The following is a 137263-nucleotide window of genomic DNA, read 5'->3' as shown; positions in this document are numbered from 1 at the left end:
GGTCCCACAACTCTCTCAGAAAACACAACTCTGAGGTATTGGCTGTTAAACAGCTGGACGCAGGTGATGCATTCACTGAGCCTGGTAACTCTCAAACAAAAAAGTGCTTATCTTTAGAGTACCATTCCTGTTATGCAGTCTTTTAGAGTATCAAGGTGAAAATTCAGGAGAAAATTAGGAGTTTAGTGGGACAGACGGTCAAAAAACTGGAGTGTTTATTAAACGCTTTGAGATTATCAACAAAACAGCATCAATAAATCACTGGGAAATAAAAATTATCTTCTTAAAGTATATCTAAATCCTCTGACTAGTCAGTGAATCTGTACCCAGTGTCCTCTCATACATGGGTTGTGTTTGTGCTGAGTCTCAGTTTGTCCTGTCTGTGAATGCTGTGAGGGACTGGCTAACAGCATCATCATTATAATGTGCAGGTGTTGTAGGAGACACGGCAGCAGTAATGGCAGCTTGTTAACTTCTGGTAAATCATCAGATTCCTCTTCCTCTCTACCTGCACTCAGTGAAACCCAGCTGGTCCACAATCCGCCTCCAAGCTTTCCAAACATCACGGTGCCTTTCTGAAACAATGCCAAAGATTAGATTTAGCACGCAGAAGATGCCAAAATGATGTCAAACTAGCTGCAGGTTTTCTGTGACTAAATCACATTTTGATCTCTCCTTTAAGTATTTTTAATCTCTGGTGTCTTCTACAAATGCGCGCCGTGCAGCTGCACAAAGTTTCTTCCAAACTTTTCGAACATTTGGGACATTTTTACTTGATGACACAACATGAAGTATTCAGAGATGAAGCCAAGTCTTTCTCTGCCTCATTTTATACATAAAATATCAGAATAAATGTGCGCAGAGACAGATTACATTCCAGAATTTTAATGTCATAATTTATGCAGTGAGAGACGTTAAATATGAAGCACATCCATGCATCTCTGGAGTGGCACAAAAACCCTCGCTGAGGCTGCTGGGATATTGCGTAATGATTTAAGAGGTGAGCCGGGGCTCGAGAAGCTCCCACGTTCAGTGGTTTTGGAAAAGCAGAGAGGGTACACACAGCGGGTACACAGCAGTGTGAGTCTGCGGAGGAGACTTCCTCCCACACAGCCAGGTTCTTGATTAATGTTATGCCAGCTCATCACCACAGAGTAGGCTGCTGGCCTGACAAGGAGATAATAGCAGCTGGTGTGGTACAGTGTCACAGGACATCAAGGGAGCTCAGCGGCTCATCCAGAGGTCTGCCACGGGACCCTAATCTCTTTCAGGCATGTTGTGGTGTTCGAGCAGCTTCCTGCATCCATACTGTCAGAGCAGCCGTGACAGAAAGGAAGCAGCCACGGGCTGTTTGTGTTACAGCATTATCAGCTCAAATGTATCGTCTGAACACAGAGGAAACGCCGCTGCTGAGCAGAAACCAGCGCGGAGCGGTATTGATGAGAGCAAACACTGCCTCATCAATCAGAGCGTCTCTACATCAGTTCAGCTCAGCTGGTAGTGAGGTATCACGATTTCTCTGACGATGACAGATTTTAAAACTCCAGCATAGTCAAGAGACTTCTCTGTTTTCAACCTGAGTCATATTTTTTAAACTCTGGGACATCAAGATGAAGGTGATGTTTGCAGCAGTAAATATGTGATTCAACGACAGAGACGTAAACCTAGTTGCAAGTTTCCCCCATAGTGGTTTATTCAGGGATGGGTACCCAACAAGGTACTTTTATCAATAACAATACCCCTTATTCTCAAACTGACACCAGTGTGAGAACTACCTCTTAAGTACTCATACTACTAGTACTTTTAATACTTATAATTTCAATTCACAGTGGCACATCATTTTGATGAAAGACAGCACTGTCCCTCTGACCTTAAAGTGATACTCCGGGATGGAACAAGTTGGGTCCTATCACAAGGTTTAGGGCAGAAATTACCCCTACAGCAGTGTTTTTGTGCAGCAGAAGCCCAGAGCGCTCGCACCAAACACCCCCTCCCTGCTCCTCTGCCGGTTTCCTCTGCACTCAGATGGGGCCATATTTTACTTGACCAAAAACACAAATAAACGGACTCCCACTGAAAAAATCTGATATCGGTCTGCATTCACACTTTATTCAGAGAATTTTCAGCGCGTTACTTTCACAGAAAAACTCCGCTAAATAAGGCTCTAGTTCTCATCGTGTCTCTTCGTCCTGGCAGACTACCTGCGTTTGTTTATATCTGGCACGCCGCGCGCGGACTGATACACTAAGCGGCGAGCGCCTCGTAGCCAGCTGTGGCTCTGCAGCGGAGGTAGCGCCGTTTTACGACACGATGAGAACTAGAGCCTTATTTAGCGGTGTTTTGGTGTGAAAGTAACGCGCTGAAAATTCTCTAAATAAAGCGTGAATGCAGACCGATATCAGAGTTTTTCGGTGGGAGTCCGTTTATTTGTGTTTTTGGTCAAGTAAAATATGGCCTCGTCTGAGTGCAGAGGAAACTCTCTCTGAGATTACGAATTCTTAAGAAACAGATTAACAAAAGCGAAAAATAAAACTAATAACTGTCAGAGTTTAAGTATTTTCTAAAATAAACTGAAGTGCAAAACTCATTAATGTTGTCTGAGCAGGACCTGATGCATATTTGCTGTGTAGCACCAACTACTGGCGAGGAGGACTTACTCAATGTAAGATTTTTTGCTTTGTGAATCAGCTCCTGGTATTGGCTGCCTTCACGAGTATCCATACCTTGAAAAACGCCTGGTACGGGCTTGATACCGATACCAGTACTCTCTGATTCCTAGTACCAATCAAATTCTATCTTTAGTACCAAGTACCAATTCACAAAAAAGCAAACATTACCATGTTTAGGTACCTAAACCCTACTTATTACTGTGAGGAGGTGGAAGAGTAGGCAATTTTCCATGCTGGACATGAACACAGCAAGTTGCAAGTTTAAGTAATGAGAAATAAATATGATTATTTAAAAACTTTGAGATTCTATTTTGAAAGTACCAAAAACAGGTACCCAGAAGCCACAGTACTCCTTGATACCTTAACTTTCTGTGAAAGTTTTTAAAAGCTTCAGCTTAACCAACACTGAGTCCCATCAGGTAGAGGCCGTTACCTGTGAAGAGTTTAGTGATGGCCTTGTTCTGTCGCCGTGCCGAGCAGATGAGCAGAAGCCAGGGCGGCAGGAACTCGTGATGACTGGCCAGGAGCTCGGCGATGGTCCTGGGGGAGCCAGGAGAGGACCTCTGCTCCCCCTCACCCAGCTGGCAGCCTTCATCGATGGAGTCCACCAGCAGGAAGAGAGACTGCTGAGGAGGTTTGACACTGAGGAGAGGCAGGAGGACACACCTGAGGACAGAGAGGAGAGGACGGTTAGGAAACAGCTCCTCCAACTCAAGCAGCTCCATCACAGAAAGAATCAAAGGAGATTTATCTGAATCTGGAGAGTTATTCAGCACGCTGTGTTTTGCACATCTGGTCATTTGAGTGGCCAAATGTGCCTGGTGTCTGTTATAAACCACACAATCAGCCTCCCACAGAGGCTTTTGGTCAGTGCTGCAATATCCTCAGCTTTTAGGAGAGTTAACATCAGAGGACACAACAGCAGATTTATGTTATGAAATGGAGCAGAAAGGAAAACAAATGGTGCATAAAAAGGAGGAAATCAGGAATACTCTGTGCTGAAAATGTTTGAAGGTCCAAATAATCTGAATATGAAAAGCAATTCAGATAAAATCCAGATCCTTATTCTGCTTAGGGCTGGGAATCATTCAGAAATTTTGGATAATGATATCGATACTGATATCGATACCATTACTTTGATATCGGTATCGGTGACTCGATGATACTTTTTCAGTACCAATTCTTTCACATCAATTTCTCATTATTTTATATCAGATCTATAATATTTGAAAACAAATGTGAAAATAACATGTTAGTATACCATTGTGTGGTGGTACAGAGTCAGACCGTCTCAGCCCCACACACAAACAACAAAGGACATGACATCATAACAGTGACACTATTGGTTGAATGCTGTAAAGTAGAGCAGAACATGGCAGGAGCTAAAAGCTGGGAGCACGATGTATCAGAGTAGAAGTATCAGATCTGGACTCGGTCTCAGCAGCAGACACTCAAAATCAAATGACTCAGAGAAAAAATTTAGGAATAGACCGATTATTGGCCAGGCTGATTGTCAGGGCTGATATTTGGCATTTTGAAGCATATCGGCATCAGCCTTTTTTTAATCCGACAGCCGATAAGAAACAGATTTTAAACTGTGGCTCAGAGCCATGGCTTGGGAAACAGCCAATCAGCAGTGAAGTTATCACAGTTATTGCAGTTACATTGAAATTTTGTAAAACTTTATTTACTGTAGAAAACTTTATCTATTTATTTTTTATAAGTTTTCATTTGACTTTATAAAACATGCTGCTGAGCCTGGGAGCTGTTTAAAAAACTCATGCTTAAAGGGATTTGAATGAAATTAAGTGTTGGAGTTTGTATTGTTCAAAATTTTGACACCAATGTTTTCACTTTGACTAATACAAATTAACTAATAATAATACTACAAATTAATATTGGCTTTAAACATTTGTTATCCGCCTCCTTGACTACAAATAATCAGTATTGGTATCAGCCCGGGAAATCTATATCAGTCTATATCTAGCAAAAATACCATAGACTGTATAAAACATGGACGTGGTCTCGTTGACGTCACCCGTCTGTTTCTGAAACGGAAAATGAAGCAGATTGGTTACAGCGGCCATATTGGTAGTGGCAAGGGCTTCGCCTACAGCCATAGGGCGCCTGTCAGTCACATGACCCTCAGCTGTGCCTCTTATTGGGGGAGCTCGTGATCTTGATATCCTCTGAACAGCCCACTAGAATAAAAATCACCCTCATACAGTGGGAGCCGGTAGTAGAATTAGCGACTCAGACAGAGGACGTTTTTTGAACCAGGCTGTAAACAGGTTCATTTCTGCTTTGAAAACAGCTTTTTTGGATTGGTGTTTTTGTGACTTCCGCTACTTCCAGAGCCAGCCTCAAGCGAACACTCGAGAAACAGCAGATTTTAGCACTTCAGCATCGTCTCATATTCTTAGACCGGAGGTTGCCGCTTGAAAAATACCTGATCCAGACATCCCTTAAGTGTACCACGCTACAAAGCTCTCCTCTTTGCTGCTTGTCAAAGCAGAATTGTGAATTGTGTTTTGGATAGGGGGAGGGGCTTAGCACGGCTCGTTTAGAAGCAGCGCATACTGGAGATCAAAACTTGCTTTCACATCAGTCTCCAAACTCCAGAAAAGTCACTAGATTTGTCACTAGTTGCTTTTCTTTCCGCAAAAAAAAGACACAAGAGGGGTCTGAAATGTCACTAAACACAGCGACAGAGCAGCTAAGTTGGCAACAACCCGCATGCTGCAACAGTGTGTAACGTTATAGCTACTTTATCATGTGATTAACCCTTTGGGGGTTAGCGTTTCCTGTCATGAAACCACCCTGACAAATTTCCTCCACGTCGCCTTCTGATGGAGAACACTACAGAAAACTGACCACATGAAGGACATCACAGAGATTTTAATTGACATAATTTACAAAAAAAGACTAAAAAGCAGGGGACCCAGCACTGACCCTTGTGGCACTCCTTCCTTTGCCGTAAGCGGGCTGGATGTGTGACGAACAGCTGTATCCTCTTCCTAATTTGACCCAAAACAGTTCAACTAAGTTTTTATGCTTTCAAGGAAATACCTCACATACAAACATTGAACCCAAATGGTCTTTTATGATTCAACAGGCTCTGAGAGCTCAGTGTTCAACCTTGAGACTGGAAATGAGAAACAGCATCATCACACATCAACATGCAAGTCAAACCAGGACAGGAAATACATTTATATAAGAGTAATTTTCATGTTTGATGATCAAAACTCGCTGTTTTGAATCTTGTTGAATAGCCTACGTATCGTCAAGCATTCGACGCTCTGCAAAGCGAGGATTAAATGCTACATTATCCTTCCATCAACAGCAGACTTGCTCCATTACATGAGTGTTTACTGAAGCTGCTTTTTCTCTTCTGCAGACTCGTGTTTGTCCTGGCAGACCTCTGTTCCTCTGCGTCTGCCACCAGCAGAGTGGAGCCAGCCGTAAGATGTCTGTTTGGGAAAATGTCATTTCCCGAGACTCGTGAAATGACTTCCAGTTCAACTGTTTGTGATAAAGGATCTGAGGATTTCACATCGGTGACATTTAAATCTGGGTATAGGTTAATTAAACTCTTCAGAAAGGGGGGAACAAATCATTTAACTGACACGAAAACTTGACTGGAGAGTAAACAAGCCTTCAGGGGAGCTGGAGCGCTTTCATTGGGAGCTGTTGTGCAGATTAAATCGGTCACCTTCCGGATGATGGGACTCTTCAACTACCCTTCCTCCTTAATGGAAGTGACACTGGTTGTAAGCTTTGTCATAAAACACTGAAATACTGCTTTAATGAGACTTCCTCTGGATGCTCGACAGCCTGTCACTAAGCCTGTGGCTCCGAAGCCATTCCCTTTTAAGCATCTACCATCCCAGCTCCAGTTCATTATCCTTAAGCACACGGGAGCACGAATGACTGCGGCGAAGGTCTGTGAGCTGTCAGGACACTCAGAGGAGGCCGCTCTCTCCGTGACTTCTCCTGGGTTAGTGCAGTGCGAGTGTTGACACAGTTTTTCTGTTTGACCCAATTCCCCAAAGTGGAGGCATGTGATGTCACAGTCTGACAATATTTAACATCTCAAGTTGCTGAAGTCTGGCAGGGAAAGCTCAACTGGTTTGTGAAAGTTTGGTCTGAGATTTTTTCCAAGAAGGAGTGCTTCTCAGGCAGATTTCAAGACAAATTTTTTCAGCTGAGTCTTTGCTGCATGAAGTCCTCAGCAGTGGCTGAAATCAAACCAACAGGCTGGCCTGAAAACATTTTCCAAAGCGAGAACTAATCAGAGACAAAAATAGATTTATCACAAGACACTTGTTTTTGGAGCTCCCTGAGCTGAAAGCAACTTAAGACTACAAACATTTTTTGATGTTTTACAATCCACATAAAGGGGAAAATATATCAACAGTTTGAAAATCTGTGCTCCTCTACATAAATTATTTTACATATTTGGCTTTTCTTCCTGAATGCTTGCTGACATACACCTGAAACTATATGTTTTCATTCAGCTGGGCCACATTTGCTCTGAGGGAGATGGTAGTTTGAAACCCTTTGGACAGCTTGAAGATGGGCATCACTCTAGCCCTGTTTCCACCAAGTGGTCCAGTATGGATCAGTATAGTTTGGTACTAATGCCTGATCCTGGTTGCGAAGCTGGATGCTGATAGCTGCATCAGTTACGTAATAGAGTGATGCTATAGGGGCGCGACACAGTGTACCCCACTTAAAAATCCAACAAAGAAGAAAAACACAACACAGCAAACAAAGAGCAACAATGGAAGACATTCAGAAACTCGTTTTCTTTGTGGTTGGCATTTGGCTCTTTGTCAGTAAGAATTATCAAGCTTTGTTTCTTTATTACCCCTAGGGATGGGTACCAAATTAGGTACTTTTTTAAGTGCCCACCAAATTCTGTCAAAAAGCACTGGGTACTAATTCACGTAAAATCAAAAGGTACCATGTTTAGGTACCTAAACACATCCTTGTGACTGTGTGAGAGTGGAAGAGTAGGAGATTTTCCACGCTGGACATGAACACAGCATTGAAAGGTTATATGATGAAGGATAAATATGTTCAACTGGAAAAAAATGTATTTCATGACTAAACAAATTGATATTTTTTCACCAAATTTACACAAAAAGTACAGAAAATTGGTACTGTTGAGTACCGGTATCGATTGCCAGGTACCGGGCATCTGTACCGTATCTTTTCAAATGTTAAAGGCACCCATCCCTAAACATAGCATTGCAAGGATGTTAATTGAAGAAAAAATATTTAAAATGAAAAATATATATATTTTATTGTTGAACAAACTGAATTTTGTTACTATATAAACAAAAAACTAGTAAAAAAGGTACTGATTCTGATTGCCAGGTACCGAGCATCTGTACCGTATCGTTTCAAATGTGAAAGGTACCCATCCCTAATTACCGCTGTCACACAGGAAGTGACAATTCTTTCCACCAATCAATGGACTGCAGTGTCTCTAAAAGTGGGATGGTACAGTTTGGTAATTGGGGATCTGTTCCCGTTTTAGTCAAAGGAAACGTCATAAAATAAAACGTGTGCCGTACTGAGACAAACTGAACTGAACCAACTGGGGGACAACAGGGCTCAAGATATTTGTTGCGATATTCTGCTATAAGCTGCATTCAGGGTCACCTCGGAAATAAGATATTTCTTCCCCGTGTCTCTGGTCCCTGAATTAATCTCAAGTGACAGGCCGGTGAAGCTGTGAGTTTGAGACCCTAGCTGCTGATTGTGAGCCGGACATGTGGACATCCGTCAAAAGGTCGCTGCAGATTTTACAGCAACTTTATTGTCAGTGAGATTTCCCGTATTTCCAGCAACTTAAGTTAATGTTTTCTTCTTCTTTTGCTATTTGATGCAGACACCATTCTTCTTCTTCTTGTGTTCTGTAATGTGGTTAGCAAACAGCGCTAGGATGCTTTTCAGCCATTGTCTGGAGGGATTACCACATGACAACCAGGGGATCGTAAAAACAACAGACAAATCTAACTTAAAAATTAAATGAAATCTGTAATCAACATCCCATTTTGAATATCTAAAGCTTCTAAATTCATGACCCATCTCTAACGAGGAGTGCACCAAACTGTAGCCTCCCCTTTAGCAGAGGCACAAACCTGTTTTCGTACCTCCTAACAAACCTCAGAGAGCTCAGTTTTTTCCAAGCACTCTGACACCCAGCGGGGGGGAAAGCAGTGCAAATGATCTCCAACCTTTCCGCCCCGTCATGGTGGCTGCTCGGCCTTTCACAAACAGTTAATCACTCCATCAGATGGCTGCAGCACATAGGGAACCTGCAGCGCCATCTGGGAGCCGGGCCAAAAGGAATGTCCATCGGCAGGGGTGACTGCGTGAGTGCGTGTGAATGGCTGTGTCCGAGGCCGTGTTGCCCACTGAGACAATCAAATCCACAGTGACAGCAAGTGGCACAAACAAAGAGTCATTCTTCTCCCACAATCCGGCTACTTTTCTCGCTGTCAAAGAGTCAAAAGACAAGGACGGGGGACAAAGAGAGCTCCACTGGAGAGAAAACTGGAGCAGGAAAAGCTGACTGAGTTTGCCAGACCAACCTGCAGCATACCTGAGCCACACGCAGCGGACTTGGACATTATTTCCAACTATTTTGTTTCTCGCTCCGGCTCTCAACAGATGCCCGGGTTGATGCCAATTTCTATTTAAGACATGAAGAAAGGCAAAGAAGGGGGATGTGAAATGCATCTAATGCACTCACCATCTGTCGTGTTCGGGGCAGCGGCGGCCTCTGCTCCCACAGCAATGTGCAAAGTGAAGCTTTCAGTGTGACGTTTAGTGAAGATGTCGGGGCAGCACCGGGCACCGAGCCAGCACCTTACAAATTTACACAGCTCATTTTATAGAGCCGGAGCGGAGCCTGAAATCCATGCCAAACACAGCCCACACTCCCACTCATAAACACGGAGCAGGACACGGGCTGAAATATGCCGCCCATGTGTGGCCTTGATGCTGCTCTATTAATGGACGAAAAGGCCAACTGGTGCGCAGAGCTCTCTGCTTCAGACAGATCGCCACGGAGAGCAACACTGACAACACTTCCCGCTATGATCAGGAGAAAATGGCAGAGCCCATTTCATTGGAAGAACCCCATCTCTTCATTTAGTATCGACTCAATTTGGACGAAGCCCGTTCAGCGTCTTTGCAAAGTCAGGAGAGCTGAGCGGCAACGGCTGACTCATGCACGGCTCACCCAAAGTGGAAGAGACGACTATCTTGCAGATGCTTCCCTCGCACTTTCTTGTTCGATTCTTACATTATGCATGGAGTTTACTGCAATCATCTTGTTCAGAGTAATCACACTGATGAGGACAATAAGAGCGACTGGTTCTGGGAGCAAATGTTTGGGCTCAGACAGTTAAGCTTTCTGTTCCATCCGCCATATGCTCTCACTTCCTCCTCAATCTGTTATCGTTTGACTCCAGTTTTATCTGATTGAACATGAACTCAGAACTCAGGCTCATTAATAAAGCTTGTTTTTGGAGGCAGAATAGCGACACTGTTAGCAGCAGACCGACATATGAGCATTAATTTGTGCTGAGAGCCTTTTATTAGATAAATAACCCTCTGAAGAGGTCAGCCTTGCGGCAGTGAATTAGGCAAATTTCAAACACACAAAGATGCTTTTAAAGTCATTTGTTTGACACGGCTGAGTGGAGAATTAGGTGACATGGAAAACCCCCATTAGCTCAAATAGGTGTATCCTGTTAACATACAGATGAGCTTAAAAATGTGCATAAATAAAATAAACATAACCTCTGAGATCAGGTTGACCTGCTGGATTTTTCCACATTTTATCATCTATCTTCGCCTTAATGGACGACATCACAGCAGGCTCTTGGTTAATCAGTCAGTCCAACACTCATAAAATACAATTTTGAATTTCATTAAAAGATAGTCTCACTTTTTAAGATTTGTCATGATTTTAAATGAGAGTAACAGGATCAAAATGGGTTGTTTCTTGATGTTATTTTTCAGATAGGCTGGGATGATATGGTTTTCTTCTGAGTTGATTGTTTGATAGACCATGTGACAGACCATGTGCAAAAGTTGAATGATGATGATGTCTACAGACTTTATCAGAAGCCATATTTCCCCCCCAAAAATGCACATTACATGAGACAGTTTTTAGGATTTATTCAGGGGCTCTGACATTTTAACTTTTTTCCAACCCAGCCTATAAACAAAGACTAAATTGGAGGATTTCAATAAAAGAAAAATAAATTAATTAATTTAAAAAATTGAAAAAAAATCTGTTTTAAAATCTTAAGAAAAATCACAGTAACACTTTATATTAAGGAACATTTACTATTAATTGTGTGCTTACTAATATGCATAGAAGCAGCATTCTAACCCTCCATTAGTACTTATTAAGCACTTATTAACACCTTATGCAACATACTATTATTCTTCCTCTACTACAATATGAAAAAAGATGTTTGTTATGACATTAACTCCAAATTATCACTTATTGACTGTGAACAAATGCATTGTTAATTCTAATTAATGATGTGAATAATGGTGTAGGTTATCAGGGTCTCGCAAAGGGGCAGTACCACGAGAACAGTAATTCTTCCTTTATCACTCTGAAATCTTAAAAAATGTTGACCCTGAAATTCACCAAAAAAATATATAAATATTCACAGTCACAAAGCGATAATTAGGAGGTAATATAATGAAAAATGTGAATCTATATCGCAATAGAAGCAGATGTAGAATGAGGTGTTAATAAGTGCTTAATAAATACTAATGAAGAGCTAGTATGCTACTTATATGCATATTAGTAAGCATGTAATTAATAGTGAAAATGTGTTCCCCAATATAAAGTGTTATCAAAATCCTTTAACTACGAAACCACATTTTTTCTCCCACTTCTATTTCTCAGGGAATAGGGAGGGCATGAATTCATTTCTGTCTGAACAGAACCTGGCCTATATTTGCTGTGGTGCCAAATTGCAGCAATGCAGCGCCAACTACTGGTGAGGAGGACTCACTAAACATTGGATTCTTTTGCCTTAAATATCGTTTGCTGGTATCAGCAGCCTTCACAAGTACTGATACCTTGAAATTGGGCTGGTATTGGCTTGATACCCAACACCGATACCGATACTTGCCACTTCCTCGCCAAAAGTCTTTGATGACACTACTGTAGCAAAGTTTAGTAGTGAGAAGCAAGTTCTGTCTTTTTTTTTCTAGATGAAAAAATTTTCTGTGAGTTGTTTTTTAGTAATGGTGGACACTGCAGAAAGAAATCTGAACAGGAGAGTGATAGAGCATGAGCTAAAGGCTAAAACACAAGCTAAAGGTTTAAACAAGAGTTAATGGCTAAACCATGTGCTGATGGCATAAACAACACCTAAAGGCTAAAATATGAGCTAAAGGTTAATGCAGGAGCTAAAGGCTTTAACACAAGCTAAAAGCTAAAAAACAAGCTAAAACATGAGCTACATGTTACTACAAGTATTAAAGGCTAAAATGGAGGCCAAAGGCTCAAACAGGAGCTAAAGGCTTAAACACAGGCTAAGGGCCAAAATGGAAGCTTCGTGCTATAACAGGACCTACGGGCTAAAACACAGGCTAAGGGTCAAAACAAGAGCTAGAGGCTAAAATGCGGGCTTATGGCATATTCAACATCTAAAGGCTAAAAAATGGGCTAAAGGTTCAAACAGGAGCTAAAGGCTGAAACACAAGCTTAAGGCTACAATATCAAGCTAAAACATGAGCTACATGTTACTACAAGCATTAAAGGCTAAAATGGAGGCTAAAGACTCAAACAGGAGCTAGGGACTGGAATGTGAGCTAAAGGTTTAAACACAGGCTAGAGGTCAACACAAGAGCTAATGGCTAAAACATGGGCTAATGGGGTAAACAAAATCTAAAGGCTAAAACATAGGCTAAAATCTCAAACAAGAGCTAAAGGCTAAAACACAAGCCAAAAGCTAAAAAACAAACTAAAAAATAAGCTACAGGTTATTGGAAGAGTTAAGGGCTAAATATTCAAACAGGAGCTAAAGGCTGGAATGTGAGCTAAAGGCTTAAACACAGGCTAAGGGCTTTAATGAAGGCCAAAGGCTATAACAGGAGCTACAGGCTAAAACAAGAGCTAGTGGCTAAAATGCGGGTTAATGGCATAAACAACATCTAAAGACTAAAATATGAGCTAAAGACTGAAACAGGAGCTAAAGGCTTAAACACAAGCTAAAGGTCAAAACAAGAGCTAATGGCTAAAACATGGGCTAATGGCATAAACAGCATCCAAAGGCTAAAATATTGGCTAAAGGTTGAAACAGGAGCTACAGGCTAAAACACAAGCTTAAAGCTAAAAACAATCTAAAACATGAGCTTAAAGTTGTTACAAGAGTTAAAGACTAAAATTAGCCTTTCAGACCCAGGCTGTTTTTGAACCAGGCTGTAAATATGTTTTTAATGCTGGAAAAGTCAGTTGTTTTTTTGGCTAGGTGTCTACGTGGTTTCTGGTCTTTCTGCAGCCCGCCTCAACCGGAGTCTCTATGAACAGCACTTCTACCAATCATGTAGTCCTCACAGAGTCTGCGACACTCAAAGGACTTCCTGAGGCTGAAACTTTCAGGAGAGATTCACGTTTTGTAGATCCAGCAGCTCGTGAAGTAAATATTTGTTCAGGAATTAGAAACTCTCGTCAAAATCAAACAGACGGCTCAGTAATTGTGAAAATGCTTAGATTAGATAAGATGTTAGGAATCAAACTGTTAGATCTGGGTTGCTAATATCTATATTAGATGAGCACTAAACCACAGATTTATATTTGGCATGAAATGCTGAGTGAAACACTGAGCCTTGTTTTCATTAATCTTTAAATATGTGTTACAAAAATTGAGAAAGGATTTCTTCATCTTCCGACAGCTGTTTGTGAAAGAACACTGAATTATGGGATGGGTCAAACTTTCTTTGTTACATAAGAGGAAAAAAAAAAAACGACTTTCCAGAGAAACACTTTTGTATTCCAACAGCCCATGCTCACTCCAAAAGCTCAAACATTTGTGCTTGTTCCACTTCAGACCACACCTCTCTGCTGACGTCCAAACAGGTGTTTTCCACATGGTGTCAACAGGAGGGTTCGCCATAAATCTGCAGAGAACTCAAACCACCTCTGAACTCTGAGCGACTCTCTTAGAAAGCTCCTCTAAGTCTTTAAAACGCCGCTTTCTGCTGAGCTCTAAAACATGCTGGACAATGCAAGAATCTGATCTCAGCTTAATGGGTTTGCACAATCGATTCGGTGCAGGCAAACGCCTCCCGCTGTCTGAGAAACACAGTCCTGGAGACTGCTTGGTCAGGGAGTGAGGAGTGTGTGAGGGTGACTTGCATAAGCGAAACAAACAAGTGTGTCTTCTCAAAATCAGACCCAAAACGCTTTTACGTAACGTAGCATTCCCCAAATCCTCATTACAGAATCTAAAGATGGTATCTGATGAAGTCTTGTGATGTTTTGGAGTCTTTACACCACCATCATGGGACTGGTCGCACACAGTGATCGCATTGTTTGTGTGACCACATCCACCCTGAAACCTGACCCACTCTACACCCTAAATTGCTTCATTTTTGGTTAATCTTTTATAACTTCTCACATGAGGACAGTTAATCTATTCAGTTTTTTTGGAATAGGCTGTGAACTCACCAAATCATCACCCTGTTAAAATAATGGCCCAAGTCATTTTTTCAAGTTTTGGGGAAAGCACAAAAAACTTGGCCAAATACAGAGCATATGATATTTATTAATAACATGACAACATTGAATAATAAAGTGACTTGGTCCAGTTTTTCTAACAGTCTAGTCTGACTTAGGCAACTTTAAACCTGACTTAAACTGCCCTTTCACTCCATAGTGCAAACTCTAAAGTAAATAACTCCAACCTAAACTGAACAAATGTCAGGTAAATCATATGCTGAGTAGGCATACTCAAATGTCGCCAACCAAAAAGAAAAAAAAAACATTTCTTTAATTTTGAAACTTGCCTTGTGCTCATTTATGCTTGATTACAGACATAAGTGGGCAAGCCAGAATGGCCAGAATTTAAGCGTTGGCTTAATACGGTCAAAAACTCTAAAACAAAATCAAAAAATGAGGAAGAGCTGTTGTGCAATTGATTGAACAAACATTTTTGAAAAGCAACCAGAGGGATCTTCAGACAGGCGACTGCAAGACAAAGAAAAACTGATCGATCACTGTAATTTTCTGAAACAACCCAGGCAACAATGGCTGGAATTGGGGTTCCCATTTTGTGTAATTTAAAGTTAATTTAAATCACAAAATCTCAAATGTTAGCATTTTAAATTCAGCTCTATTTTTCATATCAGAAACATTTTTGTCTTTGATGATGAACCTTGTGCTCAACATGATTTGTAAACTAGGTTAAACTGAGGCTAACCCAGTTTTACAAATAAGGGGGAACTCCAGCACAAGCAGCTGTAGCTGTGATGTATAAAGTATTTGGTATTAACTTTACGTAACCCTTTCAATCCAAAGCACTTTTTGAGCATTTTTTGCTTCTGTCATATTTTTACTCACTGTGGTCTCATTTTTCCCTGTAATGTAAAGTGCAGCACCTCTATAGATTCAGAACAACCATGGCCATAGGCTGACATAACTCAATTAGGATTTTAAGTAGTGAAACAAAATTTAAAAGATGTTTTTCATGACAAAAAAATGAAAATTGAATTTTAAAAAATTCCAGAAAATAAGGTGGGAGTATATACAACACACTTTTAGGTACCCTCAAGCATAAAAAAACACAGGAAAAAAAGTTTTGTAATTCTTTCTTCACAGAATCTACACATTCCTGCACCTAAAATAAGCTGATTTGAGTTTTAGACCAGTTTTTGTCTTTGTCACATTTTTACCCACTGTTGATTAATTTTCACTGAAATATGAAGTTTAACACTTCTATGAGGTATGCAAGAAACTATTCAATAAAGACAGGCTGACATTGAAATTTTCTGAATATTTACTGTAAAACAATGAAAACTGTAACTAACTATGTACAAAACACTTTATGCAAGTCTTGGATCAAAGAAGAGTGAAGATTTTTTATATTTACAAGCTCTCAACACACAAACTGTTGCTCATTGGTGCAGAGCAGCCCCAACCTGAAACATGACACCAGGAAGATGGAAAGCAATTTTTAAATATTTTTTTAGATTTAAATACAAGACACATATTGATCATTCAGGGCTTGTTTAAAGCAGTAACGAGTGTAGAATTTTTTGTTTTTTTACAGAATTAAGCTAGAGCAAACGGTAGATTTTCTGCAGATTTTCAAAGAGAAGAGCCATTTTTCGGCATGTTGCCGACGTCCCGCATGATATGTTCAGGGACAATCAGAAATGTGAAAATCTGAGGATAACACCACTTATTACAGATTCTGAAAAGGACGAACGGTTTGTAAATGCCAGGCATTGGAAAATAATATGTCGCAGAGACTTTACGTCCATTAATAATATAGTCTATGTTAAATATCAAAAGAACAGATAGATAATACGAGTATTCACTCAGCTCAACCCACTGTTTACTGTGAATTGAATCATATAGATGCTTTCTTAGCTTTCAGGCTTTGCTTTGTGAGTTTTCCTGGCGTTGCAATCAGGTACAAATAAATGTCAGGATATGATTTCTGGCCACATGTCGATGTTTGTGGACCCCTGGCTCTTTGATAGCTTTGACAAACCAATGTAGAGTCCAACTATCTTCAATTTCACATCATACCCTCCATTTTTCCTGGTCTCCCCATGTTTACAGCCACTCTCAAAATGCTAAGTAGGGTTTGTTTTGCCACTCAGTCCGACTGAAGTGGATGTGACGTAAATACATTCCCACTAAAGGTAGCTAGCTAGAGGTAGCTAAATTTCTAGTTAAACCATAACTTGTGAAATTAAACCTAGTATTAAAACATTATACCCTAGCTTTTATCTGACCATTCACCTGTTGAAACTGATTCAAGAATCACGTTTACAGTTTCTTCTGCACTTAAGTTTCTGTTTCTTCTTGAAGCAGATGCCATCATGAAAGCCTGTTAAATAGCCCAAGACACATTTTATCCTACATAATCCAGATTTTTGACTTAGGCTAGAAATAAAATGGCCTAACTTACCCTCTTGACACAGACCATTGTCCTATAGGGCATAAAGAGCATGACCCTTTTAGCTAAAGCTTTAAGCAATTTTACCAGAGATGGCAGCATGATCAAGAGATGATTTAAGACAAAAACTCATCCTAAAAAAAAAAAAGACTGAGAGCATTGTTTTAATAGGGTGACGAGATTCAAATGAAGATATTGAAAGAAAGTCTCTTGAATCAGCATTTCGACTCCTTCCCCCTCCTCGATAATGATTTGCCAAAGTGTAAACACAGCGCACACTTCTTTTCTTGGCCAGCACACAAACCCACTATTCCAAATCCCCGAGCTCTTCCCAACCCAGACGAGGTGTGCATTCCTGGCCAGCTATCCAACACCGTCAGAGGAATCTGAAATTTCATCCCCTTCAACATCCCCCTTCCTCCTCCTCCTCCTCCTCCTCGCTTCACTCCTGCCACAGTCTGGCTGTGAAGCACTCTCTGCTTGCCTCACACATGAAAACACAGCTCCCAGTCCACTTGGGCAAAAACCTTCAACACATGAGCGCACAGAGTTAACACAGACGGGTGAAACTGTAGTGCCAGCAAGGACATGATTTTCTGAAGGGCACTGCCTCAGTTTGACAGATTTCTTGAACCTGAAGGCAGCAGACTGAGCTAACAGATAAAATGAATACCCTGGAGCTGAGAGAAAAGAAGATGATCTTTAATATTTGATTAAAAGCCTTGAACACATATTTTCTCAATCAGCCCTCTTGAGATTTTCCCTCTTTGTCCTCGCTTCCCTGGTTCAAAGTGGGCGGACTCGGTTAGGAAAAGATGATGTCACACGTGTTCGCCGTCCAATCATACTTAGGGTAGCGTTTGAATCAAAATGTGATGACAGCTGCGGGGATGTTTGCGTAAGGAGCCAAACCACTGTCAGTCATACGTGATCCAAACACACCCACACAGGCAGACTGGCTGAATGTTAAACCCTGAGCACATAATGCCACATCAATTAAGCTGTTAGGGTTGCTTATTTAGCAATAATAAGAAATGATTCAGGCTCAGGAAGATATCATGTGAAGCCAGATGTTAACTCTTCCCATCCTGTATCACGGTTTACCTGTTTTCTGCTTGATATGACTGAGAATCTTTAAGTGTTTTTAAAACTCCAGACTCATTTTCATCTTTACAACCTCAGCTAGAAGCTAATGTTGGTCAATAATCCAGAAAAATCACTGAAAGAATCAGGGCAACTTTCAGAATCCACATGCAGAGGCCATACTCGACCCTCAACTCCTGGTCCCAACATGATTTTGGTGCATGTCCCTCCACACACTGTCAGTCTCAAGCTCTCTGACCCACTAAATGTTTTCTAAAAAGGCACCAGGCCTTTAAATGAAGCAGACTTGTAGGGATGGATACCGAATCAGGTACTTTTATAGGTACCAACCGAATTCTGTCAAAAGTACCCGGTACCAATTCAGGTGAAATCAAAAGGTTCCATGTTTAGGTTCCTAAATGCATCCTTGTGACTGTGATGGAGTGGAAAGGTAGGCGATTTTCCATGCTGGACATTCCACGGCATTGCAAGGTTATATATTGAAGAGGAAATATGTTTAATTGAAAAATAAAGTGTACTTCACTATTAAAGAAATAATATTTTTACCACATAAACACAAAAAAGTACCAAAAATTGGTACCGTTGAGTACCGGTGTCGATTGCCAGGTACCGGGCATTGGTACCGTATTGTTTTAAATGTGAAAGGTACCCATCCCTACAGACTTGTATTTGAAAGAGGCTTTAATAACACCACAGACTGTATATCTAATGGACATAGTCTTTATGACATCACCCATTAGATTCTAATGTAGAGTTCTGAAGCCTATTGTTGACAGAGGCCATATTGGTAACACTGAACTCAAGCAAGCTTTGTTCGAGTTTAGCATATAGCTACATGATTTCCACCTTTTGGTCAAGTTACACACGCCCTTATATGGGCAAAACTTAAAAGTTTAGAATATTTCAGAACAAAACAAACAAATTTATGTCTCCATATATAAACTTCCAATGCTGTGTTCATGTAACCTGACAAGCCAGATGGACACCATGGAAATATTTCACTAGTCCATCTGGGTGGCAGCGCTTCGGATTTGTTTTCAGAGGCGGGACCTACAAAAAAATCAGCAACTGGTGATTGGGCGACAGTTCTGATTGAATCACTCACCACAGACCAATCCACATCAAGCCACCGTATAACGTAGCTTATGTGCGCTGCTGTTGAGAAACAATAGACAAACAACTACAGGAACACGAGAAACAGCTGTGATAATGGCGTTAGACGACTGCTGCAGTTTTTGTAAAGTTGACTGAAGATTTAAAGGAACGCTGACAAGTACGAAAGTCTGCTGACGTCATGTCTGCTCGTCACTTCCGCTGCTCCCGCCTCTCTCCCCTGATTGGGTTAGAATTTAGCCAAGTTAATTTGTTGGTCAATGGAGCCTGGCAAGGTTAGTGTTTCCCTCCTCTTCCACTTCCTCACAGTCACATGGTACCGTTTGATTTTACGTGACACTGTACTACATATTGAATTTGGTCAGTACCCATCCCTACCACAAACTGCGCTACTAAGCAGTTAGCATCACTGGGCACCAGTGCTGTTTGCATTTATTGAATCAAGTCTGAGACGTATCGTTTGACTTGGACAAACTTATGTTGCCTTATCCTGTTATGTCATGAGTTTAAAATTCTGGCCAATCACCAAGCTTCAAAGAGCCTGACCTGTCGATTTGGGCCGTTAACAATTTTGATTTCTTACTTTTCATAACTGACAGCATATACCTTCAATATTCCAATCTTATTTTATTGAAAATCATTGAACAATACCTGTGAAACAATGAAATCTTTATGTTTAACTTAAACAACCAAAAAAGTGTCCTAAGTTTTCGGTCTCAGAGCAAAAAGCAACGATGGAACAACTATTGCAACACCTATTTCATTGATACCTGTGCTGACATTGCTCCATCTGCTCAGAACTAGTGACTATCAAAACTGCTTAAGTGTTTTAAAATGTTGTCAGTAATAATGGCTCCAAATCGTCCTCTGAATGACCTTAAAACAATATCCTGTATAAAACCTGCTAATGTCATTTTGACAGAACATGTGCTTTAAAACTTGGGGTGGAAAATGATTTTCGAGTATTGGAGTATGATCCTATTTCCTCTCCATTTGATGATAAAATCTCTACAGGAGGCGAAAACACAAATTAAATAGCCGCCTTTCTTTGAGTATTTACTGTAATTGAACACAACCCAAAGGTTATGTAAGTTTTAAAGTTCTGCTCTAACTTTTATAGTTTTTGCTGAGTTCAAACGCGAGTGGGCAAACCTCGATCTCTGGCATCCAGATGGAGAAAGCCAAATGCTTAATGCATAATCACCGAGTTTTACAGTCACATAATGTTACATAATATTGTGATCCAACATCACAGTAACAGGGTAGACTGAGCCGCGGCTTATTTTGCAGCTTTAACTGTTATTGGAGATCAAATTAAGCAACATTAGAGGTTACAACATGAGTTAATGAGTCAGCCGTGGTGACGTAACGCAGATGATCAATCCAACCATACAGAAATATCATCTTACAACAAACTTTCTAATCTTTTATGATGCAAATAATCTGATGTCAAAATCAAGTTATCACAGGTAACTCTTTAACTTTGTGTGAATGAGTCTAAACCTGCACCGATGTTACACAAGCTCCAACACCATCATGTTAGATTTATTTATCGCGTGGGGTAACAATAATATGAATGAGCGATGTGAGCCCACACAGGCATGTAGGCACACACACACACACACACACACTCACACACATCCGTCGGTGGTGTGGAGACAGAGGCAGGCCCCAGATTGCTGAGTCATCATTGCCGCCGCACCAGAGCTGCTGTTTCTCCTCATCTGCCCGACCGGGGCTGATGCGTCACACTGGGAGCCTTTTTCTTTCTCTTCACTCGTTTTCCCGACGCGGCCCTAATCTGAAGTGAGTTTTCCACGACCGTGCACCACATGAAAGGCACGGGGGAGCGCTTTCACTTAGCGTCCTTTAACCCCGATAAGCAGGGGTGAAGAAGTCAAGAAGCAACTTCATCAAACTGACTTCAAGGATTTCTTTCTTCCTTTTGAACATTTCCGTTCACCAAAGCAAAACTTGCTCTTTAAACCACGGTTTGTTTTAAGCGTGCTTCGTCATGTGATCAAGCCAGTTTCTCCAACTTTACATGTGTTTGGTTAAACTTCCCTTCTGTTCTCAATTACCCACAGTTATTCAAAATAGAACAACAGTCAACCTTTAAAAAGAAAAGCTCTCTTCAGCTGCCAAAAAGAAATCAATGTCTCTTTTACTGCTCTCCCAGAAAAAAATTGAAACTAAAGCTTCAGTTTCTCCGCGGCCGCGCCGAGGGAATAAAACCTCTGCCCAGAAACTTCACGTCTTGTTCACAAATTTTGAACCAGCTCATTCATCATTTCTGAAGTCTTTGCCCTTTAAAGAGAAGTACAAACTTGTCCAGCTGCAATTGAGGCTGAACCCGAAACTCTGCGGCGAGCGGCCTGACATAAGGTCACACCTAAAACTGAAGGGCGGCTTTGTCCCATCAGCTGAAAAACAAAACCTGTTGCCTTTAGTTTGACCCACGTGCCCGGGTTCACGCCGGCTTTTTACAGCCTTTTGTACGGGCAGGAAAAAAGTGACGCTGCCGGGTTGTTCAGAAGTGGCGCGTTCAGTCACGGCGAGGGGAACTCCAGTCAAAACACGGCCGTGGCCTCTGATAACGCTCAGACACAGAAGCTGATGAGGAATGTGCTTTGGCTCCGTCTGCAAATGAAATCCTTGATGATAAACTATAACTTCCAGCGTCGGAGCCTTCAGATAAAGCGGGTGGCACTGAATTTCCCTCAGACGAGCAGAGCACGTTCCTCAAGTATCAAGTTTATGGTCTGGACAGCTCGTGCTGGTCGACTGGAGGCGGAAGAAAAGCAAACTGAAAGGTGAAACTGTCTTTTATCAGGAGGACGGCGGCTCCTGACCTTTGCTGGCAGACAGCTGCTCGGCTAATGCATCACATTACTTTAGAAATACAGACCATTTCAATCCATTCCACTTTGGATAAACTCAATATAACGTTAAATGATGACACAACATCTGCGGCTGACGATTACTTTCTTATGCCATTTAACGATATTACTGAATCTCTCAGAGCCTGATCGATTGAGGAGTCTATTAATCCTCAACTAATTATGAAAAATGTTCAAAACATTCCCCCATTCATTATCAAAGTGTCATGTTTAACCAGACACCCGTCGAAATCCAAACAATCTTCATTTACTGCCTGGAAGTAAAGTCACTTAGTGACTTTATAACTTTCCTCTCAGCAGAGCACAGGCCGCCAAATCAAGCTAACGTGAGGCGTAAAGAAAGTGAATCTGTGTCACTTTTAACCATTTATCAACGTCAACACAGAATCATTAAAGTTTCCATCTTTGCTTGAGTGTTAAAATTTGATCTGCTCTTCTGAATTCACTGTGATTCACCCAAAAAATACGACACAAACATTTTTAATTCCTGAATCAAGAAGTCAACAAGTATCTGCAAATTTCCCAGGAAGTTCAAGCTTCCTGTTGCTTGTCTGTGTTTCTAGCACGAACCAAAGACCCAGGTAGACTGTGAAATCAGGCCAGTGACACAAAAAGGAAAAAATAAAAGTAGTTGCAGCACACGTCCCGACCAGTAGAGGGCACTGAGAGAATGACAGTAAGGATGATTGTGCTTTATTGTACTGCAGATGGATTTGTCCACACTTGGAAACGATCATCACCATTAACAAAGTTGAAGTTTTGACCATTAAAATATCAGACAGGTCTAACGAAACCAGCCTCTGATTGCTGATCCCCTGGATTTCTGGAAAATACTATTCTCCAGGCAGGGCTGTTTCAAAGGGTAGAGTCATACCCCAGAACTAAATTCAGATCCTAGTTCCAGTGACTCAGAAGTTCATAAAATAAAGTGAACCACGGCGTTCAGAAACCAGCATTCTCTACCTAAACTAGCAGTGATGACACAGTACGTTTACATTTAGCTTCTGAAACTGACTATGACCTTAGCCAGCACTAGATTAGACTATTAAAATGCATACAACAGCTTAGTCAGATTAAGAAAGGACTAAGTTTAGCTCGATCAACACACCCATAAAATGCAATTGCTATTGGACTGCAGTAGGATTCAGTCTGGGTATAGGGATGGATACCGAATTAGGTACTTTTATAGGCACCGACCGAATTCTGTCAAAAGTACCGGGTATCAATTTGTGTAAAATCGAAAGGTACCATGTTTAAGTACCTAAACGCATCCTTGTGACTGTGAGGGAGTGGAAGAGTATGCAATTTTCCATGCTGGACATGAACACAGCATTTCAAGGTTATATATATAAAAGAATATTTTTGTTACATTGTAAAAAATATATATTTTTATATTGAACAAATGGATATCTTTTACCATATAAACACAAAAAAGTATCGAAAATTGGTACCATTGAGTACCGGTACCGATTGCCAGGTACCGGGCATCAGTACTGTATCGTTTCAAATGTGACTCATCCCTATCTGGATACACCTCAGCGTTCAGCACAAGCAAATTTCAGGAGAGGAAGTAGATGACCATGATAAACAGGGTCGCAGTGCTCCGACACAACCAACAAACACCGTGTGAAGCAATTAGCACACATAGGAAGAACCATAAATAGCAACAGCTGCATCTGTTTGACTGTCTCACAAATCAGAAAAGGACACAGCGCCATCTATCGAAGGGGAGTGAGACATTCTCAACCAGAGGTCTGATTCACTTTTTTTTATATATATACCCAGACAAGACTAGACCCCCAGCTGTGACCTTACAATCCAGCTACGACTTTGGTCGGACAACTGCGTTGAGGTAAAGGTACTGACTTAAATTTGGATTGAGTTCCTTCAACCACAAGATGTCACAAATACTCATGTTTTGATTTTTCTAAGTCTTTTATCATCTTTTATCATCTTAAAGATGTTTTGAAAAGGGATGCACCAATCTAACCACTAAAGTCCTGACACTGATACTGTTACCAGAGCTTTGGTAGCCACCAAACCTGATACTGATCCAATCTGATACCAGTGTTAATTTAACATTTTCTATTCCTTAATATGAGGATGAGACTAAAGTCCCGTTTCCACCAAGCAGCCAACCATTCCCCCTCATGGTAGCCTGATGCTGTGATAGCAAGACGCCATAGCAGTGCGACAGTGTACCCTGCTAATAAATCCAACTAAGATGAAAAAGGCGACAATAGAAGACATCCAGCAATCCGTCTTCTTTGTGATTGGCATGTGGCTCTTTGTTACAAACAATCAAGCTTTGTTTCAGAGAAGGCTGTGAGCCACCAGGTAAAATACAGCTGCTGTCACACAGGAAGTGATAATTCTTTCTATCAGTCAATGGACTGCAGTGTTGTAGCGCCACCTTCTGGGATTGGATCGGTTTAAGTTTGGCACCGCAACGGAAGGGTCCCAAAAAGTGGGACGGTTCGTCTTGGTAGGATTAGTCACTTCAGGACAACATAGATTTGAGTTGAATGGATCTATCCTATGGGTTGGCCCTTTGTCAACACTTTCCCAATCTTACTTTTTGAGTTTGTTGGACTGATATTTGATACCAGGATCAGATCTGCTGATTAGTAAGGGTCCAAAAACCCGACCAGGGTCATAGCAGTTTGAGCATGAAGATTTTATCATCAGCGTATGGAAACAGAATCTGCCATATGGAGTAAGTTGATTGGTAATCCAAAGAGCTGCGGAGTGAAGTCACCATCTGACGGGGGTAGTTCTGTTATTTTCAGAAACTGAAGGGGTGTGGTTGGTGGAGCATTACAAAACTTCACTTTCAGACACTCACAGAGCGGCTGCCAGTGGCTGCAGATGCCTAGCTGGGAAAACCGTGACGTCATGGCCCAGGGTGGACGTAAACCCGTGTCTGAACCAGTTCCAATGTACTGACACAGGACTGAGGATTACCACCAGCAAACAGACTTGTTTGTCTTTGACCAGCCTCAAGAATTTGACAGGCTGCCTTTAAATTGGCAGCGGGGGGGGGGTATTTGTGTTGAGCAAGACCCCGAGCTTTATGAAAGATGTACGACAACAAGAGGAGCACGAGCCAATCAGATTTAAGTATGCTCCTCGCTGCGAGGTTTGATGTGAAACAGGGGTCATTTTGTTGCTCTGATGTCTTTTACACCCTCTGTTTTCAGTTTTTCGCATCACAGTCAGATGCAGTTGACAATTTTGTCTTCCTGTAGCCAGATAGCATTTCGAGCAGCAGGGGAGCCGTTGAGATTATTTGTGTACAACAGAGCCTGGAACGCTTTTACACCTGAGATGGTGATAAGGCATTCACCCAAGTGCTTATTTGGCTCACAAACAAAACAGCCAGCGCTGATTCGCCTCGTGTCTTTGTTGTCCACAGATTTAAGGCCCGAGGTTTCGTGTGCTGTGGAATACTTGCTCCATGAAGCGAGGAAGAGCAAATGTGAAACTCTACGGGGGGAGTGAAATAAAGGCCCTGGTTATCCAGCGAGACAGAGAGCAGAGCTGAAGCGACAAGTCTGTCCCTGCTGGGTTCAGCCTCTGTTTGTGTCCCCACGATAACCTGCTTTTTATTTGAGAGGGTCAAAGTGGAGTCAGAGTCGTCTGCAGAGGCCGCGTGATTACGAGCAGATGACAAGGAGAGCGTGTGAAAAAAAAGGAAAAGCGTGGTCGAGCTGTTGACTCTGGTGGGTGTTTGAAAAATGATTTACCTCGCCGAATGTTTGACCTACTTTTTCCGTCCGGTGTGCGATGTAAAGATGGTGCAATAAGCGTCACCAGATGGCCAGACGAGAGGTTTGTATGTATGCATGTGTGCGCGTGTTTAACACCACATTTTTCCTGTGTTACATACGCCGCCCTGACCTAGAGAGGAGTGAGCTCACGAGCAGCCTCAGCCCACAACAACAGTCCGTCCTGATCAGGTTACATGCCCGGGCACGGCGCTGGAAGCCGACAAGCTGACTGTACTTCAGTTTCACGTGTGTGCTTCATCTTTTTTCTGCGGCACACTCACCCAGGTCACTCAGTCAGTGAGTCAGTGAGTCAGTTCAAACCCCCCCTCCTGCTCCTTGAGTCTCCGACCACCTGAGCGCGGCTGCCACTTAAAAATATCTGACCTTCTTCTTGAATCACAAGCCAAGCAGGGACAGTCCCACCCAGCATGCCACACCAGGGGGGAAAACCAACAAACCCATGACTTCAAATAAGTGGAGAGGCTGCCGAGGCGGAGCTATGCGGTGTGTGTGTGTGTGTGTGTGAGCAGTCAGAGAGGGGGGAGGGGGGAGGCAGGGTCAGGAGGTGGAGGGGGGAGGGGTTTTCAATTTGAGGCAGGGAGGATTCCTAGATTACAGGCTCTACCTGGACCTGCCTTTGAGGTGATCGTGGAGCAGAATTTGAGCTTTTGTTTCAGGGACGCAGAAACCAAATGTGATACAGAGAGAAAACGCCTCATTTATGTCCCTAAAATGATTTTGTAGATGAAGAAATGCAGGAATAAAACTGCTGTTTTCATCAAAAAGAGCAAGATATACTCGTTTTTCCAACAAGCTGTTGCAGATATGTAGCAATATGCAGGTTTTCATATAGTTTATCCACATTAAGTCTACAAACCAGGGGTGGGAGAAAAAAATCTTTGTATTGCAGTATCAAGAAAGCTGGTCTTAAAAAAAGTTAAGATATAAGATCCCCTGAATAAATCCTAAGAGCTGACTCACATGTGACGAGCATTTTTTGGGAAAACATGGCTTCTGATACAGTCTGTAGACATCATAACTCAATTTTTTTACATGATTTGGTGTTAAAAAGGCAAAGTAAAATCTAGACATGCACTGATCGATCGGTGCTGATTCCCTTAATTTTGGGAGATCTGTGATCAGTGATGGATGATTGGTGATCGGCCCATCCTTACATATGAAACTAATCTCATAAACCTCCAGGAAGATCTGACAGCCAGCCATTGTTGCTTTTTGCTCTGAGACCTTAAACTCAGGACACTTTATTGGTTGTTAAAGCTAAAACATAAAGGTGTTATTGTTTCACAAGTCTTGTACGATGGTTTTTAATAAAATAAGATTGTAACATTGAAGGTATATACTGTTAGCTATGAAAAATAAAAAGTAAAACGGTGTTGGCGGGTAGGCTTTTTAAAGATCGGTGATCGGCCAGGAAATTGTGATCAGTGCTTCCCTACTAAAAACCATAAAAATCGTGAATATCGAAGAATCGTGATTTAAATCGAATCGCCACCACAAAAATCGAAGAAGAATGGGATCAGGAGAAAAGCATATCGTCCTAGCCTGACTATAAAATGACAAAGACTTGATCCTTACACTGACCACCTTCCCTAAAACCCGAACAAATTTCTTCTGATTTCATTGTCAATCAAAATCCAAAGACTTATCACAACTAAAACGAAATAAATCTAAAAATTTAGCCATTAAAGAAGCTTTTAGAAGCAATTCTTGGTAATTTACTTGAGAAATTACTAGAATAATTAATTTATTACAATCAAGAATGGGCACCTTTCACATTTGAAACGGTATGGTATCAATGCCAGGTACCCAGCAAACGGTATCAATACTTTATGGTTCCAATTTTCAGTACTTTTTTGCATTTTTGTGGTAAAAACATCAATTTGTTTAATAATAATATATATTTTTTTCAATTAAACGTATTCATTCTTCAGTATATAACCTTGCAATGCTGTGTTTATGTCCAATATGGAAAATCGCCTACTTTTCCACTCTCTCACAGTCACAAGGATGCATTTATGTACCTCAACATGGTACCGTTTGATTTTATGTGAATTGGTACCCAGTACTTTTGACAGACTTTTGACTTTTGACCTATAAAAGTGCCTCATCTGGTATCCATCCCTAATAATTTTTGACACTTTCTTGGTCAGTATTTTTTTGTTTGCAAAGTTTAGCACCAGGGCTTTTAAAGGTGTTCTCCTTAATCCATTGACTATCTTTTTAATTATTATTTTTTGTACAATTAAGCTTTATTATGGCTTTCGATTTGGAACTAATCAGGATTTATGTCGTTGATTAATTGATAATTAATAATACGTTTGTTGCAATACGGTTCATTTTATAAAGCAAAATAAAAAAGATTGCATTGTTTTTAAGGGTCTGAAATTGTAGGTATCGGTATCGGCAAAACGTATCACAAAAAACAATCGGATCAGGACATCCCTATCACGAACCTGCCGTCCATCCTCAAATCGCTCCAGCTCCACATTCTGGGACGAAAAACAACCAAAACAAAGCAGCAAATCCTCCCACAGCTCCTCTGAAAAACTTCCTTTAGCATTTGATTCTTACAGCAGTAATCGATTAATTATAGACAATCTTATTGATCAGTTTCTGTCAGAAGTTGCTCATGTGACTGAAATCAGTAGCTCTTGTTGTGAGTAACTGCAGGACAGGAAAGTGGTGTGTGTGTGTGCTTCTTCATGCATACCTCTTAAAAGCCTCCATGGGGTTCCTCTCACACTCTCCTGGCTGCAGAGTGCTCTGCACGGCCGGGTCGCGCACCTTCTCCTCGTACCCCGGCACCAGCCCGCTCCGGCAGATCTGAGCCACCAGACCCCGGATGAACCCGCCGACGCACAGCGTGTCCGAGTCGTCCGCCCTGCAGAAGTGATACGCCAGGCTCTGCTGCTGGAGACCTCGCTGCGTCCCCTGCACCGACGTGGGCCAGAGCAGCTCCGTGCACAGGGCTGTTTTCCCGCTTCCTGGACCCCCTACCAACAAAACCCCCCAGGAGCTACCTGACTTGGAGGATCCTGTCGTCAGGGTGCCAGGGTTGGATGCACCCCCACCGGGCGCCAGCGGGGGCTGCTTACTGGGAGTGCTGGTCACTCCATTGAGGTTGTTGGTTTTCTCCTGGAGGCAGTGCTGGATCTTATGGAAAACCCACTCCCTGCAGTAAAAGCGCTTCCCCTGCAGCAAACTGGTTTGAGCCATTTTGATATAGAGCTGCTGTTCCACCTATTCCTCCTCTTCATAGGGGTCCCTTCATCCCCACCCTCACATTTTCAACTCCAACAAAGGCCGGCAGTAAATCTCAACATCCATTCTGTCTGAGAAAGCAGGTTGCAGTCCCTCTTTTCCTTCCTCGGCGTTGACGTTTGGAAGAGGAATGCAACTTGAGTGCAAGCGGAGAGGAGAAGCAGATGGCAGGAAAAGCAGCAGAGCTGTAGCGCGTTTCAGAATATCTAGGTCAAAATAAAAAAAGGGAAATCAAAATTGAGACTTAGATTTTCCACCAACTTTTTCCACAGCTTCCCCACTGGCTGAACTGAGTGCTCCTTGTTATGATGAGTGTGTTGCTTCAGCATGGCGCTGGGCATGGCAGGGCACCCGGCTCTTGAGTGCATCCACTGGCAGACTCCAGCCACCGCCGCTTGATGCAATTAGCCATGGGAGCTGCTGATATATTTCCGCTGATGCATTTCAGATGCTACCGGGGGTGACCAAAGCGCGTTTCCATTACATTAACACCGAGGAGGCTGCCAGTGCAGAGTCAGTTTCTCCAATAACATGCAGAATCCTGGCTGCTGCGCTGGAAAAGAGACAGAGACACAGGCTGAATTAGGACAAACTTCAAACACAACTTTATGCTTTTGCACGATTAACAACTGAGAGTTTGTTGAAAGATATTCAACAGTCTTGCAGCTGCAACAGTTTGCAACCACTCGATGCTGAGCACATTTCCCAGCCTGCAGAGGAAGGTAACTATTCCTGCAGTGTACAAAAGGTGGGTTTGTTGATTTTTCTGCGCTTTTATCCTCCACAACCCACATCACCGCCTGCTCGCCTGCCTGCCTGCTCGCTCTGCAACTAAATTCTTGGCAGGGGTTCGTCCAGTTTCTCTAGTCTATCCACTGATCCCCCCTCTTCCTTCCTATGTGGCTTTAAATCCCAAACAGTCCACATCCGTCCTGAACTGTGGGGGTGGGAAAGTCCAAATGGGGAGAGACCCCCCCCTTCCCTTCCTTCTTTTTCCTTCCCTGCACTTACAGGGGTCATTTACAGGGGTGGGATGTGTAACCCAGAAATGTGGTTAACAGCTTTTGCAAGGTGAGTGAAATCGCACAGACTCTGGGCTTGTTTTGAAAAAAGCATGCATCAAATTGATTCATTTTCCTTGACCTACAGCATGCATTCACTCCGTTATGACTCCTTAATTCTAGTACCTTCCATAATGAATCAAATGCAAACACCACAGCAGCACACACACACTCTTCTCACACTCACACACACACACGGAGTCTTGCTGCTTACTTTGTAGCGCTGCCAAATAACAACACAAGCCGCGATACATTTCCACCTTTCTGTTTTCCTGAGGCGCTCCCTGCCTCCAACACAAAGCTCCACCACCACCAAATCAACCTGAAGTCCCTCAATGTGTGTGTGTGTGTGTGTGTGTGTGTGTGTGTGTGTGTGTGTGTGATTCAGACGAATAATCTATGAGAGCCAAACGACACCGATTGTGACTCCAGAGACTGAAAAGGCTGCACAAGTCTTTTGTGTGGCCAGACAAACCTCACCCATTCCCCACTCAGTTTGCACCCACCGGGGGCTGTAAAGCACCGGGTGCAGGAAACTAACATCAACACGCTCCGAGGAGGAAAACTACACCGATTCAACGTTCGTGTAACTGCAGGAAAACTTCAATTTAGCCCATTGTGGAGCGGCCGCTGCTCTCGCTACAGTTTCAAACGTCTCACATCCTCAAACGGTTTTTCCCCCCTCACCTCTTTCTGGTTCCTCTTGGTGGTTTTTAGAGGAGGGGGTCTGCTTCGCCGCGTCCTCTCCCCCTCTTTCGGTTAACCCCGTCGGATAAAGCCGTCCACCGTTTGCTCCGCTTGGGTTTGAAGTCCGTGTTTGTGGATTTCAGCGACGTTCATGTCTTTCTTTGAATCGGTCTTTTCAGTCGCTGTCGGCTCCTCCTGCTGCCCGACACAGCTCCACAGTGAGCCAGCCGACCGACTCTCCGCCTCCAAACACTCTACATCTCTCCCCACTGCATGCAGGGCACACACACAGAAAGGAGCCGCGCAAGGCCTTCTGGGAGTTTGAGTTTAATCACCGCTTGCTATAAATCAAATGTATTTAGGCGATATAACAGTTGATTTTGTTCATTTAAAATTAAAATAAAGACAAACTTTGAGCAAATATTTTATCAATCGAATAATAAAAAAATAAAGAAAAAAATGTAAAATAAATGTAAACATTTTAACTTTTACACTCTGATGTAGACACTTGAAAAATGCTTTCCTGTGTGAACATTTGTAAATAAATAAATAAATAAATAAAAATAAATAAATAAATAAAAAAAATCAGCCAATAAAAAATGGATAAAATAGTCATAACTGGATTGATTTTTTTCATATAGTTTCTTTAAAGAAAAAAATAATTTAAAACAAAAATTAACCCACACAAGTTTTATACAGCTTTTTTATCAACCCCCAAAATAAAATACAATAAAATAAAATAAAATAAAACAAAACAAGATAATGATTGAAATGCTAAATAAATTAACTGTTGCTTCCATGTTTTGAAATAAGGCCAATGTATAAGTGCCTTAAACTGCAGTTCCTTAAGTCTCCACTTGAGGCTGGCTGCAAAACAACACACACCACATACACACCCAATAATAATAAAAAAAATCTCACATGTTTTAGGTCATGTTAAATAATGCTTTAGGTGTGAGTAGCTCATTTCTCTTTCAGCACACACTTTTCAAAGGTGACACTTTTTTAAAAACTTATTATTGTTGAAGTTTCTAAAGTTGTAGTTGTCCACAAAGAGGCTAAAGGCTTGCCTCTTTACCTCATCCCAACTAGAATGAAGCTAGGTTGAGATGAGTATTTCCGACAGCTCTTTGAAAAATGTAAGCTACAAAGCTGCATGTCATTATTGGCATTTTTTTCAGTATTTATTTATTGTAACTGTCTTGATGTGTTTTGTATCTGTATTTATTCACAGCTCTGGTAAAAAAGCAAAAAAAAAAAAAAAAGATTCCCCTGGTTGTAGAATTTACCAAAAACATTCAGCTTATCATTTAAGATTCAAGTATTATTGTTGGATTTTTTTTTCATGCCATGTCATAAAACATTGAAGCTCAGTAGCAAAATTAATCAATAAAAAAAAAAAGAATTGCATTCATAAGTTGTCTGCTTACGCACATACAGTAAAAATATGAAACTGAAACAACAGCTCGATGGATGATATAACATTTTATGAAACCTCACCAAACTTTATTTCAAGTTTTAACATATCTAAATTTGGAGAGTCGTCTTTTTTAACCAAAGGTATTCTGCCTCTTCTCGTGCAATTTCTGTTTTAACGACCAAACAAACAGTTTGACTGTCAATCAAAAATATGAGACACAAATAAAAAGCCCACTTGTTAATAAATGCTTTGTTTGAAGATTAATTTAAAAGTCCCTGAGTTTATCTTTGGGCACTTTTTTTTTTTTTTTTTTTTTTTTTTTTTTTTTTTACAATATTTGTGGTTAGATGGACCAGATTTAGACCATTGTAACTCTGCTTTGCTTTGTGCGCTATTTTTTTTTCTGATGTTACTCTGCACATGTTGATTTGCTTTTGACACTGTTTTGTGTTTTTTTTTTGTCTTTAACTGCGTTCTATGACTTGCTGCTTTCTTGATTATGACACTCTTGTTAATGATATTTCATTCTTAATGAGGCTTTCCTGGTTAAATAAATTCTACATAAAATGAATAAAGTGAACATTCAAAAAGTAAACTTGGGCATTTGTTTTGATAATTTAACTAGAAATATGTTTGAATCACATGATTCTTTTGTGTTGATGTTGTTTTGATGATTTGTTCTTGTTTGTTTAACATAGTTTTCAGATAATTCCAGTCGATGAAATTCACATCCCTGCAGTCAATTAGACTTTGTTTTTACTTTGACCATCAATCATGTAAGTAAAGGTTTTTGCAGTTTTGGCAATTGGTTCATTCTTGTGTGATATGAAGAAAAAAATAAGCACAGAGAATCAGAGAATTAGAGAATCAGACAAGTGAATGTGAGATAAAGCTGAGAAGAATTTGTCATCTTTGTGTTTTTGTAAAATAAAAAATGTTGAATGCAGTCTTCAGTTGTTAATCAAACCTGTCTCTTCAAGGACTTCTTTCCTTTGTTTGTGTTAAGAAATGCATGTCTGCTTCAGCTACGTAACATCAAACCAAAGCTTTGTCATATTCATGTTTGTGTTTAAATCAGAAAACCTGTGGCTGGGTTTGATCTGAAGCTCCTGTTCTTTGTAGCTGCTATAATTGGATTTAAATGTTACTCCAAGGTTTCTTCGTCTCCATGCCTTCTCAGTTAATTCTTCAGTTTAAAACCCTTCATATTAGGTAAAAAGCAGTTATCTGAATCCTCTTCACGTCCTCTTTAAGAGTGAAATCCTCTTAACCATCAGGTTTCATCAAAGGAAGCTTTTTGTTGTGGTTGACTTTATTGAATCTGAAAGTTTTCTTCCGTCTCTGCAAAAATCTCAAATGACAAAAAACAACTTGGATTGGAAGAGTGTGTGTTTGTTGTTGTGTGGAATCTGTGGTTTGTTTTTCCACACAGAGACACAACAGCATATTTAAAAACACACCACCCACCAACACACACACACGTTTATCTGCCAGCGTTAAAGAAATGGATGCAAATGATGACATTTTGTTTCATACTCCTTCATCTGTTGGAATAAATAAACACTAGTGAATCAGATGCTGGCTGCGTTGCTTTGATGCTAACTCTGGGATACGTGCTCTGGTGATGCCATGAGTTGCAACAGTTTCATCTTTAAAAAAAAAAAAATCTTCTTCACTGTTTCTTCTTTTTTTCTTTCTGCATGAGGCTTTTCATTTTCGGACATCCTGTGTATTTCAAAAATCTGCCCCAGGTTGTGAATAAATGGGATGAGACGGCGCTGCAGATTGATGATATGACACCGGACAGCTGAGCGATCTGCACTCAACAGGATTGCTTCATGGAAAGTTATTATTTAAAGTCTGCTACAGGTTTGACATGTCTCATATTTTCATGAAAAGGGAGGCAAGTTTTAGAAAGAGAATAAAGCATCAGAGAAGAAGGAAATAAAACAGAGAATGGGAAGCTTCTGCTTTGTGTTTAAACCTCACAGCTGGCGTGTCAGATTTTGTCCTTGTCAGAGAGCAGGATGCAGATTGTGAGATAAAGTTTCACCTCTGAGGTTTTCTGCTTACATTTAGAGATTTGTATGAAAATGAGAGCTGGTGATAAAAATATCATTTTGTTCTCAGCAGTAAAACGAAACCTGAGTGCCAATTTGTATAACTCTCAACACTGACTGTTGCATAACCCAGTGAAGTAACTAAGCAGAGAGACGGAGCAGGTTGTCACAGGAACGTGAGGATCTTTTTCTTCCCTGCAGCACTGATTGCTCGTGGGAGTTTGCAGGTTGATGTGTTTTGATCTAACTTGAAGCTGCTCATCTTACAGCTCATTTACAGCTCTCTGAAGACGGACTTTAGGGACCTTTCCTCTAAGGTGAAGCTGCACTGCAAAAACTGAAATCTTTTCAAGTGTTTTTGTCTCGTTTTAAGTAAAAATTGTCTATTACACTTGATATGTATGGAACCCCAATAGATTCATAATTGAATAAATACAAATAACATTCTGAAAAAAATAATATTTTGAGAAAGTACAGACAAATATATAATACAGCCATTAAACTATGAAATAAGATAATGTTATTACGAAATACTTTTAAAATTATTTTTTATACTGAATTAATATAATTAAATATTTTATAATGATAATTTTAACAAATTCATACTTAAAAAAACATTTATTTATTTACTTTCCAAGCTTTTATAAAAAAAAAAAATAATAATAAAAACAAAAATAAAAATAATAATAATAAAAATAATAATGATTTTTACTAGTGCTGGGCAAATTAACGCGTCAATTTCGCGTTAACTCGTCAATCTATTAACGCCGTTAAATATTAATCGCACATTAGTGCATGTTGCTCACATGCTTTTATTTTGTAAATGTCTGTCTCTGACCGGAAGTGAAATTGGCGGAAAAACACGATGAGTAACCAAAACAAGCATGGAGAAGAGGGGCATTTCAGCTATATTTTTTCATCCATCGCCAGTGTTATCATAAAGTCAGCTCGTCTACCATCTTCAGACTACGACTTCCAGTTTGGCGGTTGTCCTTACCGGTTTGAGCCTGAGTACACGGACGAGGAGCTCCATGAAAGAAGGATGCAGAGGGAGAGAGACGAAGAGCTGGCTCGAGAACAACAAACAGGAGCACGTCCACGACTCAATGCGAACTGGTGGTGCGCTTGTGGACAGTGTTCGCCTATGGCAACAGGAGAGGAGTGTGTTTGTGATAACGATGGATAGCGAAGGATGAAAAAATATAGCCGAAATAAGCGATTCTGCAGAGATTTTGTCCCGCGCTGAAGCTTCCTTGCCGTGGCTAAGTGCGGCTAAAATCAGCTGGATCTAAATAACTTCTGAAGGACTCCGAGCTGCACGATGTTTGTCTGAGTGAGTATATGAGCATGCACACACCTATAAAGAAGGTCCAGGTGTCAAAAAACCGGAGTTGCCCTTTAAAGGCGCTCGCCGCTTAGTGTATCAGTCCGCGCGCATGGCGTGCCAGATATAAACAAACGCAGGTAGTCTGCCAGAACAAAGAGACACGATGAGAACTAGAGCCTTATTTAGCGGTGTTTTTGTGTGAAAGTAACGCGCTGAAAATTCTCTAAATAAAGCGTGAATGCAGACTGATATCAGATTTTTTCAGTGGGAGTCCGTTTATTTGTGTTTTTGGTCAAGTAAAATATGGCCCCGTCTGAGTGCAGAGGAAACCGGTAGAGGAGCAGGGAGGGGGTGTTTGGCACAAAAACACAGCTGTAGGGGTAATTTCTGCCCTAAACCTTGTGATAGGACCCAACTTGTTCCATCCCAGAGTATCACTTTAATGCCCTGACAGTGGCAATAAGCTTTAATTTAGTATTTACATTTTGTAAATATGATTTGCACTAAATATGTGATTTAACTATTACTGTATAACAAGTACTGATTTAGTGTTTGCATGACAGATGTTATGGCACTTTCACAATGCGATTAATTATGATTAATCAGGGAAATCATGCGATTAATTATGATTAAAAGTTTAATCGTTGCCCAGCCCTAATATAAAGACATGAGAAGTTCATCCCCTGACCAATATATTGTGACATAGTGGATCTGATACCATCTTTGGTTTGTGTAGAATATTAATAGGTAGGTAATAATGAAATACAAAGGTCATTTCAGCTGCATCAAGACCTGACAGAGTATATCGTGAATTTGCGATAACACTCGAGAAGTGTCTTCACTTCTACTCGGCGCCCTCACAGTGAGCGACGCGTCCGACCTGACGACTGAGATGATGATGTTTGATGGAGCAGAATGACGGTGGATTGACTCAGTGAGAAGTATGACTGGGACTTACACAACTTACACACACTTACACACACACCGTCACACTGTGACACAGGCAAAGTCAGCAGGGAGGAAATCTACAGAGAGGTGCTGTAATCCCACAGTCTGAGTTCAGCACGATACCAATGTAAAACCCAAGTCTCTGGTGTTGTTTTAAAGGATCCCCAACAACCATGTTTCCACACACTCACACACTTACGGTTGCAATACTTAAAGTAATACAAAAATAATAACAAATTTATTTATAAGCACCATTCAGGTCAGTCAAAGTCACTTTACACAGAGAAAAAAAAATTAAATACAATCAATACAATAAAATGAGATATGGGCTCTCGGATCATTATCGAAGTACAATGTGAAGGAGTTAGATTTATTTTTACATAAATATCAACCAAAAAATAATTTGGCTTTGGGAGAGTCAAAGAAGGAATCAGACTGAACCAACCAACCAGTCTTGGGTTAATTACTCTGACCTACACACACAGCGTGACTTCAGGGGGATCAGGGGCCCCAAAGGGTCCAGGTTCACCACTCGTCAAATATAGCACATAAATTAATTAACTGCAGAGTAATTAAGAATGTGCCTGAAGTGATATAATGACCTAATGCAGTCTTCTTGGAGGATCTTTCTGTAATATCTGACTGTAGGAAGTTCATAACCTCAGGATGTGTTCACACCTGTGGCTCCGGTTCAGGGGCAAAACCAATTTGTGTTCACACAGCAAAAGTCTCTTTTTGGCCATAGTTGTTAAAAAAAATGCCACATGTGGCACATGAGATAACGTTTGTAATGATTTGGCGCTATAAAAATGAAGATTGATTGATTGATTAATTGAAAGTAATTTTTGTTGTGATTTGTAACCGTGAATGAGGAGGGAACACAGTGGATAGCGTTAACCCTTAACACACTGGGCCTATGCCCTGTGGAGCGCAGAGAACTGGTCTGTGCTGCAGGGCACAGACAGCCAGTGTCCCCCTAAACAGTATGCCCACTCAATGTTTAGGAGGGTCTCATATCCACTGTTTCCTCCTCACTCACGGTTACAAAAGTCCATCATGACAAACAATGTCTTTGCTGTAAAACAATGTTACCATTATCTTACAGTGTATTTTTTTTACAGTGCTGTATTAAGACAAAACAGGATTTATTCAAAAATTTTAAATTTCCAAGTAAATTTACAGTAACTTGTAACAATGTACTGGAAAAAAAATCTGCTTTCAAGAGCAAAAAACGCAGTTTTTTTTTTTTTTTAAGTTACCCAATAACAGATACAAAGGTCATTCACTCAAATAAAATTCAAAGACGATAGTAAATGACATGAATGACCTTACAATTATTATTATTATTATTATTATTATTATTATTATTATTATTATTATATTAATAAATAATAATTTAAGTTATAAAAATAAATCAATATTAATTGTATTATTATTATTATTATTATTATTATTATTATTATTATTATTATTATTATTATTATTATATTGTTAATAAACAATGATTTTAAGTTGAAACATATTTTGTAGTTGAGATGATGCCTACTTATAATTATGTTTATCACAGCTTCAGTAATCTTTGGTCATACTAACTTAAAATAATAAGTTGGAACAACAGTCACATTTTACAGTGTCTGTGTACAGTTATTTCCCTGCTGCCATGTTCCAAAGTTTTCTTCACAGTTTTAAAATCTCAGCCTAAATCAGAGGACTAAATACTGAGTGTCTGAACGCCCAGCAGTAATCCACCTGATATCTTCCAAACGAGCACTCATTACTGCAAACATTATAGCCCCTATAGGAACACTATGGGGGAGTTATGGTGATCTTTCTGTTATCATTGAGCAAAACAGCCCTGTATCAGGAAAATAACAGGGTGGAGAAAACACTTTTCCAGCAGCAGGAAGCCCGCTGATTGAGAAAAACAAAAGCCTGTCTCGTAGTTACACAACCTCTGCTCTTAATTCTGTGACAAATCAATCTGGATTTCCCGCAGAGCTCATAAACAGTAAATATCACTTCAAGGACTCCCGTTATGGAGCATCATTGGATGAACCTTCCTGGAGGTCGCGGTTCATTCGGTCTGCTCCTCCTGTCGGATGTGTTGTGTTGGCATGCAGAGCGAGGAGCGGGGAGCGGTGAGCGGGGAGGTGCCCCCCGCGGATGCACAGAGGAGATAAACAAATCAATATATTGAACTGCCCTCCAGAGTTATCACAAACACTGATCGACCTTACACGATACTTCATCTGCTAATGCCTGCTCCTCAACAAATAAGACACAGAGGCAGGAGGAAGATGAAGTGTTTTCCTTCCAGTCATTCACAGGAAAGATTTTCTTTACACAAATTAACAAATTAAATTATTAATTAAACCTCTGAAGAGCAGCCCTATGTTTCAACACAACCAGTCAGAGAGACGAATGTGTGATCAGTGACGAAACTGAACGGTTTGATTTTCTTGGTAATCCACTGGTAAAGTGATCGTTAGGGATGCAGTCTAACTACTGGGCTGAATCAGTATTCCAGTCTGTCCCTGGTCTTGATCACAGGTCTCAGGTCTTGTTCAGTACGGGGTTTTCTTTAGGCCTGAGCTCGTGTTCATTAATACTGCAGCTGGAAAACAGGAGAAAAGCTGCACCAGACAAAATACCCAACATGCTTTATGATCCTGGTGGGCTAAAGGTGTGAACACAAACTGCAAGATGCTTCAGCTTCAAGGTAGAGTCTGCAGAATTTTCCTAAAAACTAGAACATCAACTTTTACAGGAATAATCCTAATCAAATCGTCTCCTCTGGGCCTGTATACATGTGTGTCAGTATCTGTGTCTGCCTCAACCTCCCCCTCTGCCTGACAGTGTTTAAAACGTTGACTCCATCACTTAGCTCCTCCCTGTGACCCTATAGCTGATGGTGTTTGGATGTAAATACAAAACCTTCTCAAAAACTTGAGTTTAAATATTAAGTTTTATCTGTTAAGTGATTTACAACTCTGTCCTGCTGTGAAGTATTTAATATTTCCAAAGGTGTAGGTATAAAGGTCGTATTGCAGGTTTTTTTTTTTTTTGTAAAACGACACTTGACATTGTCGGCAGGGGAATAAGTCAATCATTGATTTTATGTGTCATTTGAAAAAAGGCTCAAATTCAGAGGAAGAAGTGGCTGTTTTGGGGATAGCTTTTTTTCAACATTGTGTCATATGACGTAGCAAAGAGGACTCGTGTGCCCGTACTCCGCTTTGATCTAATGTGAATAAAATCTGGTCATAAGTGAGATCAGGCGTTTCAGGTTGTGTTTGTTGTGTTTCTTCCAAAGACTCATTTAATTTGAGCGTTCATTAAGATGATTCAGATGTGTTAGGATGGATGGATGCAGAAATACTAGCTTACCAGGACACGGAGTCCACTCTTTACAGACTCTCTGGAGTTCGCTTTCGTGCTCAGGTTTCGTGCAGGTGACAAGACGGGACTTTATTTCTGCATCAGTCACAAAAACCACAGTGGGCCGTGGTGTCCATTTCTCAACAGGAAGATTGGTATGATGGAGTTATTTTATAAAGTCTATGGATGGAGTTCAGGATGGGATACTGGAGCCAGGTCCAGGTAACGTCTTTAAACGTTACATAAAACCTTGTTTTTAACCTCGTATAACTGATGAAAATGAAACTTTTCAGAAAAAAGAGGATTTGAATACAAGGCAGCCAAATGAAATCTTCAAATCACCACAACAATCAGATGTGAGAAACATTTCTAAGAGTTTTAATTATTTTTTTAAAGTTTGACCACAGCTCATCTGGAATGACTGAGGAGATGGATTCTTTGACCTATACTGAAGCCAGCCACCAGGGGGAGCAGTTTTTGTGAATACCTCACTTCAAGCCGAGCAAGATGACTTCTGTTTTTTTCTTTATAGTCTAAGAGTGACAGTCTGATCTTTTTTTTTTTATGTTTAACAGAAGCAGCTAGAGGGACCACCCTCTGTGACGTCACCTTCAAATGACTGTTACTCATAACATCGACACAAAGCAAACTCCTAAATCATGCTCTAGACTCTGTTTCTTCCCACCCACCCTGAATATCTTCTGAGATCTCTTTTGGCATCTCATCCACAGATATCTGATTAATAACCTTTAAAAACTTTCAATGTCAGCAGCAGGCTGCCCTGAAAGTTTGGAGAAGTGCATGTGTGAAAAGGTCAAAGGAGAGAAATCAAAGCCTGAAATCTGAGCACACGTCTCAGGAAAAGCTATCTCCTCGTCTTTTATATCAGCAAAGCTTGAAGAAGGATTAGACGTGGCATTAGCTGCCACCCCACACTCTGAATGTTCACTGCTCTGAGCTCTAAGTGGGAGATTTTCTGTAAAGACAACACTTGAGTCATAGGGCCGTCAGTAGTATCAGCATATTTTTACACCACAATACACAAAGACACTCGTAGTACGTGGACGGCGCTCTCAGCATAACATGAGCAATCTCCACTGCCTACAACTCCGCCGCCAACGGGCGCCAAGTTACAAAAACTCGGAGGCCTCACGCTGATTACTATGCAGTCTTTTCACACCGTGTGAGATGGACGTGTGCATCCATTCCCAACCACACTCACCAATCTGCCAATCTTACATAATTACAGTCATTTTTTTGTCCCTTTGCCGACAAAATAGCAACCGTTCCAACTCCCGGTCCTCGGGAGGCTGGCTCAGCGTGAGTCACTGTGATTATTCCCCTCTTTTCTGAATATTCAGAATTATTCTGCAGCTTCTTACTTGCAGCTTGATGACGCACGTTTGGTGATTGGGGTTTGGCGGGCAAACGCTTGGAGTTGGACCGGTCCGTGTCTTTTTTGTTTTGCGTCTCCTCTTCTCCCGGGCTTGGCTGCTGCTCAGTGTGGTGTAACAAGTAAGCGATACATGGCAGTTAGTCTTTTTCAGCGATTTTCACTGGAAAAACGTCTGAAACTCACTCTTCATTGTGTTCCCATAAATCAAATTATAATACAGATTGTTGCTGATGTGTCTTATTTTTAGCTGTTTTGTTAGAACAGAGAGGGAAGAGTCTCCGTTGTGCCTGAGGAGGATGTCTGTAAGCTGCATTCCTGCCATTATTTTGGAAATCTTGCAGCATTACAGATGTCAGATCCTAAAAGTGCTCAGCACAAAGAGCTGACGGCGGAGCGGGGTGAGCTCAGGTTAATGTTGCTGTTGGAATAAAGGTTTATATTGGGTGTTGAACATTGTTTACAGCGTCAGTTCCAGGGAAACAGGAGGAGGCAGAGGCGCAGAGACAGAGAAGGTTGAGGCAGCTGAAGGAGGCTTTGTTGTAAATCTGGTTTCAAAGCAGCAGCAGCATCCTGCAGCTGAATAACGATGATGCAAAGTTCCAGCAACTGAATCATACAAACAAACACACAAAAGTAGATCCAGTATTTTTAGACGACCCTGCTCAAAGGTCACAAGGAAGCCACTCGATTCTGTTTTAATAAAATCACATAAATAAAGTGTTTTATCGAGCTACTTCTTAGCTTCTTGATCAGATTGAGCTAACACCACACCCACTGACTAAGTTTAGTAGAAAGAAGAGAGATCTGTGTTTTTCTCTGTTGAAAATGATTTCTCTGATTATTTTTGTAGTGGTGGTGGACTCTGGAGCCTAACTGTTAGACAGAAAAAGGACAGAGGAGCAGAAGAAAGAGAAACAGGAGAGAGATAGAGCACAAGCTAAAGGCTAACACAGACTAAAGGCTACAACAAGAGCTAAAGATTAAAATACAGACTGAAGACCAAAATCACAAATAGGGGCTGAAACACTGGCTAAAGGCTAACACAACAGATGAAGGCTAAGACATAGGCTAAAAGCTAAAACACAAGCTAAAGGCTCAAACACAGGCTAAAGGGTTTAACACAAGCTTATGGTTAAAACAAGAGTGAAAGACTGAAATACAGGCTAAAGGCTAAAACCGAGTCCAGAGACTAAAATAAGAGGCAACAGCTAAAACGCAGGCCAAAGGATATGATAAAAGCTAAAGGCTAAAACACAGGCTAAAATGTAAAACATTAGCTATAGGCATAGACAGAGAGTAAAGGCTAAAACAAGAGCTAATGGCTGACACACAGGCTAGAGGCTAAAGCAGAGGCTTAAGCGTAAAACAAGAGCTAATTGGTTAAACAAACTAGAGGCTGTAATAGGAGCTAAAGGCTTAAATAGAGGCTTAAAGCTAAGACACAGGCTAAAAGATTAAATACAGGCTAAAGGCTTAGATAACAAATAGGGGCTGAAACAAGAGTGAAAGGCTTAAACATAGGCCAAATGCTATAATAAAAACTAAAGGCTAAAACACTGGCTAAATACTAAAACGGAGCCTATAGCTAATACAAAAGTCAAAGGTTAAAGCAAGAGTTAAGGGAAAGTCTAAAACAACAGCTAAAGGCTTAAACACAGGCTAGAGGGTTAAGCACAAGCTTCACATTGGTACAAGAGTGAAAGGCTGAAATACAGGCTAAAGGCTAAATCCAAGTGTAGAGGCTAAAACAAGAGCCATCAGCTAAAACACGGGCTAAAGGCTAGAATAAAAGCTAAAGGCTAAAACACAGGCTAAAATGTAAAACAAGAGCTAAAGTCATAAACAGAGGCTAAAGGTTGCAATCAAGAGCTAATTGCTAAAACAACAGCCGAAGGCTTTAATACAAGCTAATGGTTAAAGCACTGGCTAAAAGCTAAGACACAGGCTAAAACAGAGGCTTAAGGCTATAATACAAGCTAAAGGCTAAAGCAGAGGCTTAAGTCTAAAACACAAGCTCTAGGTTAAAAATAAGAGCTAGAGTCTTAAATACAGACCAAAGGCTTTCACAGGGGCTAAAAGCTCAAACGCTAATAACTTTAACACAGGCTAAAGGCTAAAACAACAGCTAAAGGCTACAAAAAACAAAGAAAAGTTGAGTTAAAAAGAAGATCCGATCTCCACTCATCTCCAAAACAAACACATCGTCACCTTAAGAGCCACATTGTGTGTAAGACTCTGGGCCAAAAGGCGTCTCTGCAATCCACTTTAAAGGGATAGTCCTCACAGTCTGTTTCACCCATTTGGACTGATGTAACATAAACGTACATATAATTTTAAGACTGAAATGAACATGGACTGTATAATAAATGGATGATGTCACTGTTAAGACCCCATGTTGCTGCTTGGGAACGACTCACTTTACATTTGGCTTAAAAGGGATATAGCTGTAAATGCCACTGTGTGTTTGCATAGGTTAAATGGGAGGTTATGTGTTTTGTGTTATGTCTTTTCCTCCTGTGCCCTTGACATATACCTTCATGACTTACAGCTCAAATTAATCTATTTTTTTTCCTCACTTACATCAGCCTCTGTCTGAAACACTTTGTTTTATCTGCTGTCTCTTTAAGGCTCCCTCCTCCACAAACCCCCCTTCACCCTGATTGGCCAGGCCACTGGAGTCCTGCACACGTTGAGTCTGAACATCCAGCATTGTTACTTTTATCCATGTGTGTAATACAGGGGAGCTTTATCCCCCCTCTTTAAATGTAGTTCAAAATGTTTTGAAGGGAAAATGTTGCAGTTTTATTCCAGCAGGTAAATTAGAAATGAAAGAAAATAGCAGGCCATTTTCCCAGCGTGCTTCCTGACCCGTAATAACAGGTAAAACACCGGTAAGAAACATTTCCCCTCCGATGGCTCCGTTCCACTAAGTGTCCCATTAAGCTGTGACAGTGAGCCAGCGAGCACAATACCCCGGAACGAGCTCAGCCAAACGGCATTAATCCTTTTAATTACACCTGTGCTCCTCCTGCTATGACAAGCCAAAATGTCTGCTGTGAAAAATATCTCTTCAACAAATAGAAAAATTCAAAATCCATTAATGAAAAACCCCAGGACACACGCGGAGACGTGGCTGTGTGTGCATACTCATGAGAGATGAGTGTGTGACGATACGGGCCGGGCGGGGGCCTTTTTCAAGCATCCACCTCTGAAAACGTCCTCGCACATCCCCGCTGAATAAACACTGCGTCACCATCTGAGGATGACTTCTGAGCAATGACAGGCGAAATCAATACTTCACCACCCAGAATGATAATGTGGTAATAATGAACAATGAGGACGCTGACCAGGATAACTCGTCCGACAGCTCCGCACGCCGTCTCTGAATAGGAGCTGAGTAAAACATAATTGGCAATCATGGAACCCGGCGCTACAGGCCTGTAAGTGCTAATTTGCAATCACAGGATGGGGCGACACTGGCGCTGCAGGAGCTTTGTGTATCTGTGCGAGTGTGTGGGTGTGTGAACGTGCTCACGTGTGTGTGTGGGCCACAAACTGCAGACATAATTCAGATGCAGGATCACTTTCTGCTATTGTTGGTGAGGATAATCTGTGTGAAAACAGATCAAACCTGACGTGTACCTCTGCAGCGTTCGCTCCTGGTTAGGGTGGAGGAATATTTCAGTGAAGTGATTCATGATTGCGTATTATTCATTCATAAAGCAGCGCTCGCTTCTGCTCGTGTGCGATGCAACCTCTTCGAACTCCTGGAAAGACAACACAGAGCAATTTAGTCCCTTGTGTGTGTAATGTAATTTGTCTTTATTTCTTTGTAACATGGTGTCTTTGTAAACTCACTCATGCAAAGACATAAAAAGCTTGGTTAATATTTCATCATCTTATTGTTAATTGTTTTTCATCTGAACCCAGTGTAAAGAATATTTTTAGAGCCCTGTCCTCTGCCTCACACCTCCCCACTGACTCCTCTCTGTTCCCTCTTTCTTTTCAAAAGTATGTTAAAGGCAGCATGGAGAGGGATGGCGAGCATGGAAATGCCCCGGAGCTGAATGTCAAGACTTCCTGAAGTGATGAAACACTGAAGAAGAGAGGTGCCCACTCGCTAACCCCGGTGATGAACTGGCTCGACCCGTCCATCCGTCTGCATGCTTGGATTTTGGAGCCAAGTGATCGGCTACAAAACTGACCACTGGAGCATGATGCTGGAAGTGTGAGAATATTAAACTGGCTATTAAAAAAAGGGAGTTTGGGATGGATATGTTTAAACTTCCTTTGCAAAAACTCTTGTTTGATTCTGATGATATATATATATTAGTGCTGGGCAAGTTAACGCTTTATTTTTGCGTTAACCCGTCAATCTATTAACGCCGATGAATATTTTATCGCACATTAGTGCATGTTGCTTGCATGCTTTTATTTTGTAAATGTCTGTTGCTGACCGCGGTGGAACCGGAAGTGAAATTGGTGGAAAAACACGATGAGTGACCGAAACAAGCATGGAGAAGAGGGGCACCGCCACAGAACTTAAAGGCGCTCGCCACTTAGTGTATCAGTCCGCGCGCACGGCGTGCCAGATATAAACAAACGCAGGTAGTCTGCCAGGACGAAGAGACACGATGAGAACTAGAGCCTTATTTAGCGGTGTTTTTGTGTGAAAGTAACGCGCTGAAAATTCTCTAAATAAAGCGTGAATGCAGACCGATATCAGAGTTTTTTCGGTGGGAGTCCGTTTATTTGTGTTTTTGGTCAAGTAAAATATGGCCCCGTCTGAGTGCAGAGGAAACCAGCAGAGGAGCAGGGAGGCGGTGTTTGGTGTGTGCGCCCTGAGCTTCTGCTGCACAAAAACACTGCTGTAGGGGTAATTTCTGCCCTAAACCTTGTGATAGGACCCAACTTGTTCCATCCCGGAGTATCACTTTAATGCCCTGACAGTGGCAATAAGCTTTAATTTTGTATTTACATTTTGTAAATTTGATTTGCACTAAATATGTGATTTAACTATTACTGTATAACAAGTACTGATTTAGTGTTTGCATGACAGATGTTATGGCACTTTCACAATGCTATTAATTATGATTAATCAGGGAAATCATGCGATTAATTACAATTAAAAGTTTCATCGTTGCCCAGCCCTAATATATGGGGGTTATGTGTATATTTGAATTTAAGTATATATATATATATATATATATATATATATATATATATATATATATATATATATATATATATATATATATATATATATATATATGTATGTATATAAATATGGTAAGATGAGTAAAGAAACCAGGTGTATTTAGGGGTAATATAATGTGTTTATTTGTATCAAGGCATGTATATGTATTGTGAAATTGAGTGGTGATATGTGTATGTGGATACAAGCAGCTACATTTGTAGAAATGTATAAGTAAGAAATCGTCTTATATTTGTGCGTTACATTATGTGTATATTCAGTCAAAGGCAGATAAATCTTTCTTTGTATGTGTGTGTGTGTTGAAATTATGTGTCATTTATGGGTTTAATTATGTGTTTATTTGTTTATAAGCTTATATATATATATATATATATATATATATATATATATATATATATATATATATATATATATATATATATATATATATACATATATATATATAAATTCTAGCAGGGTAGACCTTGCTAGTACTGGGTTAGACCCCCTTTTGCCTTTAGAACCACCTTAATCCTTGGTGGCATAGATTCAACAAGGTCCTGGAAACATTCCTCAGAGAGTTTGCTCCATATTGACATGATAGCATCACACAGTTGCTGCAGATTTGTCGTCTGAACATCCATGATGAGAATCTCCCGTTCCACCACATCCCAAAGGTGCTCTATTGGATTGAGATCTGGGGACTGTGGAGGACATTTGAGTACAGGGAACTCATTGTCATGTTGAAGAAAGCAGTCTGAGATGATTCCAGCTTTATGACATGGAGCGTTATCCTGCTGGAAGTAGCCATCAGAAGATGGGTACACTGTGCTCATAAAGGGATGGACATGGTCAGCAACAATACTCAGGTAGGCTGTGGACTTTAAACCATGCTCAGTTGGTACTAAGGGGCCCAAAGTGAGCCAAGAAAATATCCCCCACACCATTACACCAGCAGCAGCAGCCTGAACCGTTGATACAAGGCAGGATGGATCCATGCTTTCATGTTGTTGAGGCCAAATTCTGACCCTACCATCTGAATGTGGAGCAGAAATCCAGACTCATCAGACCAGGCAACGTTTTTCCAATCTTCTATTGTCCAGTTTTGGTGTTGCTGTGTGAATTGTAGCCTCAGTTTCCTGTTCTTAGCTGACAGGAGGGTCACCCGGTGTGGTCTTCTGCTGCTGTAGCCCATCTGCCTCAAGGTTGGACGTGTTGTGTGTTCAGAGATGCTCTTCTGCAGACCTCGGTTGTAACCAGTGGTTATTTGAGTTACTGTTGCCTTTCTATCAGCTCCAACCAGTCTGTCCATTCTCCTCTGACCTCTGGCATCAACAAGGCATTTTGTCCCACAGAACTGCTGCTCACTGGATATTTTCTCTTTTGGGGACCATTCTCTGTAAACCCTAGAGATGGTTGTGGGTTAGAATCCTTACATGAATAAATGCATTGAGTTGCTGCCATGTGATTGGCCAATTAGGAATTTGCGGTAACGAGCAGTCGTACAGGTGTGCCTAATAAAGTAGCTGGTGGTGTACAGTAGTAGTAGTGTAAAGGGACAAACAAAGTGGGGACTTTTTTTCAGCTGTAACTAATGCTAAGCTAAAGTGGGGGCAACCAGGAGGCCAGTTTTACACCTTTAGCTCCAACCCGCTCTTTAAAACCATGATTGAGTGAAACATGGCAAAAACTGACACAAACAGCCGGTCACCCTCACATTCTAGCTTCATTTCATCAGTGGGATCGGTTTGTTCCTGATTTATTGAACTGTGTGACTCTGAGCTCTGCTGTCTGTCACTATGAAGGCCACTGAATCCCACAGGCTATAAAAGCTTTATATACCTTTTCTTCATTTTTAGAGCCTCAATCTGGACAGAAATAATCCAAAAGAGATATTTTACGGTGTTCAGTAAATCACTGACCGAGCAGAACAGTTGCACGCTGTACAGATGTGTTGCATACAGTCTTTTAGTGTCTGAGGATGTGTGGTTTGTAGCTTCGCTTGAACGACTCATATTTTTCCATATTGTGTGCTGACGTTCACCTTTTCACGGATCACATTCTCCCATCCATCATCAATACAACTCTTTTTACATCTCCTCTTTAAGTCATACAGGTTTCCTAGTTTCCCATTTTTTGTGAACGCTATAAAACCCAACGCCCCTATGGGAGAGATCGAGATTTCTTTTCATTTCTCCGTCAGATTGGACACGTCTCCGCTCAGCATCCTCAGGGCTGTGCAGTAACAGCTGATGGACAAACGGAGGGATTCCCACGAGCGACCCCTTCAGAAAATGAGGGGAGCAGATTTGGCAGTTTGAAGGCTGCACGGCGCTCGAAAGCTGAAGATTATGTTGTGTTTCTCAGCTTCCCTCAGATCAGAGATGTGGTGATAAACATGTCAGCAGCGTGGAAACGTATTTACTGAGGAAGGAAAATGAAATATTTGGGTGGAGGATGAAACCAACTTTTAATGTCATCACGGTCCTCTGGCTTTTCTTTGGGTTAGCTAGATAAATAAAGATTGATTAATTGACCAAAGATGAGTAAATCAGAGCTCTGTTCGAGGCTCAGTGTCTTGGTGGGAAACTTTTTCTTTCAGTACTTTGTCATCTTTGACTCAATTTAAAACCTTTAGTTGATGACACATTGATTGATTATTCCAAATGACTCACCTGCTGAGCGTTTAGATCGAACATCTGGTGCTGGGAGGGAGGTAATGACGCTAATTGATTTGATGGGGGTCAAAGGTCAAACTTCAGCAGCCAGAGGTTGTCTGAGGAGAAGAGCCAAAGATGGAACATGAGCCAAAATGAACTTTAATGTCTCAACAGCAACTCAAGAAAGAGTTTGAATTCTTATTATTCAACCTTAAGCTTTTTTTTTTTCTAATTATCTTTTGACTTTTTTCATTGGTTACTACACTGCAAAAAACTTTCCATAAGATTAGAATTTATTAATCTAAAGTTGAATATTTTGGACATGAAACAAAAGTAACCATCTGAAACTCATTCAATAACTGCAAATATTAAAAAAAAAAGAAGAAGAAAAAGATTTCTTAGATTAGTAGCTCTAGTTTTTTGTCTCTTATCCAAACACATTGATATTAATATTTGTGTCTTTTAACACCTTAAACTGCAAACCAGACCATTAGTGACAGGTACCATCCACATGTTGTTTATTTTAATATCTGGTTCTCCTGCAGGATTGGTAAACTTTATTATTAATAATATTATAATGGTAATAATAAAAAAATAATAAGAAACGACAAATAATAATAATAATAATGATAATAATCATAATGATAAAATAATAATAATAATAATAATAATAATAATAATAATAAGTATTATCATTATTATTATTATTATCATTATTATTATTATTATCATTATTATTATTATTATTATTAGTAGTAGTAGTATTAGTAGTAGTAGTATATCATCAATATTACTTTTTATCAATATTATTATTATCTATATTTATTTATTTATTTATTCATTCATCCATTCATTGATTTTTAAGAGGGGCTTTGTCCACAGCTTGTCAACCAGTGATGCTGATGTAGTTGAATGGTACCTCATTAAAATCACACATTACATCACTAAAACATGTACAATAAAATTGAAGGAATACAAGTTTCTGTCTCGCCTAAAGGAGGCGCTGAATTTAATCAAAATCCTACCACAAGCTTTAGGTAACTAGCTTTTTCAAAAGCAGAGACTTATTTTCATCTCATTTTTCTATTGTGTACCTTAAACTGTTGTGATCCATCACCTTGATTTTTGTGCAGGTGATAAGGTGAACAGATAAAAGTCTAAGAGCCAATTTGAGAAGATAGAGAAGGATGGTTACACCACAGCAAAGATGCTCCAAAAGTTAAAGAGATGTTTTTAAGGTCTTACTTACTGTCCCTCACATAAATGTCAGCTAAAAATCGAATCTTTTCTGGTACTGGTTTTCTGTAAATAATTTTTTGGGTCTTTGAAATGCTTTATGTAAGCTACTGTCTCTTTAAGGATCCCCACCCCACAAACCCCCTTCACTTTTATTGGCCAACCCTGGAGGCCTTGGTGTTTGAGGCCCACCCCCTCAAAGTGTCTTGATCAAGTGAGGACAGCCTCGTGTGAAAACCTCGTCATTTCAGAGTCTCCTGAAGATCTGGAGAAGATCTCATGAAGAAAGGAGCATTTTGATCAGTTCACAGAGTCCAGGATTTCTACAACATGTAAATATTTCAGACCCAGTCACTATATATCCATCTCAAAAATATGTCAAACCAGAAGACCCCTCTTTGGAGGAGCAAAGCTTGGAAAAGGAAGTTGATTTAAACTAGAGTTCTTATGTTTCTTCCTTCAATTTCTTTTTTTTCAAGAAAATATAAACAACCTAAGAAATTGCTCATTAAAGACTGATTGGTAATAATCATAACTTTTCTCTGGTCACTTCAGGTAAGAGGACAAGGATAATGAACATAAACTGAGCATATCACTCTTATTTCAGCTGAGTCATCTCAGCCAACCCCCACAGATTCACATCCTCAGGATTAAAGATAGAGATTATCTTAAACATTCACTTCCATGCTTGATTTGTGGCTGTTAAGACTTCATTTTATATATTTTAGATAGAAATTTGAATGCTTTAGAAATGAATTGCTTCACGATAAGCTTTTTAAATCAAGCGTCTGGCTTCACGGCCGTCACAGGTCAAACTGAGGTCGACTCAAATGTCCTCTTTCAGCTCAGATTAAAAAAATATGAGGAAGAAAACACAGAAATCTGCTTCCTTTATCACTCATGTGTTTTTAAATAACAGTGTATCCCCAGAGGACTTCCTGTGGAAGCAACAAACAATGCGATCATTAAAGCTAATTTCTTCTGCGGACTACATTTCCTCTAAATGGGTCATGGACTCCTGCTCCTCTTCCTCCAGAAACCAGCGTTGGCTCGTCCAGCCCAGCAGACTGGAACTAACAACAATTCACTCAAATATTTATGTCTCTGGAGGGACGGAGAGTGTGTGTGTGTGTCTGTGTGTGTTTCAGTGGGACAATATAACATCTGAGTAGCATGTCTGCAGGCTGTCTTTTCTGTCACTGTCAACAATCCTTGCTGTATCTTAACTACCGTTAACTAACACTGTCACACACACACACACTCTCTCTAAGAAATGAAATAGTGATGTTGTTCATATTTTTTTAACGTTTTTCATGTTAAATGACTAAACTTGCGTTTTCACAGAAAACTGAACAAGGTTTCTTTGGTATAAGGCAACAGGCAGAGATTTAAAGGCTACGAAACAGCTGATTCAAACGAATATAACCATCTCACTTCAATCAAAAATGCATGCAAAGATAATCTACAAAGAGATACTCTACTTTTCATTTAAAATCATTAACTTGATAACTGTAGGCAAGATAACCTCAAATTTCCTTTTTAAAAATAAAAAATCATCTGTAACCAAACATAAAAAATTGCTCCATTATATTAAAAACAAAACAGAACAACAACAACAAAAAAAACGTGTAACCGTGAGTGAGGAGGTAACGCAGTGGATATGCGACCCTGCCATCATTGCTGTATTGTGCAAGGCTGTGCACTGTCTGTGCTACACATGGTACAGACTGGCTGTCTGTGCTGCACATGGCATGGACCAGACCATGAACTATGAGTGATGGTGAGATAAAACCTCATGAAATGCCAAAACCACTTGAGCCAAGTGGATTGAGTAAAGGTTCATCTCTTGTTGCTCCATATGCCCAAGACACCACCTGCTGGTCAGGTGTGTTATCATAGGCAGCTGTATCTTAACCACATAATATGTAATTCTGCATCTGCATCAGTAATTGCTAGTGGTGACTTTGTTACAAATTAAAGTACAACCAAATAATTTCTCTACATATATGATTATTTATGTAGACAAATTATTTAGTTGTGCATTTTTTGAAACTCACATGTAGGAAAATAACATGGGCTTCAGCAGGGAAAGCACAGTGAAAGTGCTTGAGGAAGTAGGGGGAACTGAATATGCTGGAGTAACATTAGCAATTATGTACAGAACAGGGGAGATTATACTCGGTTTCTTAACCATTTCAAACTATCTCCAAATTTTAAATGCTATCAAATCTGATTTTTGCTTCGGGTAGCTTTAAATAATTGGTACTTGGACAGTTTTTCAAAAGGAGCACAGACAGCCTGAAGCAGCCCCACATCCCTCAAACACAGTTTTGTGACACCAGTTGACATAACTTATCAAGTAAAATCAACTATTTATTTTTTAGAGTGCAAACACAGGAAATCCTAGAAATCCAGAATCAACAACATTTTGATAATTTTTGGGCTTTTTTTTTTTTCACCCCAAACTTCTGATCAGACAAACTTCAGGTGAGTTATTGGGATTTATATAACTTACACAACTGTTTCAGGTGAGCACATGCAACCAAAAAAAGCAACATGGATGTTTGTTAAAACAACATAAGTGAAACATGTAGCTTCTACTAGATTATTTCATATTTAGTGATTAAACATGATTAAATCATCTTGTTTTAGCATGAAAATGAAATCAGAGAAAAACATGAAAATTGTTTAAACTATAAGACTGCTTTATGTTCACTCAAGCTAATTGGTTTAGGTACGAATCACATCTGCAACACCTCTCCAGAGCAGGAGGTGGCGGTAAAGTGCAATTGGTTGGTGAACAAAATACGCGAGGGGCGCATCTGGACATAACTTTGTTAACTTTAGTTTGTATAATTGGTACAAACTAAGTAAGTCATTTTGGGCATGACAGCTCATTGAAACCATGAGTGAGGAGGGAAGCCAGTGTATATGAGACCCTGCTGTGCATGATGGTACCTGACAGGCACGGACCAGCTCTCTGTGCTCCTGGGCGCAGACTGTCCGTTTGTGCTCAAGAGGTGTAGACCTGTAGTCTGTGCTCCATATGGCCAGCCCATGTACCCAATGGTTTTCAAATTTTGTTTTATGATAATAAAACAATATGTTGACAGGCTACACTTTGCTGGCCAATGGTTAGCTGGAGTGTTTTAAGAGTACACAGCCAGTCCACGCAGTGGTGCACAGACAGCTCACAGCTCAATGTACAGCAGGGTCTTATATCCACTGTGTACCCTTCTCACTCACGGTTCCAGTCTCTTACCTTAGTGGATATGTTGAAACAACTTTAACAAATTAAGTCAGACCCACACATTGCAAATAAGTAACAGTAACACTAATATTCTATGATTCCAAATATTTACAATTAGTTGGTTTAACAAATTTAGGTCTTAATAGTGAACCAAATTCTCTATGGGGTTGAAACAACACAGTCAAGATTAATTGAATTTACTTGGTTACTTTTGATGGAATAAAGATGGCATGATAAAATCATGTTCATCCAATGAATTATTTTTTTTGAGTGTGCTTGTTGCGTATTTGTAGGTTTTAATGCTTTTATTACAGCAATAAAGTTATAAATACAGACAGGTGGAGGATCGGACAGGTTTCAGAGAAGCAGACAGCTCATGAGGGCTGTGTAAACCACTTTGTTTGAAGGTAAAACAAAAGGTGAGTTCCTGTAAAATGTCATCAGGAGTCTTTTGTTATTGTGCACACACTTACATCAGGGTGGACACAGAAATGATATTTTAATGTTTGCAGGCTTAAATCGTCTTGTCTGAATTGTTTTTATTGATATCACTGTCCTCCTGGATACCTGCAATAAAACTGAGGAGTACACAGGCAGAAAAGATGGCCGCTCTATTAAAGTAACAAAGACTGGTAATAAAAGAAAGATGTCCTTTAACTGCTGCAGTTAATGCTCGGTTAATTAGAACAATAAAACAACGCTCAGGTTCTCACTTCCTTTAAACTTTTAATGTGCATCAGTCAGATTGTTGATCCAACACTTTACTGAGCCGCAAAATGTGGACAAGTATTTTATGAGACGTCATGACCTGGAAGAAGATGAATCCAAATGGCTCCAGTGGCTCAATAAAAGTTGATAGTTTATATTTATACTCTTATTTCTGTGCCTCAGGTAAAGAAGAGAGTGGGATTGAACCAAGCAGGAGCAGAACTACTTAAACTGCAGTTCATCAAGTGTCCACTAGGCTAGTTGCAGAAATACCTGAAATCACATACAGGTCAAGACAAAACAGCTGATCTTTACAACAAAAGTGAACACGTTTGCAGCCTGAGTCAAAAAACAATTTAAGTCTCAATATTTTTTTCTCTATCAGCACACACAGTACTTGGTAAATTTTCTCTTACAGCTTATTAAACTTATATTTAAGAGCATGGTTGAGTTGACTGACAGGTGGAAATCCTAAAGCTATCTACAAAGAGGCTGGAAACTTGCCTCTTTACTACATCCTAGCTCTAACAAAGAAATAAATGATGTTACTGGATGGGAGCTGGAAGCTGGATGGGATACTGTTTGGGATGGGCAAGGCTTTTGAAAAGAAACTTGAGAGGGTGATAGGACAAAGATTAATTATGTGCCAATCAGTGCAACAAAACACACGGCAAAGTAGGTGCCACAAGTCTCACAGGTTGGTATTTTCAAGGCAGTACTTTTTAGAGTTCCAAGGACTTTGGGAGGCGGGACTTACAAGAGTAACATTTCTGATTGGTGGAGCAGCCATCATGTTTTTATACCCGCCTCCTTTTGTCCACATTAAGCTGACCCCCAGCTGTGATGGACTTGGTTTAGTACCTCCTATCCAATGTTTTTCTTTGAGCCTGATAGTGTGAATGTGTCTCTGTCGGCTCCTGGTGTTCTGATTAAAGAGTGACCCTGTAAACTGGAGACCTTCAGCTGAACATGTCAGAGGTTACAACAGCTGTTCAAACACAGAAGAAGACATGAGGAAGTTATCCTACTTTAGATTGATAAAGGGGTCATAATCAGGTCAGGATTTAATGATGAGCTAAGACGCATCCCATCAAAAGTCAACAATCAACAGGCTAATTTTTTTAAGCTAACTCCACTGTTTTTGACAGTTACATACAACATAGTAAAAGAAAATAATTACAATTAAAAAAAGCAAATTAAAAATGATAAGATAAAATGAGAAAAAAATAGGGTTAAAAGAAAAAAAGTTATAACAGATTTTAAAACAGATTTTAAGATAAGAGTTGCAAAATTGTGGGATTAAAAAAAAAAATAATAATTAGTTGTTGTCTTACCACCCCCAACTACACTGTTGGCAGGTAAACCTGCTTTTTTATTTTCTCCACTCATCATGGCTCATATTTTGCATCCCCTTGGTCAAACAATTTAGTTCTTGGGACTGTTTTTTATGGGAGCTAAAAGTTCCTGGACCCTCTGGGTGAAGTCAATCAGAAGAAGAGGAAGGACAGTAAACAGGAGAGTCCAGAAAAAGCTCACTCTAATTGACTTTACGGCTTCACTAAAAGCCAAACTGCAGCCTCAGCTGAGTGTGTGTGAGTGTGTGTGAGTTTGTGTGTGTTTTAAACAAGCAGACCCGAACTCATAAACTCAGACGAGCTCCTCTGAAGACTGGAAGACATGTTGAGTGGATGCTAACAGATGTTAACACCAGATGGCTTAAACAAACTTTTATTCATTGAATTTCTCTGAAATCTGTTGAACAAAGAGTTCTCTCCAGAAAACATCACATCACCGCGTTTAGAGCTGCACACACGAGCTTTCATGACATTTGTGGTTCGAGCAGTCTGCAGGCTGTTCGCAATTACAAATAAAAAACAACCAACCCCAGGACTGAGAGTCTGAGATTCTGATTTTTATTGTTACTGAAAACAAAAGAAGGGAGTCTCTAAAGCATACCACGACATTTAACTGCAACCTCTGTTCAGCTGAAGCTCGGTTATTTCTGCTTTTCTCGTTTGGCTGTCTGCAAAGGAAACATAAACTGGGGGAAGATTCAGGAGTCTGTGCGGTGTCATCGCTCTGCACTCACAGAAACATTTCATTTCACTCACTGGGTCAAACCTTTGGGTTACTCCGAGAGACAGAAATCCTTTGAAATGAAAATACTGAACCAGCACCCGGGAAAGAAGAGAAAGGGGAAGAAGAATGACGCAGTTAACTGGATTTGTGGAGGTTATGTAACAGAAACAAAAGCAGGCAGGTATTTTTAAACCCGGCTCTGTGCAGAGGTAGAGGATCAAACATCGCACACCTCAGTCACCTCGCAGGTTCGTCATTAATGATGAATCAACTGTATGAGCTGTTCTACCAGTCAGCTCCATGTCCTAGATTTCTGGATGTGACACGAAGCCTTCAGACGTCTCTCCGTGTTGTTTTAGGATGAATTATTCACAGAGGTTATGAATTTAAAATGAGAGTTTTGTGTCTTTTTGGGAATGGAAACTGTTTTCATACCAGCATCCGACAGCAGAGAAGAGCAAGACCTTTTCTTTTCTTACTCCTCTGTTTTTTTTTCTGCTGATAAATCAAGTGAGGGAAAGAGAGGAAAGCAGCAGCAGCAGCTCTGTGAGACAGATCTCAGGTGTTAGGATGAGCAACAGCTCAGAGGTTTGGAGGTTTGAAGACATAAAGCTACAGGCTGATGTGTTTGTTCCCAGTCAGAGAACGATCAGACTCATCAGCGTCATTTTGACATTCAACTGAAACACTACAACAAAAACAGATAAAACTTGGTGCAACAAAAACAGGGATTGAAGCCATACCTAACTAATAGAGACAGTATGACCAAAGATTACTGAAGTCATGATAACGCATAATTATAAGTTGGTATCATCTCAACTACAAAATATGTGTCAACTTTAAAATCTATGTCTACATGAATCCTTAATGGATGTCATCTTGACAGTGAAGGTATTTGGGTGGGAATGGAAATTAAACACGCCTACGTCATCATGTGTCTGAAGTGTTACTGTGGTGCAATGTGGGCATTTTCATGCTGCGTTCCATTTGTACTTGGAACTGGGAAGTCGGAGTGGAAGTGACATCATCTCCGAGTTGAGCGTTCCAGTTGCCAAGTCGGGAAAACTTGCCATAACAGCAGTATTTCTGTATATAAACATTGAATAACATTTTGCATACGGTTGATTTATTGCGACAAACACTAATCAGAGATTTTAAAATAAAAAGAATACAACAGGAACTTGATTACTGTTTAGCCCGAACTAACTACAAGTCAGAAATTCCCAATTCCAGCTGGGCGTTCCCACTCGGAACTCGGAAATTCCCACTTTCGAGTAATAGAATGCAGCATTAGAGTTTAAGTTGTAAGGGGATATTATAATTTACTGTTGTCAGTGAAATTGAGTGAGTGACCTTTTGTATCTCTTAAAGGGTCACTTAAAAAAATAAAAAATGAATAATAATAACTTGCATTTTTTGCTCTAGGAAGCAGAGTTTTCTTCAGCACTGTAAAAAATTGCACTATAAACCGACAATAACATACTGGCAAACCTGATATTTTACTGTTTTACAGCTAAAAAAAAAAAATGTTGTTGTGATGGCTTTTCCCAACCATGGGTGAGGAGAGAACAAAGTGGATATGACACCCTACTGTACATCTAGAGATTACACAATCCCTCTGTGCTCCACATGGCATAGGCCCATGTACTTAGAGATGGTACTAAATTAGATACTTTTTATAGGTACCAACTGGATTTTATTGGTAGTACTGATTCATGTCAAATCAACAGGTACCATGTTTAGGTACCTAAAAGCATTCTTGTGATTTTATTATCTAAAAAAAATCATATTTCTTACATCATAAACACACAAAAAGGTAACAAAAATTGGAACTGACTGACAGGAACTGGGAATCAATACCATATCATTTCACATGTGAAAAGTACCCATCCCTACATGTACTCAGTGATTTTTACAGTGCATTAAGTGTTTATGCTAATAAATGAGATGTATTGAAGGTTTAGGGTTGGGACAGATAAGACGGAAGGTTATTCCCATCTCGTACACAGATTTGCCCTATGTGCAACATCTCAGTGTATCACATGGTCTCATATCTTCACTCATGGTTACACCATCACAACAAAAATGACTTTGCTTTGAAATAACAGAAAAAGCAGGGTTGCCAGTGTTTTACTGTTATTTCACATTCATATGCTGTAATTCAACCTAAAGTATTATACTGTGAAATAAATTACAGCACATACACTGTAAAATACCGAGAAAAAAAACAAAAACAAAAAAACAGAATACAAATTTACCATTTACCAGAAAAAGATTTTTCCATTACAATCTGAAAGTTAAATTTAAGTAAATTTACCATTAATTTCTTGACCGTGTAGTGAAATGTTTTACAGTGAAGAACTTAAGTTAACACATATGATATAAAACACAAAAGAAACAGAAAATTAATATACAATTTACAAGAAAAAAAATTACCATTAACCATTAAAATTGGTAAATTAAATTAATACAAATTTACCATTATTTTTTACAGTGGAGGGAAATATTTTACAGTGTAGAAGTTCAGTTAACAAACGAATATAATTCAACTCAAAAAGAAAACATGGGTTAAAATCACTGAAAAGTTTAGTTGAGTTAAGATAGATTTATTTTAAACAATTACTTGAAGAAGTTAAGTCATCAAGTTTAGATCAACCAAACTACGACGAAGGTTGACACAAAACATTTTATTTCATCACGTTGACTTCTGTTGGTGTCACAATAACTTCTCTTATTTTTTTGGACTAACTTAAGTTTCAAGGCAGCCCTTTAACTCTTTTTTTTTTTACGTTGAACCAACAGGTTAGTTTTAACAGTGTTTCATGACTCCATACTGATGGAAATACTGCTCTTTTTTCCAACTTTCTGCATATCCCCTGATGTTCCAAAAGCCTGACTCTGCTGCTCTGGTCAAGGCTGTTGATAACACGAGGTCCGTGGGGGTTGCTCTGCAGTGACCTTGCAACAAATGGCTCAATTATCCAAGGTACCAGCAGACTGCATGCATTCTTTGGTTAACCCCTCGCTGTCACACACAGTCACACACACACTCAGTCATGTGTGCATTGGCTCAAGAGGTCGGAGGTCACTGCACTCCTAACTTTTCTTCCCTCTCTTCCACTCGGACTAATTTGGCGACTTAATGGCCGCTTGCTTTGCAGAAAGGGGGTCGGCTCGCGGAGGGTTACGAGGGAGGTAGCTGAAGTCATGCAGTAAAGCTTCTCATAAATGCCAGGTGAAGTGTATTGAAGCCATAAAATGCACCATAAAGGCTTGTGGCAGTTAAGAAAGCTGGATTAAACAAGGGGCTCTTTATACAGTAGGGGCTGTGCCCGGTTCAGTCACAGACAGTGAAAACCAGCGTCTCAGTGTGTGAAAATCAGAATCTGTGTCATTATTCTTTAAATTGAAACTCTGCAGCATTTTAAAGTCCTATATTCTGTAGGAAGGGTTTGTGAGATGGAATATGAAATTAAATCTTGCTCTGTGGAGTTTATTTCGCCTGGAACAAGAGATCACTTTAGGTCACCGCGAAGGTTTCCACACATTTGGCTCTTTAACTGCAGCCTGCCCCATGTTGTGTTATCTTATTCCCATCTCTATTAATGTATTCCTACTTCTGTATCGTCTTTAAGAGCCACTGTAATGACTAAATTTCCCTCCAGGGTAAGGAAGCTATTTGGATATGAGCTGAATAAAAGCAGTTCAGAAGAATTTAAATGTGAAGCGAATAATAATTCTGGGGTAAACTATTTAACAGCTAAAGTGAGATTAATCTCATCGCTCTCCTCGCTGAGTTCAGCTCCATGCTAAAATTAGACGGTGTTTTTGCAAAGTCTGTGTCGTGACCCACCCATGAGCCGTGGGAGTGTTGAAAGGGTTGCCAGGAGGTTACTGAGGGAAAAAAAATTAAATTATTAACCAAATGCTGCAATCTGTCTCAGTTGTCCCTGCAGCCTCAGGCTCCTCACAAATTAAACTTTTGGGGATTCTTTCGTCATTTTGGGCTCCAGTTAAATAAGCTATCAGTGTAAAGGAAGGAAGCTGTATGAGCATCTTTGCTGCTGTCTCACAGTCCCACAGAGAGTTTGAATGAGCGCGAGGGACCATGTAATGTTTATGCATGTGAAGGTGTATAACAATGGGAATGGGAAACGTTCTTATCCTATTATCTAGAGAACGGATGTCAAAGATAACACCTGCCCTAAAGCTAACACACCATGACTGTGCCCAAAATTTCCATGACCACGTGGCCTAATGGACAAGGCGTCTGACTTCGGATCAGAAGATTGAGGGTTCGAGTCCCTTCGTGGTTGTGCCTTTATCCTTAAATACCCTCAAACAACCCCAGAGTGTCTGCAGAAATGTATCCAACTGGGCCTCAAAGTGGTCAATAGGACCTGTGGCTGGTTTGCCTGGTTGGGTAGAGAGAGGTGCTTACTATGCCAAGGCCATGGAGTCGATCCCCATGTCGCTTCGACCCCATACAGCCTGATAGCAAGAGTTTTTTTGACAGTTTGTATGTGTTAACAAATATCAATTTTTTAGAGGTGTAAAAGGCATTGGGTACTTGGCCGGTTAGCTCAGCTGGTTAGAGCGTGGTGCTAATAACGCCAAGGTCATGGGTTCAATCCCCATACTGGCCAAGCTACTTATTGGAGACAGGACCCCTGGAATTCTAAGGGGGCGGTGTTGCTGTCACTTCCCAATAAAAGGCATTAATGAGACATGAAGAATGAATAACACAGGCGGAACTTTCCAAATGTATCATACTGCCTTACTGACCACTGACTGTCCCAAAGCTGCCTCTGTTTCTGTCTTTGATACAAGTGGTACATTAGCAATAGCCTCTCCACAGTTGCCATGCTTGTTTTTGAATTTGTTGTCATGAACTTTTGACTCTGGGCTGCCCACCCTTGTGAATGTATGCCAGATGCAATACCAACATAAAGGAGGTACAGAAGGATGTGGGCAGTGACGGTAACACCAGTCGAAATGGTCCGACACATTTTGGTATGTAATGGGAGTATAAACGGGCCCTTAATCACCAACAAAGACCCAAGAAAACTCTTTCGATGTCTATGTATGTGTATCCAGGTGGTCATGGGGCCGGTGGCCGGTTAGCTCAGCTGGTTAGAGCGTGGTGCTAATAACGCCAAGGTCATGGGTTCAATCCCCATACTGGCCAAGCAACTTATTGGAGACAGGACCCCTGGAATTCTAAGGGGGCGGTGTTGCTGTCACTTCCCAATAAAAGGCATTAATGAGACATGAAGAATGAATAACACAGGTGGAACTTTCCAAATGTATCATACTGCCTTACTGGCCACTGACTGTCCCAAAGCTGCCTCTGTTTCTGTCTTTGATACAAGTGGTACATTAGCAATAGCCTCTCCACAGTTGCCATGCTTGTTTTTGGATTTGTTGTCATGAACTATTGACTCTGGGCTGCCCGCCCTTGTGAATGTATATCAGATGCAATACCAACATAAAGGAGGTACAGAAGGATGTGGGCAGTGACGGTAACACCAGTCGAAATGGTCGGACACATTTTGGTATGTAATGGGAGTATAAATGGGCCCTTAATCACCAACAAAGACCCAAGAAAACTCTTTCGATGTCTATGTATGTGTATCCAGGTGTGCAGCAAAGTGGTGTATGAGGGGAGCCACATGTGGCCGGTTAGCTCAGCTGGTTAGAGCGTGGTGCTAATAACGCCAAGGTCATGGGTTCAATCCCCATACTGGCCAAGCTACTTATTAAACACAGGATCACAAAATATCCAACAGCAAGAGAAAGCCTACAAGCCCTCATAGAAATGTTGACTTACAGACCCTCTGTTGGATCTCCTCAACAGACACTTGCCTTTAACAACTTTCAAAAAGTTACCTTTGTGGATGAAGATTAATCAATCTTTGATGAGAGGTATGGTTTCCATGACCACGTGGCCTAATGGACAAGGCGTCTGACTTCGGATCAGAAGATTGAGGGTTCGAGTCCCTTCGTGGTTGTGCCTTTATCCTTAAATCCCCTCAAACAACCCCAGAGCGTCTGCAGAAATGTATCCAAGTGGGCCCCAAAGAGGTCAATAGGACCCTTACACAGAGGTGTCAGACTTGCCAATCTGACCCCAGAAGGTGGAGCTACAACCCTGTAGTCTGTTGATTGTCTGATAGCATTGTCACTTACCAAGTGACAGCAGCTGTATTTCTCATTGGACCATGCAGCCTTCTCTGAAACAAAGCTTAATTGCACTTTGTGGCAATGGACAACAAGGATATCCCAATGAAGAATAATTGCTGCATGCCTCCCAATGTTGCTCTCTTGTTAACTGTGTCACGTTTCTCTTCTTTGTTGGATTTATAATGCAGCTACATTGTGTTGCTCTGCTATGGCTTTACAATTAGGGATGGGTACCTTTCACATCTGATTTGATACGGTATCAGTGCCCGGAACCTGGCAATTGGTATCAGTACTCAATGGTACCACTTTTCAGTCCTTTTGTCAGTTTTCATGTGTTAACAAATATTAATTTTTTAAGGGTGTTAAAAAGAGTCCTTGACATGGCCGGTTAGCTCAGCTGGTTAGAGCGTGGTGCTAATAACGCCAAGGTCATGGGTTCAATCCCCATACTGGCCAAGCTACAAATTTAAAATCCAGATACTGTGATAATGCAACCCATAAAGGGAAATTTAGTTGCCGAATGGACAAGACGTTTGGCTTAGGATCAGAAGGTTCTGGGGTCAAGTCCCTTCGTTGCTGTGCCAGTGGACTTTTATTGCATTTATGCTCAACGTTTCGTACAGATATGGATACAGACGGGGCCTCCTGTCCGTCTTCTGCATTCATTCCGTCTGTATCTTTTCAGGTTTCCATCAAGCTTACTAACCAAAGGAGCAGTACCACTGGAATTCTAAGGGGGCGGTGTTGCTGTCACTACCCAATAAGAGGCATTAATGAGACATGAAGAATGAATAACACTGGCGGAACTTTCCAAATGTATTATACTGCCTTACTGACCACTGACTGTCCCAACGCTGCCTCTGTTTTTGTCTTTGATACAAGTGGTACATCAGCAATAGCCTCTCCAGAGTTGCCATGCTTGTTTTTGGATTTGTTGTCATGAACTTTTGACTCTGGGCAGCCCGCCCTTGTGAATGTATGCCAGATGCAATACCAACATAAAGGAGGTACAGAAGGATGTGGGTAGTGACGGTAACACCAGTCGAAATGGTTGGACACATTTTGGTACGTAAAGGGAGTATAAATGGGCCCTTAATCACCAACAAAGACCCAAGAAAACTCTTTCGATGTCTATGTATGTGTATCCAGGTGTGCAGCAAAGTGGTGTATGAGGGGAGCCACATGTGGCCGGTTAGCTCAGCTGGTTAGAGCGTGGTGCTAATAACGCCAAGGTCATGGGTTCAATCCCCATACTGGCCAAGCTACCTCTTGAACACAGGATCACAAAATATCCAACAGCAAGAGAAAGCCTACAAGCCCTCATAGAAATGTTGACTTACAGACCCTCTGTTGGATCTCCTCAACAGACACTTGCCTTTAACAAGTTTCAGAAAGTTACCTTTGTGGATGAAGATTAATCAATCTTTGATGAGAGGTATGGTTTCCATGACCACGTGGCCTAATGGACAAGGCGTCTGACTTCGGATCAGAAGATTGAGGGTTTCGAGTCCCTTCGTGGTTGTGCCTTTATCCTTAAATCCCCTCAAACAACCCCAGAGCGTCTGCAGAAATGTATCCAAGTGGGCCCCAAAGAGGTCAATAGGACCCTTACACAGAGGTGTCAGACTTGCCAATCTGACCCCAGAAGGTGGAGCTACAACCCTGTAGTCTGTTGATTGTCTGATAGCATTGTCACTTACCAAGTGACAGCAGCTGTATTTCTCATTGGACCATGCAGCCTTCTCTGAAACAAAGCTTAATTGCACTTTGTGGCAATGGACAACAAGGATATCCCAATGAAGAATAATTGCTGCATGCCTCCCAATGTTGCTCTCTTGTTAACTGTGTCACGTTTCTCTTCTTTGTTGGATTTATAATGCAGCTACATTGTGTTGCTCTGCTATGGCTTTACAATTAGGGATGGGTACCTTTCACATCTGATTTGATACGGTATCAGTGCCCGGAACCTGGCAATTGGTATCAGTACTCAATGGTACCACTTTTCAGTCCTTTTGTCAGTTTTCATGTGTTAACAAATATTAATTTTTTAAGGGTGTTAAAAAAAGTCCTTGACATGGCCGGTTAGCTCAGCTGGTTAGAGCGTGGTGCTAATAACGCCAAGGTCATGGGTTCAATCCCCATACTGGCCAAGCTACAAATTTAAAATCCAGGTACTGTGATAATGCAACCCATAAAGGGAAATTTAGTTGCCGAATGGACAAGACGTTTGGCTTAGGATCAGAAGGTTCTGGGGTCAAGTCCCTTGGTTGCTGTGCCAGTGGACTTTTATTGCATTTATGCTCAACGTTTCGTACAGATATGGATACAGACGGGGCCTCCTGTCCGTCTTCTGCATTCATTCCGTCTGTATCTTTTCAGGTTTCCATCAAGCTTACTGACCAAAGGAGCAGTACCACTGGAAATCTAAGGGGGCGGTGTTGCTGTCACTACCCAATAAGAGGCATTAATGAGACATGAAGAATGAATAACACTGGCAGAACTTTCCAAATGTATTATACTGCCTTACTGACCACTGACTGTCCCAACGCTGCCTCTGTTTTTGTCTTTGATACAAGTGGTACATCAGCAATAGCCTCTCCACAGTTGCCATGCTTGTTTTTGGATTTGTTGTCATGAACTTTTGACTCTGGGCAGCCCGCCCTTGTGAATGTATGCCAGATGCAATACCAACATAAAGGAGGTACAGAAGGATGTGGGTAGTGACGGTAACACCAGTCGAAATGGTTGGACACATTTTGGTACGTAAAGGGAGTATAAATGGGCCCTTAATCACCAACAAAGACCCAAGAAAACTCTTTCGATGTTTATGTGTGTGTATCCAGGTGGGCATGGGGCCGGTGGCCGGTTAGCTCAGCTGGTTAGAGCGTGGTGCTAATAACGCCAAGGTCATGGGTTCAATCCCCATACTGGCCAAGCAACTTATTGAAGACAGGACCCCTGGAATTCTAAGGGGGCGGTGTTGCTGTCACTTCCCAATAAAAGGCATTAATGAGACATGAAGAATGAATAACACAGGCGGAACTTTCCAAATGTATCATACTGCCTTACTGGTCACTGACTGTCCCAAAGCTGCCTCTGTTTCTGTCTTTGATACAAGTGGTACATTAGCAATAGCCTCTCCACAGTTGCCATGCTTGTTTTTGAATTTGTTGGCATGAACTTTTGACTCTGGGCTGCCCACCCTTGCGAATGTATGCCAGATGCAATACCAACATAAAGGAGGTACAGAAGGATGTGGGCAGTGACGGTAACACCAGTCGAAATGGTCGGACACATTTTGGTATGTAATGGGAGTATAAATGGGCCCTTAATCACCAACAAAGACCCAAGAAAACTCTTTCGATGTCTATGTATGTGTATCCAGGTGTGCAGCAAAGTGGTGTATGAGGGGAGCCACATGTGGCCGGTTAGCTCAGCTGGTTAGAGCGTGGTGCTAATAACGCCAAGGTCATGGGTTCAATCCCCATACTGGCCAAGCTACTTATTAAACACAGGATCACAAAATATCCAACAGCAAGAGAAAGCCTACAAGCCCTCATAGAAATGTTGACTTACAGACCCTCTGTTGGATCTCCTCAACAGACACTTGCCTTTAACAAGTTTCAGAAAGTTACCTTTGTGGATGAAGATTAATCAATCTTTGATGAGAGGTATGGTTTCCATGACCACGTGGCCTAATGGACAAGGCGTCTGACTTCGGATCAGAAGATTGAGGGTTCGAGTCCCTTCGTGGTTGTGCCTTTATCCTTAAATCCCCTCAAACAACCCCAGAGCGTCTGCAGAAATGTATCCAAGTGGGCCCCAAAGAGGTCAATAGGACCCTTACACAGAGGTGTCAGACTTGCCAATCTGACCCCAGAAGGTGGAGCTACAACCCTGTAGTCTGTTGATTGTCTGATAGCATTGTCACTTACCAAGTGACAGCAGCTGTATTTCTCATTGGACCATGCAGCCTTCTCTGAAACAAAGCTTAATTGCACTTTGTGGCAATGGACAACAAGGATATCCCAATGAAGAATAATTGCTGCATGCCTCCCAATGTTGCTCTCTTGTTAACTGTGTCACGTTTCTCTTCTTTGTTGGATTTATAATGTAGCTACATTGTGTTGCTCTGCTATGGCTTTACAATTAGGGATGGGTACCTTTCACATCTGATTTGATACGGTATCAGTGCCCGGAACCTGGCAATTGGTATCAGTACTCAATGGTACCACTTTTCAGTCCTTTTGTCAGTTTTCATGTGTTAACAAATATTAATTTTTTAAGGGTGTTAAAAAGAGTCCTTGACATGGCCGGTTAGCTCAGCTGGTTAGAGCGTGGTGCTAATAACGCCAAGGTCATGGGTTCAATCCCCATACTGGCCAAGCTACAAATTTAAAATCCAGATACTGTGATAATGCAACCCATAAAGGGAAATTTAGTTGCCGAATGGACAAGACGTTTGGCTTAGGATCAGAAGGTTCTGGGGTCAAGTCCCTTCGTTGCTGTGCCAGTGGACTTTTATTGCATTTATGCTCAACGTTTCGTACAGATATGGATACAGACGGGGCCTCCTGTCCGTCTTCTGCATTCATTCCGTCTGTATCTTTTCAGGTTTCCATCAAGCTTACTGACCAAAGGAGCAGTACCACTGGAATTCTAAGGGGGCGGTGTTGCTGTCACTACCCAATAAGAGGCATTAATGAGACATGAAGAATGAATAACACTGGCGGAACTTTCCAAATGTATCATACTGCCTTACTGACCACTGACTGTCCCAACGCTGCCTCTGTTTTTGTCTTTGATACAAGTGGTACATCAGCAATAGCCTCTCCACAGTTGCCATGCTTGTTTTTGGATTTGTTGTCATGAACTTTTGACTCTGGGCAGCCCGCCCTTGTGAATGTATGCCAGATGCAATACCAACATAAAGGAGGTACAGAAGGATGTGGGTAGTGACGGTAACACCAGTCGAAATGGTTGGACACATTTTGGTACGTAAAGGGAGTATAAATGGGCCCTTAATCACCAACAAAGACCCAAGAAAACTCTTTCGATGTCTATGTATGTGTATCCAGGTGTGCAGCAAAGTGGTGTATGAGGGGAGCCACATGTGGCCGGTTAGCTCAGCTGGTTAGAGCGTGGTGTTAATAACGCCAAGGTCATGGGTTCAATTCCCATACTGGCCAAGCTACTTATTGAACACAGGATCACAAAATATCCAACAGCAAGAGAAAGCCTACAAGCCCTCATAGAAATGTTGACTTACAGACCCTCCGTTGGATCTCCTCAACAGACACTTGCCTTTAACAAGTTTCAGAAAGTTACCTTTGTGGATGAAGATTAATCAATCTTTGATGAGAGGTATGGTTTCCATGACCACGTGGCCTAATGGACAAGGCGTCTGACTTCGGATCAGAAGATTGAGGGTTCGAGTCCCTTCGTGGTTGTGCTGTTCCCCACCAAATGCTCTAACCCCATGTCTGATTCCTGACCCTCTCAAGTTTTGGGACCCTTACACAGAGGTGTCAGACTTGCCAATCTGACCCCAGAAGGTGGAGCTACAACCCTGTAGTCTGTTGATTGTCTGATAGCATTGTCACTTACCAAGTGACAGCAGCTGTATTTCTCATTGGACCATGCAGCCTTCTCTGAAACAAAGCTTAATTGCACTTTGTGGCAATGGACAACAAGGATATCCCAATGAAGAATAATTGCTGCATGCCTCCCAATGTTGCTCTCTTGTTAACTGTGTCACGTTTCTCTTCTTTGTTGGATTTATAATGCAGCTACATTGTGTTGCTCTGCTATGGCTTTACAATTAGGGATGGGTACCTTTCACATCTGATTTGATACGGTATCAGTGCCCGGAACCTGGCAATTGGTATCAGTACTCAATGGTACCACTTTTCAGTCCTTTTGTCAGTTTTCATGTGTTAACAAATATTAATTTTTTAAGGGTGTTAAAAAAAGTCCTTGACATGGCCGGTTAGCTCAGCTGGTTAGAGCGTGGTGCTAATAACGCCAAGGTCATGGGTTCAATCCCCATACTGGCCAAGCTACAAATTTAAAATCCAGGTACTGTGATAATGCAACCCATAAAGGGAAATTTAGTTGCCGAATGGACAAGACGTTTGGCTTAGGATCAGAAGGTTCTGGGGTCAAGTCCCTTCGTTGCTGTGCCAGTGGACTTTTATTGCATTTATGCTCAACGTTTCGTACAGATATGGATACAGACGGGGCCTCCTGTCCGTCTTCTGCATTCATTCCGTCTGTATCTTTTCAGGTTTCCATCAAGCTTACTGACCAAAGGAGCAGTACCACTGGAAATCTAAGGGGGCGGTGTTGCTGTCACTACCCAATAAGAGGCATTAATGAGACATGAAGAATGAATAACACTGGCAGAACTTTCCAAATGTATTATACTGCCTTACTGACCACTGACTGTCCCAACGCTGCCTCTGTTTTTGTCTTTGATACAAGTGGTACATCAGCAATAGCCTCTCCACAGTTGCCATGCTTGTTTTTGGATTTGTTGTCATGAACTTTTGACTCTGGGCAGCCCGCCCTTGTGAATGTATGCCAGATGCAATACCAACATAAAGGAGGTACAGAAGGATGTGGGTAGTGACGGTAACACCAGTCGAAATGGTTGGACACATTTTGGTACGTAAAGGGAGTATAAATGGGCCCTTAATCACCAACAAAGACCCAAGAAAACTCTTTCGATGTTTATGTGTGTGTATCCAGGTGGGCATGGGGCCGGTGGCCGGTTAGCTCAGCTGGTTAGAGCGTGGTGCTAATAACGCCAAGGTCATGGGTTCAATCCCCATACTGGCCAAGCAACTTATTGAAGACAGGACCCCTGGAATTCTAAGGGGGCGGTGTTGCTGTCACTTCCCAATAAAAGGCATTAATGAGACATGAAGAATGAATAACACAGGCGGAACTTTCCAAATGTATCATACTGCCTTACTGGTCACTGACTGTCCCAAAGCTGCCTCTGTTTCTGTCTTTGATACAAGTGGTACATTAGCAATAGCCTCTCCACAGTTGCCATGCTTGTTTTTGAATTTGTTGGCATGAACTTTTGACTCTGGGCTGCCCACCCTTGTGAATGTATGCCAGATGCAATACCAACATAAAGGAGGTACAGAAGGATGTGGGCAGTGACGGTAACACCAGTCGAAATGGTCGGACACATTTTGGTATGTAATGGGAGTATAAATGGGCCCTTAATCACCAACAAAGACCCAAGAAAACTCTTTCGATGTCTATGTATGTGTATCCAGGTGTGCAGCAAAGTGGTGTATGAGGGGAGCCACATGTGGCCGGTTAGCTCAGCTGGTTAGAGCGTGGTGCTAATAACGCCAAGGTCATGGGTTCAATCCCCATACTGGCCAAGCTACTTATTGAACACAGGATCACAAAATATCCAACAGCAAGAGAAAGCCTACAAGCCCTCATAGAAATGTTGACTTACAGACCCTCTGTTGGATCTCCTCAACAGACACTTGCCTTTAACAAGTTTCAGAAAGTTACCTTTGTGGATGAAGATTAATCAATCTTTGATGAGAGGTATGGTTTCCATGACCACGTGGCCTAATGGACAAGGCGTCTGACTTCGGATCAGAAGATTGAGGGTTCGAGTCCCTTCGTGGTTGTGCTGTTCCCCACCAAATGCTCTAACCCCATGTCTGATTCCTGACCCTCTCAAGTTTTGGGACCCTTACACAGAGGTGTCAGACTTGCCAATCTGACCCCAGAAGGTGGAGCTACAACCCTGTAGTCTGTTGATTGTCTGATAGCATTGTCACTTACCAAGTGACAGCAGCTGTATTTCTCATTGGACCATGCAGCCTTCTCTGAAACAAAGCTTAATTGCACTTTGTGGCAATGGACAACAAGGATATCCCAATGAAGAATAATTGCTGCATGCCTCCCAATGTTGCTCTCTTGTTAACTGTGTCACGTTTCTCTTCTTTGTTGGATTTATAATGCAGCTACATTGTGTTGCTCTGCTATGGCTTTACAATTAGGGATGGGTACCTTTCACATCTGATTTGATACGGTATCAGTGCCCGGAACCTGGCAATTGGTATCAGTACTCAATGGTACCACTTTTCAGTCCTTTTGTCAGTTTTCATGTGTTAACAAATATTAATTTTTTAAGGGTGTTAAAAAAAGTCCTTGACATGGCCGGTTAGCTCAGCTGGTTAGAGCGTGGTGCTAATAACGCCAAGGTCATGGGTTCAATCCCCATACTGGCCAAGCTACAAATTTAAAATCCAGGTACTGTGATAATGCAACCCATAAAGGGAAATTTAGTTGCCGAATGGACAAGACGTTTGGCTTAGGATCAGAAGGTTCTGGGGTCAAGTCCCTTCGTTGCTGTGCCAGTGGACTTTTATTGCATTTATGCTCAACGTTTCGTACAGATATGGATACAGACGGGGCCTCCTGTCCGTCTTCTGCATTCATTCCGTCTGTATCTTTTCAGGTTTCCATCAAGCTTACTGACCAAAGGAGCAGTACCACTGGAATTCTAAGGGGGCGGTGTTGCTGTCACTACCCAATAAGAGGCATTAATGAGACATGAAGAATGAATAACACTGGCGGAACTTTCCAAATGTATTATACTGCCTTACTGACCACTGACTGTCCCAACGCTGCCTCTGTTTTTGTCTTTGATACAAGTGGTACATCAGCAATAGCCTCTCCACAGTTGCCATGCTTGTTTTTGGATTTGTTGTCATGAACTTTTGACTCTGGGCAGCCCGCCCTTGTGAATGTATGCCAGATGCAATACCAACATAAAGGAGGTACAGAAGGATGTGGGTAGTGACGGTAACACCAGTCGAAATGGTTGGACACATTTTGGTACGTAAAGGGAGTATAAATGGGCCCTTAATCACCAACAAAGACCCAAGAAAACTCTTTCGATGTTTATGTGTGTGTATCCAGTTGGGCATGGGGCCGGTGGCCGGTTAGCTCAGCTGGTTAGAGCGTGGTGCTAATAACGCCAAGGTCATGGGTTCAATCCCCATACTGGCCAAGCTACTTATTAAAGACAGGACCCCTGGAATTCTAAGGGGGCGGTGTTGCTGTCACTTCCCAATAAAAGGCATTAATGAGACATGAAGAATGAATAACACAGGTGGAACTTTCCAAATGTATCATACTGCCTAACTGGTCACTGACTGTCCCAAAGCTGCCTCTGTTTCTGTCTTTGATACAAGTGGTACATTAGCAATGGCCTCTCCACAGTTGCCATGCTTGTTTTTGAATTTGTTGTCATGAACTTTTGACTCTGGGCTGCCCACCCTTGTGAATGTATGCCAGATGCAATACCAACATAAAGGAGGTACAGAAGGATGTGGGCAGTGACGGTAACACCAGTCGAAATGGTCGGACACATTTTGGTATGTAATGGGAGTATAAATGGGCCCTTAATCACCAACAAAGACCCAAGAAAACTCTTTCGATGTCTATGTATGTGTATCCAGGTGTGCAGCAAAGTGGTGTATGAGGGGAGCCACATGTGGCCGGTTAGCTCAGCTGGTTAGAGCGTGGTGCTAATAACGCCAAGGTCATGGGTTCAATCCCCATACTGGCCAAGCTACTTATTGAACACAGGATCACAAAATATCCAACAGCAAGAGAAAGCCTACAAGCCCTCATAGAAATGTTGACTTACAGACCCTCTGTTGGATCTCCTCAACAGACACTTGCCTTTAACAAGTTTCAGAAAGTTACCTTTGTGGATGAAGATTAATCAATCTTTGATGAGAGGTATGGTTTCCATGACCACGTGGCCTAATGGACAAGGCGTCTGACTTCGGATCAGAAGATTGAGGGTTCGAGTCCCTTCGTGGTTGTGCCTTTATCCTTAAATCCCCTCAAACAACCCCAGAGCGTCTGCAGAAATGTATCCAAGTGGGCCCCAAAGAGGTCAATAGGACCCTTACACAGAGGTGTCAGACTTGCCAATCTGACCCCAGAAGGTGGAGCTACAACCCTGTAGTCTGTTGATTGTCTGATAGCATTGTCACTTACCAAGTGACAGCAGCTGTATTTCTCATTGGACCATGCAGCCTTCTCTGAAACAAAGCTTAATTGCACTTTGTGGCAATGGACAACAAGGATATCCCAATGAAGAATAATTGCTGCATGCCTCCCAATGTTGCTCTCTTGTTAACTGTGTCACGTTTCTCTTCTTTGTTGGATTTATAATGCAGCTACATTGTGTTGCTCTGCTATGGCTTTACAATTAGGGATGGGTACCTTTCACATCTGATTTGATACGGTATCAGTGCCCGGAACCTGGCAATTGGTATCAGTACTCAATGGTACCACTTTTCAGTCCTTTTGTCAGTTTTCATGTGTTAACAAATATTAATTTTTTAAGGGTGTTAAAAAAAGTCCTTGACATGGCCGGTTAGCTCAGCTGGTTAGAGCGTGGTGCTAATAACGCCAAGGTCATGGGTTCAATCCCCATACTGGCCAAGCTACAAATTTAAAATCCAGGTACTGTGATAATGCAACCCATAAAGGGAAATTTAGTTGCCGAATGGACAAGACGTTTGGCTTAGGATCAGAAGGTTCTGGGGTCAAGTCCCTTCGTTGCTGTGCCAGTGGACTTTTATTGCATTTATGCTCAACGTTTCGTACAGATATGGATACAGACGGGGCCTCCTGTCCGTCTTCTGCATTCATTCCGTCTGTATCTTTTCAGGTTTCCATCAAGCTTACTGACCAAAGGAGCAGTACCACTGGAATTCTAAGGGGGCGGTGTTGCTGTCACTACCCAATAAGAGGCATTAATGAGACATGAAGAATGAATAACACTGGCGGAACTTTCCAAATGTATTATACTGCCTTACTGACCACTGACTGTCCCAACGCTGCCTCTGTTTTTGTCTTTGATACAAGTGGTACATCAGCAATAGCCTCTCCACAGTTGCCATGCTTGTTTTTGGATTTGTTGTCATGAACTTTTGACTCTGGGCAGCCCGCCCTTGTGAATGTATGCCAGATGCAATACCAACATAAAGGAGGTACAGAAGGATGTGGGTAGTGACGGTAACACCAGTCGAAATGGTTGGACACATTTTGGTATGTAATGGGAGTATAAATGGGCCCTTAATCACCAACAAAGACCCAAGAAAACTCTTTCGATGTCTATGTATGTGTATCCAGGTGTGCAGCAAAGTGGTGTATGAGGGGAGCCACATGTGGCCGGTTAGCTCAGCTGGTTAGAGCGTGGTGCTAATAACGCCAAGGTCATGGGTTCAATCCCCATACTGGCCAAGCTACTTATTGAACACAGGATCACAAAATATCCAACAGCAAGAGAAAGCCTACAAGCCCTCATAGAAATGTTGACTTACAGACCCTCTGTTGGATCTCCTCAACAGACACTTGCCTTTAACAAGTTTCAGAAAGTTACCTTTGTGGATGAAGATTAATCAATCTTTGATGAGAGGTATGGTTTCCATGACCACGTGGCCTAATGGACAAGGCGTCTGACTTCGGATCAGAAGATTGAGGGTTCGAGTCCCTTCGTGGTTGTGCCTTTATCCTTAAATCCCCTCAAACAACCCCAGAGCGTCTGCAGAAATGTATCCAAGTGGGCCCCAAAGAGGTCAATAGGACCCTTACACAGAGGTGTCAGACTTGCCAATCTGACCCCAGAAGGTGGAGCTACAACCCTGTAGTCTGTTGATTGTCTGATAGCATTGTCACTTACCAAGTGACAGCAGCTGTATTTCTCATTGGACCATGCAGCCTTCTCTGAAACAAAGCTTAATTGCACTTTGTGGCAATGGACAACAAGGATATCCCAATGAAGAATAATTGCTGCATGCCTCCCAATGTTGCTCTCTTGTTAACTGTGTCACGTTTCTCTTCTTTGTTGGATTTATAATGCAGCTACATTGTGTTGCTCTGCTATGGCTTTACAATTAGGGATGGGTCCCTTTCACATCTGATTTGATACGGTATCAGTGCCCGGAACCTGGCAATTGGTATCAGTACTCAATGGTACCACTTTTCAGTCCTTTTGTCAGTTTTCATGTGTTAACAAATATTAATTTTTTAAGGGTGTTAAAAAAAGTCCTTGACATGGCCGGTTAGCTCAGCTGGTTAGAGCGTGGTGCTAATAACGCCAAGGTCATGGGTTCAATCCCCATACTGGCCAAGCTACAAATTTAAAATCCAGATACTGTGATAATGCAACCCATAAAGGGAAATTTAGTTGCCGAATGGACAAGACGTTTGGCTTAGGATCAGAAGGTTCTGGGGTCAAGTCCCTTCGTTGCTGTGCCAGTGGACTTTTATTGCATTTATGCTCAACGTTTCGTACAGATATGGATACAGACGGGGCCTCCTGTCCGTCTTCTGCATTCATTCCGTCTGTATCTTTTCAGGTTTCCATCAAGCTTACTGACCAAAGGAGCAGTACCACTGGAATTCTAAGGGGGCGGTGTTGCTGTCACTACCCAATAAGAGGCATTAATGAGACATGAAGAATGAATAACACTGGCGGAACTTTCAAAATGTATTATACTGCCTTACTGACCACTGACTGTCCCAACGCTGCCTCTGTTTTTGTCTTTGATACAAGTGGTACATCAGCAATAGCCTCTCCACAGTTGCCATGCTTGTTTTTGGATTTGTTGTCATGAACTTTTGACTCTGGGCAGCCCGCCCTTGTGAATGTATGCCAGATGTAATACCAACATAAAGGAGGTACAGAAGGATGTGGGTAGTGACGGTAACACCAGTCGAAATGGTTGGACACATTTTGGTACGTAAAGGGAGTATAAATGGGCCCTTAATCACCAACAAAGACCCAAGAAAACTCTTTCGATGTCTATGTATGTGTATCCAGGTGTGCAGCAAAGTGGTGTATGAGGGGAGCCACATGTGGCCGGTTAGCTCAGCTGGTTAGAGCGTGGTGTTAATAACGCCAAGGTCATGGGTTCAATCCCCATACTGGCCAAGCTACTTATTGAACACAGGATCACAAAATATCCAACAGCAAGAGAAAGCCTACAAGCCCTCATAGAAATGTTGACTTACAGACTCTCTGTTGGATCTCCTCAACAGACACTTGCCTTTAACAAGTTTCAGAAAGTTACCTTTGTGGATGAAGATTAATCAATCTTTGATGAGAGGTATGGTTTCCATGACCACGTGGCCTAATGGACAAGGCGTCTGACTTCGGATCAGAAGATTGAGGGTTCGAGTCCCTTTGTGGTTGTGCTGTTCCCCACCAAATGCTCTAACCCCATGTCTGATTCTTGACCCTCTCAAGTTTTGGGACCCTTACACAGAGGTGTCAGACTTGCCAATCTGACCCCAGAAGGTGGAGCTACAACCCTGTAGTCTGTTGATTGTCTGATAGCATTGTCACTTACCAAGTGACAGCAGCTGTATTTCTCATTGGACCATGCAGCCTTCTCTGAAACAAAGCTTAATTGCACTTTGTGGCAATGGACAACAAGGATATCCCAATGAAGAATAATTGCTGCATGCCTCCCAATGTTGCTCTCTTGTTAACTGTGTCACGTTTCTCTTCTTTGTTGGATTTATAATGCAGCTACATTGTGTTGCTCTGCTATGGCTTTACAATTAGGGATGGGTACCTTTCACATCTGATTTGATACGGTATCAGTGCCCGGAACCTGGCAATTGGTATCAGTACTCAATGGTACCACTTTTCAGTCCTTTTGTCAGTTTTCATGTGTTAACAAATATTAATTTTTAAAGGGTGTTAAAAAAAGTCCTTGACATGGCCGGTTAGCTCAGCTGGTTAGAGCGTGGTGCTAATAACGCCAAGGTCATGGGTTCAATCCCCATACTGGCCAAGCTACTTATTGAACACAGGATCCAAAAATTTCCAACAGCAAGAGAAAGCCTACAAGCCCTCATAGGCGTGTTGACTTACAGACCCTCTGTTGGATCTCCTAGACAGACACTTGCCTTTAACAAGTTTCAAAAAGTTACCTTTGTGGATGAAGATTAATCAATCTTTGATGAGGAGTATGGTTTCCATGACCACGTGGCCTAATGGACAAGGCGTCTGACTTCGGATCAGAAGATTGAGGGTTCGAGTCCCTTCGTGGTTGTGCCTTTATCCTTAAATCCCCTCAAACAACCCCAGAGCGTCTGCAGAAATGTATCCAAGTGGGCCCCAAAGAGGTCAATAGGACCTGTGGCTGCTTTGCCTGGATGGGTAGATAAAGGTGCTGAATATGCCAAGGTCAAGGGGTTGATCCCCATACAAGCCATCCACATCAATGACACAGGATCCAAGAATTCCTGATAGCAAAAGAGAGCCCTTGAGCCTTCTCCTTACTAAGTGGTGTTCACAAAGAGTTTCTCAAGTGCTTCAAGATCTTGTCAGAAGATGCTTGTTGCTGTTTTTCACACTTTTTTATGAAGAGTAACCGATGTGGCTGAAAAGAAAGGACCCCAGGAAGGGCAGAACAGTTTCCATGACCACGTGGCCTAATGGACAAGGCGTCTGACTTCGGATCAGAAGATTGAGGGTTCGAGTCCCTTCGTGGTTGTGCTGTTCCCCACCAAATGCTCTAACCCCATGTCTGGTTCCTGACCCTCTCAAGGTTTGGGACCCTTACACAGAGGTGTCAGACTTGCCAATCTGACCCCAGAAGGTGGAGCTACAACCCTGTAGTCTGTTGATTGTCGGATAGCATTGTCACTTACCAAGTGACAGCAGCTGTATTTCTCATTGGACCATGCAGCCTTCTCTGAAACAAAGCTTAATTGCACTTTGTGGCAATGGGCAACAAGGAAATTCCAATGAAGAATATTTGCTGCATGCCTCCCAATGTTGCTCTCTTGTTAACTGTGTCACATTTCTCTTCTTTGTTGGATTTATAATGCAGCTACATTGTGTTGCTCTGCTATGGCTTTACAATTAGGGATGGGTACCTTTCACATCTGATTTGATACGGTATCAGTGCCCGGAACCTGGCAATTGGTATCAGTACTCAATGGTACCACTTTTCAGTCCTTTTGTCAGTTTTCCTGTGTTAACAAATATTAATTTTTTAAGGGTGTTAAAATAGTCCTTGACATGGCCGGTTAGCTCAGCTGGTTAGAGCGTGGTGCTAATAACGCCAAGGTCATGGGTTCAATCCCCATACTGGCCAAGCTACAAATTTAAAATCCAGATACTGTGATAATGCAACCCATAAAGGGACATTTAGTTGCCGAATGGACAAGACGTTTGGCTTAGGATCAGAAGGTTCTGGGGTCAAGTCCTTTCGTTGCTGTGCCAGTGGACTATTATTGCATTTATGCTCAACGTTTCGTACAGATATGGATACAGACGGGGCCCCCTGTCCGTCTTCTGCATTCATTTCTTCTGTATCTTTTCAGGTTTCCATCAAGCTTACTGACCAAAGGAGCATTACCACTGGAATTCTAAGGGGGCGGTGTTGCTGTCACTACCCAATAAAAGGCATTAATGAGACATGAAGAATGAATAACACTGGCGGAACTTTCCAAATGTATTATACTGCCTTACCGACCACTGACTGTCCCAACGCTGCCTCTGTTTTTGTCTTTGATACAAGTGGTACATCAGCAATAGCCTCTCCACAGTTGCCATGCTTGTTTTTGAATTTGTTGTCATGAACTTTTGACTCTGGGCTGCCCGCCCTTGTGAATGTATGCCAGATGCAATACCAACATAAAGGAGGTACAGAAGGATGTGGGCAGTGACGGTAACACCAGTCGAAATGGTCGGACGCATTTTGGTACGTAAAGGGAGTATAAATGGGCCCTTAATCACCAACAAAGACCCAAGAAAACTATTTCGATGTCTATGTATGTGTATCCACGTGGGCAGCCGGGTGGTGTATGAGGGCAGCCACATGTGGCCGGTTAGCTCAGCTGGTTAGAGCGTGGTGCTAATAACGCCAAGGTCATGGGTTCAATCCCCATACTGGCCAAGCTACTTATTGAACACAGGATCCCAAAATATCCAACAGCAAGAGAAAGCCTACAAGCCCTCATAGAAGTGTGGACTTACAGACCCTCTGTTGGATCTCCTCAACAGACACTTGCCTTTAACAAGTTTCAGAAAGTTACCTTTGTGGATGAAGATTAATCAATCTTTGATGAGAGGTATGGTTTCCATGACCACGTGGCCTAATGGACAAGGCGTCTGACTTCGGATCAGAAGATTGAGGGTTCGAGTCCCTTCGTGGTTGTGCCTTTATCCTTAAATCCCCTCAAACAACCCCAGAGTGTCTGCAGAAATGTATCCAACTGGGCCTCAAAGTGGTCAATAGGACCTGTGGCTGCTTTGCCTGGATGGTTAGATAAAGGTGCTGAAAATGCCAAGGCCATGGAGTCGATCCCCATGTCGCTTCGACCCCATACAGCCTGATAGCAAGAGTTTTCTTTGACAGTTTGTATGAGTTAACAAATATCTATTTTTTAGGGGTGTAAACTACATTGTGTACATGGCCGGTTAGCTCAGCTGTTTAGAGCGTGGTGCTAATAACGCCAAGGTCATGGGTTCAATCCCCATACTTGCCAAGCTACTTATTGGAGACAGGACCCCTGGAATTCTAAGGGGGCGGTGTTGCTGTCACTTCCCAATAAAAGGCATTAATGAGACATGAAGAATGAATAACACTGGCGGAACTTTCCAAATGTATTATCCTGCCTTACTGACCACTGACTGTCCCAACGCTGCCTCTGTTTTTGTCTTTGATACAAGTGGTACATCAGCAATAGCCTCTCCACAGTTGCCATGCTTGTTTTTGGATTTGTCGTCATGAACTTTTGACTCTGGGCTGCCCACCCTTGTGAATGTATGCCAGATGCAATACCAACATAAAGGAGGTACAGAAGGATGTGGGCAGTGACGGTAACACCAGTCGAAATGGTCGGACGCATTTTGGTACGTAAAGGGAGTATAAATGGGCCCTTAATCACCAACAAAGACCCAAGAAAACTATTTCGATGTCTATGTATGTGTATCCACGTGGGCAGCCGGGTGGTGTATGAGGGCAGCCACATGTGGCCGGTTAGCTCAGCTGGTTAGAGCGTGGTGCTAATAACGCCAAGGTCATGGGTTCAATCCCCATACTGGCCAAGCTACTTATTGAACACAGGATCCAAAAATTTCCAACAGCAAGAGAAAGCCTACAAGCCCTCATAGGCGTGTTGACTTACAGACCCTCTGTTGGATCTCCTCAACAGACACTTGCCTTTAACAAGTTTCAAAAAGTTACCTTTGTGGATGAAGATTAATCAATCTTTGATGAGAGGTATGGTTTCCATGACCACGTGGCCTAATGGACAAGGCGTCTGACTTCGGATCAGAAGATTGAGGGTTCAAGTCCCTTCGTGGTTGTGCCTTTATCCTTAAATCCCCTCAAACAACCCCAGAGCGTCTGCAGAAATGTATCCAAGTGGGCCCCAAAGAGGTCAATAGGACCTGTGGCTGCTTTGCCTGGATGGGTAGATAAAGGTGCTGAATATGCCAAGGTCAAGGGGTTGATCCCCATACAAGCCATCCACATCAATGACACAGGATCCAAGAATTCCTGATAGCAAAAGAGAGCCCTTGAGCCTTCTCCTTACTAAGTGGTGTTCACAAAGAGTTTCTCAAGTGCTTCAAGATCTTGTCAGAAGATGCTTGATGCTGTTTTTCACACTTTTTTGAAGAGTAACCCATGTGGTTGAAAAGAAAGGACCCCAGGAAGGGCAGAACAGTTTCCATGACCACGTGGCCTAATGGACAAGGCGTCTGACTTCGGATCAGAAGATTGAGGGTTCGAGTCCCTTCGTGGTTGTGCTGCTCCCCACCAAATGCTCTAACCCCTTGTCTGGTTCCTGACCCTCTCAAGTTTTGGGACCCTCACACAGAGGTGTCAGACTTGCCAATCTGACCCCAGAAGGTGGAGCTACAACCCTGTAGTCTGTTGATTGTCTGATAGCATTTTTCACTTACCAAGTGACAGCAGCTGTATTTCTCATTGGACCATGCAGCCTTCTCTGAAACAAAGCTTAATTGCACTTTGTGGCAATGGGCAACAAGGAAATCCCAATCAAGAATAATTGCTGCATGCCTCCCAATGTTGCTCTCTTGTTAACTCTGTCACATTTCTCTTCTTTGTTGGATTTATAATGCAGCTACATTGTGTTGCTCTGCTATGGCTTTACAATTAGGGAGGGGTCCCTTTCACATCTGATTTGATACGATATCAGTGCCCAGAACCTGGCAATTGGTATCAGTTCTCAATGGTACCACTTTTCAGTCCTTTTGTCAGTTTTTATGTGTTAACAAATATTAATTAATAACAATAGTACTTGACATGGCCGGTTAGCTCAGCTGGTTAGAGCGTGGTGCTAATAACGCCAAGGTCATGGGTTCAATCCCCATACTGGCCAAGCTACAAATTTAAAATCCAGATACTGTGATAATGCAACCCATAAAGGGAAATTTAGTTGCCGAATGGACAAGATGTTTGGCTTAGGATCAGAAGGTTGTGGGGTGAAGTCCCTTCGTTGCTGTGCCAGTGGACTTTTATTGCATTTATGCTCAACGTTTCGTACAGATATGGATACAGACGGGGCCTCCTGTACCTCTTCTGCATTCATTTCGTCTGTATCTTTTCAGGTTTCCATCAACCTTACTGACCAAAGGAGCAGTACCACTGGAATTCTAAGGAGGCGGTGTTGCTGTCACTACCCAATAAAAGGCATTAATGAGACATGAAGAATGAATAACACTGGCAAGTGTTATGGGTTCAATCCCCATACTGGCCAAGCTACTTGTTGAACACAGGATCCCAAAATTTCCAACAGCAAGAGAAGGCCTACAAGGGCTTATAGAAGTGTTGACTTCCAGACCCTCGGTTGGATCTCCTCAACAGACACTTGTCTTTAACAAGTTTCAAAAAGTTACCTTTTCTCAGTTTTTATGTGTTAACAAATATCAATTTTCAAGAGGTGTGAAAAATGCCACAACCTTGGCTGGTTAGCTCAGCTGGTTAGAGTTTGGTGCTAATAACGCCAAGGTCATGGGTTCAATCCCCATACTGGTCAAGCTATGAATTTAAACCCACAAAAAAAAAATTGCAACCCATAAAGGAAAATTGATGTCTGGATGGACAACATGTTGGAATTTGGATCAGAAGAGTGCAGGTTCAAATCCCTGCATAGCTGTGCCATTGGCCTTTAAGGTCCACTTGTGCTTAACTTTACCTACAGGTACGGTACAGCTGGAGCCTCCTGTCCGTGTTCTGCATTCATTTACTCTGTATTTTTTCATGGTTCCAGGAAAGACCCCAAAAGACTTCAGCAAACACTTAGGATCCCTCTTCAGAAAGGTGATCAATTGGTTTCGTCTTCCTACAGCACACATTTGTTGATGTTTCCGTTCACTCCCTACGGCACAGACATCAAAATAACTGAACCTTACTGTCCCACTTTTTTGGGACCCTTCCGTTTGGATGTTCAGACTTCCCAATCTGACCCCAGAAGGTGGAGCTACAAAACTGAACTGATCAACTGTCCGCTGATTGACCGAAATAATCATTTTGCTGTTGGATTTTTTAGCAAGCTACATTGTGTCACACTGCATTGGCATGATGCTATTATGTATCTGACGTAGCTATCTGCATCCAGCTGACACAGTAGTACACCATGAGGGGGAACAGTTGGCTGTGGAAACACTAACAGGATCGGGCTTTACCGACCAAACTGTACTGATCCAAACCAGACCGCTTGGTGGAAACAGGGCTCTTGGCTTTATAAACGAATGAATGCGCCCTAAATAACATCTGACCGTGGCCGGTTAGCTCAGCTGGTCAGAGCGTGGTGCTAATAACGCCAAGGTCATGGGTTCAATCCCCATACTGGCCAAGCTCAGAGACTATGTTGCCCAATGGACAATGAATCTGACATGAGGAGTCCCTTTGTGGTTGCACTATTGTCCTCAAATCACCAAAAATGACCCTCAGCTAACTCTTGCCTTCATATATGTATTCAAGTGGTGGTGACCACAGGTTAGCCAGTTGGTTATCATTACAAGAACAATTTACCGGACTCCAGAAGTCAGGGTTAAAGTATCAGTCGTTCGCACCTTTAATTTGCTTTTTTTGTGCACCCCAATCCGTCACTGCTTGACGCCAATCTTTGTGTTGACTTGATATGAAATCTGCTTTTTGCATTTGTTGCATACATTTCAGTTGCCTAGAACAAACTGCTGAAAAAAGCCTTTTGCTACGAAACTTCATTGCTTGACCCAACTGGACCCCCTGATGAATAGAAGCAACATGATTTTTCATTTAGCTTTTCTGATACGAAAGAGTTCAGTCTGGGCTTGCTCTTAATAGGGGTCAATGAACTCATGTCAGGTCAACATAAAAACCATATAACTCTTAATAGAAGACTCAAAGCAAGATTCAAACTTTATTCATCTTTAAGTTCAGGGTGTTTTGTCAAGTCTGCTGTGAAATGTAAAAAAACTGTTTGTTACTGAAGCTCCAACACAGTTATTATTTGGCCATCTGTCACAGTTAAAAAAGACCATTTGTAGCTTATGTGGTGGTCTCTGAGGCTTTCAGCTGAATTACAGCTCAGGTTAAGGTCACATCTTCAGCCTGTTTTTCTCAAACTTACTCACACACACACTTCTGTCAGCCCTGAGAGAGAGACCGTATGATTATCTCTGCATTGTCAGTTAATTGCTGTGTGTTTACAGAGCACTCAGCATGGCTGAATCTGACACTTGATCCTCAACATACATTCATCTGCTATATATCCAACAAGCAATGTGCTTCTTCTCTACCAGTTGTAAAAAAAATGAACTTGATTGTGTCTGAAAAGTAAAACAGAAGCTAAATACCTTGAGAACTTCAACAATGATTTTCTATATTCTCAAACTGTTCGCTCTTATTTCCATCCTCCCTCCCCCGAGAGTGCTTCAGCGCTCCTCTGATGCATTTCAGAGAAGATTGCTCTGTCAACCTCTTTAAAGGTGGCCATTCACAGCATGCCACTTCCTTCTCTTATACAGCCAATATGCAATTATCTCCTGAAGTGGGCTCTGAGCTGTGCCAGGTGCTGGAAAGTGTGTGTTTTGCAGGAATACTATCTGTTCAGGCTATATTGAAATTAATTTTGTTCCCCTGTGCTATTAGGATTCTTGTATCTCTGTAACACGCAAAGGAAACCCAGCAGCGGCCTGCAGAGCCTGCTCTGATGCACACCATGCACATGGACCCTCAGTTGCAACAGCTCCCCAAGATGTGCCAGTCTTGAACTCTGCACACAAATACAAAACAAGGCAAATTAAGTCGAAAGAGAATGACATTTGTTGCAGCCTCACTGATCTTAAAATAACAATAAAAGCAGTTGTCACAAAATAAATGGTCTCACATCTGCTGCAGCAGCAGCAGCTGATCCTTTATCCTACTGGTCCAGGAAAATTTCTCAGTATGCAACGGACAAGTTTATGTGGTTTCCCATAATGCTCGGTATTGTAACTACAATACAACAACACGAACATCCAACAGTCCATGAGATAGAAATGAAGTGATGCCAAAAAAGAAACACAAGTAATTCTTATTACTTCCAGTTATAAAAGAGGTGTTTACTTCTATCAATCAATCAATCAATCAATCAATCAATCAATCAATCAATCAATCAATCAAAATGTATTTATAAAGCATTTTTCATACAAATAAAATGTAGCACAAAGTGCTTTACAAACAGACAAATAAAAAAAATATACCCCAAACCCACTCCACCCAGCCCCAGATCCCACCCACAGAGCACCTTGTACCTTTTGAAAATTGATATTTGTTAACACATAAAAACTGACAAAAGGACTGAAAAGTGGTACCATGGAGTACTGATACCAATTGCCAGGTTCCGGGCACTGATACCGTATCAAATCAGATGTGAAAGGGACCCATCCCTAATTGTAAAGCCATAGCAGAGCAACACAATGTAGCTGCATTATAAATCCAACAAAGAAGAGAAACGTGACACAGTTAACAAGAGAGCAACATTGGGAGGCATGCAGCAATTATTCTTCATTGGGATTTCCTTGTTGTCCATTGCCACAAAGTGCAATTAAGCTTTGTTTCAGAGAAGGCTGCATGGTCCAATGAGAAATACAGCTGCTGTCACATGGTAAGTGACAATGCTATCAGACAATCAACAGACTACAGGGTTGTAGCTCCACCTTCTGGGATCAGATTGGCAAGTCTGACACCTCTGTGTAAGGGTCCCAAAACTTGGGAGGGTCAGGAACCAGACATGGGGTTAGAGCATTTGGTGGGGAACAGCACAACCACGAAGGGACTTGAACCCTCAATCCTCTGATCCGAAGTCAGACGCCTTGTCCATTAGGCCACGTGGTCATGGAAACTATCCTGCCCTTCCAAGGATCCTTTCTTTTCAGCCACATTGGTCACTCTTCAAAAAAGTTTGAAAGACAGCAACAAGCATCTTTTGACAAGATCTAGAAGCACTTGAGAAACTCTTTGTGACCATTTAGTAAGGAGAAGGCTCAAGGGCTCTCTCTTGATATCAGGAATTCTTGGAACCTATCTCATTCATGTGTGGATGGCTTGTATGGGGATCGACCCCTTGACCTTGGCATATTCAGCACCTTTATCTACCCATCAAGGCAAAGCAGCCACAGTTTGAGCCACACTTTGAGGCCCACTTGGATACATTTCTGCAGACACTCTGGGGTTGTTTGAGGGGATTTAAGGATAAAGGCACAACCACGAAGGGACTCGAACCCTCAATCTTCTGATCCGAAGTCAGACGCCTTGTCCATTAGGCCACGTGGTCATGGAAACCATACCTCTCATCAAAGGTTGATTAATCTTCATCCACAAAGGTAACTTTCTGAAACTTGTTAAAGACAAGTGTCTGTTGAGGAGATCTAACAGAGGGTCTGTAAGTCCACACTTCTATGAGGGCTTGTAGGCTTTCTCTTGCTGTTGGAAATTTTTGGGTCCCATCTCCAATAAGTAGCTTGGCCAGTATGGGGATTGAACCCATGACCTTGGCGTTATTAGCACCACGCTCTAACCAGCTGAGCTAACCGGCCACAGTGCTTTTTACACCCCTAAAAAAATGATATTTGTTAACACATAAAAACTCTTGCTATCAGGCTGTATGGGGTGTAAGCTACATGGGGATCGACTCCATGGCCTTGGCATAGTAAGCACCTCTCTATACCCATCCAGGCAAACCAGCCACAGGTCCTAAAGACCACACTTTGAGGCCCACTTGGATACATTTCTGCAGACACTCTGGGGTTGTTTGAGGGGATTTAAGGATAAAGGCACAACCACGAAGGGACTCGAACCCTCAATCTTCTGATCCGAAGTCAGACGCCTTGTCCATTAGGCCACGTGGTCATGGAAACCATACCTGCCATCAAAGGTTGATTAATCTTCATCCACAAAGGTAACTTTTTGAAACTTGTTAAAGACAAGTGTCTGTTGAGGAGATCCAACAGAGGGTCTGTAAGTCCACACTTCTATGAGGGCTTGTAGGCTTTCTCTTGCTGTTGGAATTTTTTGGGTCCTGTCTCCAATAAGAAGCTTGGCCAGTATGGGGATTGAACCCACGACCTTGGCGTTATTAGCACCACGCTCTAACCAGCTGAGCTAACCGGCCACATGTGGCTCCCCTCATAAACCACTTTGCTGACCACCTGGATACACATACATAGAAAGAGTTTCCTTGGGTCTTTGTTGGTGATTAAGGGCCCATTTAAATTCCCTTTTTGTACGTAACTGGATTTTAAATGTGTGGCTTGGCCAGTATTGGGATTGAACCCATGGCCTCGGCGTTATAAGCACCACGCTCTAACCAGCTGAGCTAACCGGCCATGTACGCAGTGCTTTTTACACCCCTAAAAAATTGATATTTGTTAACACATACAAACTGTCATAAAAACTCTTGCTATCAGGCTGTATGGGGTGTAAGCTACATGGGGATCGACTCCATGGCCTTGGCATAGTAAGCACCTCTCTCTACCCATCCAGGCAAACCAGCCACAGGTCCTAAAGACCACACTTTGAGGCCCACTTGGATACATTTCTGCAGACACTCTGGGGTTGTTTGAGGGGATTTAAGGATAAAGGCACAACCACGAAGGGACTCGAACCCTCAATCTTCTGATCCGAAGTCAGACGCCTTGTCCATTAGGCCACGTGGTCATGGAAACCATACCTCTCATCAAAGGTTGATTAATCTTCATCCACAAAGGTAACTTTTTGACACTTGTTAAAGACAAGTGTCTGTTGAGGAGATCCAACAGAGGGTCTATAAGTCAACACTTCTATGAGGGCTTGTTGGCTTTTTTTTTGCTGTTGGAAATTTTTGGGTCCTGTCTCCAATAAGTAGCTTGGCCAGTATGGGGATTGAACCCATGACCTTGGCGTTCCACCACGCTCTAACCAGCTGAGCTAACCGGGAAAAACATGAAGTTAAATATACCAGGTAAAAATTGATATGTGTTAACACATAAACACACGCAAAGTAATGCCATAGCAGAGCAACACAATATGGCTGAATTATAAATCCAACAAAAAAGAAAAAACAGACAGAGAAAACAAAAAGCGATATTGGAAGACATCCAGCAATTATTCTTCATTGAGATTTCATACATTCACATGTAGCATGTAGTAGGCGGTTTGGAAAACAGCCCCTGTCTATCGTTTGCAGAGAATGGTCCCTTCAAGAGAGAAATATCCAGTGAGACTCCAATTCACACAAGCTGTAAAAACGGAAAAGTTGTTCCAAGTCAAAACTTTAAGGCAGCTTTCTGCACAGGAGTTTTAAGGCCAACTAAAAATCTTGCATTTAAACAAAACAATTATTTATTTATTTATTTTTTTGAGATATCATAGGCTTTTAATACATCTTGACGAAGCAGGACTCAAGCCCTGCTTGTGGGATTGGGAGTCACTTTTCAATTTAGCCACAGCCACCCTGCTAACCCAATAATCACTAACTAATCAAGTTTATCAATTAACCCTCTGCAAAGCTTAAATAGAGATAAAATATTAACATTTAATCTGAATTCATTTTGTTCTTATCCATTTCATTAATTTTCATTGGAAAGAGAGATGTTGGCACATGTGGGAAATTGAAAATGTAGCTGAACGCCCCTAAAGATTTGAGCTGGAGACCCCATACTTTGCTGGAAGCATACTCAAAAAAAAATTTAGTGAAAGCCTCTGACCTTTAGTTTAAAGTTCTGCCAACTTAACTTATGAAATGAGAACTTAGTTTTCAACACAACAGAACATTTTTTGTTTGCTAAACCAAACCCTTTACTTTAAGGCCAACAATTGTAAGCCTTAATGAACTATAGAAGACTGAAAAACGTTGCCTGATCTGATGAGTGTGAATTTTTGCTCAATACAAAAGCATGGATCCATCCTGCTTTGGATCGATGCTTCACAGTCCCCAGATCTCAGTCCAGTAGAGCTCCTTTGGGACGTGGAGGAACAGAAGATTCTCATCATTGATGTTCAGCTCAAAAATCTGCAGCAGCTGTGTGAAGCTGTCACGTCAATATGGAGCAAAATCTTTGGAGAGGTTTTCCTGAACCTTGTTAAATCTCTGGCACCAAGAATTATGACAGTTCTGGATGGAAAAAGAGATCCAACCAAATATTAGTTTTACTTTATTTCTATGAATTCACCATTACACTCCTGTTTCTGTTCTTGTTCTGAAGCTAAAAGTCTCAGAAGAGAACTTTTCTTCCACATCTTGGTTCATGTGCTGGCTGTGTGAGTGTGGGCTGTTGTCTGAAGTATGTAGCTAAGAATCATGCTAAATGTGGGGCACCATTGTCGTCAAACATACTACACTCATTGACATTTAACCCTCTCTGCTTTCCGTACAATGACCCCCCTTTGTGCACAGCGTGAAGCAACAATGCTGCACACAGAGATCCGTGCAGTCTGCAGGCCGAGGCTGCTCTGTGGATTGTTTGTTTTCTGTTGGACAGTAGAACCAGCCGACACTGCTGGGTTTACAGTGGAGACACAGAGGCACTGAGACACTTCTTATATAAAGACTGCTTCTCTTTAAACTGTGAAAAGCTGCCTCTTGTTAGAGAGGAAAACTTTGCTGAAGCTGAGCAGCAGAGAGCTCACGGAGAGCGCAGATGGCCTAGTCTGAGTGCCGCGCGATGAAAGTGCTTTAGAAATATCAAGTGAGCTACAAATTCAGTAATGGATGTTTTTTCATGATAAGTGGAGGAACATAAGATCTTCAAAGTAGTCGAGAAAGGTTACCAGTGCTGTTTTTCTTTTTTGGGTTCCTCAGACAACCATCTGTTGAATCGCTCATCAAACTCAGATGTAATAAAAGAGTCTTTGCTGAAAGAGTGTTTTTATGTCTGTCATGTTTTTGCGTTTACATAAAGACAAGATTTTGTGCTTTTTTCATCGTTATTCTGTCTTGCTGGTTCCCTGTAGTGACTTTCCCTGATTTATATCTCACAACAATTCCCATTTTCTCTCACTGCTGTTTTAGAAAACCCTCATTTTACACCTGTAGCTGCTGTTTCTTTAAGGCTCCCTGGTCCACAAACCCCTTTCTCTCTGATTGGCCAGTCTCTGGAGGCCTAGTGGAGTCTGATTTGTAACAATGACTAATAATGTAATGATGCTTGTTGCAGCAGCTCTCTCCTTGTCCCTATTTTCCAAATTTCTTCTCATTTTTTGTCATCTTTGTATTTGAAGCCAGTCATTACTTTTCATGTCTTATTTGTTGAACATTGGCACCAAAGTGGTTATGTCTGCAACTCCTGTTTCCATCCCTTTGTTTGTCCAGAGATCCTATTTTTTTTGCATTGTTTTCATATGAGATCACCTGTTAACAGGCTAACTGGTGCTAGGCCCGATGTTCCCCATGAGCTGAGGAGAAAGAGGCAGGGATGATGTGCTGGTACTGCTGTCTGAACTATGAAGAGATGATATCGATATGTTCTTCCATCCATGGTTATGGGTATTGTAAGATCTATCTCTAAGACAGATAATAAGATGGACAAGCTAGCCGTGCTAACCCAGCACCTAGTTACTCTGACTACAATATTCTATTTGACATATTCTTATTATAAAGTTTGTTCTCGTACACTTTCATATTTGCTGCTGTAATAATGTAAATTTCCCTGTTGTGGGAAAAATAGAGGTTTATCCCAGCTTAACTCTTGCGTAATCACTTTTTGTCCAAAATGTGTTTTGTTTGATTTGGGTGAACTATCACATTTTGGATTTTATTACAATTTCTAATTCGAATATTTTAGGCTTCGCACACTTGTTACATAACTTTTTGGCCTTTTTTATTATTATTATTATTTATTTTTTTTGTTATTATTATTATTTAAGTTATTATTATTTATTTATTTTTATTTTTTATAATTATTCCTTTAATCAATTTTCTATATTTTTCCCTAATAAACCAGTTATTACATTGTTATTATTATTATAATTATTATAATTATTTTTATTATTTTTATTACTATTATTATTATTTTATTCTTTTCTCAAATAAACCAGTTAGACAATTCCTACGTGATGACCTTGTGAGGGTCTAAAGTTTTTTTTAAATGTATTTATTTGTTTGCCTGGACCAATTTTAGCTTTCAATACTAAATTTGAGAAAGATTTTAACAATTTGCAGAAGCTGAAAATCTAGTTTTTGCCAGTTTTCTAAACTCTCTAAGCTTCGGCATGTTGCCACAAACTTTTTTTGCACATACAAAGCTCAAAAACTACTTCCAGTCTGGTGCTGTGTCACTCTTTATGTTATTAATGATGTTTTTAAAAACAGATAAGCAGTAAAACTCCTCGGTGTGTTTTTAACTCTCCATATTTAAGCGAACAAAGCAAACCAGCTGCAGCTTCCAGACTAATTGAATTCACCCACCACAAATAAAGTCATCGACTTGTTTATTTTAATGAGCTGCGTTTTGCCGAGCGGGGACTCATTACGCGGAATGAGCCTTTTGATGTTGTGTAATGGGAAAAATTAATTGATTAACTTTCACTTTAGTTAAAAACCTGAGGGGATGAGGCATCATGACACTAATGACTGACAGCACTGCAACACACAGCATCATTACGAGGAGGAGACTGAGAGCTCATCCCCTCTGATGGAGCTCTGCCTGAGGAGCAGATGAGCCATTTAATAAGCTCAATATGAGAAACACAGAGATTAGAAAGAGATAGATTTATGACCGCCCAGCCTGCTCGTAAACTCAACAATGTGCTCAAAACAGCTTGAAACGTTTACTTCCTCTCAGTAGGTAACACCAGTGACCAACAGACCAACAAAAAACAACACAATAACTTTGGTTTAACAGTCAGTTGTCTTTGAATTAAGCATGCTATTGTTTTATTTATTTATTTAGGGGTTGCCAAAAGTTGAACTTTTCTTTTTTGGTGGGATTCCTTTATTTACTTCAAGTATTTCAGTACTGGACAGCTGGAGCCACTTCCCACCTCAATGATGGGCGATAAAAACCTCAAACCTGTTGACTCCTGGTCTGGCTCCTCTTGTAACATCAGTTTTAGGTTGTAGTAAAGCTAAATATGATCTTTTTTTTAAATTCTGAAAATCACCAGATATTTTATTGTTGTTTCAGCCTTCATGTCGCAAACTGATGCCCTGGTGTTACAGCATCCCTTGAAAATAGGAGGTGTTTTACTCAGTGTAAGTGTTCACACTGATTTTAATAAAAGACCTTTTCGATTTGGATTTGATTTAATCAACGGTTTCCTCTTTTCCTTTTTCAGCCCTGGCCCCTCTTGTCATGATGGGTTTTAAATAAAAAAACTATCAGGCAATAATTGAGTTTCTTTCTAATAAATAACTACATGTTAAACTCCCATGATGCTGGATCAGTCTCTGAGTCTCTGTACTGAACAACTGCTGGATATGCAAGATCACAGCACCACATGTTCCTGCAGGAATCACACCCATGACAACGTACTTGCATGGTGTTTAATTAGCATCTTAAACTCATCTGGTCCTCCCCAAACTTCAGCACCTTCAGTCCATGCCTTCTCCGCTCTGTTGGTGTCTTTCTAGAAAGGGTGTGTTGTGTTGTACAGAATTATGAACCTTTCCACCTCCAAGATTAACTTGTCCTCATCCAAAACGTCAGATTTTCTCTGGGTCTGGTCCTTTGCCAGTGACGTAGTTTTGATAAACAAGGATGAGATACACGACCTGGAGCCAGAACACGGAGCTTTATTTTGAAACGACCAGATACCCTGATCATTTTTGTGTCTGTTTTACTGTTTGGATTGATGTGTTTCTGCAGCGCACTCTGGATAAAACATACATGTGTAACAGCCACGAGCAGCAGTTGGTGGCTCACACTGCTGGTGGATGACAGTGCGTGGAAATGTAACAATTGACTTTAGTGGCAGCTAAAGCCCCGTTTCCACCAAGTGGTTCAGTTTGGTTTGTCTCAGTACGGCAAGAATTTTGTGGCATTTTCTAGGTCGTAAGAGTCGTCACTTACAGTGTGACAGTGACAGCATTTCTCCTGGCGGCACACAACCTTCCCTGAAACAAAGCTTGATTGTGCTTCATAACAAAGAGTCACATGGAAATGACAAAGAAGAATCATTGCTGGATGTCTTCTTCTTCCCTGGATTTATTAGAGGGGTACACCATGTCACGCTGCTATGGCGTCACGCTAACAGGTAACTGAAGTGGCTATTGGCAGCTTACATGCTGCCTACCACAAGGGGGCACAGTTGGCTGTGGAAACTCGAACGCTGCGATCAGGCTTAACTGGTCCATACTGCTTGGTGGAAACAGGGCTTCGGTTAGGCGTGGCGTGTGGAGCTAATGGACCATGGCACGCTAGGGATGGGTACCCATCACATTTGAAACAATCCGGTACCGATGCCTGTACCTGATAATCAATACTAGTACTCAACGGTACCAATATTTAGTACTTTAGTGTGTTTCTGTGGTAAAAAATGTCAATTTGTTTAAAAGTATAGATTTTTTTTTTAATTTAACATATTTATTCTTTAATATATAACCTTGCAATGCTATGTTCATGTCAAGCATGAAAAATCACCTACTCTTCCACTCCATCACATCTAAGTACCTAAACATGGTACCTTTTGATTTTACGTGAATAGGTACCCTGTACTTTTGACAGAACTACTGACAGTCAGTACCTATAAAAGTACCTAATTCAGTACCTATCCTTATGGCATACACCTAGTATGTGCGATTGGAGAGTTCCTGTCTTTAAGAGACTGATGCACTGAGCTTTGGCATCTGACAAAAATCAAAATCACGTATCTGAGAGCTAGATGGAAACAAATATACTGACTTGGGGAAAAACCTATCAGAGATAGAAGTTTCCAGATGGTCTTTTGGTGGAATAACTCCTTAAGAAGTGGCACAAGCTTATTTTGTTGATAAAGGCAGAGACCAAGTGACACTCAACCTTTTTCATACTGAGAAACTTCTCCTGCCATACGTCTCCTCTGGAAACACATCGTTGATTTGTCTCTCTGACATTTTTTATCCTCGTCTTCAGGCTTTCTGCTCTGCTCCCATTTTCTTTCCTTCTGTCTTTCCCAGGGAACAAATCCAGCAGACTCTGTGAAGAAAAATCTGGTGAAACAATGTTTTCAGGAGTCAGAACTCATTTTGCTCTGCCGGGTGGAAAAGCCTGGGAAACTGATCGAAACCAGGAAGTCACAATCTGCCTGCTGGGCTCTCGAGCTCGAATCTGCCATGTTCCCTCCTCACACCATCTGCTGTTGTATTCTGGAAACCTGTGGGTGATATGTAAGGGCTGTGTGTGTGTGTGTGTTACTGTGTAAGCAGTGTGTGTCGGGTGTATCAGGTGTGTGTGCAGGAAGCGTAACCGGTGCATATGGCCTGTGAACTTGTAAACGGGAATAGACAGAGCAGGAGGAGGAGGATGGACTGAGAGGTGATGGGGGGAGGCTGTTAAAACTGCCACTGAATGAAAAATAATGAGATCACAAGATGTTTCTCACGGACGTATCTTCACACCTCTTCTTCTTCCTCAGTGTTGATTAATCAGATCTTGATCTCTTCGACCTTGGGGTTATAAAAAGCTGAGGAAAGAAAAGCAGCCGCTCTGAGATGACTGGTACCAGTTTGTTTTTACATGTTGGACTGAGATGACACTGAACTTGAAATAATTTGGGAACAGGATTTGGTCGTTCTGTTACAGACTGAAGACGCTGTTTTCACATTTGAGACCCTGCGCTGATCTTTTTCCCCTCGTGTTGAAAGGTAAAAACATCCAATCATCGCTGCCTTCGCTGGAAAAATGCATTGGCTGAAGTCTTATTGAGACTTTTCGAGTCCTCCTGCAGTTTATCAGTGATTTCTTCTGCAAACACACTCCTGCCAATTCAACACAGCCAACACAAACTCCAACATGATGAACAAACCAGATCAGGAAATCTGAAACGCCCCAGATACCAGAGCTCTTTCTGAAGAAATGAACTGAGACACATCGGGCTGAAAGCTGATTCTTATGATTGATTAACCTCCATGTAATGTCTTCATGTTTGTACAGTGAAGAGGAGCTCGACGGAAAACTCACAAATGGATTAAAATGCTCCCAGACTACACGAGAGGCTTCTGGTATTCCCTCTGTTGCTGGGTTAGCACGGCTAGTTCGTCCATCTTATTGGAGATAGATCTTAATCTTTCTCCTCACCTTGTGGGGAAACATCCGGCCTTGCACCAGTTAGCACTGACATGGTACAGGCTGATAACAGCTGATTTCACATGTAAACAATGCAGCCATGGTTACATGTAGGATCTCCAGACAAACACAGGAGAAAAGTAGTAAAAATATCAATGAATACACAAAAAGTTTGGTGTCCATGTCCAACAAATGAGCCATAAAAAGTAATGACTCACTCCAAATGCAAAGATGATGAAAAAGAGACGAAAAATTGCAACGAAATGGACAAAGAAGAGAGAGCTGCTGTAACAGGCAGCCACAACCAACAAGACAAAAAGGTGCATTAACCATAACATTTCCCATAATGCCTACCAATTATGTTACCAGCAAAGTGACAGCATCCCGCCCATTGATCGTACAAAACATGGACGTAGTCTCCACGACGTCACCCGTCTGTTACTGACAATGTGAAATTAAGCCAACCTGCGGACACAGCCACATCTGCTATGACGCAGGCTCTGAGTTTTCTTTTGAACAGCTACAGGGTGCTCAGCAGTCACGTGACCGAAGCTGAGCCTCTGATTGGATGATCACATGATCCTAATAACGTCCTGCCACTAGATGGCAGTGTTTTCACATCAGTGTAGTTTTACTACGAATTGGTGGAATTGAGAAATAAAACAGTAATCGCAAAATGTCCAGGAAGAGAAAAGTTGAAGCAGATGAAAGACTGTTGTAGGTCAAAATAATCCATCTCCTCAGTCATTCCAGATGGGCTGCGATCAAACTTTAAAAAACTAATACACCTGGTAGAAATGTTTCTCACGTCTTATTGTTGTGGTGATTTGAAGATATTTGTCTGCTGTGTATTCAAGTCCTCTTTTTTATGAAAAGTTTCGTTTTCATTTGTTATAAGAGGTTAAAAACGAGGTTTTACATCACAGTGAATGATGATTGACAGCTCACGTTCTTGAGTATTTTTTTCGGGGACTGTAAAATATGTCGGGAGGTAGAGTCAAGAAGTGATTAGACTGCACAGATTCTGGCTGCCAATGGCTGCACCTGTGATGGGGGAATTTTGGCTTCAAAACTCTATGTACAGTCAGTGCTTTTGACTCTGGGCTGCCCCCCCTGGTGGATGCATTGGTTAACAGCAACCCCAACATGAAAAACGCATAGAAGTGTGTAAGCAGTGATGGTAACATCATTTGAAAAGGAGGATACAGTTTTTTACGTAAAGGGAGGAGACCTGGGCCTTAAAAGCTGTCAGATATTCAAACTGTCAGTTCGTCACATGAATGTCATTTTTCTCCAAAGGATCCGTGTGTGAGGGATGTATTGTTTGCTGCAGGCTGTCATTAATCAGTCTGTGATCCGTCTGTAGTAGGAGGGAGGTTTGCCTGAGAATGTGGAGCATTTTGGTGGGAGAAAAGGATGATTGGCAGATAAAAAACGCAGAGAAATGTCACAGTCACGTTCTTTTGATGGATAACTCTCCCTCTTTTCCATCCAGCAGGTCCATGTGAACACATTTACACACATGAACCTCTCTGCTGTGGCCTGCAGAGCCTCTGAAATCAGCTGTCTTTGTGTAAAATCACTCTCCTGCTGCTCCGTCTTTCCCAAACTCTGCAGCCTGGGTGGGAACACGTGCAGCAGAGAGCTGTGGATTTCCAGATAACATCTCAACCCTCTGAGGACTATTTTAGTTCTCACAACTAACAGAACAATCTGGCTGCATGCTTGTGCTACACTTACACCGATGTGATACGTGGGCAACTTCTTTTCCCACCATGCAGATGGAGAAAAGCTCGCTGAGCAGAGAGGAGCTGGAAAAAGACAGGAGCTGGTGTTTTCTAAACATTTACTGCACCAGGCTCGGACTTAACGAGGAAAACATCACAGTTAACAGAAGTGGCCTGCCGGTGTAGCAGCAGTCAGAGAGGGTGATCTTACAAAACCCCGCAGGCTGGAGCAAAGCCATCTGAGCCGCTCTGCAGGAGCTGAAAGGGGAATGTGCTTTGCTCAAGGGCAGAGAGGAGGAATGTAACTCTCTGATGGCACCTGATGGGATCCTCTCAATGGAATGCAAAACAGCTACTTTATCACTCTCTTCACGGCTCAAAGGGATGCTGGGATATAACTGTTCAACAAAAATTATTTAACACAGATAAACTACATGTTCTACACCACCATTGAATCTCTCAATGTGAATTTCTGATCAGCTAATCCCATGCTTAATAAAAAACTGGCTAACAGTGACTCAATAGAAGTTTGTCATGATTTACAGCTTGAAAATGTCCATTATTTCAGTTTCTCTCTGCCACACTCGGTTTTATCTGCTGTCTCTATAAGGGCGCAGACACACTGGCCAGCCAAACCATGCCATATTCAAGCATGATTGTCCCCCTTGCAGTGCAGTTCCCCCCGCTGGCCACTAGAGCCAGGATGAACCCGACTTAAGGAACAAGCATGGCTCGCTTAAATGATCATGAAGCATCTTTTACAAGTAGCACAGACTTAGAGTCAGCACAAATGATGTGACGAATCATCTGGGTGAACAAAACTGAACAGAATCGCTTAGTGCCAAGATTTGTTTGATTGTCAACTTTTGTTGCGCTCTCCCTCTCGTGTCTGTCTCTCCAGACCAGGGGTCTGCAACCTTTACTTTCATAGGAACTCTTTTGCCCCAGCTCACCTGGACTGAAGTCATTCAGGAGCCACAAAACCTACTTTATCTTCACAATAAAGACAATAAAATGTATAATAAAATAAAATAAAAAATAAATAAATAAAAATAATCAATAGAAAGAAAAAAATGTGCAAAATTTATAAGATTTCAATAAGTTAAGAATTTTTTCAAATACTGGAATCCCCCCCCCCCCCCCCCCCCCCCCCGCCCAAAAAAAAAAAAAAAAACAGGAAAAACATCAAACATAATTGAAATTTTTTTTAAAGATTTGCCAAAACTCTGTAAATTTGCAAAAAATAAAAAATAAATAAATAAAAATTGTAAATTCTAAAATTTGCTAAATTCTCAAAAATTTTATTTTTTTTTCTAACCAAAACTGGAATTTAAATAATTTGCAAAAAAAAATGCAGGAGTGAAAAAAGTTTAAATTTCAAAAATATGCAGAACCTTTACAAAAAAAAAAAAAAAAAATTCTTCTAAATTAAAAAAAAAAAAAGTCAAAAACTTGAAATAAAAAAAAACTTTTTTTTTAGATAGTGAAAGCTTTTAGCATGAGTTGATTTATGATTAGTTTGAAAACAATGTTAATGTATGATTTTTTTTTGTATTGATGTCTTAAATCATTAATACCCTCTGTAAGAAAAATAAAAATTCCTTATTTTAATAATATTTTTTAAAGCTACTAGGAGCCACCGTAAAGGAGTCAAAGAGCCGCATGAGGCTCCAGAGCCAAAGGTTGAAGACCCCTGCTCTAGACCATAAGAGCTGCCAAAGCCGCCCTCCCTCCCTCTTCATGTCAGTCAGGGTCTCCCTTAGATCCTTAAAATGTCTTACAGTCTTACAGTTATATATACATTTTGAATTATAATTATATTATATTTCATTATTATTATTTAGAAAAAGCGTTTTTGTACTCGTGAGTTCTGATTAAACAGCTTCGTAACAGTTGATATTATCGCCTCAAGCCTGTATTACTCAATATAGGTCATAAAATCTCAGTGACAAGCTTTAAAATCTTAATAAGATAATTTAGGTCCAAAACCCTTAAAACAAGTGAAAAACTCTAAAAAGTTTTGTTTAGTGGGAAAACTATCTTATTGGTATAAAATTTAGCAAATATCACCCTATTCTGAGATATCTAATCTTACTAAGAATTCAGTTTTTGCAGTGTGTCTCTAAAACTCTAAAGTTATGGACAGGATGATCCTTATTTACCCAGAATTCTCTGCATATAGCGTGCACAGTAGAGGCAAAATCCTCAAGGATAACTGCCCTTGAAAAGATATCAGTAATGCATAAATAAAGAAAACAGACTAAATTTCTGGAGAGCTTAAAGCAGCTGAACTCTGCAATGCCATCAAGACGCCCACCAGCTGTACGTCTTCTGGACAGTTACCTTTTCTCTTCAAACATCTGCTCAGGTAGATATCTAAAAGACGTCAGGACGGTTTGAAAGCTGCAGTTAATGAGTGGGACAGACAGATTCATCATCAGCTGGATAAAAAGAGATTTAAGAAACTCTGATGGAGCAGTTTTTATCCAGCGGTGAAGAGGAGACCCCAGTGACAGCTCGACTGCTCCAAACAGGAGCAGCATCACGGCTGGTAAAGAGCCTCCTCCTCCTCCTCCTGCGACTGCTCAACCTCCTGCAGACAGCAAGTCAACTGTGTCATTGGCCTGCTAATGGGAGGGATCACGCCTGGCTGTATAACAAGAGCGGGACAAGCTGTCAGTGGTCCTCTGACAGGTGCAGCTTTCCCAGAATGCCTTGCAGTCGTGCCGCAGAGCGCAGTAGAAGCCTCTGAAACTCCGGCTGCTCTCTGCTGACGAGCCAAACGTGTCCGTCTCCCACAGACACAAGTAATTAGGTTTTCACCCGGGCCGCACGCAGCAGACTGGGAGCATACTCTGCAGCTCCTCCGCTCTTTCTGACTCCCACTCTGCCTCTCTTTCACCTCTGATCAAACTACCTCCAGCTCTCTGTGCCTGTGTTTGTGTGTGTGTGTGTGTGTGTGTGTCAGATACGAGAGAAAGAGGAGAAAAACAACCAGACAGGCCTGAGAGGGAGAGTGGAGATAGTACATATAGCTTCTGCAGCTAGCGCTTCTTTACAATGAATGCCAAAACATCTCAAGAAGGAGACAAGTGAGGAGGCGGAGCCGCTGTCATTCAGTCACACTGAGCGACTTGTTTCCACAGTTTCACGATAAATATCAAACACATGCAGCATCACGGAGGGAGCTCTTAGAATAGTCACATCACAATATTGTATCTGAGCCTTGTTCCAGCTTCTGTCAACCCTTCATCATCGACATCTCACCTCCCGATTCCACAGCGTGTGCACGACTGGTCCATCTGCTCTGTCATGCACATCGTGCTCACATCATTCACTTGTTTTTCAGTTTGAGTTTTAATTCACATCATAACTCATCAGATGATCCTTCATCCTAGTTTATCACGAGACCCAAGCTTTTGTCTGGAGTGTAGGGGTGGGCGATTTTTCCTTTATATTGCAATTAGGGTTTTATATCACGGGTTTCCAACATGAAATAAGGGAAGTCTTTTCAAAACATGATTCTGACTCTGTTCTGTGTTATAAGTGTACACATCCGACCTCACAGGTGGAAAATGTCAAACACTGGGTTAGAAAAAGGCCTTTGCCCACAGTGTGCTTTTGGAAGAGAAACTTGTCCCATTTCAAGCTTGAAGTGACTGTACTGGGTCTGACCAAGGTTAAAATAGTTTTGGATTTGTCATTATAGTTTAGTTTTAGTTAGTTTTGACTTTTTTTTTCCATTACAGTTTAGTTTTAATTTTTTAGTTTTGGAGCTGACATTCTAGTTTTTATTTAGTTTTAATTTTTGCAACAAGGCTTAGTTTTAGTTTAGTTTTAGTTTTTTCATACCTTATTAACCAGGTGCAGGATTTAAAAAGGTCAGAGTAAATATTTTGTAATACAGTTTATTTTCCAGTTCACCATAGAGCTCACTGCTCAGTCAATGCTGATACTGAACTGTTGGCTGCTGCCTTAAACACAAGAAAATAATATAAACTTAATATAAAAATATAAACATAAATTGTATAAAATAATGTTAACATGAATTAAATAAAAATAATAAAACCATAAATTATATAAAACAATATAATATGAGCTTTAATAATTAGAATCTTGGACTTTGTAACAATAAAGTCAGACTCACATGAAATTAAACTGTTACAGATGCTCTGATTCGTTGCTCCACTACGTTTTGTCGCAGCACAGCGCACAGCCAGTCAGTGCAGTAAACAAGCACGTCCCAGTACGTTGCTGTGATGGTGCCGTACGGCGCTGACAACTGCTGAAAACTGTCGTAAAATTGGTTGGGAAAATGTGTTGGATTAATTTAAATCCTAAAGGCTGTTAATATTGTCAAAAACTATAACTAAGGACATTTTGTCTTTAATTTTGGTTAGTTTCATTTAGTTTTATGAACACAAGATACAGTTCTACTTGACTTATCGTTTTTGTTTTCTTTTCTAGTTTTTATTAGTTTGAGTTAACTGCAATGTATTTTAAATTTTAGTTTTCCTTTTTAGTTTCATTTTAGTTAACTATTATAACCTTGAGTCTGACGAATGAAGAATATTTACAGACAAAAAATAACTTTTTGCATTTTATTTAAAAAGGGTGAGCAATTAACTAATAACAGTTTGGATGCCAAATTTGTTAAAATAAGCATTATTGTTTTTTCGGTCCATGAGTTTTCCTAAATTTATGTTTTGTCTGTTTTCTGAAGCCTGTAAGGTTTGTCTAATGAAGCACTAAAGGTATGAGGTTAAATTTGTGCCATCGGAAACTGAAATTGAATTAAAATATTGAATTTGAAAAAGCATGATGTGTAATGGAATTTAATGTTTTGAAATTGACTTAATTTTTTTAATTGAATTTATTTTTTTAATTTGAAATTGTATTTTACGTATGGAAATTCAACTCTCTTTATACTTTCAATTAAAAAAAACAGAAAAATTCAACTCTTTTTATACTTTAAAATCAAAAACACAGAAATCAATTGCGATTCACAAAAGGCAGATTCAGTTTTACAATTCAATTTCACTTTGGAGTGGCACGACCGTTTTGTCATCTTGTGCCCGTTGGGGAGACTAATCGAGCAGATTCACGGACACCCTCCACACCGGTGTTACCCAACCCTGGGCCCTGTTCTACGAAGCAGGATTACTGCCTAGCGAGGTAGTTTTGAGGATAGGTTCCTGATTCCCTGTTCTACGACACGGGATCACTCCTCAGCGAGGCGAGTCTCCATGGCAACGTATGCTGAACGGCTAACCTGCTCCGGGGCAGGTTAGGTTCCAGATTGAACTCGCGGACTATAAAAACCCCGCCCACTGACCAATGAGTCCTCACGAAAAAATGGCTTGTCCGTTCCTAGAGGATCCCGCAGACATCGGAGCTCGACCCACTCTCTTTTTGGGATGACCACCTTTATGAAAATTACTGGTTTTCCAGGGAGGGGTTGGTAGTACATGACACTTTCTACAGGTAGTTAAAGGGAATGAAGAATTCTCATTGCCGTAATAAGATCTTAAATGCCAACACTTCTGTTCCATGACAATATTTTATTGCCCATATTAAAATTGTGACAGGAATTCATGTAGGGCTCATGTGGGCTACATATCACAAAAATGGTAACACGATAGGAATGAACAAATGAATAAAATCATCTAAGAAATAAATTAGGTATGGTGCATGTTACAGTAAAAGTGCATGATGAACAAAATATTTTATTTGAACTACACCACTACACTTACGCATTTAGACTGTCAGCAATTTTCTGCCAGCACTCCTTCTGTGCTTTAGCAGCAGTGACGGTGCTGCTTTTAACGTTAATTACATGTTTCACCTCGTCATACTTCCTCATGATCACCTCCTGCTCCTCCTGTGTGAAGTATGCGCTCCTTCTCTCTCCGGCCTGCTCTGACGCTCCAGACTGCTCCATGTTCGCGATTGGTCAGATGCAGCGGGCTCCGCCTTATATGTGTGCACGCGCTCATTGCCTAGCTGGATCAATTTATGAGGTTGATAACCAGCGTCGTAAAACCGTGTAGCGAGACCGCCGGCTACCGGGCTCAGTTCAGCGAGGTAGCTCCAAGGCTATCTCACTAGACTGAACTTGCTTCGTAGAACAGGGCCCTGGTCCTGGAGGACCCCTGCCCTGCATGTTTTAGATGTTACCCCTCTCCAGCACACCTGATTCAAATGAATGGCTCGTTATCAGGCTCGAGCAGAGCTTGATGACGAGCTGCTCTACACGTCCGCTGACTGTGCCAACATACCTGGGCTAACACTATGGCAGCATTTCTACAAATATAAGCTGAACAATACTATGTATACAGCTGATTTAGTGTCACAAACATTTGTCAGAAGTGCTTATGAATTCATTATTACGGGAGCTTGATAACTGAGGGGCAGCCATCTTTGATTGTCAACTCGGGGGTGGTGCGGGGCGTGTACTAGATTTCATTCATTTCTATACCAGCTATCCCATTTCGGGGTTGCGGAGCCTATCCTAGCTGTCACTGGGCGAGAGGCCGTACCGGTCGCCAGTCAATCACAGGGTAACATAGTAGACAGAAAACCATGTGTATTATGTGATTTCTAACTTGATTATTCAACCCCTGGTCTTCAGGCATCGTTGAACTGACAACCATCCCGCTCAGGGGAGGAGTACAGCTAGAAACAACACAGGAGAGTCCAGGGATGTGAATCTGTGCTCGATTAGTCTCCCCGACAGGCACAAGATGACGTAACGGTCGTGCCGCTCTGAATTGAAAGTTAATTTTAAAACTGAATCTGCATTTTGTGAATTGAAATTAAATTCTGTGTTTTTGAATTTTAAGTTAAAAAAATGAATTCAAGTATAAAAAGAGTTGAATTTTCATAGGCAAAATACAAATTCAATTTAAAAAATTAATTCAATTAAAATACTACGCATACTATGCATAAACTGATCGTCAATCCTCCTTGCGCTCCTACAGGAGTCTCCTTTCTGCTGTCTCTTTGGGACAGAAGTTGCAGTTTGCAAAAAGAATCAACTCCAGCTTTAGTTGAACAAACCTGAAAGCCTGTTAGCTTACAATGTCCATACTTTCAGAATGAGGTGTCATAGGCTGTGACATAAGAAGGGGTGGCCAGGGTGTGCATATACAAATTATCACCATTATCTCCTTTAATGTCACTCTTTACTTTAACAACTATGAGTAACCACGATTGTTTAACTATAATATCATATTTATGATTTTATCATACAAATGTAGTATATGCATCAGCCAGTCTAATAGATTTAAAGTAGTTTCTAATAAAAAGGAAAGATTCCAGCATGGCTGCAAACTTAGTCATTAGATAAAGCAAAAAAAAAATGTTGTAAATGAATAATTTATAAAAGTTTTATGTTTCTAATGTTTTGGGTTTTATTATCTATTTGATTATTATTATTATTATTATTATTATTATTATTATTATTATTATTATTATTTGGTGGGGGTTGAGGGGCTCCCCCACAGTTTAACAAAAAAACTCCTGGAGGAAACCTTGAGCTTTATTACAGAACACATGAGCACAACCAGACACATTACAGCGATAACATCTGCTTTACAGCACCTACGGTAACTCTGCAGGGACAAACGGCGAAAACTAGCAAACACTGCATAGTCTGTTAGCTTAACTCTAACACCTCCATGGCTTCAGTGTCAGCAGTTTGGAAATACATCAAACTAGAAAGTGAAGACACAATGCCCTGCAATTTTTACAAAAGGCGTTAACGTCTACTAAAACAACAAGCAACGTCGTTCACTTACCGAGGAAAGGCTGCTCCGCTGTTTCTCGGCTTCAACCGAACGGATAAATGTCCATGGAGAGAGGACTACAGCTTCCAGAAAGTTCTGAGAAGAGGGTGTGACGCAGGTTTATGCCATCTCAGTTATTCACGGTACGTCCCTCCGTTCAAGCACTTCGTTTAACAGCCTGCTTCACTGAAGCTGTACAGCACAGTCCGTAGCAACCGGTGAGGATGTGATGATGGTGACATCAGTTTGACAACAGAAGTTTGTCCTGTGTTTCAGCTGAGCCTCGCAGCACACTAAATCCCTTGCCATGGATGTTTCAGGTCAGTCAAAGTCATAATCCAGTTTGTAGAAAAATAAATATTCCAATAAAAGGGTAAAAACATCAGACAGTCCCGTTTGTGTAAGTTAGAGGTCTCCCAACGTCTCCGGAGAGTTGCGTTCAGGGCAGCCTCGGATTTTAGCATTCTGTACTGTATGTATACAAGTTGTCCATCATTCAGGGCTTACTGAAGCCATGAAAAGCGTAGAATAATATTATTTTAACAAACCAGTCATTTTCTGCAAATGTTGTAAGAAGACATGAAATTCAAAGCAACGCTAATGAAATCCTCCCGATTACTGCGACATGTTGAGACATGTTGCCGGCTTCGCGTGTGATACATTCAGGTACCCTCGGAAACTTGAGAATCTGACGATAACGCCAATGTTTTCAGTTGTTGGATTGGAAAAAAATGGCTTGTATCTGCCAGTCATTTCAAAATAAATGGTATTTTGATCCCGCCGACGGGTTTCAGATCCAGAGGGTTTCCACTTTAAAACTGGACTAAGTAAAAATTTACTTTATAGGTTTAAGACATATTTTAGCTATTATCTTTTTACTATTAAGTATTGTTAACACACTAAAAAAGAAGTGTGCAGCTTCACTTTCTCACTTCTTCAGCAATGTTTATCTCCAAATCGGATGGGGACTCGGTATCGGCTGATACTCAATATTTAATGATCGGGTTCAAGGAAAAAAATGCTTATCGAGATATTCCTAACGTGGTGATGTATCATTACTACAAGATGACATGTGCTTGTTTAGTTGCAGTTTTAGATAATGGTGTATTGATATGAACCACATGTTTCTGGACAGGCTTGTTACACACTGGACAGAAAAAAAATGGGCACATTCCTCATCTCTTCCCATTTTCGTCTGTTTGACACAAGCAGGCAACAGTTTGAGACACATGCACAGACATACTTTCACAGGACAGATGCAATGTTTGGTTTCTGTTGCTGTAAAAAGTTAAAGGATGCAGCTGGCAGTGTGTGTTTTCTGGGCCATGACTGTACTTCAGACAAATCCCATCCCGAAGAGGGAGCAAATTTCTCTTGGCTCAAACTTACTGATTGTAGCAGAGCAAGTCTTCCAGCTGTGAAGTGGATTTGCACCACAATGTGACAGTGGTTTTATAAAATGACCATTTTTAGGGGATACTGTTTTCCCGATCTTGTTAGCATTAAAGAAACACCTGACTACAAACATTTGCTATTTTCCAATCCGGGTTTACTTTACACTAAAATCCTGTAAATACCAAAAGAAACTAGTGTTTTCTTCCTCGTCTCTGAAAAGTTTCCTATGTTGAGATTCAATTCTTCCACAGCTGCAGCCACATTGAAGTGTGTGCAGAAATAATGTGTGTAAAGGTGCCGAGAAAAAGGCTTGCCAGCTGACAGCCTCCATTAGAGACAGACTGAGCCGCAGATTGAGGTTAACTGGTGCAGATCAAGCTGATAGGGCATGCCAGCAGCTGCTTTCTTATTCATGGCCTGCCTTGTGTAGTGCTGCCTAACAAGAAGAGTAAAGACTCTTTGTTGTAAGAATATCAGACTGTGGTTGTTCAAAGACAATGCTTGATGGGTCCCTTTGGGCTTCAAAGAGTGCAGATATAAGTATGCAACATGGAAGATGTATATCCTTATCATCATGTGAACCATGTGTGAAGGGAGTGTTGGGCCATGTGCAGATGCCTCTGGTGGTGGAGAACTGCATGCTTGCGCAGAGGCAATATCATAGTCTATGAAGTCCAACTGAGACGTGATCATTGCTAGTTGAAAACTTTACCCAATACCCCGCCTGGATGACTTGAGACACAGTCAGCCAAGGCAATTTTTGTTGGTCTCATGGGAGACTTGAAACTCTGTATCAAGAGAAACATGATAATTTCACATATCAAAGCCCATTTAATGGACAGGGGTCCACAATTATGTTCAGAATTTCAAAGAGAATGTAAAAAAGTCACTTGGTGCCTAAAGGAATTGTGGCACCTAAAACTGTATAATATTTAAAGGATATAAATCAAACAAGCAGAATTTCAAGAAGAAATGTTTTTTTGCTGTTGCCTTTTGAGTGTTTTCAAAACTCTATTCCCATGACTTGTTTCCTGTATAGGAAACAAAAACCTCACCATAACCATGTCAAACTAATCTACTTAATTTAAACCTAGCATTAACAGAAACTAAGCTTTAAATGAATTGATGAAGCTCACATTGATATGCAAACAGCTGGCCTTGTACTTAAGAACACACTCCATAGACATGTTGTTGTCCTGAAACAACTTTAGGACCAAAGCTTCTCAGAGAGTGAACCATGTGTGAAGGGAGTGTTGGGCCATGTGCAGATGCCTCTGGTGGTGGAGGACTGCATGCTTGCGCAGAGGCAATATCATAGTCTATGAAGTCCAACTGAGACGTGATCATTGCTAGTTGAAAACTTTACCCAATACCCCGCCTGGATGACTTGAGATACAGTCAGCCAAGGCAATTTTTGTTGGTCTCATGGGAGACTTGCAACTCTGTACCAAAGGAAAATTTCATGACTTCATGCTAGAAAGGGCACCCCACAGGAAGGAAGCCACCTGTATTCACAGATCTTCTAAAAAGTTTGTAAGAAAGCTGCTTAGTTTCTTAAGGAATGCAGGTACTTCAAACCACCTGTCAATAAAAAATGTTTTAAAAGGCCAGCAGAATTGTAATAGAAATGTCTGACAGTTGCTGTGTTAATGTTTCAAAACCAATTTCTTTGAAATTTTTATGTTAAGGAACAAAAACTTTAGTATAACCAAGAAAAGCTAAGCTCCTGTATTTAAATCACACACTAACTAAAATCAGTTGTAAATGTAGTTCCTTTGCTATGATTGATATGCAAAAGGCTGGCCTTGTACTTATGAACACACTCCATAAACATGTTGTTGTCCTGGAACAACTTTAGGACCAGAGCTTCTTAGAGAGTGAACCACATGTGAAGGGAGTGTTGGGCCATGTCCAGATGCCTCTGGTGGTGGAGGACTGCATGCTTGCGCAGAGGCAATATCATAGTCTATGAAGTCCAACTGAGACGTGATCATTGCTAGTTGAAAACTTTACCCAATACCCCGCCTGGATGACTTGAGACACAGTCAGCCAAGGCAATTTTTGTTGGTCTCATGGGAGACTTGCACCACTGTACAAAGGCAATTTTGCAAGTTGCATCTTCAGGTGCTCCCTTACAGACAGGCAGCTTTTTTTAAACTTAAATGCTCTAAAATTTTTTGAAAAAGCTGCTCAGGGCCTCTTGGAATGCTAGCACTTCTAACCATCAAATTCTTAATAAGGTTTATATCAAAAAGGAGCATTTAAGAAGAATGTTGTTGCAGTTTCCGTGTTAATGATTCACAAACTATACATATATATGATTTTTTTCCTTTTTTAGTTAACCAAAACTTTAGGATTACCAGGCAAACTTAAGCTTCTTTACTTTAGTCCTACACTAACTGAAAAAAGCATCAAATGAAGTTCACTGGCTCAGATTAATATGTCAAGGAAAGGCAGTTTTGTACTTCAGAAGTCAAACAAAAGACATGATGTTGTCCTGGAACAACTTTAGGACCAGAGCTTCACAGAGAGTGATTGACATTGATATGCTAAGGGGTGGCCTTGTACCTAAGAACACACTGCTTAGACATGTTGTTGTCCTGAAACAACTTTAGGACCAGAGCTTCTCAGAGAGTGAACCACATGTGAGGAGAGTGTTGGGCCATGTGCAGATGCCTCAGGTGGTGGAGGACTGCATGCTTGCGCAGAGGCAATATCATAGTCTATGAAGTCCAACTGAGACGTGATCATTGCTAGTTGAAAACTTTACCCAATACCCCGCCTGGATGGCTTGAGATACAGTCAGCCAAGGCAATTTTTGTTGGTCTCATGGGAGACTTGCAACTCTGTACCAAAGGAAAATTTCATGACTTCATGCCAGAAAGGGCACCCCACAGGAAGGAAGCCACCTATATTCACAGATCTTCTAAAAAGTTTGTAAGAAAGCTGCTTGGTTACTAATGGAATGCAGGTACTTCAAACCACCATCAATAAAAAATCTTTTATAGGCCAGAAGAATTGTAATAGAAATGTCTGACAGTTGCTGTGTTAATGTTTCAAAACCAATTTCTTTGAACTTTTTCTGTTAAGGTAACCAAAACTTTAGTGTAACCAAGAAAAGCTAAGCTCCTGTATTTAAATCACACACTTACTAAAATCGGTTGTAAATGTAGTGCCTTTGCTTAGATTGATATGCAAAAGGCTGGCCTTGTATTTAAGAACACACTCCACAGACATGTTGTTGTCCTGAAACAACTTTAGGATCAGAGCTTCTCAGAGAGTGAACCACATATGAAGGGAGTGTTGGGCCATGTCCAGATGCCTCTGGTGGTGGAGGACTGCATGCTTGCGCAGAGGCAATATCATAGTCTATGAAGTCCAACTGAGACATGATCATTGCTAGTTGAAAACTTAACCCAAAACTCCGCGTGGATGACTTGAGATACAGTCAGCCAAGGCAATTTGTGTTCGTCTCATGGGAGACTTGCAACTCTGTACCAAGAGCAACATGATAATTTCACATATTAAAGCCCCTCAAATGGACAGGGATCCCCAAATATATTCAGATTTTCAAAGAGAACGCAGAAAAGCCACCTGGTGCATTAGAAATTTTGGCACCTAAAGCTGTATAACATTTAAAGGATATAAATAAAAACAAGCAGAATAACAAGAAGAAATGTTTTTGCTTTTGCATTTTGAGTGTTTTCAAAACTTTATTCCCCTGATCTGTTTCCTGTTAAGGAAACCAAAACCTCACCATAACCATGTCAAACTTATCTACATAATTTAAACCTAGCATTAACAGAAACTAAGCTTTAAATAAATTGATGAAGCTCACATTGATATGCAACAGGGTGGCCTTGTACTTAAGAACGTACTCCACAGACATGTTGTTGTCCTGAAACAACTTTAGGACCAGAGCTTCTCAGAGAGTGAACCACATGTGAAGGGAGTGTTGGGCCATGTGCAGATGCCTCTGGTGGTGGAGGACTGCATGCTTGCGCAGAGGCAATATCATAGTCTATGAAGTCCAACTGAGACGTGATCATTGCTAGTTGAAAACTTTACCCAATACCCCGCCTGGATGACTTGAGATACAGTCAGCCAAGGCAATTTTTGTTGGTCTCATGGGAGACTTGCAACTCTGTATCAAGAGAAACATGATAATTTCAAATATCAAAGCCCCTTTGATGGACAGGCATCCACACATATGTTTAGATTTTCAAAGAGAACGTAGAAAAGCCACTTGGTTCCTAAAGGAATTTTGGCACCTAAAACTGTATAATATTTAAAGGATATAAATCAAAACAAGCAGAATTTCAAGAAGAAATGTTTTTGCTGTTGCCTTTTGAGTGTTTTCAAAACTGTATTCCCATGACTTGTTTCCTGTATAGGAAACCAAAACCTCACCATAACCATGTCAAACTAATCTACTTAATTTAAACCTAGCATTAACAGAAACTAAGCTTTAAATGAATTGATGAAGCTCACATTGATATGCAACTGGGTGGCCTTGTACTTAAGAACACACTCCATAGACATGTCGTTGTCCTGAAACAACTTTAGGACCAGAGCTTCTCAGAGAGTGAACCACATGTGAAGGGAGTGTTGGGCCATGTCCAGATGCCTCTGGTGGTGGAGGACTGCATGCTTGCGCAGAGGCAATATCATAGTCCATGAAGTCCAACTGAGACGTGATCATTGCTAGTTGAAAACTTTACCCAATACCCCGCCTGGATGACTTGAGATACAGTCAGCCAAGGCAATTTTTGTTGGTCTCATGGGAGACTTGCAAGTCTGTACCAAGACAAACATGATAATTACACATATCAAAGCCCTTTTAGTGGACAGGCATCCACAACTCTGTTCAGATTCTAAAAAGACTGTAGAAAAGCCACTTGGTGCCTAAAAGAATTTTGGCACCTAAAACTGTATAATATTTAAAGGATATAAATCAAAACAAGCAGAATTTCAAGAATAAATGTTTTTGCTGTTGCCTTTTGAGTGTTTTCAAAACTGTATTCCCCTGATCTGTTTCCTGTATAAGAAACCAAAACCTCACCATAACCATGTCAAACTAATCTACTTGATTTAAACCTAGCATTAACAGAAACTAAGCTTTAAATGAATTGATGAAGCTCACATTGATATGCAAACAGCTGGCCTTGTACTTAAGAACACACTCCTTAGACATGTTGTTGTCCTGAAACAACTTTAGGACCAGAGCTTCTCAGAGAGTGAACCCCATGTGAAGGGAGTGTTGGGCCATGTGCAGATGCCTCTGGTGGTGGAGGACTGCATGCTTGCGCAGAGGCAATATCATAGTCTATGAAGTCCAACTGAGACGTGATCATTGCTAGTTGAAAACTTTACCCAATACCCCGCCTGGATGACTTGAGATACAGTCAGTCAAGGCAATTTTTGTTGGTCTCATGGGAGACTTGCAATACTGTACCAAGAGAAACATGATAATTTCACATATCAAATCCCATTTAAAGAACAGGCATCCACACATATGTTCAGATTTTCAAAGAGAACATGGAAAAGCCACTTGGTGCCTAAATGAATTCTGGCACCTAAAACTGTATAATATTTAAAGGATATAAATCAAACAAGCAGAATTTCAAGAAGAAATGTTTTTGCTGTTGCCTTTTGAGTGTTTTCAATACTTTATTCCCCTGATCTGTTTCCTGTTAAGATAACCATAACCATGTCAAACTAATCTACTTAATTTAAACCTAGCATTAACAGAAACTAAGCTTTAAATGAATTGATGAAGCTCACTTTGATATGCAATGGGGTGGCCTTGTACCTAAGAACACACTCCATGACAAGTTGTTGTCCTGGAACAACTTTGGGACCAGAGCTTCTCAGAGAGTGAACCCCATGTGAAGGGAGTGTTGGGCCATGTGCAGATGCCTCTGGTGGTGGAGGACTGCATGCTTGCGCAGAGGCAATATCATAGTCTATGAAGTCCAACTGAGACGTGATCATTGCTAGTTGAAAACTTTACCCAATACCCCGCCTGGATGACTTGAGATACAGTCAGCCAAGGCAATTTTTGTTGGTCTCATGGGAGACTTGCAACTCTGTACCAAAAGAAACATTTCATGACCTCATGCTACAAAGGGCACCCCACAGGAAGGAAGCCACCTATATTCACAGATCTTCTAAAAAGTTAGAAAGAAAGCTGCTTGGTTACTAATGGAATGCAGGTCCTTCAAACCACCATCAATAAAAATTGTTTAAAAGGCCAGCAGAATTGTAATAGAAATGTCTGACAGTTGCTGTGTTAATGTTTCAAAACCAATTTCTTTGAACTTTTTCTGTTAAGGTAACCAAAACTTTAGTATAACCAAAAAAAACTTAGCTCCTGTATTTAAATCACACACTTACTAAAATCAGTTGTAAATGTAGTTCCTTTGCTTGGATTGATATGCAAACAGCTGGCCTTGTATTCAAGAACACACTCCTTAGACATGTTGTTGTCCTGAAACAACTTTAGGACCAGAGCTTCTCAGAGAGTGAACCCCATGTGAAGGGAGTGTTGGGCCATGTGCAGATGCCTCTGGTGGTGGAGGCCTGCATGCTTACGCAGAGGCAATATCATAGTCTATGAAGTCCAACTGAGACGTGATCATTGCTAGTTGAAAACTTAACCCAATACTCCGCGTGGATGACTTGAGATACAGTCAGCCTAGGCAATTTTTGTTGGTCTCATGGGAGACTTGCACCTCAGTACAAAGAGACACATGATAATTTCACATATCAAATCCCATTTAAAGAACAGGCATCCACACATATGTTCAGATTTTCAAAGAGAACATGGAAAAGCCACTTGGTGCCTAAATGAATTCTGGCACCTAAAACTGTATAATATTTAAAGGATATAAATCAAACAAGCAGAATTTCAAGAAGAAATGTTTTTGCTGTTGCCTTTTGAGTGTTTTCAATACTTTATTCCCCTGATCGGTTTCCTGTTAAGATAACCATAACCATGTCAAACTAATCTACTTAATTTAAACCTAGCATTAACAGAAACTAAGCTTTAAATGAATTGATGAAGCTCACTTTGATATGCAATGGGGTGGCCTTGTACCTAAGAACACACTCCATGACAAGTTGTTGTCCTGGAACAACTTTAGGACCAGAGCTTCTCAGAGAGTGAACCCCATGTGAAGGGAGTGTTGGGCCATGTGCAGATGCCTCTGGTGGTGGAGGACTGCATGCTTGCGCAGAGGCAATATCATAGTCTATGAAGTCCAACTGAGACGTGATCATTGCTAGTTGAAAACTTTACCCAATACCCCGCCTGGATGACTTGAGATACAGTCAGCCAAGGCAATTTTTGTTGGTCTCATGGGAGACTTGAGACTCTGTACCAAGAGAAACATTTCATGACCTCATGCTACAAAGGGCACCCCACAGGAAGGAAGTCACCTATATTCACAGATCTTCTAAAATGTTTGTAAGAAAAGCTGCTTGGTTACTAATGGAATGCAGGTCCTTCAAACCACCATCAATAAAAAATGTTTAAAAGGCCAGCAGAATTGGAATAGAAATGTATGACAGTTGCTGTTTTAATGTTTCAAAACCAATTTCTATGAAAATTTTCTGTTAAGGAACAAAAACTTTAGTATAACCAATAAAAGCTAAGCTCCTGTATTTGAATCACACACTTACTAAAATCAGTTGTAAATGTAGTTCCTTTGCTTAGATTGATATGCAAAAGGCTGGCCTTGTACTTAAGAACACACTCCTTAGACATGTTGTTGTCCTGTAACATCTTTAGGACCAGAGCTTCTCAGAGAGTGAACCACATGTGAGGAGAGTGTTGGGCCATGTCCAGATGCCTCTGGTGGTGGAGAACTGCATGCTTGCGCAGAGGCAATATCATAGTCTATGAAGTCCAACTGAGACGTGATCATTGCTAGTTGAAAACTTTACCCAATACCCCGCCTGGATGACTTGAGATACAGTCAGCCAAGGCAATTTTTGTTGGTCTCATGGGAGACTTGCAATACTGTACCAAGAGAAACATGATAATTTCACATATCAAATCCCATTTAAAGAACAGGCATCCACACATATGTTCAGATTTTCAAAGAGAACATGGAAAAGCCACTTGGTGCCTAAATGAATTCTGGCACCTAAAACTGTATAATATTTAAAGGATATAAATCAAACAAGCAGAATTTCAAGAAGAAATGTTTTTGCTGTTGCCTTTTGAGTGTTTTCAATACTTTATTCCCCTGATCGGTTTCCTGTTAAGATAACCATAACCATGTCAAACTAATCTACTTAATTTAAACCTAGCATTAACAGAAACTAAGCTTTAAATGAATTGATGAAGCTCACTTTGATATGCAATGGGGTGGCCTTGTACTTAAGAACACACTCCATAGACAAGTTGTTGTCCTGGAACAACTTTAGGACCAGAGCTTCTCAGAGAGTGAACCCCATGTGAAGGGAGTGTTGGGCCATGTGCAGATGCCTCTGGTGGTGGAGGACTGCATGCTTGCGCAGAGGCAATATCATAGTCTATGAAGTCCAACTGAGACGTGATCATTGCTAGTTGAAAACTTTACCCAATACCCCGCCTGGATGACTTGAGATACAGTCAGCCAAGGCAATTTTTGTTGGTCTCATGGGAGACTTGCAACTCTGTACCAAAAGAAACATTTCATGACCTCATGCTACAAAGGGCACCCCACAGGAAGGAAGCCACCTATATTCACAGATCTTCTAAAAAGTTAGAAAGAAAGCTGCTTGGTTACTAATGGAATGCAGGTCCTTCAAACCACCATCAATAAAAATTGTTTAAAAGGCCAGCAGAATTGGAATAGAAATGTATGACAGTTGCTGTGTTAATGTTTCAAAACCAATTTCTATGAAAATTTTCTGTTAAGGAACAAAAACTTTAGTATAACCAAGAAAAGCTAAGCTCCTGTATTTAAATCACACACTTACTAAAATCAGTTGTAAATGTAGTTCCTTTGCTTGGATTGATATGCAAACAGCTGGCCTTGTATTCAAGAACACACTCCTTAGACATGTTGTTGTCCTGAAACAACTTTAGGACCAGAGCTTCTCAGAGAGTGAACCCCATGTGAAGGGAGTGTTGGGCCATGTGCAAATGCCTCTGGTGGTGGAGGCCTGCATGCTTACGCAGAGGCAATATCATAGTCTATGAAGTCCAACTGAGATGTGATCATTGCTAGTTGAAAACTTAACCCAATACTCCGCGTGGATGACTTGAGATACAGTCAGCCTAGGCAATTTTTGTTGGTCTCATGGGAGACTTGCACCTCAGTACAAAGAGACACATGATAATTTCACATATCAAATCCCATTTAAAGAACAGGCATCCACACATATGTTCAGATTTTCAAAGAGAACATGGAAAAGCCACTTGGTGCCTAAATGAATTCTGGCACCTAAAACTGTATAATATTTAAAGGATATAAATCAAACAAGCAGAATTTCAAGAAGAAATGTTTTTGCTGTTGCCTTTTGAGTGTTTTCAATACTTTATTCCCCTGATTTGTTTCCTGTTAAGATAACCATAACCATGTCAAACTAATCTACTTAATTTAAACCTAGCATTAACAGAAACTAAGCTTTAAATGAATTGATGAAGCTCACTTTGATATGCAATGGGGTGGCCTTGTACCTAAGAACACACTCCATGACAAGTTGTTGTCCTGGAACAACTTTGGGACCAGAGCTTCTCAGAGAGTGAACCCCATGTGAAGGGAGTGTTGGGCCATGTCCAGATGCCTCTGGTGGTGGAGGACTGCATGCTTGCGCAGAGGCAATATCATAGTCTATGAAGTCCAACTGAGACGTGATCATTGCTAGTTGAAAACTTTACCCAATACCCCGCCTGGATGACTTGAGATACAGTCAGCCAAGGCAATTTTTGTTGGTCTCATGGGAGACTTGCAACTCTGTACCAAAGGAAAGTTTCATGACTTCATGCCAGAAAGGGCACCCCACAGGAAGGAAGCCACCTATATTCACAGATATTCTACAAAGTTTGTAAGAAAGCTGCTCGGATACTAATGGAATGCAGGAACTTCAAACCACCCATCAATAAAAAATGTTTAACAGGCAAGCAAATTGTAATAGAAATGTATGACAGTTGCTTAGTTAATGTTTCAAAACCAATTTCTATGAAAATTTTCTGTTAAGGAACAAAAACTTTAGTATAACCAATAAAAGCTAAGCTCCTGTATTTAAATCACACACTTACTAAAATCAGTTGTAAATGTAGTTCCTTTGCTTGGATTGATATGCAAACAGCTGGCCTTGTATTCAAGAACACACTCCTTAGACATGTTGTTGTCCTGAAACAACTTTAGGACCAGAGCTTCTCAGAGAGTGAACCACATATGAAGGGAGTGTTGGGCCATGTCCAGATGCCTCTGGTGGTGGAGAACTGCATGCTTGCGCAGAGGCAATATCATAGTCTATGAAGTCCAACTGAGACGTGATCATTGCTAGTTGAAAACTTTACCCAATACCCCGCCTGGATGACTTGAGATACAGTCAGCCAAGGCAATTTTTGTTGGTCTCATGGGAGACTTGCAACTCTGTACCAAAGGAAAGTTTCACAAGTTCCAACTTCATGGGCCTCTTCACAGACAATCAGCTAACCTTAAACTAAAATGCTCACAGAATTTTTTAAAAAGCAACCAAGTGCCTCATTGCATGCTGGCACTTCAAACCATCAAATACTAAATAAGGTTAATTTCAAAAAGGAGCGTTTAAGAAGAAATGTTGTTGCAGTGTTTTTGTTAATGTTTCACAAACTATACAAATATATGATTTTTTTCCTTTTTAGTTAACCAAAACTTTAGGATTACCACACAAAGTGAAGCATCTTTACTTTAATCCTACACTTACTGAAAGAAGCTTTAAATAAAGTTCTCTGGCTCAAATTAATATGTCAAGGAAAGGCAGTTTTGTACTTAAGAACAAACTCCACAGACATGTCGTTGTCCTGAAACAACTTTAGGACCAGAGCTTCTCAGAGAGTGAACCACATGTGAAGGGAGTGTTGGGCCATGTCCAGCTGCCTCTGGTGGTGGAGGACTGCATGCTTGCGCAGAGGCAATATCATAGTCTATGAAGTCCAACTGAGACGTGATCATTGCTAGTTGAAAACTTTACCCAATACCCTGCCTGGATGACTTGAGATACAGTCAGCCAAGGCAATTTTTGTTGGTCTCATGGGAGACTTGCAATTCTGTACCAAGAGAAACATGATAATTTCATATATCGAAGCCCATTTTAATGGACAGGGGTCCACACATCTGTTCAGATTTTCAAAGAGAACGTAGAAACGCCACTTGGAGCCTTAGAAATTTTGGCACCTAAAACTGTACAATATTTAAAGGATATAAATTAAAACAAGCAGAATTTCAAGAAGAAATGTTTTCGCTTTTGAATTTTGAGTGTTTTCAAATTTATTCCCCTGATCTGTTTCCTGTTAAGGAAACCAAAACCTCACCATAACCATGTCAAACTTATCTACTTAATTTAAACCTAGCATTAACAGAAACCAAGCTTTAAATGAATTGATGAAGCTCACTTTGATATGCAATGGGCTCAGCATTGTACCTAAGAACACACTCCATAAACATGTTGTTGTCCTGAAACAACTTGAGGACCGGAGCTTCTCAGAGAGTGAACCACATGTGAAGGGAGTGTTGGGCCATGTCCAGATGCCTCTGGTGGTGGAGGACTGCATGCTTGCGCAGAGGCAATATCATAGTCTATGAAGTCCAACTGAGACGTGATCATTGCTAGTTGAAAACTTTACCCAATACCCCGCCTGGATGACTTGAGAAACAGTCAGCCAAGGCAATTTTTGTTGGTCTCATGGGAGACTTGCAACTCTGTACCAAAGGAAAGTTTCATGACTTCATGCCAGAAAAGGCACCCCACAGGAAGGAAGCCACCTATATTCACAGATATTCTACAAAGTTTGTAAGAAAGCGCTCGGATACTAATGGAATGCAGGAACTTCAAACCACCCATCAATAAAAAATGTTTAACAGGCAAGCAAATTGTAATAGAAATGTATGACAGTTGCTTAGTTAATGTTTCAAAACCAATTTCTATGAAAATTTTCTGTTAAGGAACAAAAACTTTAGTATAACCAATAAAAGCTAAGCTCCTGTATTTAAATCACACACTTACTAAAATCAGTTGTAAATGTAGTTCCTTTGCTATGATTGATATGCAAAAGGCTGGCCTTGTACTTAAGAACACACTCCATAGACATGTCGTTGTCCTGAAACAACTTTAGGACCAGAGCTTCTCAGAGAGTGAACCACATGTGAAGGGAGTGTTGGGCCATGTCCAGATGCCTCTGGTGGTGGAGAACTGCATGCTTGCGCAGAGGCAATATCATAGTCTATGAAGTCCAACTGAGACGTGATCATTGCTATTGAAAACTTTACCCAATACCCCGCCTGGATGACTTGACATACAGTCAGCCAAGGCAATTTTTGTTGGTCTCATGGGAGACTTGCACCACTGTACAAAGGCAATTTTGCAAGTTCCATCTTCAGGTGCTCCCTTACAGACAGGCAGCTTTTTTTAAACTTAAATGCTCTAAAATTTTTTGAAAAAGCTGCCCAGGGCCTCTTGGAATGCTAGCACTTCTAACCATCAAATTCTTAATAAGGTTTATATCAAAAAGGAGCATTTAAGAAGAATGTTGTTGCAGTTTCCGTGTTAATGATTCACAAACTATACATATATATGATTTTTTCCTTTTTTAGTTAACCAAAACTTTAGGATTACCAGGCAAACTTAAGCTTCTTTACTTTAGTCCTACACTAACTGAAAAAAGCATCAAATGAAGTTCACTGGCTCAGATTAATATGTCAAGGAAAGGCAGTTTTGTACTTCAGAAGTCAAACAAAAGTCATGATGTTGTCCTGGAACATCTTTAGGACCAGAGCTTCACAGAGAGTGAACCACATATGAAGGGAGTGTTGGGCCATGTCCAGATGCCTCTGGTGGTGGAGGACTGCATGCTTGCGCAGAGGCAATATCATAGTCTATGAAGTCCAACTGAGACGTGATCATTGCTAGTTGAAAACTTTACCCAATACCCTGCCTGGATGACTTGAGATACAGTCAGCCAAGGCAATTTTTGTTGGTCTCATGGGAGACTTACAACACAGTACCAAAGGAAAGTTTCATGACTTCATGCTAGACAGGGCAGCCCACAGGAAGAAAGGCACCTATATTCACAGACTTTCTAAAAAGTTTGCAGAAAAGCTGCGTGGTTACTTAAGGAATGCAGGTACTTCAACCCACCCGTCAATAAAAAATGTTTTAAAGGCCAGAATTGTAATAGAAATGTTTGACAGTTGCTGTGTTAATGTTTCAAAACCAATTTCTATGAAATTTTTCTGTTAAGGTAACCAAAACTTTAGTATAACCAAGAAAAGCTAAGCTCCTGTATTTAAATCACACACTTACTAAAATCAGTTGTAAATGTAGTTCCTTTGCTTAGATTGATATGCAAAAAGGCTGGCCTTGTACTTAAGAACACACTCCATAGACATGTTGTTGTCCTGCAACAACTTGAAGACCAGAGCTTCTCAGAGAGTGAACCACATATGAAGGGAGTGTTGGGCCATGTCCAGATGCCTCTGGTGGTGGAGGACTGCATGCTTGCGCAGAGGCAATATCATAGTCTATGAAGTCCAACTGAGACGTGATCATTGCTAGTTGAAAACTTTACCCAATACCCCGCCTGGATGACTTGAGATACAGTCAGCCAAGGCAATTTTTGTTGGTCTCATGGGAGACTTGACACTCTGTACCAAGAGAAACATGATAATTTCACGCATCAAAGCCCATTTGATGGACAGGGATCAACACATATGATCAGATTTTCAAAGAGAACGTAGAAAAGACACTTGGTGCCTGAAGGAATTTTGGCACCTAAAACTGTATAATATTTAAAGGATATAAATCAAAACAAGCAGAATTTCAAGAAGAAATGTTTTTGCTGTTGCCTTTTGAGTGTTTTCAAAACTTTATTCCCCTGATCTGTTTCCTGTTAAGGAAACCATAACCATGTCAAACTAATCTACTTAATTTAAACCTAGCATTAATAGAAACTAAGCTTTAAATGAATTGATGAAGCTCACATTGATATGCAAACAGTTGGCCTTGTACTTAAGAACACACTCCATAGACATGTTGTTGTCCTGAAACAACTTTAGGACCAGAGCTTCTCAGAGAGTGAACCCCATGTGAAGGGAGTGTTGGGCCATGTGCAGATGCCTCTGGTGCTGGAGGACTGCATGCTTGCGCAGAGGCAATATCATAGTCTATGAAGTCCAACTGAGACGTGATTATTGCTAGTTGAAAACTTTACCCAATACCCCGCCTGGATGACTTGAGATACAGTCGGCCAAGGCAATTTTTGCTGGTCTCATAGGAGACTTGCATCTCTGTACCAAAGGAAGATTTTACAACTTTGACCTGATAGTCCCTTCAGAGACAGACAGACAGCAATTTATACACTTGGATAGTTCAGAAAACATTTTAGCAAAGCCAGTCAGTGCCAAGAATGCTGGTACTTTCAATCACAAATAATAATTTAAAAAATGTATGGGAAGCAAGTAGAATTCAAGAAGAAGTGTGGGTAAATGTGCCCTATAAATGTTTCAAAAACTATATTTCCATGATTTGTGTCCTGTTAAGGCAACCAAAACGTAAGGATAACCTTGCGAATCTAGGCTTCTTTATTTTAATCCTACACTTATTGATATAAGCTTTTAATAAAGTACTTTGTCTCAGATTAATATGCAAAGGGCTGGCCATGTACTTAAGAACACACACCATAGACATGACATTGTCCTGGAACAGTGTTCAGACCAGACCTTCTCAGAGAGTGAACCACATATGAAGGGAGTGTTGGGTCATGTCCAGATGCCTCTGGTGGTGGAGGACTGCATGCTTGCGCAGAGGCAATATCATAGTCTATGAAGTCCAACTGAGACGTGATCGTTGCTATTGAAAACTTTACCCAATACCCCGCCTGGATGACTTGAGATACAGTCAGCCAAGGCAATTTTTGTTGGTCTCATGGGAGACTTGACGCTGTGTACAAAGGCAAATTTCACAAGTTCCAACTCCATGGGCCTCTTCACAGACAGGCAGCTAACCTTAAACTAAATTGCTCACAAAATGTTTGAAAAAGCCGCTGAGTGCCTCATTGAATGCTGGCACTTCTAACCATCAAATTCTTAATAAGGTTAATATCAAAAAGGAGCATTTAAGAAGAATGTTGTTGCAGTTTTCCTGTAATTGTTTCACAAACTATACATGTAAATGTTTTTTTTTCCTTTTTAGTTAACCAACACTTGAGGTTTACCATGCAAACTTAGGCCTCTTTACTTTAATCCTACATTTACTGAAAGAAGCTTCAAATAAAGTTCACTGGCTCAGATTAATATGTCAAGGAAAGGCAGTTTTGTACTTCAGAAGTCAAACAAAAGACATGACATTGTCCTGGAACAACTTTAGGACCAGAGCTTCACAGAGAGTGATTGACATTGATATGCTAAGGGGTGGCCATGTACCTAATAACACACTCCATAGACATGTCGTTGTCCTGAAACAGTGTTCAGACCAGAGCTTCTCAGAGAGTGAACCACATGTGAAGGGAGTGTTGGGTCATGTCCAGATGCCTCTGGTGGTGGAGGACTGCATGCTTGCGCAGAGGCAATATCATAGTCTATGAAGTCCAACTGAGATGTGATCATTGCTAGTTGAAAACTTTACCCAATACCCCGCCTGGATGACTTGAGATACAGTCAGCCAAGGCAATTTTTGTTGGTCTCATGGGAGACTTGACGCTGTGTTAAAAGGCAAATTTCACAAGTTCCAACTCCATGGGCCTCTTCACAGACAGGCAGCAAACCTTAAACTAAATTGCTCACAAAGTGTTTGAAAAAGCTGCTGAGTGCCTCATTGAATGCTGGCACTTCTAATCATCAAATTCTTAATAAGGTTAATATCAAAAAGGAGCATTTAAGAAGAATGTTGTTGCAGTTTTCCTGTAATTATTTCACAAACTATACATGTAAATGTTTTTTTTTCCTTTTTAGTTAACCAACACTTGAGGATTACCATGCAAACTTAGGCCTCTTTACTTTAATCCTACATTTACTGAAAGAAGCTTTGAATGAATTTCTCTGGCTCAGATTAATATGTCAAGATAAGGCAGTTTTGAACTTCAGACATCAAACCAAAGACACAATGTTGTCCTGGAACAACTTTAGGACCAGAGCATCACAGAGAGTGATTGACATTGATATGCTAAGGGGTGGCCTTGTACCTAAGAACACACTCCATAGATGTGTCGTTGTCCTGGAACAACTTTAGGACCAGAGCTTCTCAGAGAGTGAACCACATGTGAAGAGAGTGTTGGGCCATGTCCAGATGCCTCTGGTGCTGGAGGACTGCATGCTTGCGCAGAGGCATTATCATAGTCTAAGAAGTCCAACTGAGACGTGATCATTGCTAGTTGAAAACTTTACCCAATACCCCGCCTGGATGACTTGTGATACAGTCAGCCAAGGCAATTTTTGCTGGTCTCATAGGAGACTTGCATCTCTGTACCAAAGGAAGATTTTACAACTTTGACCTGATAGTCCCTTCAGAGACAGACAGACAGCAATTTATACACTTGGATAGTTCAGAAAACATTTTAGCAAAGCCAGTCAGTGCCAAGAATGCTGGTACTTTCAATCACAAATAATAATTTAAAAAATGTATGGGAAGCAAGTAGAATTCAAGAAGAAATGTGGGTAAATGTGCCCTATAAATGTTTCAAAAACTATATTTCAATTTCAATTCAATTTTTGTTGGTCTCATGGGAGACTTGCAACTCTGTACCAAAGGAAAATTTCACAAGTTCCAACTCCATGGGCCTCTTCACAGACAGGCAGCTAACCAGATACAGTCAGCCAAGGCAATTTTTGTTGGTCTCATGGGAGACTTGCACCTCCGTACAAAAGATAACCATGACTCTCACGCATTTCTTTCTCTCTCCAGCAAACTCAGGCAAGGTCTCTTAAGTTTGCTCACTTCTCGCAAAAGAGCTGTTAATAAGGCCACAACACAGGTGACTGAAGATGCTGGGACTTGAAAGAAAATGAAACAAAAATTAATGTCCACAGAGTAAATGCTAGTAACGTTGAACAATTTTATGATCAGTTCAAATGGATGTTTTGTTCTAAAGCAGTGTTTCTCAATTGCAGTCCTGGGGCCCCAGGACGTCATCAGCTCGTCATCAAGCTCTGCTCAAGCCTGATAACGAGCCATTCATTTGAATCAGGTGTGCTGGATTCGGGTAACATCTAAAACATGCAGGGCAGGGGGGCCCCAGGACCACAATTGAGAAACACTGTTCTAAAGTAATACACTCTGAACACAGTTCTGCACAAACAAGTGGGAGCCCAGATTTCATTTCCATGAATGTGTCGATGAAGCTGTCAGTCAAACAGAAACTGACATTCAGATTGTTTTCCTGGTATCGTGTGATTTTTTTTCTTCCTTGTACATACACTTTGAGGTCAGCCTCTCCCATCCATCATGACTGTTACATCAAACAATAGGATTAATTAATGCTCCTTTATTATAAACTCTTTGCATTGTTAGCATCCATGAGACGTAGCTTCAAACACTTGCTTGTTGAACTTGAACTCTTCCCAAACACGATGCTGAAGTCTTATGAGTCTCTTATCTCTCTTACAACTGAATGTTTCCAACAGGACCACATATTTTTGAGATATAAGCTTGAAGAGGAGTTGGAATGATACATTTTTTCACAGTAATGACAGAATATTAAGAATTTAACTGTGAAATACAGGTCGCTGTAAAACAAACGGATAGATCTGCATGTGAAGCATACGCTGTTTCTCCAAAGAGCTCCATTCTTCAGAGGACAGACCCGCTTTGCTCTTGTAACTCACTCCTTACTCACTGATTAAACTCGACAGGTGCTTAACCATTGCACTCGAAGCTGGAATACACATCGACACACCAGACGGGATCTGCCTGCTGAAAATCAGCAGCTTGAATTCTGTTCTCGCTTCGCTGATGGAGCCCGGCAGTTTTAATTGAGTTGTTTAGTGTCTTCAAACTGGCAATTTAATCCTGGTTCTGGTGTCAACGGCTGGGACGGGGCGGGGAGCGGCTGATGGGTCACATTGGGTAAATAAAAAATGTTACTGAGCTTTAATAAGAAGTGATTTGCATGCTGGGACTGGACAATCCCAGGAAATGATGGGTTTGTTTGTCAGCTTTATTTTTTGGAGCAGGGGCATGTGAGATAAAAATCACATTTTTTTAGATTCAAATACTAATGCATACAAAACACTTGTGTATTCTTCAATGAGTGCAGCAGGTGCAAAAAAAGCACCTCGTGAAAGCTTCAAAACTTTTTACTGAAACCCAAGAGTTTTTTTTTTTTTTTTTTTTTTTTAAGCTTTGGTGTTTCCAAATTGTTTTTTTTTTTATTGTGATATTAAGGTTTTGCGCAATTCTAGGTGTAACGGAAATGCAGCTACTGTCCCTGGGGAAATTCTGTCAGCACTAAAACCAATGCACATCAATAATAAACAACCCACTATTAATCTATCAGTCGCACCCTACTGCTTTCAGTGGTGTCACCTTTGAACAACGAACAATTTAAACTAGCTTGATATTCATCAAGTACGCCATGGTTTAATTAAAACTTTGTGATTTGGATGAATTTTCACTTGGTTTTTAAAAGTAAACATCTACATGACTGTTTTGGAACGGCTTGTGCACCAAAGTCTCAATAATTTATTATTTTAACTGAGTGAATTTCTTCTCTTTACTTTTTTAGTTGCAGGTTAATTCATTTTCAGTCGAGCCCCCTACATGCTTCAATCTCTAGCTTTTTTCTGACACTGAAAAATTGAATTTATATATGCTAACACGTTTTTATGTATATACAGATTTGAATAGAAGGAAAAGCTACACAAAGGAAAGGTTGGGAAGGAAAAGTTTGATGGTGACAAAAATCATTTGGAAGCCCAACATAAAACTGAAACTCCCTGTCATGTTCCAGACATGTTTGACTAAGTTCACAGTAAAAAATACAATAATAATAAAGTAAGACTAAGTTTTTACACATTTTAAAAGCACTCTGTTTTTCTATCCAATATTAGACTGTAAAAAGAAAGGTACAAATAGGACTTTGAATTAGGCAGAGTGAAAGATAAGGTTCTCTTGATCAAATGATGTTAGGCACTTGATGTTGATTGCTTCAACATGTTAGAAAAACAAAATAAATACAGGAGGGCCAGACCCTCTAAATGGTCTAGGTCAGGGGTCTACAACCTTTACATTCAAAGAAGCCATTTAGCTTCAGATCACCTGGATTAAAGTCATTCAGGAGACATTAAAATCAACTTTACCTTCACAATAAAGACTATAGAGTGTATAAAGTTTTTAACATAGTTAAAATCTAGTAAATTTTTATCTCAATGAGAAGTTTTTTGAATTTATGAAATTGTACATGTGGCTTCTTTATTTTGAATACATTTGAAAAAAATCCCCCAAATTGTAAGGCTGAAAAAATTTAACCACATTAAAAAAATATATAGTCAACAAAATAACAAAAATTCCAAAAACCCCTCCCTCAAAGAATTCAAAAATTTATGAAATTGCTCATGTGACTTCTTTATTTAGAATAAAGTTGAAAAAAAATCCTCGAAATTTCAATGCTGAAAAATTTAACCAGATTAAAAAAAATGCAAAAAATTTGTACACAAAAATAATCCCCCCCCACCAAAAAAAAAAAAAAAAAAAAAAAAAGATCAAAAATTTTGAAATTTAAAATTCAATAAAGTGAGAAATTCAATAAATTTAACATTTTTTTGGTTGGAAAAGTACCCGAATTTGATAGCATAATATCACTCAGCTCATCATTTTTTGTTGTTTGCTAACATCTTGTCACATATCAATCATGTTTATTAAGCCAGCACGTTGTCAGTCAAAATAATCCATCCACACAGAATCAAAATCTGTTTTTTTTCCAGATTTTTGTAGATGTAGTTATCTTCCCAGGGCTGTAAGTTGGTGGGCTGTTGATGTTGTAGGAGGTGAAGTAGAGCGGTGGCAGGTTTTATTGACAGATGGGATGAAGATTTAGTTCAACAAAATGTTAATGCATGATTAATCTTCAATACTCTCTGTAAGAAAAACAAAATTCTTCATTTCAATAATATCTGTAAAGCTACAAGTAGCCACTGCAAAGGAGTCAAAGAGCTGCATGAGGCTCCAGAGCCACAGGTTGGACACCCTTGGTCTGGGTCTTTAAGGGTTAATAAGTTGGTTCACGTGCAGAGATCCTTTGTTTAACCTTTGCTTCCCTCTTGGAACGCTCTCTGTGCAGAATACGACAGCTTCACATCTGCTTTAAATGTCACGCAGGGCTGTAGAAAGTTTTCTTTGGCCTTTTTTCTGCCACTGGTGGTAAACCAACCTGTATTTGTACTTTGAGTGACAGCCTGAAGAACATTTTCAATGTACAGATAAGACACTTAAGTCGTACTTTCCACGGTTACACCACTAATTACATGCTGGAAAAGAAAACATATCCATAATTGATCTTGTCAGGAAGGCGAAGCACTGAGGCTGTAATGTAGCTCTGGGATTGTGAATGAATTATAGTGCTGTTAATTTGATACAGAGTGATCCCTCCCCCGCTGGTGTGAGGATTCCTTTCGGCTCCAAAATTGGATCTTCGTAGCCCACAGGGTGTTGGTGTTTTTATTAATGTGGCCGGTCCAAACGGCAGAGAACTGATCCAGCTGTGACACGAAAACCAACACATCTGTTTATCTGCCAGCCTTCTTTTCTTCTGTTTCTCTATATGAGCTCCATCTGTGCCTCTATCTGTGCTATATATTCACACTGCATCTAAAGATGTGCTGCTTTTCCTTCACATGTGACGCAAAAAGCTGCGCCACGTTCCGTCTTCAGGACAGGAAGAACAACAGCAGCGTGACACTGAGAGGAGACATGACAAACGCTTCAGCCCCTGCAATCTGATTTTGTCGGCGTTGTGATGATACTGGAGACAGTTGTCACAGTCATGGCACCAATTTGTTGCCAGCTTCTGTGGATCATTGTCAGCGTCAGCGGCAGAAATAGACACACAGAGAAACATTGACTGACGACGGTTTGCAGAAATAACCAAATTCAATCAATTTGTTCAAATCACAAATAGTTTAGCACTCGGGGAAATGAGTTCCTGTGAAGAGTTGACGGAGAGCGATTTCAAAAGGCTTGGGCTGGTTTTTGCTGAGTGCTCACACAAAACTGTTTTGATATGATGAGCTAGTATGCTAATGACCTGAAAGGAGGAGTGTGGGGGTGCATCTGCTTGCTTCCAAACTTTTATTCTAATCTCTTTAAAGAGGGGATAAAGAGCTTTTTTTTAATATTTATTCTGTCCCTCTGGTGCCTCCGTAGTAGTTTTTCATGATTTACAGCAAATTCCTATTTAAATTCCTATTTAATTAAATTCCTATTCTTCTCACACTAGTGTTTCGGAAAAAGGGTTATTTCAGCCTCTCATTTTAGCTGCTGTTTCTTTAAGGCTCTCCGCTCCACAAACCCCCTTCCCCCTGATTGGCCAGCCCTTTAGAGGCTGGGAGCATGCCTATGTTCCCTCATTTCAAAGATTCTTTTTTTGAAATTGTTTTTATTTATTTATTTATTAATTTATTTATATATTCATTTATATTTAAATGTATTCCTTTTTATTTTAATTTATTTTCATTTTATTTTTTCATTTTTATTTATATTTTTTCATTTTTATTTATTTATTTATATTTATATTTGTTCATTTTTCATTTTTATTTATTTTTTATTTATTTTTATTTTATTTATTCATTTTATTTATTTATTTTTATTTATTTAACTATTTATATAACTATTTTTATTTGTCTGAGTTAAGGAAATAAAACAAGACTTTGGCATCTTTAAGCATTCAGCCCCAACCCCTTTTTTTTTTCTTTAAAACGAAAATGAAGAGATATTTTAGCATAGTTTTTATTTTGTAAACCATTGCGTTATATACTATAAAATTGTTCTTGTCACATGACCATCATCTACGTTGCGTTTCCTCTCGTTTCCGTCATGTGATAAAGGTTTGCTGACGAGGTTGACAAAAGCAACTCTTGGCAGCAGGGTTGTCAGTATTTTACAGTGGTTTTTTTTACAGTGCTGCGTTTAAAGGTAACAGGGATTTTTTTACAGTGTAGATGAATAAAAGCACAAAACTACCCAGAATTCCATTTTACAACATGTACCGCACTTTATCACACACTGTTTGACTGAAAAGCTTTGTCTTAGACTTCATTTGACTGTAATCATCTGTTGGGTTTTATAACTTCAGAAGCATAAATACAAAATGTATTTTTAGTAGAGGTATAAAAATATGACGTGTCGATTTCTGTGAACTCAGCTCTTTTTTTTCATCCCTGATTTATTTCATGACTTAATACTGTTTACAAACCCCTCTCTCCGTCTTCTTCTTCTTCTTCTTCTTCTTCTTCTTCTTCTTCTTCTTCTTCAGGAACCTTGAACATTACTTATTCAGCGTCTCTATTTTTACACTTTGCTCATTCCTCATGTAAAGCATCATGTTTCAATCTGCTTGGTTTTGCAGTTTCTGTACGTACGTGGTCTCCAGTGGAGCATTATTTAACAGCACAGAAATAAAATCCATCATGGCCATCGTACAAATGATAACGAGGCCATATTTTCCCCTCACCTCAAAGACCCTTAATTGGGTGCAGTGTCAGGTTTTGCAGCCTCCCCCTCCACGATGCCTGGCTGCCTGCTGGGCATACATCAGCTCAGGATTAACGGCAGGCGGAGGTCAGCACATAATCACCCCTGATGAATATGGAGGAGGGCCTTTGGGTTTACATGGGAGGACTGCCAAAAATGATAACGACCCCTCCTCCAGTGCCTCCCTGAGGATCTGTACGCTCTCATCTCAAGGTTGTGACTGAAACAGAGGCGGTGGTTCGTGGTGGGGGGGTTGGATTGGAGTGATTCGCCTGTAAGTCACGAGCTAATGTGATAGGTTGAGAAAAAGGCTTGATGTGCTTCGAATATGATCGGTGGAACAACATCTACACGTCATGTTATTTCCCTGACTTCTCCAAATGCCTCTGAGTTTCTGTTTCATCATCTTTGCTCACAAATGAGGAACATGCTCGTCGTATTTCAGCTGCGTAATGTGTCCTCACTGTTTGGCTTTCACTACCTCTACTTCTGCAAAAGTTTGATGATCTGACATGACTGGAATTTAGGAACTGACAAATAGTTTTCCTCGAAGTAACATCTCCCGTGCCAGCAGCACGAGCAAAACTGAGTCATTGGTGAATTAAACGTGATCGGCAAAGAAGTAGTTCATAAAAACCTGCACCGTCTTTTTTTTTATTTTCTAATTTTATTTTTTTGTTAGTGGTGTTTTTTGTGTGTTTTCTAATTTTTTTTTTCCATTTTTGAAGTATTTTTTTTTCTATTTTATTGTGTGATTTTGCTGTTGTCAAATTTTCTTTATTTTCTGTGTTGTTGTTTTTTTCCTTTTTATTTTCTGTTTTTTCACATTGCCACCTGTTTTTTTTATTATTTAATTTTTTTTGTGTGTGTGTGTTTTCTATTTTGGTCTGTCTCTGTTTATTTTCTTTTTTTTCCTTTTGTCTTGTTTTCTTTTTTCTTTCATGTATTCTGTGTATTGTCACCTGTCCTTTTTTTCTTTTTTTAATTTGCATTTTTTTATGTTGCATTCCCTTTTATGTTGTCACTATCTCTCTCTCTCTTTTTATTTTTAAGTTTCTTTTTTTTCTTTTTTGTTGTTTTCTTTTTGTGTTTCCTGTCATGTTTGTTGTTCAGTTTATTTCTTGTTTTAATGTGGTTGTAGTTATGTCCAGTTTTTGGTAGTTTTTCGTTGTGTTTACTTTTACTTTTTTGTTTTCACAGTTTCATTTTTTTATTGTCTCGTTTTTTTTTTCTTTTCTTTTTTTTTTTTCTTTGCTGCTTTTTTTGTTGTTGATGTATTTACTTTCTTTTGTTGGCATGCTTTTAATTTTATTTGATGCTGATTTTTTGTGTTTCTTTTTTTTTCTTTCTTTTTTTCCTTTTTTTTGTTGTACTCGTTGTGTGTTGCATTTTAGGGCCACCGTACTTTGAAGCTATGTCCAGTCACTGAGCCATGGTTATGGACCAGGCAGTGAGTCATTTATTTAACCATTAATCTAAAAGTTAAAGATCATTTCACTGCAGCCGTGTGATTCCTAATATAAGACACTGCTGCAACTTATTTGACTTTCTTAATTTGGACTTGAACTGTTCTGATGATTTGAAAGTGTGTTCTCTTTAATTTTTAAGACGTGGGTCCGACTGCCGTGTAAGAGAGGCTCTGCAGTTTGAACTGGGATATTATCTGAGTGGAACATTTGAAAAAGTACACACACACACACATCTGTGTGTTTGGTGTGAGATAGCAGGATGCTGAGATGTTGATCGCTCCTCTCCTCTTGTTTCCTGAAGTGTCCGTCTGAGATCAGATCCTGACTTACTGAGGCTGATTAATATGGGCGGTGTGAGCTGTGACAGGCTGAAGGATGGAGCCCTTCAGCCACAGTCATTTCCTCTTATCTCCATCAGACACTCAGCAGCTTCACCTCCTCATTCACCGCCTCCTTTAGCTTGGATAGGAGGTGTGTATGACTGCATGATAATGGTCAGTGAGGTCACAAAAAGCCGTCAGCTGTCAGAGGGGGCTGATTCAGGGACATTGAGATGCCTCTGACATGTTTGGGTTGCTCCGACTGGTTTGGTTTTGTGGTATTATATCAATGACAAGTCATCATTCATTATTCATACAGGAGTCCAGGAGGTGATTAGGAAATTCAGCCTGGACACTAAAAATAGACCCATGTTTTCTGTCAGCTGAATTTTTATCTGCTCCCTGTGACTGAGCTCAGCTACAGGCCGAGCCTCCTCCTGCTGCCATGAAGTGTCAGAACCTGACGGATCCATAAAACATGAAACTGACTTCTTCTTACAGACAAAATCAAAGACATTAAATGTGTAAATACCACTGTTTCACTGTATCCTTCATAAACAGCCATGAAAGTTCATCTGAAGTTTATTTTATGGAATCCAAAAGAGGGAGGCAACGCCATGCTAAGAAGCGTTATTCAGCCCCGCACTGCAAAAACTGAAATCTTATCAAGTGTTTTTGTTTGATTTTTAGTAAAAAAAATTGTCTTATTATATTCGATCTGAGCCACATTCAACTGGTCGGTCCAGAAAAATGTCTTGCTTCAAGTTATTTAAAGACAAAAAAAAAAGAGATCTGAATTGCTTTAACAGGTGAAAAAAAATCTGCCAATGGAACAAGAGAAACATTGCAGCAGCTCTCTCTTCTCTGTCTGTTTCTTGTAATTTTTTCGTCTCTTTTTCGTCATCTTTGTATTTGGAGCAGATCTTTACTTTGTATGGCTCATTTGTTCGTCGTGCACACCAAACTGGTTTTGTCCTCAGTGATGTTTTTACTATATTTTCCTCCTGTGTTTGTCTGGAGATCCTACATGTAACCATGGCCACATTGTTTACATGTGAACTCAGCTGTTAGCAGCCTGTAGCATGTCACTGCTAACTGGTGCTAGACCAGATGTTTCCCACAAGGTGAGGAGAAGGAGGTGACATCAACCTGTCCTTCCATCCATCGTTATTGGGAACATAAGATCTATCTCCAATAAGATGGACAAGCTAGCCGTACTAACCCAGCAACAGAGGAAGTACCAGAAGGCAGAGTAGCATCATGCTATTCACAGACATGGCTAACAGAGCTAACAGCAGACACCAAGAGATGGAAGAGCTTCACCTGCTGTGAGCAGACAGGATCCAGGAGACAGAGACTGAACAGACTGCTGAAGAAGCTCAGTTCTGGACCCTGTGGAGGTGGAGGCTGGCTGACTGGACAATGATGGACAAGCTGTCACCATCTATTTTCTTATGGAGCTTTTTGCACTTTCTATACACTTTCTTACTTTTGTTTTCTTGATTCCTGCTGTGACTTCAATTTTGTTGTACTTGTTACAATGACAATAAAGTTCTATTCTATTCAAATGTATTCTATAATGTCTTGATACAAGAAACTTTTCTCTTGTTCCTTTGGCAGATTTTTTTTACTTGTTACAACAATTCAGACCTCATTTTTGCATTAACTTGAAAAAAAAGCTAATTTTAAGGAATTCTTGAGCGATGTATGGTTTCTCCTCTAAAATGTCCCCCAAACGAACAGACCAGGCACACCCGCCACCCAGAATGAAGCACATATTTAAACCTTGTACCAGTGCCAGACTGAATCAACAGTCTGTAAGGGTACTTAGCTCTAATCCATTTAACCTCATTCAAAAGCAACAAGGCATGTAAATATCTTCAGCTCAGCACGCTCATGCTCTTATAAACAAAGCACTTTTCTGGAAACGTGAAGGAATCTCGACACAATCAGCTGTTTGGGTATTTCAACATAGATGTTATTCAAATACAGAACAATACTTTGTGTTTTAATCTTTCTATGAAGACAGTGAAGTAATTTATTGACTGGGAAGTCACTGCTGGGAGAGCTAAGCAAATGACAGTCCAGCTGTTTTGTACATCAGTTAAAACCATCTCACAACAGCTGGCTTGACTGACACGTCTTCACTCTCTGAGGTCGGACTCAAACTGCCACACATCGACATGACAAACATTTCTGTTGAAAATGTTGAGACATAATATATTTCTTGCTGCCTTGTTTTTCTGCATTTTATCCTAGCATTGTGTTCAAGCTGAGGCTGATGACCTCTGAGCACGGTTATTTTGCAAATGATCAGATGCAAAGATGGGTGTTTTGAGCGGCGTGGGACATTCTGGTACGAAATATTGTCAATTTAAAAAAAAAAAATGGATATCATCTTGAAAAAGTCTCTCTTCTAGATAACTGTCTGATACTAATCCACACTTTAAAACAAGATTATCAGCACCAATAAAGTTATTCCTAAATGCTACTTCTCAGCTTTCTGTCCAAGTCTCTATGACAACACCACACCAGCTGATGAAGTTTAGAAGAGGGAAGAGAGATCTGTGTTTTTCTTTGCTGAAAACGATTTCTGTGATTAATTTTGTAGCGATGGTGGACACTGGAGCCTAACTGTCAGACAGAAAAAGGACAGAAGAGCAGAAGAAAGATAAACAGGAGAGAGATAGAGCACGAGCTAAAGTCTAAAAGGGCTAATCTGTTCATGCTAATGTTGAGTCCAACCCACAGTCAGCAGTTATTCTGCAGTGGTCTGTTCAAACTTGAGAGTCTATCAATAAAATGAAGAGTGAGGTTACGTTAGCTCTGCTTGGTGAGGTTGGAGTTGGTAGATGAGCTCTGGTAGGACAGAAATAAAGCTAAATATAGCCAGCTACTAAACTACGGTACAAACTGACAAAGTTTACTCATCATATCATTAGTCTTCAGATATGTCGGAGCACCGGGCTGCCGATAGTGCTACATACACCTGGCTACTATGTTTGCTTGATGTCACGTTTCAAACCGTAGCGCTACATTACTGTACTGGCAAATACCTTACCTTGTTGCGTTGCATGGTATCCGGTAAAAATTTGACTTGAACAGAGAAAATTTGTTCCCAAAACAAACATGCGCCTGGTTAAAAGTCACATCTTCCCAACAGTGTGTGTGAGACTCCAGGCCAGAAGGTGGCGCTGCAGTCACAATAAAACAGATCCTCCTCTCAGCACATTTAAGATTACAGACATCCTCTTCAACCCTAGTTCAAAAAGTTCTGTAAAATTGTGCTTTATTTTTAAGATCATTCACAAACAGTTACTTTGACCCTAAAAGAGATGATCCAATAACAATAATAGTTTGTTTACTATCATTAACATATTTTTATTTGTTAAACTCTTTAATTATAGTTGCTAACCATTGAAACAGAAGGGCTGACACAGTCATTGCAGCAGGGTCTCATATCCAGTACGTTCCCTCTGGGTAGGCGTTCTGGCTCTAGCTGAGCTAAACTGCTGGGAGGGGCTAAGGCGTGCAGAAAATTAGAAAAAAAGAGTTCAGCAGCAGACCCAACGAAAATTTCCAAAGAGTTAGCTTTTCAAAATTTTCTGTATTGTTTATTCTGTTTACATAATACCAGTCAATAGGAAGAGAAACCACAGAAGAAGAAGTTCTGGAGCCAGAGGGGATATGATAGATATGATGACATGGGCAAAAAGAGCATCCTGTTTCTGCACATTTAATCCATCCATGATCATTTCTTTTCTTTGTGTTTGGATTGATACCACGCAGCATCTTCACGTTACTGAGCTCACACTCCGACTTCTTTCTGCCTCCTTGGATCAGCGGTGAGTACATGGTTCATGTTTGGGTTAACTTTAGCAAACAGACATCCTTACATTACATAATAACATTACGTAATAATTTAAGAAGAATGTTTTAAAGGTCCCATATTATGCAAAAATCACTAAATTGAGTCTTTTAATGAAATTTGTGGGTCGCTTTCTTTCCTCCCAGCCCACAAAATGTGATATTTAATGACCAAACCTGTTCTTAGTAGAGCTTGTGAATGTAAAATCCTGACCTAAAACCAGCTGTTTGGATTTTGGGGATTTGCCAACGCCAGAGATTCCCTTTTTTGACCAATCAGGAGCAAGTCTGACCTGATTGGTCCACTGGAGCAGATACCTCCGGACCCCCTCCCCGCCCACTCCTCACTGCTCTGTTTTTGGCTGTAAACAGCCACATAGTTCCATGCGCAAGCTTCCCATCTTGAAAGAAGACAGACTAAGTGTCTAGAGTTCATTTATCAAGGAAATGTTCCAGCTACACTCAGTAAAACTGTGCATGTGTGTGCTAGTCACTTCACGGCCGACTGCTTTTCCAACTTTGGACAGTCCAACAGAGGGCTAGCCAATAGACTGGTCCTGAATCCAGGCGCATTACCAACCATCCTCCAACAAACCTGGGACCCTGGAAATGTGAGTATTTTAAATGCTGTGTGCTGTGGAGCAGATGGAAGAGCTTTTCCTCAGTGTCCCCCCTGTCTCTGTGTTAGCTTCAGGATGCTAACTTTAGCTGCAGTTAGCCTGTTGTTTTAGCCTGTAATGTTACGGTAAACGAGCTTCTCTGTTTTCTAAACATTGTGCACTCGGAGCTCGTGGCGCCGCTCTCAGTGACGCTGAAGAGCGGGGCGGTATCAGCGGTGGCTCATTTACATATGAAGGCCACGCCCACTAAATCAGAGCGTTCTGAACAGAGGGGCTATGAGAGCCTGGAAACAATGCTGCTGGGCTTGATTTATTGGCTTTTTGGACCAAAGCATGTTACTACCATTTCATGAAGACATCAATGATCCATGTTAAACGTCAGAATATGGGGCCTTTAAATGAAGGTATTTTTCTACAGAACTGTCAATAAAATTTCTGTAGATGTATTTGCACTTAATTTGAATCAGGATGTTTTACTTTGATTTTAAAAAAATTGTTTGGCAGCTGTAGCTTTATTCAACTTTTTTTTTCTTACAGTGTGTTATCAGGATGGATTCAATGGAGATCAACGACGGCCTGAAGGAAGGCCTTGTGACCAGTGGTACGGTATCAACATGAAATACAACACAATTTAAAAATCAGGAATGTTGAGAGGAAACGACTCTAAAAAACTCACCTTTATCAAAATGCAGACCATAGATCTTTTTGAATTTTAACTTTGGAGCAGGTTGCTTTAATTTCATTGGAGAGTATGGAAAACATTTAGCTCTGTCTGTGAGAAATTGTGTCTGATTGTTGTTTTCTTTGGTATCGTAGATATTCAGAGGAGAAAGGCTCCCTCCAGACGTGTTTCTGTGTGTCTGGGATTACTGTGTGCCGTCCTGTTAGCTGCTAACATCGGACAAATCCTCTACTGTAAGTTATTTCCTTTTAAAATCATTGAGAAATTTATAGACTCTCTCTTCACTCTGTTTGTATGATTCACAGATTTCATATTCAGCTGTCAAACAACAGAAGACCCAATGAGTGCTGGGTGCTCTGAGTTTGAGGCCAGACTGAGTAACCTGACGACAGAAAAAGATCAGCTACAGCAAAACTACAACACCCTGAGACAACACCGAGACCAGTTAGAGACACAGTTTATCAGCCTGAGTATGAACAGAGACGAGTTACAGAAAGAAAAGGATCAGCTCCAAACGCTCCTCAACTCTCTGCAGATGGAAAAGGATCAGTTACTGAGTAATTACAGCACTTTGTCAGCAGTTAAAGATCAGTTGGTCAGGCTGGTTGAAAAATTCAAAGGTAAGACTTTGGTTTAATGACTCTACGTTAAATGAGTTTGTACTGTGTTTGTGATGTTCTGTGTCGGTCCATCAGAGTGGCCCTGTGGGCCGGAGTGGAAGGAGTTCAACGGCAGCTGTTACTACGTGTCCAGTTTAAAGAGGAACTGGAACGACAGCAGGTTGGACTGCAAGGCCAGGGGAGGGGACCTGGTCATCATCAACAGCAGCGAGGAAAAGGTTAGCTGGAAAGAAAGAAAGAAAGAAAGAAAGAAAGAAAGAAAGAAAGAAAGAAAGAAAGAAAGAAAGAAAGAAAGGAAAGGAAAAAAGAAAATAAAATAAATATAAAGAAAATTAGAAAAGAAAAAACAAGATAAGACAAAACAAAAGGGACCAAAAAAAGAAACAAAAACACAAAAAGCAAAAAATAATAATAAAAAATAACAAACAAACAAACAAAAAACTTTGAGGAGCAAAGGGAAAAAATAGATTAAAAGAGACAAACGTTGAAAAAGAAAAAAGAAAGACAAAAACAAAAGCAAAAAAAAGAAGAGTTTCCAGGAAAAAAAACAAGAATAATAAGCAAGAATGACAACGGAAAGAAAGAAAGAAAGAAGAGAAGAGAAGAGAAGAGAAGAGAAGAGAAGAGAAGAGAAGAGAAGAGAAGAGAAGAGAAGAGAAGAGAAGAGCAGAGATAAAAAAAAGAAAAGAAAAAAACAAGATAAGGCAAAACAAAAGAGACCACAAAAGGAACAAAAATCAAAAAATCAACAACAACAACAACAAACAAACAAAAAAACAAAGCAAAGAGCAAAGGGAAAATAGATTTAGAGAGAAAAATAAGAAAAAAGGAAGTAAAAAACTAAAAAAAAAAAAGAAAAGGAAAGAAAAACACAAAGTAGAGTTTCCAGGATAAAAAGAGATAATAATAAGCAAGAAGGACAAGGGAAAGAAAGAAAAATAAATTAAGAAAGAAAGAAAGAAAGAAAGAAAGAAAGAAAGAAAGAAAGAAAGAAAGAAAGAAACAGAACAATCCAAGATAAGTCCAAAAAAAGACCACAAGAAGCAAAGAAAAAAATAGATAAAATAAGAATAAAATCAATGGAAAGGTAAGAAAGCTAGAGAGAGAAAAAAATACAAAACGAACAAAACAAGAGCATCTTAGATTTAAAAACAAAACAAAATAAAACATAACATAAAAAACATTAATTGGAAAATAATAAGCAAGAAAGACAAAAGATGAAAAAAGTCATTTAAGAAATACAAAGTAAATTGTAACAAACAGGGCACGCAAAAAAAGAAAGAAACAGAAGAATCAAAAGACAAACAAAAAAGAGGAGGAAAACAAAGAAAATTAGTATAAAAAGTAATGATTGATAAAAAAGCTAAATATTTTTTCATCTTTCTTTCTTTGTAAGATCCTTTTGTGTATTTTTAGAACAGACCTTTGTGGCTGGGCTGGTGGCTCTGGGAGAAAACGTCTGGATTGGTCTGATCCGGGATTTTGAAGAGGGGACTTGGAAGTGGGTGGATGGGACCCCTGTAAC

At 40.7% G+C, this 137263-nt stretch overlaps 1 protein-coding gene and 74 non-coding genes across 76 annotated transcripts in view; 67 read left to right on the top strand and 8 right to left on the bottom strand.

The window, feature by feature from the left end:
• Positions 1 to 31060, bottom strand: part of ankrd50 (ankyrin repeat domain 50) — a 62100-nt gene extending 31040 nt beyond the window's left edge. The window contains exons 1-3 of one of the 2 annotated variants that reach the window (XM_074673864.1): positions 30767 to 31060; positions 28468 to 29571; positions 3103 to 3335 (exon numbers count right to left, since the gene is read on the bottom strand). In XM_074673864.1, coding sequence (XP_074529965.1) covers positions 3103 to 3335; positions 28468 to 28973 — 739 coding nt within the window. In that variant the 5' untranslated portion in view covers positions 28974 to 29571; positions 30767 to 31060. The remainder of the gene's footprint in view (positions 1 to 3102; positions 3336 to 28467; positions 29572 to 30766) is intronic. The other variant, XM_074673865.1, reaches the window with a different exon arrangement.
• A 29605-nt stretch (positions 31061 to 60665) lies between these two features.
• trnar-ucg (transfer RNA arginine (anticodon UCG)) lies at positions 60666 to 60738 on the top strand. Its single transcript has one exon. It is a non-coding gene; the product is annotated as a tRNA-Arg (tRNA).
• A 256-nt stretch (positions 60739 to 60994) lies between these two features.
• Positions 60995 to 61068, top strand: trnai-aau (transfer RNA isoleucine (anticodon AAU)). Its single transcript has one exon. It is a non-coding gene; the product is annotated as a tRNA-Ile (tRNA).
• A 468-nt stretch (positions 61069 to 61536) lies between these two features.
• Positions 61537 to 61610, top strand: trnai-aau (transfer RNA isoleucine (anticodon AAU)). Its single transcript has one exon. It is a non-coding gene; the product is annotated as a tRNA-Ile (tRNA).
• Positions 61611 to 62098: 488 nt separating this feature from the next.
• Positions 62099 to 62172, top strand: trnai-aau (transfer RNA isoleucine (anticodon AAU)). Its single transcript has one exon. It is a non-coding gene; the product is annotated as a tRNA-Ile (tRNA).
• A 188-nt stretch (positions 62173 to 62360) lies between these two features.
• trnar-ucg (transfer RNA arginine (anticodon UCG)) lies at positions 62361 to 62433 on the top strand. Its single transcript has one exon. It is a non-coding gene; the product is annotated as a tRNA-Arg (tRNA).
• A 554-nt stretch (positions 62434 to 62987) lies between these two features.
• trnai-aau (transfer RNA isoleucine (anticodon AAU)) lies at positions 62988 to 63061 on the top strand. The gene has a single exon. It is a non-coding gene; the product is annotated as a tRNA-Ile (tRNA).
• A 730-nt stretch (positions 63062 to 63791) lies between these two features.
• trnai-aau (transfer RNA isoleucine (anticodon AAU)) lies at positions 63792 to 63865 on the top strand. Its single transcript has one exon. It is a non-coding gene; the product is annotated as a tRNA-Ile (tRNA).
• A 188-nt stretch (positions 63866 to 64053) lies between these two features.
• On the top strand, positions 64054 to 64127 carry trnar-ucg (transfer RNA arginine (anticodon UCG)). Its single transcript has one exon. It is a non-coding gene; the product is annotated as a tRNA-Arg (tRNA).
• A 554-nt stretch (positions 64128 to 64681) lies between these two features.
• On the top strand, positions 64682 to 64755 carry trnai-aau (transfer RNA isoleucine (anticodon AAU)). Its single transcript has one exon. It is a non-coding gene; the product is annotated as a tRNA-Ile (tRNA).
• A 710-nt stretch (positions 64756 to 65465) lies between these two features.
• Positions 65466 to 65539, top strand: trnai-aau (transfer RNA isoleucine (anticodon AAU)). The gene has a single exon. It is a non-coding gene; the product is annotated as a tRNA-Ile (tRNA).
• Positions 65540 to 66027: 488 nt separating this feature from the next.
• Positions 66028 to 66101, top strand: trnai-aau (transfer RNA isoleucine (anticodon AAU)). The gene has a single exon. It is a non-coding gene; the product is annotated as a tRNA-Ile (tRNA).
• A 188-nt stretch (positions 66102 to 66289) lies between these two features.
• Positions 66290 to 66362, top strand: trnar-ucg (transfer RNA arginine (anticodon UCG)). Its single transcript has one exon. It is a non-coding gene; the product is annotated as a tRNA-Arg (tRNA).
• A 554-nt stretch (positions 66363 to 66916) lies between these two features.
• Positions 66917 to 66990, top strand: trnai-aau (transfer RNA isoleucine (anticodon AAU)). The gene has a single exon. It is a non-coding gene; the product is annotated as a tRNA-Ile (tRNA).
• Positions 66991 to 67720: 730 nt separating this feature from the next.
• Positions 67721 to 67794, top strand: trnai-aau (transfer RNA isoleucine (anticodon AAU)). The gene has a single exon. It is a non-coding gene; the product is annotated as a tRNA-Ile (tRNA).
• A 188-nt stretch (positions 67795 to 67982) lies between these two features.
• On the top strand, positions 67983 to 68055 carry trnar-ucg (transfer RNA arginine (anticodon UCG)). The gene has a single exon. It is a non-coding gene; the product is annotated as a tRNA-Arg (tRNA).
• A 533-nt stretch (positions 68056 to 68588) lies between these two features.
• Positions 68589 to 68662, top strand: trnai-aau (transfer RNA isoleucine (anticodon AAU)). Its single transcript has one exon. It is a non-coding gene; the product is annotated as a tRNA-Ile (tRNA).
• A 710-nt stretch (positions 68663 to 69372) lies between these two features.
• On the top strand, positions 69373 to 69446 carry trnai-aau (transfer RNA isoleucine (anticodon AAU)). The gene has a single exon. It is a non-coding gene; the product is annotated as a tRNA-Ile (tRNA).
• A 488-nt stretch (positions 69447 to 69934) lies between these two features.
• On the top strand, positions 69935 to 70008 carry trnai-aau (transfer RNA isoleucine (anticodon AAU)). Its single transcript has one exon. It is a non-coding gene; the product is annotated as a tRNA-Ile (tRNA).
• Positions 70009 to 70196: 188 nt separating this feature from the next.
• trnar-ucg (transfer RNA arginine (anticodon UCG)) lies at positions 70197 to 70269 on the top strand. The gene has a single exon. It is a non-coding gene; the product is annotated as a tRNA-Arg (tRNA).
• A 533-nt stretch (positions 70270 to 70802) lies between these two features.
• Positions 70803 to 70876, top strand: trnai-aau (transfer RNA isoleucine (anticodon AAU)). Its single transcript has one exon. It is a non-coding gene; the product is annotated as a tRNA-Ile (tRNA).
• Positions 70877 to 71586: 710 nt separating this feature from the next.
• On the top strand, positions 71587 to 71660 carry trnai-aau (transfer RNA isoleucine (anticodon AAU)). Its single transcript has one exon. It is a non-coding gene; the product is annotated as a tRNA-Ile (tRNA).
• A 488-nt stretch (positions 71661 to 72148) lies between these two features.
• trnai-aau (transfer RNA isoleucine (anticodon AAU)) lies at positions 72149 to 72222 on the top strand. The gene has a single exon. It is a non-coding gene; the product is annotated as a tRNA-Ile (tRNA).
• A 188-nt stretch (positions 72223 to 72410) lies between these two features.
• Positions 72411 to 72483, top strand: trnar-ucg (transfer RNA arginine (anticodon UCG)). Its single transcript has one exon. It is a non-coding gene; the product is annotated as a tRNA-Arg (tRNA).
• Positions 72484 to 73037: 554 nt separating this feature from the next.
• On the top strand, positions 73038 to 73111 carry trnai-aau (transfer RNA isoleucine (anticodon AAU)). Its single transcript has one exon. It is a non-coding gene; the product is annotated as a tRNA-Ile (tRNA).
• Positions 73112 to 73841: 730 nt separating this feature from the next.
• On the top strand, positions 73842 to 73915 carry trnai-aau (transfer RNA isoleucine (anticodon AAU)). Its single transcript has one exon. It is a non-coding gene; the product is annotated as a tRNA-Ile (tRNA).
• A 188-nt stretch (positions 73916 to 74103) lies between these two features.
• trnar-ucg (transfer RNA arginine (anticodon UCG)) lies at positions 74104 to 74176 on the top strand. Its single transcript has one exon. It is a non-coding gene; the product is annotated as a tRNA-Arg (tRNA).
• Positions 74177 to 74730: 554 nt separating this feature from the next.
• On the top strand, positions 74731 to 74804 carry trnai-aau (transfer RNA isoleucine (anticodon AAU)). The gene has a single exon. It is a non-coding gene; the product is annotated as a tRNA-Ile (tRNA).
• Positions 74805 to 75534: 730 nt separating this feature from the next.
• Positions 75535 to 75608, top strand: trnai-aau (transfer RNA isoleucine (anticodon AAU)). The gene has a single exon. It is a non-coding gene; the product is annotated as a tRNA-Ile (tRNA).
• A 188-nt stretch (positions 75609 to 75796) lies between these two features.
• trnar-ucg (transfer RNA arginine (anticodon UCG)) lies at positions 75797 to 75869 on the top strand. Its single transcript has one exon. It is a non-coding gene; the product is annotated as a tRNA-Arg (tRNA).
• Positions 75870 to 76402: 533 nt separating this feature from the next.
• trnai-aau (transfer RNA isoleucine (anticodon AAU)) lies at positions 76403 to 76476 on the top strand. Its single transcript has one exon. It is a non-coding gene; the product is annotated as a tRNA-Ile (tRNA).
• A 188-nt stretch (positions 76477 to 76664) lies between these two features.
• trnar-ucg (transfer RNA arginine (anticodon UCG)) lies at positions 76665 to 76737 on the top strand. Its single transcript has one exon. It is a non-coding gene; the product is annotated as a tRNA-Arg (tRNA).
• Positions 76738 to 77108: 371 nt separating this feature from the next.
• Positions 77109 to 77181, top strand: trnar-ucg (transfer RNA arginine (anticodon UCG)). Its single transcript has one exon. It is a non-coding gene; the product is annotated as a tRNA-Arg (tRNA).
• Positions 77182 to 77713: 532 nt separating this feature from the next.
• trnai-aau (transfer RNA isoleucine (anticodon AAU)) lies at positions 77714 to 77787 on the top strand. The gene has a single exon. It is a non-coding gene; the product is annotated as a tRNA-Ile (tRNA).
• A 730-nt stretch (positions 77788 to 78517) lies between these two features.
• Positions 78518 to 78591, top strand: trnai-aau (transfer RNA isoleucine (anticodon AAU)). The gene has a single exon. It is a non-coding gene; the product is annotated as a tRNA-Ile (tRNA).
• Positions 78592 to 78779: 188 nt separating this feature from the next.
• Positions 78780 to 78852, top strand: trnar-ucg (transfer RNA arginine (anticodon UCG)). The gene has a single exon. It is a non-coding gene; the product is annotated as a tRNA-Arg (tRNA).
• Positions 78853 to 79109: 257 nt separating this feature from the next.
• On the top strand, positions 79110 to 79183 carry trnai-aau (transfer RNA isoleucine (anticodon AAU)). Its single transcript has one exon. It is a non-coding gene; the product is annotated as a tRNA-Ile (tRNA).
• Positions 79184 to 79671: 488 nt separating this feature from the next.
• On the top strand, positions 79672 to 79745 carry trnai-aau (transfer RNA isoleucine (anticodon AAU)). The gene has a single exon. It is a non-coding gene; the product is annotated as a tRNA-Ile (tRNA).
• A 188-nt stretch (positions 79746 to 79933) lies between these two features.
• On the top strand, positions 79934 to 80006 carry trnar-ucg (transfer RNA arginine (anticodon UCG)). The gene has a single exon. It is a non-coding gene; the product is annotated as a tRNA-Arg (tRNA).
• A 369-nt stretch (positions 80007 to 80375) lies between these two features.
• trnar-ucg (transfer RNA arginine (anticodon UCG)) lies at positions 80376 to 80448 on the top strand. The gene has a single exon. It is a non-coding gene; the product is annotated as a tRNA-Arg (tRNA).
• Positions 80449 to 80972: 524 nt separating this feature from the next.
• trnai-aau (transfer RNA isoleucine (anticodon AAU)) lies at positions 80973 to 81046 on the top strand. The gene has a single exon. It is a non-coding gene; the product is annotated as a tRNA-Ile (tRNA).
• Positions 81047 to 81629: 583 nt separating this feature from the next.
• On the top strand, positions 81630 to 81703 carry trnai-aau (transfer RNA isoleucine (anticodon AAU)). Its single transcript has one exon. It is a non-coding gene; the product is annotated as a tRNA-Ile (tRNA).
• A 745-nt stretch (positions 81704 to 82448) lies between these two features.
• Positions 82449 to 82522, top strand: trnai-aau (transfer RNA isoleucine (anticodon AAU)). Its single transcript has one exon. It is a non-coding gene; the product is annotated as a tRNA-Ile (tRNA).
• Positions 82523 to 84956: 2434 nt separating this feature from the next.
• Positions 84957 to 85029, bottom strand: trnar-ucg (transfer RNA arginine (anticodon UCG)). Its single transcript has one exon. It is a non-coding gene; the product is annotated as a tRNA-Arg (tRNA).
• A 366-nt stretch (positions 85030 to 85395) lies between these two features.
• trnar-ucg (transfer RNA arginine (anticodon UCG)) lies at positions 85396 to 85468 on the bottom strand. The gene has a single exon. It is a non-coding gene; the product is annotated as a tRNA-Arg (tRNA).
• A 188-nt stretch (positions 85469 to 85656) lies between these two features.
• trnai-aau (transfer RNA isoleucine (anticodon AAU)) lies at positions 85657 to 85730 on the bottom strand. The gene has a single exon. It is a non-coding gene; the product is annotated as a tRNA-Ile (tRNA).
• A 240-nt stretch (positions 85731 to 85970) lies between these two features.
• trnar-ucg (transfer RNA arginine (anticodon UCG)) lies at positions 85971 to 86043 on the bottom strand. Its single transcript has one exon. It is a non-coding gene; the product is annotated as a tRNA-Arg (tRNA).
• Positions 86044 to 86231: 188 nt separating this feature from the next.
• Positions 86232 to 86305, bottom strand: trnai-aau (transfer RNA isoleucine (anticodon AAU)). Its single transcript has one exon. It is a non-coding gene; the product is annotated as a tRNA-Ile (tRNA).
• A 140-nt stretch (positions 86306 to 86445) lies between these two features.
• Positions 86446 to 86519, bottom strand: trnai-uau (transfer RNA isoleucine (anticodon UAU)). The gene has a single exon. It is a non-coding gene; the product is annotated as a tRNA-Ile (tRNA).
• Positions 86520 to 86777: 258 nt separating this feature from the next.
• Positions 86778 to 86850, bottom strand: trnar-ucg (transfer RNA arginine (anticodon UCG)). Its single transcript has one exon. It is a non-coding gene; the product is annotated as a tRNA-Arg (tRNA).
• Positions 86851 to 105920: 19070 nt separating this feature from the next.
• On the top strand, positions 105921 to 106061 carry LOC141794051 (U4 spliceosomal RNA). Its single transcript, XR_012598498.1, has one exon. It is a non-coding gene; the product is annotated as a U4 spliceosomal RNA (small nuclear RNA).
• Positions 106062 to 106574: 513 nt separating this feature from the next.
• On the top strand, positions 106575 to 106715 carry LOC141794050 (U4 spliceosomal RNA). The gene has a single exon (XR_012598497.1). It is a non-coding gene; the product is annotated as a U4 spliceosomal RNA (small nuclear RNA).
• Positions 106716 to 107221: 506 nt separating this feature from the next.
• LOC141794052 (U4 spliceosomal RNA) lies at positions 107222 to 107362 on the top strand. The gene has a single exon (XR_012598499.1). It is a non-coding gene; the product is annotated as a U4 spliceosomal RNA (small nuclear RNA).
• A 616-nt stretch (positions 107363 to 107978) lies between these two features.
• LOC141794055 (U4 spliceosomal RNA) lies at positions 107979 to 108119 on the top strand. The gene has a single exon (XR_012598502.1). It is a non-coding gene; the product is annotated as a U4 spliceosomal RNA (small nuclear RNA).
• A 505-nt stretch (positions 108120 to 108624) lies between these two features.
• LOC141794065 (U4 spliceosomal RNA) lies at positions 108625 to 108765 on the top strand. The gene has a single exon (XR_012598512.1). It is a non-coding gene; the product is annotated as a U4 spliceosomal RNA (small nuclear RNA).
• A 511-nt stretch (positions 108766 to 109276) lies between these two features.
• On the top strand, positions 109277 to 109417 carry LOC141794049 (U4 spliceosomal RNA). The gene has a single exon (XR_012598496.1). It is a non-coding gene; the product is annotated as a U4 spliceosomal RNA (small nuclear RNA).
• A 512-nt stretch (positions 109418 to 109929) lies between these two features.
• LOC141794054 (U4 spliceosomal RNA) lies at positions 109930 to 110070 on the top strand. Its single transcript, XR_012598501.1, has one exon. It is a non-coding gene; the product is annotated as a U4 spliceosomal RNA (small nuclear RNA).
• A 511-nt stretch (positions 110071 to 110581) lies between these two features.
• LOC141794056 (U4 spliceosomal RNA) lies at positions 110582 to 110722 on the top strand. The gene has a single exon (XR_012598503.1). It is a non-coding gene; the product is annotated as a U4 spliceosomal RNA (small nuclear RNA).
• Positions 110723 to 111221: 499 nt separating this feature from the next.
• Positions 111222 to 111362, top strand: LOC141794048 (U4 spliceosomal RNA). The gene has a single exon (XR_012598495.1). It is a non-coding gene; the product is annotated as a U4 spliceosomal RNA (small nuclear RNA).
• A 506-nt stretch (positions 111363 to 111868) lies between these two features.
• On the top strand, positions 111869 to 112009 carry LOC141794062 (U4 spliceosomal RNA). Its single transcript, XR_012598509.1, has one exon. It is a non-coding gene; the product is annotated as a U4 spliceosomal RNA (small nuclear RNA).
• A 499-nt stretch (positions 112010 to 112508) lies between these two features.
• LOC141794047 (U4 spliceosomal RNA) lies at positions 112509 to 112649 on the top strand. The gene has a single exon (XR_012598494.1). It is a non-coding gene; the product is annotated as a U4 spliceosomal RNA (small nuclear RNA).
• Positions 112650 to 113155: 506 nt separating this feature from the next.
• On the top strand, positions 113156 to 113296 carry LOC141794046 (U4 spliceosomal RNA). The gene has a single exon (XR_012598493.1). It is a non-coding gene; the product is annotated as a U4 spliceosomal RNA (small nuclear RNA).
• A 500-nt stretch (positions 113297 to 113796) lies between these two features.
• On the top strand, positions 113797 to 113937 carry LOC141794038 (U4 spliceosomal RNA). Its single transcript, XR_012598485.1, has one exon. It is a non-coding gene; the product is annotated as a U4 spliceosomal RNA (small nuclear RNA).
• A 505-nt stretch (positions 113938 to 114442) lies between these two features.
• Positions 114443 to 114583, top strand: LOC141794066 (U4 spliceosomal RNA). The gene has a single exon (XR_012598513.1). It is a non-coding gene; the product is annotated as a U4 spliceosomal RNA (small nuclear RNA).
• Positions 114584 to 115082: 499 nt separating this feature from the next.
• LOC141794027 (U4 spliceosomal RNA) lies at positions 115083 to 115223 on the top strand. Its single transcript, XR_012598474.1, has one exon. It is a non-coding gene; the product is annotated as a U4 spliceosomal RNA (small nuclear RNA).
• Positions 115224 to 115727: 504 nt separating this feature from the next.
• Positions 115728 to 115868, top strand: LOC141794016 (U4 spliceosomal RNA). Its single transcript, XR_012598463.1, has one exon. It is a non-coding gene; the product is annotated as a U4 spliceosomal RNA (small nuclear RNA).
• Positions 115869 to 116383: 515 nt separating this feature from the next.
• Positions 116384 to 116524, top strand: LOC141794059 (U4 spliceosomal RNA). Its single transcript, XR_012598506.1, has one exon. It is a non-coding gene; the product is annotated as a U4 spliceosomal RNA (small nuclear RNA).
• A 511-nt stretch (positions 116525 to 117035) lies between these two features.
• On the top strand, positions 117036 to 117176 carry LOC141794075 (U4 spliceosomal RNA). The gene has a single exon (XR_012598522.1). It is a non-coding gene; the product is annotated as a U4 spliceosomal RNA (small nuclear RNA).
• A 503-nt stretch (positions 117177 to 117679) lies between these two features.
• Positions 117680 to 117819, top strand: LOC141794061 (U4 spliceosomal RNA). Its single transcript, XR_012598508.1, has one exon. It is a non-coding gene; the product is annotated as a U4 spliceosomal RNA (small nuclear RNA).
• A 512-nt stretch (positions 117820 to 118331) lies between these two features.
• Positions 118332 to 118472, top strand: LOC141794058 (U4 spliceosomal RNA). Its single transcript, XR_012598505.1, has one exon. It is a non-coding gene; the product is annotated as a U4 spliceosomal RNA (small nuclear RNA).
• A 504-nt stretch (positions 118473 to 118976) lies between these two features.
• On the top strand, positions 118977 to 119117 carry LOC141794087 (U4 spliceosomal RNA). Its single transcript, XR_012598533.1, has one exon. It is a non-coding gene; the product is annotated as a U4 spliceosomal RNA (small nuclear RNA).
• A 501-nt stretch (positions 119118 to 119618) lies between these two features.
• On the top strand, positions 119619 to 119759 carry LOC141794064 (U4 spliceosomal RNA). The gene has a single exon (XR_012598511.1). It is a non-coding gene; the product is annotated as a U4 spliceosomal RNA (small nuclear RNA).
• Positions 119760 to 120273: 514 nt separating this feature from the next.
• LOC141794063 (U4 spliceosomal RNA) lies at positions 120274 to 120413 on the top strand. Its single transcript, XR_012598510.1, has one exon. It is a non-coding gene; the product is annotated as a U4 spliceosomal RNA (small nuclear RNA).
• A 617-nt stretch (positions 120414 to 121030) lies between these two features.
• Positions 121031 to 121171, top strand: LOC141794057 (U4 spliceosomal RNA). Its single transcript, XR_012598504.1, has one exon. It is a non-coding gene; the product is annotated as a U4 spliceosomal RNA (small nuclear RNA).
• A 617-nt stretch (positions 121172 to 121788) lies between these two features.
• LOC141794060 (U4 spliceosomal RNA) lies at positions 121789 to 121929 on the top strand. The gene has a single exon (XR_012598507.1). It is a non-coding gene; the product is annotated as a U4 spliceosomal RNA (small nuclear RNA).
• The last annotated feature ends 15334 nt before the right edge of the window (positions 121930 to 137263 follow it).

The sequence above is a fragment of the Halichoeres trimaculatus genome, unplaced genomic scaffold (assembly GCF_033239565.1).
Source record: "Halichoeres trimaculatus isolate MK-OKI-2021-1 unplaced genomic scaffold, fHalTri1.1 fHalTri1_scaffold_7, whole genome shotgun sequence".
Classification (NCBI taxonomy): domain Eukaryota; kingdom Metazoa; phylum Chordata; class Actinopteri; order Labriformes; family Labridae; genus Halichoeres; species Halichoeres trimaculatus.
This window is presented reverse-complemented; position numbering and strand designations above follow the sequence as displayed.